Source organism: Cardiocondyla obscurior, linkage group LG11 (assembly GCF_019399895.1).
Source record: "Cardiocondyla obscurior isolate alpha-2009 linkage group LG11, Cobs3.1, whole genome shotgun sequence".
Taxonomy (NCBI): Eukaryota; Metazoa; Arthropoda; class Insecta; order Hymenoptera; family Formicidae; genus Cardiocondyla; species Cardiocondyla obscurior.
In genome coordinates, this window is record NC_091874.1 from 6,150,197 (window position 1) to 6,293,713 (window position 143,517).

The following is a 143,517-nucleotide window of genomic DNA, read 5'->3' on the forward strand; positions in this document are numbered from 1 at the left end:
AGTTTATAACTTGTATATTAGCTTTTATCATAATTAAAATATTATAAAGCGTACTTTTTTTAATTTTAAGGTTTTGCAGATATTTTAATATGTTAAGTTAATATATTATTTGCATAATATAATAATACTGGGGAAAAAAATCAAATAAATTATGGTGCAATGTTATCTTTTGTGAATTGTTTCCGACGTAAATACGTCACGCAGTAGAAATTAATGATTTATTTGACAATTATACGCAAGTCATTCAAATACGAATAATATTTATATTTCCGAAGATTGAATTATTCAGTTAATTAAATGAAATAATAAATTCAAAGAGTTGGCGACTGCACGGTGGAGCGCAGAAATATGATTGCACTAAATTTAATGACGAACTCTGAAGCTGGGAGGTAATTTCTTTCTTTTAATACTCACCCATCGTCCGCATTCCAAAAGGTGTGGCCACTTTATCTCGAATAACGAGTAAAATATATCCGGTAAAAACTGCAATTTGCTTGATTTACTCGTGGGAATATACAGCGTCTCAATACGACAACCTCGTTGGCGCGAAGTGCAGCGTGGTGGAAGAAAGTTGTGAGATAAAAAGAAAGAGAAAAAAAAAAGTGAAAACGTAGCAAATGAAGATACAAGGAACACGACACAAAGTAAAAGAAGAAACCAAGAGTGAGCTGCTCGTAATTAGCGGACACGAAACTAACAAATTACATCGAAAGAAATATCATTCCGTTAAAAAAGAACAAGCTTTCGAGCGACGTGAGTACTGTGCACCTTTGAATTAACAATAGCGACTTGAGAACTTACTTTTGTTAATGAGGGAATATGTAATTGCGGTAATTTCGTCGGAGTTAAGCCTGCTTTCGCGATCCCATATTCTATCGGTCTCGTGGCGGGATTACCCGTATGCAAGGTATAATTTATTCCGCCGAGACCTCTGAGTTGCGCTTGCAATCCTGTATAATATATTAATTGCCTTACATCTCTAAATTATAAGTGAAAAAATGACTTAACAAACAAGCATGTAAACGTAATCAGCAGATTAAACGTGTCAGTCGAACACGAGTTTTATATCGGCGACAATCTGGGAGCTTGAAAATGACGATTGGGTCTTAGAATCGCGAAAAAATATACTCGAGTGTCGAACAGGACGATGTTGTGATTTTGTGTTTTGGAGGTGGACGCTTCGAGCTCGACGAGCTCGTAAAAAAAATGTAAATAAAACTCGGCGTCGAGCTCGGCGATTCCGTGAACTCCGTGCGAGAAGGACAGTGTCCAGTCGGCGATCGAGACCTATCGGCTGTCTCACTTTCTTACGCGGTTTCTCTCTGTTCAACCAAGGACCGAAATCTCTCACGGTCAGTCTACTCGCGGAGCCTCGGGTGTGAGGACGTGTCTAGCCGCTCCGCAATTTCGCGTATTTTTGACCGCGGATAGGACAATCTCGCGTACAAGTAAGTGTCGACGTTGTCGACTCGAGAGCGAACGATCGTTTTTTCCACTCCTGCGTCATTCTTTTCATCGTTTTGTGCTTCGTTTCGTTCCTCGAAAAAGTGTTTCGGATCGAGGTTACGTCGCGGGTGCAGAGCGCGCGGAGCGTCCGACGCTTCGGGTATTTTCGACCGGCTTCTTCCATTACAATTTACTTCGGTAGGTTCCGGTAATTGTAAGAGTGAAGGCCATTGCTCATGAAATGCATAAATTATATAACATAGCATGAGGTAGTGTGAACCAATGGGCATCGAGCATATTCAATATGGCGACTTAATGCATGATGCTCATTGGTTCATACAACCTTATACTATGTTTATGTAGTTTATGCTTTTTGTGTGTGGTAGCCCTGAAAGATTTCAACCTCGCCCGTTTCTCTTTGTCGCGGCTGGAATCTTCATTCCGTTTCAAACCACTGATTGTTGAGGAAGTCGAGAAAGATAAAATACGCGGGGAACATTATGTATCGCGTCCCGTCTCATTCGTCGTTCGTCGCTAGTTCTCGGTATCGAAAGATCAAGAGTGACCTCGCTCTATGTAAGCAACGCTACGGGCATCGAGAGTGTAAATTTCTACAACGAGAGTGATCGTTCGTCTCTCGAGTAATAGTGCCAAGTGATGTGAAATGCTACAACACGTCAGGATAATCCCGCAACTGCCACGGAAGGACGGAAGGAAGGAAGGAAGGAAGGGTGGAAGGATGGACGGACGAACTGAAAGCTGGAAAAAATCTACCATGACCGAACCGAAAACTATAAAGGTAAGTGGAATCTCTCTCAATTGTAATTATCATTAAAAAATTATTATAACGCCACGTACTGTGAGCTCGTATGTACGTGTACGTTTACATCGGCTGGCAACCTTCGCGTTGCAAGGTCCAACGGTGTGGGTCGTGCGGACGGCTGGCGGGGGGAGGCGGGATTCGGCAGTCGAGTACATGTTAGCTAGGTCAAGTCTTGCGAAGTAGACTAGAACGTTTAGATATCTCGCTTTTCTAGCTCGTTACTGGCCAGGAAAAATTATCTAATATCAAGGCGTTTTGAGCATTACATTTCTAACTCATTGTTCGACAGTTTTGCTAAGCAACAATGAGATAAATTACGGATTGACTAGCTAGTCGTTAGATAACTGTTAGGCTCAATTTCTACTCGTATAATTTTTTTTTCTTTTTTTTTTTATTACGATTTGAAGAATTTCATAGATAAATCCTTGTTGAAATTGAAACGCGTTATATAACTCCGCTGTTCTATTGAATTCTAAAACCCTTTCGGACAAATTTCTATATCTATAGAGGAATTCTGGGTGTTACATTAAATTCATGTTACGGTCGAAACCGAAGATGTAAAACTTGGTTTGCTATAGAGCTAAAATACCTGTGGGGTACCATGGATTTCTTGCCTCTTGAGTTTATCGTAATTGTTCGACATGATGTAAACTTTGCCCGAGGTTCAAAGTTGGTATGCTCTCAGGTATGTTCGTCGTCATGCTACCAGGTATGCTCGTTGATATGCCATCAGTTATGCTTCCAAATATACCATCGAATGTATTTGAAATCAGATTGTTTGGTATGCCCGCTGTAAGATCTCCAAGTAAATCTACATTCGTAAAAATAAATAAAAAATTGCCTTCGCATTAATTATTAAATATTCTTTTTAAATATAAAAAAATATTACAAATTTAAATTTTTTTATATTAAAATATTAAGCTCAAGTATTAGTAGAGATTTAACTTGATAGTTGAAAATTATTTTGTATTAGTTAACGCGTTACAATTAAATAAAGTAAAGTTCCGAGAGGACGAGTTTGTCTAACGCCTCAATTAACAAACGGCTTTATATTTTAATAGAAAATTCAATATCAGATTGCCTGCAAAACAATTTGTGCAAGTTAAATTAGAAAGTTTGGAAAAAAGAATTAACTGTATCTATTAGCGGAGAAAAATTTACTATCTAATATAACGTTATACAAAAAAAATTCCATTTACGTGTCCTAAAAATAAAAAAAATAAATAAATAAATAAAAAAATAAAATTAAAAAATTGAAAAAAAAAAATAATTCGTATAACATCTGTAACGTTACCGTATTCCGTAAATTTACCGTCAAATAAAGGTAGTTGGTTTTTATATTTGTACGAATCAATATGCTTAATATAATCATCTTGATAAAAATTGATCAAGTTGGAGACGGACGAAGGTTCAATGAGTGTTGGTAGTTTCTGAAACAATGTTTGTTGTTTAGCTGAGGGTGATGGTTCTCGAAGTAAGTTTTTTAATGACGTTCCGTCTGCAAACAATTGTTCTTTAAACGGTGCTTGATTTCTGTACGCTCGTGGTTCAAAGATTTCCTCTGAAGTGAACGATTGTCCATCGAAAGGATTGTCTCTGAGAACTGCTCGTTCTTCACGTATCTGTCGATTTTTCAATATTGCGTCTTTGAACAACGGCTTATCTCTAAACGACGTTACTGTGAAAGGATCCTCCTTGAACGGTTGATGACGAGAAATCGGAAAGCCGAATGAATAGGGAACTCGATCTTTTAAGGATACATCGGGAAAAGCTCGCTGGCTGACAGTTCTATCTCTCTGCGATATAACGACCAAAGTTTGTAGACTGATGGTCTTGTCGACAAATGGTTGATTCAAAGAGAAATTTCGCGAACGAGATTTGAGGTGAAACTTGGCATTCTCATTGAAGGAAGCGACGTCTTTTTTAATTTCGTATGCCCTCGCAAATATTATCGTCATTGCTACTATAACAATCTGATGACAAATTAACACACTCACATTGCAGACTATCATGATCACGTTTATTGTTTTATTGTAAATTATTGTTCACTGGTTAAAAAAAAAACGGTCTTATATAGGATTGATAGAATCTTCTTTTCCAGATTTTCACTCTTTCCTTAGCAGTTTAGAACTAGTTTATAGTTTCTCCTTTTCTCTTAAAATTTAAATTAATGAGTTCTATATTTAATAGGTTTCTATAGTTTTTTTTCCAGATATTGATTTAGTATTTTAATCTCACTAATAAAAAAAGATATTAAGATTATTACATCAGAATTACATTTTATAATATTTTATTTTATTATTCATTGCACTACTTAATATTAAGAAAGAAATAAGTATTTGCTTCTTCGTGATCAATTTATTTATTTTTTTTTTTCCTTGAAACTGTATCGAACTTTTACTAAGAATATAAGAATCTGAAACAGCTAAGAAATTTCTTCGTCGTATCGAGAAAAAAAAAAAGAAAAAAAAGAAATAAAGATACGCTAAAAGAAGAATTGTGCTCGCTCCTCCGCGTTTTAAGTGTAGATGCAAGAAGGAGTCGAGTCCGTCTCGAAGTCTTTCGAGGAAAATTGTTTGCAATAGAGACGGCCAATTGCAGAGGTTGCCCTTTACGCACAGATGAATGAATTTACTTTAGGAATATATCATTTCAAAGAAACTCGTTTTCCGCCAGCTCTTTCGGCTTTCACCTGGAAGACAAATCGGGTAAGATGAAGGGGATGGGGTTTACTTAACTTCAGCTTCAACTCTAGGAATTGGGGAATGAGAAACAGACGAAAGAAAAAGGTCAAGTGTGTCTTCTTCCAAGTGGCGTGCCGCGCGAAAAAGCTATCTGCGTTTCAGCGTTCACGTGCAAAGTTTATTTTACCTCGCGTCTTTTTAGATGTGGATCTGCGGCTTTCTTTACGCAGTTACGGGCAAGGCAATAATCGACGAGCTGAGAGAATGAGATTAACTTTTTCCATCGGTTCCATTTATACGCTCGTAAAGCACGCGTTGTTTTCTTTGCGTTATACCAAATCGTATAATTATACATACAGCGCGCAGTGTCAAAATTTCTTTTCTCTTTTTTTTTTTTTTAACAGATCATTAATTTTATATAAAAGACGCCCTAATTTGCCCGCTTCGTAATTTACTTGTATAAAAACTTGCGGTTTAAACCGGCAGTGTAATTTTTATTACTTCCTTACTGTCGCCTCTTTAAAACCCTGTAGACGCGGAGAACCTTCCAGCTATCCCTCTGACATTGCGGAAACTTTAAGACGATCGTATTTCACGCGCTCATAAGGGCTGCTACTCGGGGACACTAAAACATTACCGTTTATCGAAGGTCGGCTTAAGAGCATGCCATGAAAATTATTACGAGTCTTTGAAATGTTCGCTTTAATCTATAAAAGGACTGAATAAGAACATTAAAAGTACGGTTGCATTAACATTTCTTACGAGTTTTGTTTTGTTTTTCTTTCTATTTTTTTTTTTTTTTTTCTACGTGTCAAAACTTGAAAAGCAATGCATTAATGATATTTCAATATAAATTATTTTAATAAAATAACGCGTACTATGAAATTTGAACAGCGAATCGGTCAGCAAAGTTAAATTTCAAATAACTGACATTCTCGAGGATGCTTAATCTTGATTATTCGAATTGCTCAAATTGCACTGCTTGCATTTCTTTTTCACGATCCTTATCGCTCAGCAAATCGTTTGTAGTTTCTGAACAATATAAAACAATCAGAGCTAATTTATCATACAATGATAGCGCATACTGCGATACTCTTAAATAAAACAAACACGCGAGCGGACTATCATGTTAATGAGTTTCGGCGAGTTTCTTTCCTTCAAAGGCACGAAGCATTTAGTACGCCACACGTGATTTCGATAGATTTTTAAATTAACGTATAAAAAAAGAATTTTTAATGCCTATACATATTTAACATTTTAATATATTACACTCTAATATTTATCAGCTGTATACATTATATGTAAGTATCAGGTACTGCATTCGGTTATTCAATAATTTCTTTTTACTAAAAATTGTCTTGTACTATAAAAAAAAAAAAATAAATCTTTAATAAATATAAAACAACTAAAATAAATATTTTAAATTGCAAATAAATCCGATCGCAATTTGCTACGGCTTTAGCAAGGTACTGAGCGTCGTGTGTATATATAAAAAAAAATATTGGACTTCTCGGAAAAATTCATTGCGTTACGTTCAACTGTCAAAGTGAGATGATGGGCATATTGATATCGTAGGTAATTTAATATTCGCGTTATGGAAAAGCCAGTAATATATTTTAGAAAAAAGTCATTGTGTGACTTTCTCTCATGTGAATCCGCATATGTATAATGGAAAAATCAACATTGAGTTAGGAATGTCAAATAATGTGCACTGTTGCAATAGCGATATAAGAGATTCACGTTATTAAAGAGTTTGATTTATTTGTTATATTATTAATAATTAATAAGAAAAATAACATGTCTAAAAATTTTTCAATTTTTATTCTTTTCCGCCAGTTTAAATTATATTACATTATTGCAGTTTGTGAGATATTGAACATGTGGCGAATTAAAACACATATTATTTTGTAAAGATTTTATTATAATTATAAATAGATAAGTCAGTCGATATTCGTTACATACAAATATGAATCATATACGTTTTGTAACAGGTGCATTTTTTATAGTCAGATGTTCTGCGAATTTTATGCGCATTTGGACGGACATGATAATTTACTACCACAGGCTTTCAAGAGAATTGAAATCGCGGACTACATACATTTGTTTGAATCGTTTATGAAATATATAACTGCGAAACAAAATGAGGTCAACGAAGTCGATAGTATTATTATCTTGATAGGTATTTAATACAAAAATATTAACAATATTTCGCATATTAATGATACGTTATCCTAGAGATAACTTAACAAAATAATTTTTTAATTAAATATTTTCTAATTTAAAACAATATTTAAATATAAAGTTGTATATTACTTTTAACTCAATTTTTTTTTAATTTCTTATTTTTTACGTATTTAAGTAAAAAAAAAAAAAATTATATAAAGTTTAAAAAGCGATTTGTCATATACATTTGCTTTTACGTTTAAATTGCAAATTAGAACGAAACGTTGAGAATATTTTTGTTTTTTCTTTTTCTCTTGCCTATATTTGTCCAATATTTTACTAGGCAAAGTCCAACTAACAATTTCAACCTTCACAAAGAATTTGCAAACTTTCTTTTACTTAGAAGATTCGCTGTAAGTCGTCAATTTAGACCTTCAAGCCTTTAGCTTCAACTTTAGTTTCGGAACAGGTATTTACTTAGGTACTCGAAGCAATTTGTTATCCAACCAATTCACAGGTAAATGCAGCTTTCAACGAAGAAAGGTGGCATGAAGATTCATTGAAAACAGCATTCTTCAGCTGTTTTATGTAGCTCTCGTTGGCGATCACGTAGCCGTATGTAACGAATGATTAGAAACATCAATTATTGTGTATTTTAAGAAATTTTTACGAACCTGTTTTCTATAAAATGTCGTAAAGAATATTATTCTTTAATTGAACTATTTAAAATAAAATTAAAAATTAATTTATTGCCAAAAGAATTTGACATAATTACGTTTTAATTAATCTTGTCGCATTTGTGACGTAAGAAAATAAATTTTTTTTAATATAATTTTACATGTACAGCGATAAATTAAAATACATGAGGCACGTTTTATTAGATTCTGTTTTATAATGCTCGACATGTGTTCATTACGATCTAAATATTAATAACCGTGATCTTTGTCATCACGCCGTAAGTATTTAATAAGCGTTTGATGCGTTTTTGTTTGATTCATCGTATTCCGATATTTGCCAGCAGAAAATTTAATTTAGTTTCGCGATATTGAAACCTGAATCAATTCAATTGATGACCGAATTGGCGACAGAAAGTCGAAATGAATTATAGAAGATTAATTTGTCCAATCAGAATTTATTCGCCTCGTTGTCTATAAGGAGAACATTTTTTAAAAGCACACATTGTAATATGTACGATATAAATCATATATTGAATTATATATACAGTCAATGTCAGGATATTAATTCGCCATAAAATGTATAACAGGTTGTTTAATTTGTAATTACATTTTTATTGTTAATCAAAACGTAAAAGATGAATTTTTAATACTATTATCAAGACAGTCAATTATACACAACAAATTTACAATTATATGTATATTAATTACACGTCGTTAATATTATATTAATATAAAAATGAAATAATTTTATACAACTCAATGCATCAAAATTTTCTACGACCTTTGTTTGAATGTTCGCGTGCTAACTACAATGTGTGCGGCAGGAATAGATACAGATTATCGATTGATGCTGAAGACATTTTCTAACGAGCGCATCGGATAGAAACAAAAACACCGTCAATCCTGTTACTCGCACTTTCACGCCAAATAAGTTTGCCCTAGTCTTCTCACCTCGTTCACTTAGAAATTGTTAATTTTACCAGAGACTCGCGTCTATATCGCACGACAATAGTGATTTACGGACTATTTAATTAAACGTTTTAGCAAGAATCGAAATTGGTCAATGTCTGCATCGTTATTCAGTTCAGTAAGCCTATGCTCACCGAATGCATTCTGCCGTGTTTTCTAATTAATACCGCAGAACGATAAACTACACGTGGTGACGCACGTCGTCATAATAATGCAGATAAAAAAAGAAAGAAAGTATTTTGAGATAATGCAACGAAAATAATATTATTTAATTTTTTATACAGTAGCATATGCGTAAAATTAATTTTTTTTTATTAGTTTCTTATATTTGCATTTTTGTGTAACATACGTATGTTAAATATATTAGATAAAATTGAATAACTTTAATTAACTAGATTTTTAGAACAGAATTTACAAATTGAATTTTTTAAATATTGCCAGTACCGCTTATTTGTAAATATGTTGCAACGAATAATGCGAATTACTAATATCAGTATTTCACACACATGCATTAACTTGTAAACGAGTTTATGAAAAGTTAAATGATTTACGTTTCGCTTTGGAAAGTCGTTTGGTTTGTAGCAGCCTTGAACTTGTCCGATAAGAATTCAATGCCTACAGGATAGTAATATAACGAAAAAGTCTGCTATTTTATTTTCTAAAGAATTTAGTTAGTTTTTTTTTATTTTATTTTATTTTCATAGAACATTTTATACATACAGAATTTAATAAAAAAGAAAAAAATGAGAGAGAGAAAGCAATTTCTAAAACTATTCTATTAAAGTATTAAATCTTCTAATTTGTTAAGTTGCTTAGTTAAAAAGAAATAAATAAAATATTTGGTAAAAACAATGGCAAAATTGCAAAGAGTATAAAGGGTGTTAAAAAATGAAAAAAATAATAGTCAACATAAATGTTATACCTATCTACATGACGGAAATCAACAATCGCCAAAGTAATGGATGTGCAATCGGCTTTCACATTAATAACGATGAAAACAAAACGTTGCATTTCTGTAATTGGTGTGCAATAAATATAAAAGCATATCGCGTAAAGCGCGTGATCAGGATAGTGAAAATGAGAAAAATGCACATTTCAAATTCTATGCGAATGTAGGCTGCATTTATTTATTACTATACACAGAAATAATAAATAATAATATTATCGCGTATAAAATTGCCTTTTTCTGTGGAATAAATAAAAAATTCTACTAACTCCTACAATCAAACGACACATTTAATTTTAATTGGTAAAAAAAAAGAATTTTTTTAATTGGTAAAATATCGTAGTTTAAAATTATGAAAAAACACGATTAAAAAAAAAGAGAAGCTTTTATTTGTAAATTCACGTATGCACATAAAATCTCTAATATTTATGTGTTTGTTGTTAACAACATTTCTGCTTAGATACGCGGACTATAATAATGGTAGCTGTATGCCGTCATTTCTTTCGAAGTTCAGAAAAAAAAGTGAATGCACTTGTGTTCTTTATCATACGAATAAATTTCCGTAATACAAAGTAATTTACATATATACATACATACGTGTTCGATACATATACACATTTATGACGTTTGAATCTATGATTTAGTTTGTAAAATATACGAACCACGAACAAAATCTCCCATTCGCAGAATATAAAAGACCCGTTTAAAAATGCGCAAACATTCAGCATGTGCAAGAACACAATATAATACAGCGACCAAATGTATTTTCAATTGATATTTAAATTTATATTTTTTTTATTAGCACGTTCCTAACGTGATTCTTTAAACAAAATTTTTTTTATTGTAATTTTGAACAAAAAATGTTTTAAACAATAAACTCTTAAATTTATGCAGCCAAAAAATAATATGTTAAATATATATATGTTTAAACGTTATTAATTTATAATATGTGTATATTTAATTTAAATATAACATATTACGCTTAATTAATTTTTTAATTAAATATACTGCGTTACCGACTTAATATATCTGCTAAATTTCGCAGAGAGTCTCACAGAGAGCGTGGATATGTTGCTTCTCTTCATTCAGCAGTTCATATAGATAATAGATAATATCCAAACATATAAATGTTCTCTCAAAGGATTTTATTTATTAATTTTAATACTGTTTACCAATCCGTCGTTTTTTTTTTTTTTTAGATGAAAAGAGAATATGATATCCGTAAATCAAACTATAAATTTTATCAAAAGTTTTTTAAATTCCTCTTCTCTCGCTCGTTGGTTGTCAATTTTATTTGTTATTTACTACATAAAAATCGTATTGGTTTAATATAACAAGGATTTAAAGTAGTTACAGTAAATAATGCTGTTGACATTTTTCTTACTTTCAATTTAAGTCAGTTACACAATTTATTTGCAACTTTCTCTTCTTACGTCTGCTGGCAAATAAAACAGGTGCACAATGTAATCAACAGTCAACCGGATGACATAATTGCGTAATCGCTATTTATTTTATTTTATAAACATTTTTCTTTTTCTTTTTTTTTTTTTTTTAAGACGTGCCGCAACTATTTCTTGTTTCACGTTCGTCTCATATGAGTTAATATTGTTTCGCTTTATGCAACTGTCTCGTAAAACTGCCGTTATTTTCACAGCTAGTTTAGCTTTAAGATAGGCTTGTTTATTTACGTGCAATTTGTCTGCGTCGCGCGAAGTGAGATATTTCTATCTGATGACTCATAAGTTCATTCCACATCGGAATTTGCGATTGAGATATGCCTCGCTCTGAAACACGCGCACCTCTCGTTATTTTCGTCCGCTTGTGTCAAATTCGATACATTCATTAGGAAGTTTACGCCAGGACAGGGATTATATTCGATATTCACGTTTGATCCTTGGTTATTGTGCTTCTTCTACCAATCCGTCTTATAATCGAACTTTTTTCCGATCTGTTTTCATCGCTGGGGTGTTTGCGAGGTAAATAAAAGTTTATTGCGGCTTTCACTGATTAAATTGACCGTGCGATATATAAATCTAGACGGAATACACAGTAGCCGCCATAGTTTCGTGTGATGCACCGAAGTTTAAATTAAACATTTTTCATCGAAACTTTGCACTTATGTAAACGATTTCTTTCGGTAATTAGAGGAAAGCGATTAATCTCTTCTCCCCGAACGTTCTTCGGGAAGTCTAATTAATGATAATAACTGGTTGTAATTAATATCGATATTAATTATTAACTTTTCTCGTTGATTTTATTTGACGATGCTGAATTGAAATGATAAATCGCTACGGTAACAAAAGTTGTCATAATTTTGTTTTTAAATGTTATAACATAATTAAAAGATAATGTGTTAGCCTGTCAATATACTTTGATACAGAACTTAATAAATAAATGATGCTGTAACGTCGAAAAAGTGAGAATCCGAAAAATGCACTTGCTTATTTCATTAAAGAATTTATCCAAGTTTTATTCGCTCTGAATATAATAAGAAATCGATATTTCCTCGGTATGCATAATGAATGCAAATATGTAAAGCGAATTTCCGATTAAAGACAAATCTAAAGGATTGGCCATTTAAATTGCAAATTTATACGTTAAATAAGTGTATATGCAAATCACTCCGCGGAGAAGAAATGTCCGAGATTTTTTTTTTTTTTAACGCGGCTTTAATAAAGCTATCTTCGTTGGTATTCACTCGAGTTATTTCAAGTTCAAGTTTAGAGCTTTTAAGATCCATTTTTCTCAAGAATGTATATCTAATCCGCGGCCTTGAAAGCGCCGAAAAGTCTTCAAGATGGAACAAGTTCCGAAGCGTTTGAGCTCGTTCGATCGCCGGAATATTCCGCGCCTTACTTCTGACGATAAGATATATCTCGCGGCTTGTGATACTACGACTCCGAGCAGCCGGTAGATCTCGTTTTTGCCGACAAAATGTGGTGGAAACTGAATGACGGTCACGAGCGGCACATGCGCGCAGGGGTAAAAGACGGTATCGAGCCAGACGGCTGGTTCTCCCGTTCGCAGAAACGGTGCGGCGGCGTCAGTTTCTTCCATCGCGCTTGGAGGACGTTCGGCATCGGAGCACGATTTTTACGCGCGCAAGGCGTCCGTTCCGCGTTTCACGGCAGCCGTGTCCACCTTTGAAATTTCGTCACGCCCGCTCACGTGTGCCGCCCGCGGGGGACACTGATGTGCGCGCAGAGCCACGCTGGAGGATGAAATCGTCGCCGTCGCTGCTGCCGTTTTCGTTGTTCGACGGATAATCACGCGCCGGCGGGGAAACCGATTCCAGCCCGGTAAGATCCGCGGGATTTCGCATTCGCAAATTATCCAGGCGGACGTGCGTGACGAGGTGCACGCGCGCGTTAGCCACTCGACGGACCCGTTCTCCATCGTGCGCGAGCGCGGTCATGAGACGTGTCACGCGTGCCGCCACGCTCTTGCACGCGCACACACGCCGCACCGGTGTGTTGGCTTTAAAAAACGGGACGCTCCGTTTCCGCAAAAATTCATCCCGAATCGTTTCGTCAACTTTCGTACATTCGCTTCCTCGTTCTTGCCGCCTTTCCGCCTCGCGCTCTCCGTCGCGCGCGTTTCCGCGTGAAATTCCCCCGCACTTGTCGCCGCCAGCCGAGTCTTATCAATTCCCAGGCTCTGCGGCAAGAAAAAACGTAGTTATTAAATTTTTAATTATTTTGGTTCAACGCGATCGAGTCACAGATGCAATTTGTACTTTGAATTAAATGTATATTCGTTGAAAGTACGAACATTTCTCCTTCGTCAGGTCGGTGAGCGCTCCGAATTGCGCGGCGCCTTGTTTCAGCACTCCGGGTGTAATTAATTTACATATAAAGGGCGTAGCATCGAGATCGAATCGGACAAGCGATGTATCAAATGCATTACCGCCTTCTCGCTGGCGCGATATTAATTACCAATTACGTATGATCATCATAAAGGCGAGGCCCGGCCGCGGTTGCAATCCACTTTCTCCGGTCGTAGGAAATTAAAACGTTTTACTGTGTAACTATATTACTATCAATTATCGAGGCGATTCTCTCGAGAGGTATAATAATAAAAAAAAAGGGAGTGGATTAATCGCGATATCATTAGCCAGATGCGGCGCATTTGCATTTCTACGTGTATTTGCGAGCGCGGCGCCACACGATATTCGCTCGCACTCACTCTTGCTCTCTCTCTCTCTCTCCCTCTTTCTCATTCTCATTAAAACATTTCCACCTTCTCTCGCTGTTCGAACGCTCGCTTATGCGTGCCGCCCATACGTGCTACCACACGCGCAACGTACACGCATTGCGCACCATCCGGCGGCACGCACACAATCGCGCGCGGGGGAAGCGAGAGCGGAGGAGCGACGACTGGTTGTTAATTAGCGCGCTATCGCCGCGCGAGAGATAAGCCGCGAATAAGGCGCGAGATAGGTGCGCGAATAGAGGCCACGGTGTATATCTGGACGTAGCGCAGACTGCGGGCTTCCCGAGGGATTTTCGAGGTCAAGGGAACCCAGAGGCGCCGCCGTGCGCGAACGTTACGACACGTCCCTCGCGAGGTCGAGCCAGGTCGACCGACATCTTATCCCCCTCGGTTCTCTCCTCTATCATCGACTGACCGTCCTCGGTGCCGTATTCGTCGAGGCGGAACGTGGCACGAATGCCATTTGCACCTCGCAGTTCCTCGTTATTTTCGTGCAATGGCCGAAGAAATCCAACGATCGCTACGGTGCACGTCGCTGCATTTAACGCGTTTCAAATAGGCGCCAATCTCACGGACGAGCTCTTGAGCAAAAGCGGAACGGCAGACGCATATAGCGAGCATCGTAATCGGTTTCTTTTAATAAGAAGCACGTACGTGTGCACTTGCACAAAACAATTCGCGGTATCAATCGCGCGGAATGCTCGAGATATTTCCTTATTTAATCTGGCTTTTTTAATGGCTTCCTTTAATCTCGTATGCAACGTCGACGGCAAACGAGCGTTTCTTCTTTAAATTGTATAATTAAAGTAAATGAAAACGTCGCCTCGATATCTTCACTCGATTCCAAAAGTTGCCGTTATCTTACGATTTTGTTGTGCGCGACGACAAAAGCGGCACGTTTCTCGGAATAACCAGTGGAAAAACGCAATAACAACTCGAAAGAAACTTTAATTACGTAATTGTTCAATTGAACGATGATCTCACGAGAAACTTCATTGCGTAGCAAATTTTTTTTTTTTTTTCTTTTCCTCGTCTGAACCGCGGATTTCTTCGTGCAGTAGCACACGATATTCGTACGTACGTGCATCCTGGCAATCGGAAATATTTTTGGAGGCTCGCGGATTGCTTTTCAAGTATTTGCGATCTTCCGGTTATAAGTTTTACATCGTGACAGAAATAAGCTCATAAATTCTAACGATAATGCGAATAGCGAGTCATTAGTTTGTTTGACGTTAACCACGCATAATGCAAGCACGAGAAGTAAACGAATTACAATCGCAAACATATTGCATAACGCATTTTTTATCGGCAGCTATATGTCGTATACTTGAAATCGAACGGATAACGATGAAAGATATAACATAACTCGTAATAATATGAAAGCTACATGACTATGCTTTGACTAGAAAGGCCATTAATAATTAAGAAATATAATTTTTTTCTCTTATTAAAAAAATATTAAATAAATTTTGTAATAATTTTCGGATAAAATACTGTATGTTACTTTCAATATTTTTTTTTATATTTTGTTTTTTTTCACTCTTTACAATTAAACCAAATTTAATATAATATTAATGTAAAATTTTTATTAGTTAACTATATAATCTTAGTATTATGTAATGTAATACATAAGGTATAGTTACGTAATACAAATATCTTCACTCAGAAACAGAGGCAAGTCAGGTCATAAGCCTCATTTGTTCTATTCTTCATAAAGTGGCCATTAGGTGTATTAAATGATTGAGCGGTCAATGTCGCGACGGTGTAATTCAACCTCCAAAGGTCCGGAAATTATATAATTATTAATCCGCATTAGATAATTGAATTGCAGTAATTTAGCAATTAATTTTTGGTGACAGACGTTTTATATTTTTTTTTTTTTTATAAATTCCATGAATAACTATTTTATTACAGAAAAATACGTAATTACAGTTGTGACAAATTAGTATAACGATTTTATAACTAGATAATAATTGTGGCAATCGTTGTTATTTATATTAAATTACTTATATTGCAAAGATTTATTTACGCGAAAGAGATCAAAATGCAATAAATAATATGGAAAAGTAAATTTAGAAATAAATTACTTATGCAAACGCGAGAGTCATTTAATTTTTTTTTTTTTTCATAAATTTGCGTTGATAATCACATTAAATTTCTGAAAGTCAAAGCTTTTGTGTCAAATATTCTGTAATTATGGGTAATGAGCCATTATATTTTGTTGAAAATTTCAAGTGCTTATGAATGCAACGAAAGTTACGAACGTGTGTAGTTACCATATACGTATACGTAAATATATGTAGAATATAACAGATAATATGCGTGGGTCGCACTCATGTTTTACACAACTGATATGTTCATTATACATATAAAAGTTGATTAATACAATACAAATAAATTTTATTAAAAAATTAATTTGTATAAAGTTGTGAATTAATATTTCCGTATACTGCTTCAAGTTTCTGCCTTCTATTACAAAAATATACATACATAATTTTTCCTATTGCAATGCTAAATAAATCGTTTTGGTTCTAAAGATAAACTATTTACAACTCAGGCTGCTACACTATTTATACATATATATTATATGTATATAAGCAAAAATAGTTCATGCAACAAAAATGAAAGTTTTTACCCGAATAAAAATGTTCTATAAATATTATCTTAAACTATTATCGTATTAATTAAATTTATTAATGATTTATTTTTGCAAGCAACGTTTTGCGTGGGTTTTTTTTTTTTTTTTAATTAAATATTAGACAATGACGCGTTCTGCAAATTCTTGTATCAACGGTTATCGATGGCTAACTAAAACAATAAAGATTATCTTGATCAAACCGATTTCTTATCTTCAGTTTGATTTTCACTCGCCATCTTGGCTCTTTTAATGTCGCGCTAACGAGCCGCGGGGGAGTGCGATGGGGATCGTGATAGTCATAAATTATAACGCATCGTTAATGCGGTTTGCTCGTGGGAATATGCAGGTTGCTGGGCTTTAAGAACGTCTCCGCCGTTTGCCGAAGAGAAGACACGGCGGCACGGGTCACACGTTGTACGTATTTTCGTAACGTCCGTCTGTTTATGCGCCCTGTATACATACTCTGTCTATATAGACATGCATTGCACACCCGTGTGTGTGTATGTACCTACCTATCTACCTACGAGATACACGTCAGTGGCCGATTACAGATGCACGTATTAATGGTCGATATTCGCGCTTGCATTCGACACGTATCGAGCGTTTCCACTTCATGCATTTTCTCAAGCTTCCACTTCAGGCACTGTCTCACCATCTTCCTCTTGCGTCTTAATTTTTTGCAATATTTCACGGAAATCATTATTTCGAGAACTATCACGTCGTGAATAGACGCAAAACTGCGGTGTCAGCTGATAGCTTGGAAAATCGATGGCCGCAATCGAATATCTTCTTTTTCTTCGAAAATCAACGGCGAATAAATTCGCGACGATGCTGCGAGTCGAAAACATCCGGTAGGATGTGGTTATTTCTCGGAAGTGGTCACTGATGCAAGTTTTGGCGAGATCAGGGACTTGGAATCTCTGTATTTATTCATTAAAAACTTGTTCTACAATCTCGTCTTGCGCCGTTAACTTTCTTTCCTTCGACAATGTGTAGGTCAAGGTGATTGAGATTGGAAAATTGAATGTTTTTCTTTATCTACATATAAAATAGGTTGCCAAAACTAATTTTTATACAGTATATTAGATAGGGAACTCTTCTCTTTGTGTGTAATAGATTTAATTATTATAATTTATTAAATGCTGTCTTTTCTAATTTAGCTAATGAGTTTCTATTTCGTTTATTTTCTTCTCTATTATTTTATTATATAATAATTATTTTAATTTACTGATTTTTATACTTTTATTTTATAAAATTAATGCAAAATTTATAATAGAAAATAAATCTCATTAAAAAATTTTTGCTGGTTAACCTTGATGATAAAGCACACAAGCCATTATCGGGAATCTTTTTATCTTCAAGTATTTAATTTGTTAATGCAATGCTTACTTATTTACGTTTCTCTTTCTGTTACCATATCAGCGTTATTGCCAATAAATTAAGGTAACATTTGTGGACTTTACATGTTTATATAATTGAATCATTTTCAATTTTAAACTTTACTCAAACTTTGTAAGTCTTAGAGATCTTATTATAATCTTCACATCGCAGCATTCCCCAACGTCGAAGTTCTCAAGGATAACTTCATCGTCGAAGTATCTTTAGATTTACAAATCGAGAGTCATAGGTCGACATAATGATGGATCAATACGTGAGATATTTTATATTTTTGGTTTTCTCATTAATAAAAAATTTAATAAAGATGACGATTATTATATAAAATAAAATATGAGAAGAAAAAATATATACGAGACAAATGCGAGCTTGTCGCGTTAGCGCGAAGTACGATGTTTTAAAGTTTTCTGGAATAAATTGATTGGAGTTTTAAAATTCTGAACTTGAGGTAAAATAACTTCTTCAAGAAAGTAGTTATTTTTCCGAGAGTAAGAATTCGGTAGTAAATATTTTTACGGTTGTATTTAAAAATACATATATGTATTTAATCCTAAGTGCTTTCTCGTGTTGGCGTATTCGGTACGTAAGTACGGAATAGTGTCCGGCAACTTCCATTTCCTGATGCACCAATTACGATAAGTCGAAATAGGGCTTGGGACATCCGTTAGCGATATACATGTTGATATCCATATCTAAAATATAATTTTCAGCGAAACTTAATGTTATGCTATGGCAAAATATTAAATTTTAAATTCTACATGCAGCACTATAATATTTATTTAATAAAAATACATAAAGTATTAATATAAAAAGTAAGAGATGTAATAATTTAATCTTCTTGTTTAACAATTCCGACGTAACAAAAGTTTTATAGCCCATTAATTTACTTTTAATTTATTCCGAAGGTAATTTTTACTTTTATGATCGAAGCTGTCGGGAGTTGTGTTAAAATGGCCTTTACGAAATGCCACATCACCTATTAATAAAAATCTTGGAAGTGATACGTCACTCGTTGTTGTTTTCTACCCTTTGCAATTACTTTGATGTATTTTTAATCTAGATAATAGGAGAGAGCAATTTTCATGATCGGCAAAGTAATCCTGTCAATACCTAGTTAATTAATTGAATAGTTTAAGAAAATATTTGAAGAAATTGCAATAACGTGTTTTATAACTGTATTTTTAAGAACTTTTAATTTCATTTATCTTTTGATTCTCTTTTGTCAGCAGTTAACTGATTTGTTACAGATTCGCTATTTAAATTACTTTCATTTTTATTGTCATTCATTTTTATAAATATTATAAGGAACATAAGTAGTCTATAATGTTTTAATTAGAATCCGCTATTAAATTATTGAACGTAAAGATTATTATCTACATTTTATACTCAACTTGAACGTTACATATACGTAACCTGTTACGTAAACCTATCGTAATTATACAAGGTATTGATTGAGTCACTTAATCGAAGAGCAGAATTTATTTCAGAAAAGCACGTGTCTGCCCGTAGATATAATTAATGCGCCGGGTAATAAGATAGATGATATAAGCGGGGAAAAACTATGAAAAACGACTGAAATTTGCGGTACTAAATTAGATACTTTTTAATATTAAAAAAAAAAAAAAAATTGAAGTATTAAAAAAATATGAATATATATTCGTTGTTTCATAATAATTTTTTTGGCCACTGTAGCATTTACCTTCTAAACAAACATATTTTGCATAATTGAGAATCCCGTTGAAAATTACTTTTTAATTTTTAACATTTGCATTAAAGTTTATTAAATATTTTGCAGGTGCTGTCGCGGGCTAAAATGAACAAGTCAACTCGGAAGAGACGCTCTTAACATTTGTAAGTATCTTTCCATGTTTTTATGATGGTAATGTTGCAATAATATAAATGTAACAAAACTTTCGATATGACGGTTTTCACTCGGCAGCATTTAAGTGTCCTTTGTCGCGTACATTGTAAGTTTGTCATAAAGGTTAATCGGTGCAACGGTGCTAAAAAGTTCTCTGTAGCGTGATGAACTATCGATTATCCAAAATCTAAAAGCCAATGATTCAAGTGAGAAACGTTTTGTAATATAAATATTTGACTTTTAAATGGCTTTACACATATTCTATTGTATGCATATTTTAAATAATGCATATACATCAGATAAAAGAAATATTCTATTTATCCTGTTGAATTTTAAAATAAAAAAAATTTATGTCACATATTATTCAGAACTTGTGACTTGTGATATAACTATAACTAACATTGCACGTCATAATACACAAAAGATTTTTATTTATATCATCAAAAAGTGTTCGGTGTCACTATATCTGTGTAAAAAGAAAAAAAAAAGAAGAATATAATTATTCTTTTTAAACCGTATAGCTTTTGTGTAATAAAGCGTGCACTGACGTCTTCCTTTCAATGCTATTTTTTTTTCCAGTTTTCTGAATGCAAGCATAGCTTTTTACGTTGCAATGTATTTTAATCTAATTCGACTCTAATTTTTATAGATAAAATTAACTTTTACAAGTTAAAAATTAAAAATAAATATCCAAGAAAAGAAATTAAAAAAAAAATAAAACTACGTGCTGTTTGATTTTACAAAAGGGTTAATGCTCGATTAAAATTTAAAAGGCTCCATTGAGATATTACTTTTATGTGTTGCTTATTGCAAGATATAGGTCGTAATTTACTAACTAAATACCCGATCCAACGAGTTCTAAACTACTAAATTACGTGTTAGAACAAAGTCCACCTGAATGTCTGTTACTGCGTATTTTGCCAATCGATTTGTCTTACAGAATTAGCGACGATAATTTCTTAATTACGCGCTACATTTATGCGTGCTTCGCGTACGGTATTTATCGTTTGTAGAAATTCATACCTATCTCCAAAATGTAAACTGTTCAATGAATAAACGCGCGTCAAGTTTAGAAGTTCATACGCATAAAATATAAACTTTCCGAGATTTACGCTTGCTATATACAAACGGTATTTGGCACGAGTATACCGTGCAATTTTAATTCATCGGAACGGTTTCCGGACAGATATACGAGGAATGCGAGATATAAATGTCGGGCTTCAAAGCCACGGACGTAGAGCAGATACTCAATTCGACATATTTGACATCGGGTAGTATAGGAAAGATGCGCGATGAAGATGGTTTTAACGACGCGATACTGATCTGATTGTTGACAGAATCGGAAGACGCCACATCTAGGCTAACTTTGCCGGAAGTTGGTGGAACGACGCGGAGATGACGAAGAGGTTTGAGTTCAATTGGCAGATTGAGGTGCCGGAAGCTCTCCGTACCGGCTGCGTCTTCGATCGATGGACCGAGGAGAAGGATAACACTGAAATCGAGCTGAATTGCTTGTTCAAAGTCGACGAGTACGGTTTCTTTATCTACTGGCAGAGCGAGGGAAAGGTGAAGATTTTTGTTTGCCCCTGTGTTTGCCCTTTCGTTTCGACAAAAGAAACGAAATGCCTTCGATACTCTCAGTATCCCGCGACTCCTGCTATACGCATTTATTTTTATTCTCTCCTTCTCATAGGATGGCGACGTTATTGAGTTGTGTCAAGTGAGCGACATCAGAGCTGGAGGCGTTCCTAAGGTAAAACAACGATTTGTCTCTTCAGAAGTATAATAATAGCGTATAATAATACCCTTAAAATGTGGAGGATGTAGAAATATATAAAGAACATTAATCGCTTAAATTAATTAAGAAATAAATAAAATTAAGAGAAGGGAAAGGAAGGAGGGATACATTTAATGGCTAATAAAATCAACGCTTTTCAAGCAGGATCCCAAGTTATTCGATAAGCTACTCACCAAGCATGGCGAACTGTTGGAAGAGAAAAGTCTAGCGGTTTGTTCTGGCGTCGATTATACCAACATCAACTATCAGCACGTCGTCTGTCCAGATCCCGCCACAGCCAAGGTAACACTCGTGTCGCGCACTAATCGCGATAACGACGGAAATGTGGTATCGACGTGCTATTCGATTTATCGGTCAATTAAACTATTATTAGAAAGCTTAATTAATTATATGATGTAGCATTCAGGATCAGTATCCCAGATAAACTGTTCGTTTTTTTTTTCGCAGTTTATCATAGATATAAATAGTATAGCGTCGCTACATAATATTAGATTACAATGTACATGTCATTTACAGTTAACACTTTTTTGAATAGCTTTTACGACATAACGTTTGCATGATATGACGTAAACGTGCATTCACGTTTACATTGAATTTCTCGGTTAAATTATCACATACAATCTTATTACTTTTTCCCGTCGTGTTCTTTCGCGTGTTTTTATGTCGTTATTAAAATAATTTTTTTTTACTAGATTTCGTAATTTTAGCTGTGAAAGATTATTATACAATTCGACAATTATTATTAAAACAATGTTCGAATATTTTTTTTAATTTTTATTTGTTTGAGGTATTATCGAACAACATTTATTTGCCTTTTATTCAGTTTTATGTATTTTTTTTTTTTTTTTTACGCTTTAGTGATATTAAAAATTTGTGACATTTAAGATAAAATGTTTAGTCGCTTTTATGTTGAATATGCGAGAATAGTATAAATAATGTTGAATAATATAATTTTTTCCCGATTATAAATAACACTTGTATCACGTATGTATACGGTATACGAACATAGCGAAGTAGTGATAAATGTATGATAAAATTACTTGGAAACCAGTTAAAAATTAATATCTTTATCGTGACAGATTTAACATATTGTATTTCGTGAAAAGAAAAATCTGATGATATTTTATTCGTATATGTCGTCATATTATAGGTATGGTTGGACGGCATACGATCGATTACGCACAACGTCAAAGCGAATAACGTTTGCCCGCTTACATGTCTGAAGAAACAGTGAGTTTACCAATGCATTTATATATGATTGCACTAGCACGTTTGTACACAACAGTATTGTTTGTCTCTGTGAAATAATTAGCCATAAATGTATTTTGCGACTGACGTATGTAACATAATTACTTTATATTTCTTTTCAACGCGATAAGGTTTCAGTCGTAGCAAACTATAAAGTAAATTAAACAAGAAAATATGCAGATCTTTGAAAAAAATTTAATTTTTTTTATAAACTTATGTGGTTTATTCTTATTTTATTTTTATTTGTATAATTAGTTGGATGCGGCTCAGAATGCTGGTGGATCCTAATGGAAAAGTTCCAGTGAAAGTGGTTGCGAGAACTTTCGCGTCTGGTAAAACAGAAAAGCTTGTTTACCAATGTCTCTCTGAATTAGGCCTACCTAGCGGCAAGGTATCTCGATGATTATTTATATAAAATAAATTATATTATTGAATAATAATTTATTTATATCTTGTCAACAATATTATAAAAAATTTATTTAACTCTGTTAAAACTAGAACGACGTGATAGAACCCGATGATTTTACCTTCGATGCATTCTATGCACTTTATCACAAAATATGCCCGAGAAATGACATAGAAGAATTATTTCAATCAATGTAAGTACATTAAAAAAAGTACAAAAAAAAATTTTTAATTACTTTGTAGAAAAAATTATCATTTTTTAAAACTTGTAATTATTATATGCTTTAAAAATTTTTTTAGAACGCAGAATAAGGATACGATTAATCTGGAACAATTGATCACCTTTCTTAACGAAAAACAAAGAGATCCAACCCTCAACGAAATTCTCTATCCACTTTATGATGAAAAACGTGCGATGGAGATCATCAATGATTACGAGCAGAACGAAGTTGCGCGTAATGAAAGTAAGAACTTGATAAGAGACATTACATTTGTTTGACAACGTTTTCTTCGAACAGTTTTTTTGTACTCACGTATCTAAAATTAAATCCTACTATTTACGACTTTGGAGGAAGTATTGATCTTTTCATAGACATTTTATTTATAAACTAGATATGTATTACGATAGCAAGATGTCAAAGACGTCAAAAGTATGACAAACTTGAATAAGTCCATAAAACTGAATCGATTCGATTGATTAAGTGTCATTTAGTTTAACTGATACTGAAGAATTAATGAATCAGCTTAACTCGTAGCTTTAAGAGATCTTTTTTTAATTCGTAATTGCATTTTTTCAGGAACAATGACAAAAGATGGCTTTATAAGGTACCTGATGTCCGATGAAAATGCGCCAGTTTTCCTCGACAGACTAGACGTTTATATGGATATGGACCAATCTCTGGCGCATTATTATATTAATTCGAGCCATAACACATACCTAAGCGGACGCCAATTCGGTGGAAAAAGCAGCGTTGAAATGTATAGACAAGTTTTACTTGCTGGATGCAGGTATTAAGAGATAAAGAATTATTTTGTAACTATAACAGCACACCGATAATGATTAGGAATATTAGTTTAATTGTTTTAATTCAAATTTAAAGATGCGTCGAACTGGATTGTTGGGACGGTAAAGGAGAAGACGAGGAGCCAATAATCACTCACGGCAAAGCCATGTGTACCGACATTCTATTCAAGGAGGTTATATACGCAGTCAGAGATACGGCCTTCGTTACATCGGAATATCCAGTGATTCTCAGCTTTGAAAATCATTGCAGCAAGAAGCAACAATACAAACTGGCCAAGTACTGTGATGAAATTCTGGGTGATCTGTTATTGAGGGAACCTTTAAAAGAGTATCCTGTAAGTTTTGATGGATATTAATTGCTGCTCCAACAAATACATAATTGTTATTAAGAGATTTTAATTAACGAGTTTGATAATATTAAACACGTAATATAAAAATGTAAATAAAATTTTATTTTGTTCCTTTTTTTTAATGAAAAAGAATTTTTGATGGAACTCGCGCTTGTAATAAAGTGATTGCATAAAATTATATAATTTTTTCATATGTATGATTTTAAGTACTTAAAGACTAAATCATTATTAAAATAGTTGGATCCAGGAGTACCGTTGCCGCCACCCAGTATGCTGAAACGCAAGATTCTGATTAAGAACAAGCGCCTAAAACCCGAGGTTGAAAAACAGGAATTAGAACTTTTCAAACAAGGTCAATTTGTGATCGAAGATGAAATCAAGGAAGATGCTAGTGCTCCGCCTGTCGCTGTCCCTGTGGATCAGCAACCGGTAAAGTTAACAATCAATGTGGTTTTTAAATTAAGCATTAACTTTTAATTTTAATCGAATAAACTTATTAACATTTTTTTTTGTAAAATAAAAAAAAATAATTTCTATTATAGGAAGAAATTGTCGAATCCATAGCAACATCGACGATTCAACAGCAGCAGTCTGTCACTGGTTCAGTGGGCCTTGGAGAAAGTATAGAGTTAGTGGTGGCTCAGAATTATATTGGAAGTACTACCAATGTACATCCATGGTTGTCCTCTATGGTCAACTATGCGCAACCTATAAAATTTGTCAGCTTCGACGAAGCGGAAGGTAGGTGAATGTTTTGTGTTAAATAAATTATATTTTTATACATATATTCGTAATTATAAATTTTCTACATTAATAAAATAACAGAAAATTATTGGTATTAATCAATAAATTGTAATTAATAGCCAATTAATATTTACAGAAAAGAACATTCATCATAATATGTCTTCCTTCTCGGAAACGACTGGCTTGAACTATTTGAAAACCTCTGCGATTGAATTCGTAAATTATAACAAGCGGCAGATGAGCCGAATTTATCCAAAAGGCACACGAGCGGATTCTTCCAACTACATGCCACAGGTAAAACACAAGTTCATAAAGCGCAATTTGTACAGCGAGAAACGCGAAAGAGAGTCTCTCAATGATCGATCGTCGCGAAATAGGTCTTCTGGAACGCTGGCTGCCAAATGGTGTCGCTGAACTTTCAAACTGCGGATCTACCTATGCAACTGAATCAAGGAAAGTTCGAGTACAATGGATCATCGGGCTATTTATTGAAGCCAGATTTTATGAGGCGTGCTGATAGAAGTTTCGATCCTTTCGCCGAGAGTCCTGTGGATGGAGTTATCGCCACACAGTGCAGTGTTCAGGTATATTTCTTTTTTCTGAATGACAATCTGTATGCACACAGACTACTCGCAATGTTACTTTAACAGATTTTTTTGATGTAGAAAAAAAATTAGAACAACTTTCATAACGAAATAGTGACTTTTTAAATATTATTTAAAAAAAAAAAAAATACTTTTACTATTTGTGAATTTATTATTATAATGTTGTAATAGGTAATAGCAGGCCAGTTTTTATCCGACAAGAAAGTCGGCACGTACGTCGAGGTTGAAATGTATGGCCTACCCACCGACACGATACGCAAGGAGTTTCGCACAAGAGTAGTTCCCGCTAACGGTTTAAACCCCGTTTATAATGAAGAGCCCTTTCTCTTCAGGAAAGTTGTCCTACCAGATTTGGCTGCCTTAAGATTTGCAGTATACGACGAATCGAACGGCAAACTACTAGGACAGAGAATCGTTCCTTTAGACGGCTTGCAGGCCGGATATCGGCATATCGCATTGCGAACTGAAGCCAATTTTCCTATGTCTCTGCCTATGCTGTTTTGTAACATTGATATAAAAATCTACGTGCCAGATGGTTTTGAAGGTACGTTTAGTTAATTAAATTTTCTTAATTATTTAATTAACGTCTGTCATTATTTTTAGAATTTATGGACGCTTTAACAGCGCCGCGAGCATTTAGAAAATCGGAAAGCATGTCGCAAAATAAAATGCGAGGTTTGGGAATTGAAGAAAGTGATAGCAGAAACAACGTAGACAACAAAAACAACGTATTATCTCATCATCAAGAGGCAGCAAAACCAAGAGGTAAGTTGCAAGATACATAAATAGTCAGTTGTGTGAGCACGAATCCATCAATTTTGTTTTTGCAGAGGAAATGAAATTTGATCCAATTACTTTGGAAACTTTAAGACATGAAAAAGGTTATCAGAAAGTGTTACGGAAACAACAAAAAGAATTGGAGTCTTTGAAAAAGAGGCACCACAAGGAGAAATTGACTGTCCAAAAGCAGCATTGTGTTGCAATAGAAAAGATTTTTAAAGGAAAAAAGTTAGTAATTTTTATATAAATTAAATTAAAAATTCTTAATTTTTTAAATATAATTAATTAATATTAAAATTAAATGTTATAAATTTAAAAAAAGCAGCATAAAATAAGATATTAATAGCAAACTGAGTTTAAACAAATAAGAGTGAAATTTTAATATTTTAGCAAAGCGGAACTTTCGAGAGACCCCATCGTTCGTCGTGCTGTTTCTGAACAGACGGCACAGTGGTCACGTCTTGCTGACAAGCAACGTCGAGAAGAACGTGACCTAGTCCGCGGGCATTTGGAAGAACGGAGAACGCAGCTGTGCAAATTGTGCATGGCCGCGCAGGTAGTGCAACAGAAACAGCAGACCGCGCGACATGAACGTGAAATGAAGGAGATGACCGCTCGACAGGCGAGACTGTCAGTGGAAAGCGCGAGAGAAGTGATGAATGACAAGACCCTTAAGACGCGCGGTATTAAAGAGGGTAGACTTAGAGAGAAGCAACAGAACAACACGAAGAAGTTCATGGAAGAGCGTAAAATACAACAAATGATACAGAACAGGGAAAAGGAGAAACTAAAAGTGGTCCACGAAAAGCAACTGGAGGAGTTGCAGAAGGATATAAATGCGGTAAGGCAACAGACTGTCGCTAGACTAGAGGTTTTTCCAGTAGTATAACTTTGCATTTATTGCGTTTGTTTGTCGAAATAATATTTTTATGTTTAATACGTTTCTAATCGGAAAGAATTTGTGCGATTTGATATTAAACACATAAACGTCCATTTTAACATTCCATTAGGTAAATAGGCAATTAAGAAAATATTTTAGATTGCTTACATTTATGTATTTATTTTAATAGGAAACATATTAATATGATATATATAGGCTTGATAAAATTGTTAGAAAATTTAATTTATTATACGTTTCTGTTTTATAATTAAGTTGAATTTTATTTATTGAACGTTGAATCTAATCCTGAGTATATTTCACTTTTTTATTTTGTTATATAATTTTTATTTTATTTAACATTATCTTAATAAACTTATTTTGTTTGAAATATGTTAACTTTAAAATTTATTTTTCCTTTTGTTTATTATATTTTATAATAAAATAATAAATTATATGTAATACAGAGTACTTCTCGGTACTCTTGACAATCCGAGCCAATTAATTTTCCTTAAAATAATTGATTTGGATATATAAATAACTTTTCCAGATCGTGGATATGTACAAAAATGAAGACATGGACTACGAACCGACTAAGACGCTGGCTGAATTCTACGTGTGATGAGCACCAACCAAGTAAGTTTCTCCGCAAATTTTCTCGGTGTCGGAAAATACGTTAAGATGAGGGACTGTTTTCAGACAATTTACTCTATTGTCGTTAATTATAATACTTCAAATTGGGATCAAATTTCATTAGCTGTCGTTCTTGTATCTGCCGATAAATGTCGCGTATTGTGAAAAGAAAAAAAAGAAAAAAAAAAGCAACTACATTAACGTTTCTAATTCATTCATCCAAGTATTTTTTTATAAGCAGACATTTTATGTCTTCATAGTCTCTGAGTACCTAGACTAACGAGGGAGTCAATACAATTAAAGTGATCTAGTCAAGTATTAAATATATATACTTATACAAAACGTATATCATGATGTTGTGGCCGATGTGAAATAATGTAATGCACCGCGCGATTTGTCGAAGTGAATATTTTTCGATTGTTAACGCTATTGTCGAAGTCTATCATATTAAAAAAAAAAAAAAAAAAAAAAAAAGTGTGTATGTGCGTGTGATTGCTGTCTGTATTTGTGAATCGATGCCTAATGCCGACAAGAATTTTCTCGTTAATCGTGATGATTCCTAGACCATACATACCTTAAGTTGAGAGACGCAATCAGTCAGACCTAATCAATAATTCTTGTGACTGCTGATAATGATTAGAGTATTATAGAACGTTTGAGAATCTCACTCGAGACCGCGTAAATTACAGCCTGTGGCTAAAATCGAAGAAAGCGCCTCTTACATGGCCCTTACATGAATGGTCACGTAGATTGTAAATAAATTTCAAACGAGAGCCTAGTATAATGATTACCACGTTGTTGTTTTCATTATAACATAATGTTATTTACATAAATTATTACATCATCCTATACATATACATATATATATCTATATTGGATATAAATAAAAAAATTACATTAATTATGTTCGTAATTATTTCCATTCTATTGTGGGAATTTGTTTTCGTAAAAAATATTTGTATCACATCAAGAGTTATGATGTAATAAAAATTATATCACAAATATTAAAAGAATATTCCGTAAAATATAAACTAATTTTTTTTTCGTTTAAAAAATCTTGGAAAGTTTTGAATTAAATGCTGAAAAAAATCACAGAAAAGAGATTTTACCATTTAAATATAGTATTTTCTAAATTATCTTTAGAAATGAAGATCATAATAAGGATTTATAATGGTCATGATCAAAATAATGGTCAAGTACGTCAGATTTGAGATCAGTATCAGTAACATCAAACTCTTCATACGGAGCTGAAACAAATAAATAAATTTTAATTGTTAATACGTAGAAAATGCAAATAAAATGTTTCTAATGTTAATTATTAGCATTATATATATTTTTTTTCTTTTAAAAGCATTTTTATTTGTTACATAAAATTTTTTATCTTGTGTAATTTTATATAAGATATCGATTTTAACTTACCAGAATGGGATACGATATGATCTATGTCATTATGAGATTCTACGATTGGAATTATACGTTCATGATGGTGTTCTAAAGTTCCCTTAAATTCTGCAGGATCTCCGTAATTTGTAGGTACTATTATAGCATCATGATTATCAACCTGAACATTCTGATAACTGGTAGCACCATAGCCATGATAAACCGCGTAGTGTGAGCGATCTAAGTTTGTTATTAAACCCGCCTCGCAAATAGCGACTACCAACAGAGAAAGAAACAACTGAAACACAGTAAATTTCTTAATTACTCCATCCGTGAAAAAAAAAAGTGTAAACTATGTTAATTTATTAATTTAATAGTATTAATTTGATAATAAATGTTTCTCGGTTTAGATAGTTTTTTTTTCTTTTTGAATCGAGCTAACAATAAATATTAATATTAACACACAGTTTTAAAAAATCAAAGAAATTAATTATTTCTACAACTTGCACGTAATGTAGAGAAAACTAAACAAATTTTGCACAATTTTTTACGCACGCAAACTATAAAAAGTTAAAAAAAATTAAACTTTTTTTTTATGTGATTGCACTCTCACTATTGTTTAATTTTTCCAACATTCGCTTACATAGTTAATCATAATGAATTCACTTCTCGGACGACTCGAGACGGCTGTACTGAAAGCATCTTCCCATGAACGCCTATTTTATACAACGGTGGCCGCGTAACGTTGCGCAAGTTTTATGTGAATATTATACACCATGGGCGGATGTTTACAATTCGTGCTTCGTGGCGTGGATTCGCGTGGACATCATAGTGTTCTTATACATGGGTATGAGAAAACCAGCCGGTTACGCCCGCAAATGTGCATGTGTAGGCCATTTCAAAACGTCGAGATAGTTCGCCGTTTCATTGCCGAGTTATGCAACCCTGACTGAACGGCGTTGCACGTAAGTGAGTGACGAAATCCTGCGATTCTTCGAAATTCATGGGAATAAATGGAAAGCTCGTGTAGTCCACTATTAATTCAAATTCCAATAGGTTTCTAGATTTTATGTAATCGACTTCTGGCTACCAAATGAGGAGACATGCAAAAGGGTTCGGTTGCGATTTACAACGGAAACGTATAGGCAGCCCCATTTCATCGGTCGCGCAAAGTTCGGACTGCACTGGTAAGTAAATGCTTTGTTAACTAAAGTTATAATTATACATATTTAATCGTACAAGGTTTGTGTTAATAATTGTAAACTGAATTCTGTAATTATGATTTGCAATATTTAATGATGCGATTCAATTCTTGAGAACAAACGAAGAAGTTTCGCGATAGTGAGATTTCGTGGCTTGAAAATCTCGAGAGAGACGCAATCTAGATAAGCGGAAGATGTCCGCAACTTCGTAACGTAATTGTGCGCTTATGAAATTTCTATGCATAATTGCTTCTCTAGATGAAAGTTTGAAAGAGTAGCAATATTTTACGGTTGGAAAGTTTCGGTACTAAGGTCGTTCGGCGATTACAATTTTTATTTTCTTTATTTGAATTTTGTCAAGATATTGAAAATGATTTCGATTTTGATATCGCGATATCTATTACTTTAGTGAGAATTAATTAAAATTACTTAAAATTAAAACAAATATTCGCATAAATCTTGAAACTTTTTAATATTAATTATATCAAAGTATAAGTCACAATCATGCTCTTATATACAATAAAGTTATTATATTAAAGAATTATTCATTTTCCAGTGATATTTAGGTCAGTTTTAACAATTTTTTTTTTTTTTTTCTTCAGTTTAATGACTCGAAAAATATAAATGTACATAATCTTAATACAGTTTTCTACTGCGCTTTATCTTTACAAATGCATGATATGAGTCGCCACGGAGGACATAGAAATTTCCAGTTGATTATTTAATCTGTAGCACATTTAAATATTCTGTCTATAAAATTCGATATGTCAGCACCGCGAATAATCAAGCGATTTACACACAATGTGGCTTAACTATAACAGAATCGTGAGCCGGCGGAGAGTATAATGGTGGCGGTGCGTGGACCACAGGCTTCACGTAGGATATCTGTGGTGCTTGCACGTGCACCACCTTAGGTGTCGGGTATTGAATGGCTGGTGCGTGGACTAGAGGTTTCTGGTAGAGTATCTGAGAGGCAGGTGCTTCGTACTTCTTGAAGAATATTTTCGGCATCGCCTCGTGATATATAGGACTGTGATACATGGGCGCGTAATGCAGCGGTTTTTGATAGATCGGCGAATGAGATAGCGTAGGATTCTGATAGATTGGTGCCACCGGTTTGATGTACTGCAGCGGCTGATGCTGCGTTGCGTGATAGTTAACCACGGGCGTCACCGGCTTCACGTATGTGATAGACGGTTTCGGTGCAGCGGGATAGGCGTGCGGCTGTTGGATGTATTGCAAATTGGCAAAGGGTTGCGCTATGCCCAGCTCTTTCTTCAAGTAGGTCGGTTGGATTAGGGGTTTAACGTAGATCGGCGGCGAGTAAGCGCCGTGAATGTGTGGATAGGGTGGCTCGCAGGGTTGATGAATGGAATCCCTCTTTGCCTTCAACATCGCGGCGTCCGACATTTTATCCATCAATGATTCGGTCGACATGCTCATTTGCATCCCAGACTCCGAACGCACCGTCGACAACCATAACAGGCATGGTATCTAGAAATTAGATTAAAAGAAAATTAGTACGATTGTATAAAATATTTTACATGTGTTTAAAAATTTCTATTTTAATTTTTTCATAAAATTAACGCGGTGATAATTGTAAAGCATATTTTCTGACTATAAATATTTTATTTATAATTAATAAATTAAATGACGTGTAACATATTAAGTCGAGCTTTCTCAAAATTTAAAGTTTATTCTTTTATAATTAATTTTTTATTTTAAAGTATATGGAATAATAGAGCATTAATAAATTTTACGATTAATTTACTTTCGAGCAACGCTTACCAGTAGCCTGAACATGATTTTTCTTTTTATTTCGGTTGATTTGCGACCAATAGATCAGAAGTTCTGAACTGAACTAGAAGCGCGTCGTTCGCAGTCGTCGGTTTTATAAACTTTTGCTCCACTTAGGCAGGGCAAGTTTCTTGTTGAAGGCGAATGTGATTCCCTTAAGCGGCATAAAAAGCGGTCGCTAGATCTATGATGCAACCGTACGCGCCCCGGTATTTCCTGAATAAATTCTGCGACGACGTGAGTGAGTGAGTGACCACCTCGGGCATGGCGACGCATTCCGTTGTTGACATTATTCTTCGTCCTTTATTCACGCAGTGGACACGCCAATCTGCCGCACAACCTGGACACGGTATCGCGAAATATCGCCCGCAGTGCCGCCCGTAGGGAAAAGCTGACGTATATAATTTATAATAATTACGGATGCATTTCGCGTTTCGGCAAAAAAATTTGGCACACCTGAAGTATTTATTACATACAACCCCGTTATAGCCTGAAGCGTTGAGATCCCAGAAATTATAAATTATTGAAAAATTGTATAAAAGGCAAAGAAGACTTTTTTTAAAATAATTTTTTATCAATTCTATATTTAATTATTATTTATAACATTTATTGCGGACCTAAGTAATTAATATTTAAATAATGATAAGTAATACGTGTATAAGAAAAAAATTTATTTAATATTTAATATAATAGTTACAAATGTTAAATGTATAACAGTAAGCTATATACAAACATCACAACGCTTATCGATCTAACGTTGTTCGTGTAACGCTTGCCACTATTTTTGGTATAAAAATATTGTAGAAATTTGCACAATATATGAATTAATGCTTTTTCCAACCATGTCCTGAGCTTTTATGATGAAAAACGTGCTTGTACACCGGGACATGGACTGGATACGGTTTAGGTATTGGCACTGGAAAGTGCTTCTCTACTGTCACAGGATACGGTTTTTCAACGACATACGGTATCTGTAAAAACACATTTGAAGACATTTAAAACATTAAATAATAATATCAGAAGCGTAAAATATTTTTTTACTCATCGTTCCTTTAATGTTTTAACGATGAAGAAATATTCTCAGCTTAAAATAGATTTTCTTTATTTATTAAAATGTATAAAATAATTACGTTTTAAAGGAAATTAATTTTTTTTTTATACAAACCTTTTTTTCTACAACGTACGGTTCTGGTTTTTCTATAGGTATTTCAACGTGTTTGATAACTTCGACAGGTACTGGATGTGGAACCGCGACTTGAACCTGATAGGGCTGAGGTATCGGAATCTTAATTTGTTGAGGGACCGGCACGGCGACTGGGTGCGGTATTGGTATCGCGTATTTCTTGTAAATCGGTATCTCGACTGGTTTAGACGTTTCGTGATAAGTGCTACTACCATGCTCTTCCTCGTAAGAAGCCCACGCCGCAGCCACCATTGTGGCAAACACCTGTAAGTATAAGTGAATCGTCAAAGTCGAGTTTCAAAGAGTGTCGCCGAGATAACTATTCGCAACTTTCTAGTCAAGATAGTAAACTCTTCTGGACAGTTTCACGAGATAACTGTGTCTGGCCGAACGCGCAAATCTACTCGTTTTTCTAATCGTCTTATTTCGAACCATATTCGGAATGGTGTCACGTAGAGTGCAAGAATTTTGCAAGAAGTAACTAATTGCAACCTTGTCTCGTTTCCGACTTAATTGCCCTTCGTGAGAAAAATGAGATTTATCTTTCTACTTTCCTTTTATGTAAAAAGAAAAATTAATGATTGCACAACTGTTATAAAAATTATATTAAATATTTAATTGTTATAATCGAAATGGGAAAGAATGTATTTAAATATGTATATATAATTTAATATAATTACGTAACTCAGTAAATTAAAAAAATTAATCGACGAAATTAATTAAGTGATTGCACAAATGAGGATTCCCTGCTAATAATTTTTTAAAACAAATTTCTTTTTTCAAGCGTGTAATGCACAAACGTAACATAGAATTAAATTTGTCAAATGCACAGCGTAATGTTCAATTTGATAAGAAGAATACTCACAAAAACTTTCATGATTTACGAAATCGCGCGACGAAAACACTGCCGGGACAATCGATTCTGCGATACCTGTCCGTGGAACATGCAACAGACTGCGATGCTTTCAAAGTCACGGCCAACTCTTTATATACTGGTACTACTTTCTCCCTTCTCTTCATTACGTTGACTCTAGTCTAGCTATTCGCTGTATTCAAGTGCAAATGCCAATTGCATCTGACTGCACGAGATATAACGATAGACGCCGAGAGTGTATAAGTCCCGACCTCGATCTTCCTAACGTTCACTGACTTCGGAATGCGCGAAGTAAGTTCTGTCTTAGATGGGTAATTTGCGGTATACTCATAACCAGGATTTCTGGGTAGGTAACAAACTATTCATCAACGTATTAATTATCTCGTCATGCTGAGACCACTGTACGTGCGTAAGAACGTGACAGTGTTAGCAGCCACGAAACATTAATATACGACAAATCCTTTCTAATTAACGCCGTTGCCTCTAATCTTAAATTATACCAAAATAATATTTAACGAACGAAAGTCTTAAAAAAATTTTTTTTTTTATAAAAAAACATTGTAGGAGTATTATGGTCATTTGTTATTAATATTAATTTTTATTTGAATAGTCTTTACATGGCATGAAGTTCGAGAAAAGATTTCTTTTTTTTTTTTCTACTTTAAATTATTAAAGTTGAGGCACGAAAGATATATCTTTATTATAAAGAGAGAGTTATTGACAATTGACAAAAAATTCTGTCATCGACGTATATAAAACTTTCCATCTGTTTACTTGCTATTATAGCTTCTAGTCCGAGAATCATCGTAAACTAAAATCAGGGCTAATAACTTTTAACAGTCAAGATGTATTGGAAGTCGTAACGTTATCTCTAGTGCTCACAACGGAGAAGATAAAAGAGGGTAGGTAAGTGCATTTCATTTAATGACGATCTATACGCTTCATAATTTTTACTATTACTACTATTGCTTTCAACGAGTTATTTCTTCCTGTGATGAATCGGGTGATAAAGTGATTCTCAGATTCAAAAAGAAAGCTTCTTTAGTACTGCGGCACGCAATAATTTTTCAGATGCGCCGTTCTTTTTCTCTTGGTATGACGTTGCGTGCATAAAAAACGCGAGACAAAGACGTAAAATGAGGTAATGTCATGGTCTAGTTTACTTGTTCAACAATCTGTAAATAAATATTGCACGATTGCAATTCACGAAAATGCTGACGTTCACGCAACCAATAAAGTAACGTAGAGGTACATACATAATTTTCCTGAATAATTATTTAAACTCAGGCGTATTGAAATTTTATCTTTAAATAAAACTTAATTCAAGTATTTAGTAAAATTATCTGATGCACAAAAACAGCCGATAAAAATTCGAAAGCTAAAACGTAAACCACGTTTCTTTCAACTTTTGTTGCAGCGGTAAATTTTTTTTTTAATTGTTTTACTTCGTTACAAAAGTCTTCGTTGCTCGTTCAATAATAAAACACTGTTAAAAATAAAATTAAAAAAAAGAAAAAAGGGAAAAGAAAAACATTTAGTATTTTCGCGAGGACAACAGAAACGTACAACTGCACAAATTGCAGAATATAACGTTTCGAGGCAGTCAATGGCCACAGACATCATAGCGTAGCTGCGTTAGATCGATTCCGGTGATCGATCGCCTGCAGCGGTAACAATTTTATGAAAGGCACCAACGCCGAGGGTGTGGTACCACGGTTGTTCGAGACGGAGTGGGATTCCAATCTGAAGATTTGAATCGTGCGCGATGCTATCGCCGAGAACGGAACAGTGAAAGTGCATCTCAAGTAAAAGTGGTTTCGCACGACTGTGTAAGAAGGCGCGTTGTGATTATTACACCAACCACGCGGATTGAGCCTTCCTCTCGGCTTCTGTAGCCGGTTTCTTTCTGAACGATCTTAATCGAGCAGTCGACGAGGAAGCAAAACAGTAGATTACACATTTTTTCATACGGTCTTTAGCGCGGAAATGATTTATCGTAATGTTAAATAAAAGAGTAACATTCGCTCCGTTCCAGTCTAAAGTTTACGTTTGAATTAATAAGCGACAGAACTTGACACATTAACAATGTTTTATTAACAATTATTTTTAAAAAAATTAATATGCATTCCATATTAATTTTTTTATATTATATAAAAACTTAACAATATAAAAAAAACAATCGTGTAACAAAATTATTTATAGGACAGTTTACCAGATTTAAAATCTAGCGTCAACAGACTTTATTACATATGCGCTAATATTTTATTCCTACTTCAGTCAGCCATATATTAAAGTTTTGACTGAAATTGAAAAAAAATTTAGACGATGGATTTCTCAATGTTGAAATTATTTATGTAATTATGAGATAGTATTTAATAACCGCACAAAATTCAATGCCACCCTTTACCCTTCGATGTATAATGTACTACATGTTTGTAGACTGGCACGTGAACAGGATATGGTTTTGCTACTGGCACTGGAAATTTCTTTTCCACATACACAGGGTATGGTTTTTCAACGACATAAGGAACCTATAAAAAAAAATGTATTGCGTTACGTTACATATATTTTTCGTATGTTAGCTATCAGTTGAAAAGTATATTAAAACGTGAAAATTGTACTTACGTGCTTTTCGACAATGACGGGTTCTGGCTTTTCAATTGGTATCTCAACATGTTTAATAACTTCAACTGGATATGGGTGAGGGATTTCGATCGGTACCTGATAGGGTTGAGGCACTGGTATTTTAATTTCTTTAGGTACTTCAACAGGCACAGGATGCGGAATAGGTATAGCTGAAGCAAAGAAGTTACGCAAATTATGCAATTGTACTTATATAATTACGTATATTTAAAAAATTTGTTAATACATATTAAAAAAAAAAATAAGCTTACCATATTTTTTAATAATTGGAATTTCCACATGTTTTGTTTTCTCTTCATAGGATGAACCACCGTGATCCTCGGCATAATGGCTAGCCAACACCATATTGCCGAACGAAATAAAACTTAACAAGAAAACCTGCAATTTCATGTTATTCATTATGTCACGCTTTATAAAATTTTATAATGCGCTTAATATATAAATGTACATCAATAAGTAAAACTCTTTTATTTTTATTTTTCTTTTTTTTTAATCTAAAAAATTGTCACTTAAAAAATTTTAATAATTAACACCGCTTGGAACATTAAGCACACATTTGTTGCGCGACATGCAAATAATTATCTAAATCTTACTATTTTATTCATGTTGATTGTGTTTTTATAGGGGGCTAACGATGTGAACACGAGAAATCAAGCGTTGAATGGCTATATCCCTCAAAGATCGACCTTATATACTGACTTCGATTCCACCACCTTTCACTAAAATCCTGCAATAGAGTTTCAATCCTTCCCAGGATATATCACGTTGCATTTCGTATCGTGCAATAAAAATAATATTCGTCATGTCAGAAAGAATTTGAACAGAATATAATTATTTTAATTAAATTAAATAAGCAGCTCGTGGATTTTGGTATCCCTATTTAGTTCAATCGTTCAAGAAAGCACGAAAGATAGCCATGTTAACGTTAAGATATTCCCGTATACTAAAAAATACGAAAGTAGATACCCTTAGGCAAATGTAAACGCGATGATAGTCCCGTTTACCGGAAGCGAAAGCACGATGTACGTACGTACAGTTTCTCAGGCTTTCCGATATCCCTATAGAATGCTCACACAAATTAAGTCATGTTAAATGAGTACGCTGGCCAACAAACAAATATAAATTCGTGAGCACTTGAAAAAAAATGTCTCGCTATTCAGAATAATTATTAATTTTCTCTTTTTAATCAACAAAAATGATTAGCGAGAATTTTTTTTTGTTACTGCGTTGATTTGATTTGATAAAGATAAGAAAGGAGTGCCCGATGAACATGTGAATTTGATTTCCGTTCACTTACTCACCGTGCATAAATGTAAATCTCCCGCCTCTCACGCTGCGAGGTAGTTCCCTGTGTATGTTTTTAGACTGAACTAGGAAGTGAACGCCAAGTATACTTTTGCTTGAAGAGACAGACGATACATTTTTTTTTCTTTCTTTTTTTTTTTGATATGTCAGAATGAAAGTACGAAACACAACACTCTGTGAAAGGGTTCCGGGGAGAACACGGTCGAAAGACATTCGACTGTGAAAGGTGCCGTGGAAGAACCTTAAAGATGGATTATTAATACTCAAAGAATTAATATGTGAATTGAACAGTACTATTTTATTAAAAGGAAACAAATTGCATCCGTCTAAAAACATGATATAATAAAAATTAATATAAATATGCTGCAGTGTTTTATAAGAAAATATTATAACGTTTTTATAAAATTACTTTTTTTTTTAATTTGGCTTTTCAGCTAATTATTTACACGGTAGTTCATCATCCAAGGAAGGAAATGTGTTCTTAATGCGTGGAGAAACTCTGAAGCAATTCTAAAGCGAAGACCATCTCAATTAGTGTCCACGGTAGAGCGATACTGCTAATTCGCTCTTGTGAGAAATTGGAATCCATGGTCGATAAACTCACGATCTGTCACTCGTGGAACTTTAAGTTCATAGTCCAGTTCGATTTCAATTGCACCTCGGTATGTGCTAATAGCGACACAAACGAGCTTTGACCTACAACCTCTGGCATCGGAGAAAGTATAAATTCGGTCATGCTTCTTAAACTTGACAAAAGTTCGCTGTTTAAATCAAGTAACTTGCATATTATTTTTTTTATTGTATAAGGAATAATTAAATATTTTACTACTTAATAAATACCAGCGAACGAAGTTAACATTACCGTAGATTCATAATTTTTCTTCCGCGCGATGTGCAATAAAATAATGAGCGTGAATCAACGAATTCGCCGGTGGCGTGGAAAGAGGAAGCTAGCAGTGGAAGTTCACAGGGAAAGAAAAAAAAAAAGTTTTTAGCGAAAGTGAAGTTCAAAGTCGATTTGCTCTACCGACAATCACTGCGAGTGTGCCGCAGCAAAAAAAAAAAAAAAAAGGAGCCGCCCGCTAGTGATTGTATATTAAAGCGCACCTTCCTGATTTGTACTGCCCCGGGTTACTTACTTATACGTAATGTGCGTATCTACAAACGTACCTAATCGATCGGCTTTCTCATAATTGAAGGAGTCGATTTCTTCTCGAGCCATCGAACAGCTGCATTTAGTTATAATGTTACTAGCCATTGTAGTGCAATTTAAAATTAATGCATGCGTTAAGTTCTGTACATTATATTTATTTTATTTTACAGGTCGATCGCAGCAATTCGAATCGAATTAAAGTTAACCAGGAAAGCATTTCTTTTTGCTTTCGATCTAACATATTATTACGATACGATTATTAAAATGATTTAATAGATATTACGTCTTGATATATATGTACGTGTAATATATACAAAATGTCGGTAGTCGGAAATAGAACAATACGCGCAATTAACAATCGTTTTAAGTAGTTCCCAAACGTTCCCAGCGCTGCGACATTTTTCGTCACGTATCGCGAGAGATTGCTCTTCCTCCTTTTACAACGGTCAAGACTATCACGATCGGAGAAAGAAACAATTTACTGACTTCCCTTTCGCTACTATTTTAAACCGTACGTTCATGTTCTCGTCATTTTGTATTTTCTTTTTTTTTTCCAAGAAGCCGCAGGAAGAGAAGGCATTATTGTTGCGTAACTTTTTAAATTTAAAACTTGCTTTGATTTTCTGTCCGCCGTCTATCTCGGCTTTGTTGGGACGTCTCATAATTAAAATGTATTCTCTATCGCGATGCCAATCTTTTCACTTCTTACCATCTTAAAGAAACAAAAGACAGAATTTACATTTCACTTTCGTCATGATGGTTTTTGCCCCCTGAGGTGTTCTGCCGTTTCCTCTCTGCTCTTGCAAAATTATAAACTATTGCACAAATAATTCGTTACATAAATTTGTACAAAACATAAGAAAATATTACAGGAAATAGAAAGTGAAATGCGACGCGATATGCAAAATGATATATCTTTTAATTGTATTAAACGTCCGAGTTATAATTAGCGATATGAAATATGAAAATCTGATCAACTCGTTTGACTTATTACTTACCTTCACGCTCGGACTTGGTGTTTCAGAGTAGATAAATAAATTTTGCAAAAACCATAATTCTATAAGTGTCCAGACGTTAAGTCACTTCAGAATTGTTCAAACGGAAAATGTCAATTAGACGAGATATACAACTCGTTAAATAGAAAAGGAATGAATGTCTATTAGATTTTCCGGCCTTGCACCACTTTATTTTCACATTAATAAATCGAGCCAATCAAACGACTCCGACCTGTGCGCGTTTTATGTAGACTTAATGTCCAGCGAGAACTATTTGAACGGTGAAACTTCATATGTTGCTTATTACCGTACGGGAGTCGCAACTGTATGCGCTTGTTAGCATGCGGCGAACCATTTAGCAAATTAGCGTTTTTATTACATAGTCTTATAATGTAGGCATCTTTCTAGGTGTACCTGAAAAATTTACGGCCGGCTATATGCGACCATAAAAATAACGAACACGACATTAGCGGCACGAATTGACCTCGTTAATATCCTGCTTCAAATTAACAACAGATTACGAATGAAGGATGTAGAATCGTCGTACAGTTATTATTTAAATTACAGTGCTATAGTTTTTTTTGTAGTTATTAGTGGTTGATTTCACTCTTTATAAAATGACTAATGTATTAATTGAAAACTAAATTAAGATATAATTCATGATAGTAATATAGTTAAACCTCGGGTAAAAAAAATAAAACAGTGATTTTTTTTATTAATGCAAACGTTTTAATAAATAATTGTTTTACAATATTTTGCCTTCGTGAACTTTGCACATATTCTTTAATAGATTGTACGTAGTAAAACAATGTATTAACAATTTATCAATTACAGAAACAGGCCATATTTTTGCCAAAGCAAAGGATTAGTGCTTGATTTTATGTACGATAGTCTTGTAGACCGGGATCTTGATCGGAATCGGCTTCACTACCGGTACGGGTATATGTTTCACCACATGAAAGGGTACTGGCTTTTCAATTTTAATCGGAATAATTTTTTCAACAGGCGTCGGTACTTTTTTCTCGACTGTTTTAAATACCTGCTTCTCCACCTATAAAAATAAAAAGCTATCTGCAGGAAAGTATGGCAAAGAATAATTTTATAGTATAATTAAAAATAATTATCGTGTAGTTACCTCGTATGGTACTGGTTTCGGTATTACTACAGTAACAGGATAAGGCTGCGCGTACGTTTCTATTACCGGATGCGGTATGCTAATTGGAACCTTTTGGATCATCGGTATTCCTACATCGCCGCGTATGAAAACAAAATTAAAATAAGTTGCTTAAAAATATTAATAAATAATTAAACTTAAAACTTAATTTAAAAATCTCACATAATTGTGCATTACCAATATGATTAAAAGTCGGTTTGATATTGACTCCATGAAGACCGCTAATGACTGAATGCCAATCACTAATTTTTATTGGCAATTTATTTCCCAACAAACCTAAAGAATGGCTTTCTAAAATTAAAAAATTTTTTTTTTTAGCATTTATTTATCACATCAATATGCCGAGCTACTTACATGATGAAGCTGCAGTCTTATGCTATAATTATCGATTAATGGATTCTCGGCTATACTGTGATGTTATTCACAATTTATACATTAGAAAACGTATGTCAGGAATAAATTATAATTACTAGGCAACAAAAAAATTAATGTTCAAACCAGTACCTCCCAGGTTAAAAGCTCCTAAGTCGTGATGATCTAAAGAAATTTCTCCTAGCGTAAGCTCGCCATCGCCATGACTTCCGAAGTTCCAAACAGAACTGTAGGAGCAGGTGATTATTCCCAACAGGACGATCTTAAACATGAAATATCAAAATTCCCCCCTCAAAAAAAAAATTATTTATTTTAGCTATTGCTAACATCTACATTTCTAAATTAACGAAAATATTTTCTGTACATATTGCACGAAAAGTGATGCCCACTTTGTATAGTTAAAGATAGTGAAAATTATTATTGGACACAAGATTATTTATATCTTATTACCTAACAAAGATGGACCTTTACGTACAATTTCCTTCATCTTTTAGCTAAGGTATCTCTATCGTCAATGAACGGGTAGTCGACTCACGAGACATATTATTTACATCGTCACTTTATATACCGCCCGCACAGAAAGACAAACGACCCCACTATTCTTTGAAATAGCCCCACCGCAGATACTGCCTATCGCTTGATTGAGGAACTAATTGTTCGTAATCACAGTAAATGTTACTTAATCTCTGATATACTTGCAGTTCCGTCTTCCTAATTATATATAGTTTCACTTTCTTATTAATTGATATATGTATGATTTTTCACGAAAAGGATAAGATAATGCTTTTCTCACTCGGCGTTTTCAGAAAAATAAAAGTAACACCGTATTGCACGTACATTATTATATATTTCTATAACGTTTAATTAAATTTAGAAAAATATACGAAGACACCCTGCTTCGTAATTCAGACTCTGAAATTTTTTTTTTCGAAGGGTTTTACTTTACTCTGTAAATATTAATACTTATTTGTGCATAATTTCTTACTATGTTCTTGGTTATTTTTTTGTTATAAAATAAAAGAGTAGATAAATTTATTTTGTTAGATACAACGATGCTGCCGGTGTCATGGATGATTTGTTGCATGCGACCGCGATGATTCCGTCTATAACGGGTAAGTCAATCTTGTCTAATGTCCACTTTCCGCGGGATTCCCATGATTTTGTCAAAAACCATAGTGAAAGGCTGTCATAAACTCTTCTCGTGCTCTACGACCTGTAGTGGAACGCATGCGGGATGTAATTGATGCTTGTTTAATTAAAATATTAATTAAGATATTTAAATAATTTATATTTATACTATTCATACTTTGTTATATATGTGAATATTCGTAAAACTAAATCGCTAATTTATTTAGATTATTTATTATTATTACAAGTAATAGAAGTAATACCTTTTACTTAATTTTATATCCGAGTTCCTTATCTTAATTGATCCCAGCGCTTTCAGATGTATATAACAGGGTAAAAATTATCTCGGCGACAGACTTTCACCGAATAAGAACAACAAGAGTACTTAGTTTTGTAAGCATTTTATTCAAAAACACAACAAAACAACAAAATGTTACAAAAAAAGTGGCTTAACAACGAGTTGGTTGCACCGACACTTACAAATACACGTATATACAAAAAAAGGAAAAAATAAAAAACAAGTCAGTTTCGAAGAATGCTCGACCAGTGGAGCGAGCATGGGTCGTTTTTCGTAAACTTTCTCCTTATTGGCGGTGAACAATGCTATAAGGATTAAAATAAGTAAACGTGTCAGTCAATTTGATTTAAGTCAATCGGCTCTTAAAACATCCTTAAACGGTCCACACAACTTCCTCTACCAAATAACATACTATTTTATAAATTTCGAATAACCGAACAGTCATTAATACGACTAAATTAATCCTGAGCAATCCGAGCACTTAATAAATTATATTTAACAAATTAATTTTTCAGAGATTAGGTATTTGTTTTATACCAAATGTTACGATAACTTAATCATAAATGTGAAAAGAAAAGTAACTTTTATACAGAGTAATTAATTGTTCGTATTTCTATCGCAAGGAAATTAATATTTCCAGTGTGCACAAATGTTTTGTGCTTCGATAAATTTCGCTCAGTCGTAAGATTGCTAAGGATCATTTTTAAGCATACACCGCGTTCTTTTCTATCCATGAAAGTCCTCTATATTGCAGGCAAACTTTAATGTTTCTTAGCGTGGTGGTAAATGGTTTTGTAAACTGGAATTCTGATGGGATACGGCTTTACGACTGGTACGGGGATGTGTTTCTCGATTGTTATAGGAACCGGCTTCTCCACGGGTACCGGTATATGTTTTTCCACGGGGTAAGGCACCTTCTTCTCAACCGGAATCGCTACTGTTTTTATCACTTGTATGGGAATATGTTTCGGTACGGGAACATGAACAGGATAAGGCTGCGGAACACCAACTGCTACCGGATGCGGTACGGCTATCGGCACTGATTTCGGGACCGGTACGCCTGAAAGAAAACGATTCGTAAGAAATAAGAGTATATCTTAAAACTTTAAATGGTAGGAAGTAAAAAAAGGGTACTTGAAATATTCTTGTTAAAAATCACACTGGCAAAGAAAATAACAAGCAAGTATCAGGTTCTTTTCTACGTGGTGCAAGAAGAAAATAAGCTAAGAGCCATATAATTTTCTGGTTTTATAACTAGAAAATAATAGGAAATTGTTAACTTCTGGTATGGATACATAAATAATCAGTATAATAATGGTGCGATTACGGACTCAAAATTTTTTTTCCGCAATTATTAATAAAGATATTATTTTAGATGTGGATTCCAAGACTTTCAAGTACGATTTGCAGTCCGGGGAAGGGTTGTAATACTTTACCGATGTGCTTGTAGACTGGCACGGCCACGGGCTTTGTTACTTCGACATGCTCGGAGACAGGAACGCTGTGAACATAATTATGTCCGCCGTCCAACGAAATTCCGTGACCGCTATCGTCACCGCCGTGACCACCGTCGTATCCGCCGTTTGAGGAGAAATCTTGATGGCCACCGTCGAGACCACCGCCGCCAGATTCTAAATGCCCACCGCTGGAACCGGAATCGAAACCACCACCCTCGTGGCCACCCCCATAATTACCCCCATAACTTTGGCCCCCATAACTCTGACCCCCATAACTCTGACCCCCATAGCCGCCACCCCCATAGCCACCGGCCTCGTAGCTACTCCCGTAGCCGCTGCTGCTTCCGTAATCGTTATTTTCAGAAGTACCAGATACCTCTTGATCGGATCGATCGATTGCAAAGTGGCCGCTAAATAATTGCGCTAGATAGAGCCCTCCATTGTGGTTCACGATCACCGGGGTGGCCGTGGCCAAGGACAGCAGAGAAAGCAGCACCTATCAAGCATTTTGAAAAATGGAAAGTGCAATAATAAGTAAAAAAAAATTTTTTTTAATTCTTTTTAATTAATTTACTTTTTTTAAAAATTTATTTTACACATACACATTAAATAAATTAAAAGTATTAAACGTTATGTTCTAATAAAATTATAAATGCTCAAAAGTCGCAAATTAATTCAATGTACGGTGAAATATAATGAGTGTCATAAGATTTTGACAGGGAACGTTTTAACTTGCGACTCAGCTTTAATCTATCACTTGATATTTGTCGTTTTTTTAAATTATTCATTTATAATTATTAATAATTTAACACTTTACGTAGTACTTACAATTCCACTCATCTTTCCAGGTATTTCTATTAGTGCGCTTCAAGTTGCTTGCTAGCGCAAAAGTCTCTCGAACGACTGATACATCTTCGGCCATTTCTCGTCTTAATATACCGCGAGGCCTTTCACTGTAGACGATGTGATTTCGTCTCGACTTCGTATTGCAACAAAGTCTACCCACCTGGTGCAATTGTTTCGCTGCAGTATACTCGGCGTGCACGTGAAAATAATTGACCGTGCCCCTGCGGCCTTCACATTGACAACGAACAGGACATTTCCTATTCCGTTGTACAGGTGAGCGTCTACGAACGCGGATTTCCACGTTCACCGGGTTCACTATTTACTTCACTATAGAACCAACGTTTCATATGGAATTGTTAAATTTGCACATTGTCGGGAGATCATCAATCTCCACGATTTATTTAATTTATTATAATTAAATTATTAATACACTTAGTAAAATTAATAATAGAATATTTTAATATATTTAACGTAATGAAGAACAGTTAATGATATTTGAAAGCTTTGTACTTGCTATTTTAATGTTTAGTCTCATTATTTCCAGCAAGATTGATAACATCTTATGTGACAAACAGCGATTTAATTGCAAAATGCGAAGAAGTAATTTTAACACATGTGTATACCGTTTTTAGCATAATGTGAAGAGAGCATAACAAATGTGTGGACGATATGCCTATTTTGTATACTAATTTTTTATTATTATGGTAATTAGCAAGAAAACTTAGCCTCTAAGCGAGCTGATGCGTGCCGTTCGTGATTTCGTGGAATTTTCCTCTTAAACTTTCAAAAGTGTCTAGCAAGATTCGATCTTCTGAATAGGAGATTAAGAAACAAAGTATAATATTTAGAAAATAAAAATTATTAATAATTTTTAATGTAAAACATCGAGTAAACTATAATTTTATATATTATAATAAAGAAGAATATATTAAATAACTATCGAGTGGATGCTGACGTATTATTAATTGTTAAAAATTAAATTTAAAAGAACATAATTAATCAAATAAAAGTATTTTTCTACATTAAACTCGGAAGAGAAATAATATGATTTACTAAGCTACGACCATTCCATTTCTAAAAGATCTTAGATAAATTGTAGTTTATACAATAATAAATCAAATGAGTTGTTTAAAAGCATCAGTAAATATATATTACAACAATTTCCGGGATATGTTTTGTAATCAATCGTTAATGTTTTAATTATTAATTTTTACAGCTAATATCGATTTCGTATGATAACGTATCCATAGAAATTGTACGGAAATGAAAGGAAGTGAAGGTCCACTATAACTTAAATTACACTACACATACATGCTGTAGTTTTTATGTATACATGATATATTATGTGCGAATATATATACATCATGTACGAATTTTTCACATGTAATACGTTTATGAGTAACCTTTTCTATCTTATTTAAAGTTTTTGCGTTTATAAAAAATACGCAAAGTACATTTACAAAATAATTATAGATTAAGCAATTTATATTTATTTTTTATTTAGTTTTACCATTTATATTAACATCTTAATTTTATATATGTACGTCCAAAATAAGTAACTTTGTTTAACATAATTAATTATTTTTTAGCAAAATATTAAACTTTATAATTTTGTAGTTAAATGTTTTATAAACGAATAATTAAATAGTGTTACGCATAATACAAAATGTTTCTTTATTAAATAAAAATATTTGGCTACATAATCAAATTAAGTTAAACAAGCATAAATAATTACAAGCATAAATACAACGACGTTATAAAAAAAAAGGTAAGCGAGAAATAGAATGTAGTTTTATCACTATAATATCGGCAAATAAAACTACGAAAATAAGGCATTTAAAAACAAAAGAATTTACTACTTAGTGTCATCCGGCTTCACAAGAAAATGTTTTTATGATTCAACATCTATTTGTGTCGCAGAAATCAACAATCATCTAGGTAATAATTATAGCTCAATTTATCTTAATATATCCTTTTGCGGCCATACTTTTTTATTCTTCTTCGATGGAAAATATGCTTATATACCGGTATGTGAATTGGATATAGCTTCTCCACTGGAACAGGTATATGCTTCTCAATTTTAATTGGTACCAGCTTTTCTATGGGCACCGGAATAATTTTCTCTATTGGATACGGTATCTTCTTCTCGACTGGAATAGCAATGGTTTTCACTACTGGCACAGCGACCGGTTGAACAACTGGCACGTGGACAGGATAGGGTTGAGCGACTCCTACCGCCATAGGATGAGGCACAGGTATCGTCACAGGTTGTGTCACCGGGATTCCTATAATTTCAGAAAACGTAACAGGATAATCTGTGTTTTTTTTCTCTCTTACATAATTTTTTTAGTATTAAAATTTGTAAAAAAAAAAAAAAAGAAACAAAATTAATTTTTTTCAATTTCTAATTTAAAAAATCTAAAATGTTTATCAATTTAACCCGAGCGAAAAATGATTCCCACCGTTACCTAATAATTAACTAGCCAATTCGTGGTTCATCTCGTGGCAGTTTAGCAAAACTGTTCAGAACTGAGCCAGAAAAGCCAGATATCTGAACGTTTTTTGCGCTCGTACTAGTCTACTACGTATACTTGACCTATCTCTACGCACGCTCGGCTGTCGCGGCCGCTGACCTCCGGGCTTGCCGGGCGTCGCCACGTCTGCCGCCACGCGGCTTCCCCCCTTTTCCCCGAGTAAACCGTACAACAATGATGGCTGCCGGCTGACGTAACACGCGCACGTGCTCGCAGTTGACCGCGGCGGCCGGCGGGCCCGGAGGTTAATAGCCGTGGCAGTCGAGCGCGCGTTGGCATAGGTTAATACGCGCAAAAAGCTAGTCGCGACGAAAAACGTTTAAATATCTATTTAGATACATGATCCGCGCTAGACAGATTAGATCGATAAATTTACACTCGAGAAGTAATTTAATATTTAATTTATTAACAATCTGTAAAACCTTACCGATATTTTTTACAATTGGCACTATTACTGGCTTCGTGACTTCAACGTGCTCACTGATCGGCACAGCTTGAGAAATTGAATGTTGAACATTGTTATTTTTTAGACTTTGATCTAGGTTTAGATAAAGACTGCCACCATTTCCGAAGGAAGAAAGATTTCGATGGAAGTTTGTGTTCTGGTTATTGGAGTCGTAATTCGGAACTCCAAGCAAGGTAGACAGTCTATCAAAATTAATAACCGTAGTTAAAAATTATAATACAAAGAAACGTAGAATGTTAAAAAGTCACTTCATTTTGCTCTTACTTACCCCTCCCATCCATTACTTCCTGAGAAAGCAAACGTTGTCTTAATTAATAAACATAGAGCGAATATCTGAAATAACAGAATTAATAAATTTTTACTATAATATTAATTCTGTCAAACGTGCAAAGTTTTCTTCTCACGAACCAATTTTTGTATAACTTAACCAATCTAACGTACATATTTTTAATATATTATTTCATAAAAAAAAATAGATTTAATATACGGTAAATAATTTTATAAGTTGTTCAAAATTTTAATCAATCCATATTTGAATAGTATCATCTCTTTCCTACCGTTGAAGAAACTCTCAACTTAGCTCGATGACATAAATATATGAACAAAACAGCAAAACGTAAAAAAAAAAAAAACTAATTCGCGGGCGAGCGAACACTTAAAAAAAACATTCGTCAAAGTATCCTTTCTTCCATTCAAGGAAAGTGCTGCTGGCGACGCGTTGAACTCAATATCATCACTCTTGTGTCACACTAAATATCCGGAATCTATGAGAGCTCTACCGTACTTGTATCGCGTACGGAAGGTATCGAAATATCAGCGATCACTTTCCATTGCCATTGTTCGTCCGTAAAAGCGGAAGTCGCACGCGGGGCGGAATCGGCCGGCATGAATCTCAGCTTCCGCGATTCTCACGCGACCCTCGTTTACGATCCCCTAACTCTTTTCGTCTACTTACTGAGGACAGATGAAACATTTTTTTTCCCAACACGTCGCGAGAAGAGATACGAGCGTATACGGTACAGCGTGTGAGATACTGCGGATTGATTCCAATAGAACGTTCGTTTTTATACATGACAGCTTTCTCCCTCTACCCTGTTCATCCGATAGATAGCTGATGGTCTCTTGTAGAAACTGGACTCGTATATGTACGCAGCTCTACCCGATTAGCAAATTGGAAACGCAAATCTAGTTTGAGCCTGCTAGCTCGAAATTACTAGATCGCAACTGCGAGTCTAGTCGACCGGAGTAAGAACGTGTTTTTCATCTGATCGTGATGTTCCGATGCTGCGAGAGATTACCAGCGATCCTCAATGTGCCCCGTGTTTCTACCGACGCATATAATATTTCCTTATCCCGATACGAATATACATATAATAAATTGCGAAGGGGTAAAAGTATCAGCGCTCATGTTTACGAATAGATGCACAATCTTGATAGCGAATAAATTGGCACTTCAAATATACTATATTTTTGTAGTAGGAAAAAATTACCTGCATTTGCTTAGAAATTATTAAAATCGATAAGCAAGTAAATCTTAATTTATATGGCTAATGAATAAATAACGACGATGATCAAGCTAATAAATGCGTTGAACACCCGCACGAATTGATCATCATCGTTATCATATATATATACATATGTGTTCTTTCTCTTACAAATATAATGAAAGTGATTTCCTTTTAACTAACCGTGTTCTTCTTTTCAGGTGGGTTTATCGCTGCTCAGTGTAGTGAAATGGAAACATATATGTATGACTTTCTGCGATAAACTATTGCATACTAAAATGTATTTAAAACCTCGTTATTCGCAATACGAGGGAAGGAGAAATTATTCCGCTATACAAAGGTAATTATAAAATTAATATACGTTTTGTAATATATTTTATTGAAATGTAACTGTGTTGTACTTTGATTAACTACGAGAAAGCATCGTTAATCGACCTGCGCGGAATAAGTAATGTTACGGTATATATTTGGCCATGCAAATACAGCAGAATTAATCATTTCAAATTTCTTTTTCATAAAAGATAATATACAACCACATATATTTATCGTGTTAATTTATTGCGTTACTTTATATACATTATATATAATCAAAGAAACTCGAGCGACGATTATAATCGTGGAACTCTAAGGTTTACGAGAGATTTTGCTACGTGGAGGTAACATAAAAATATATTTTAACTTTATTAGTATCATTATGCGAGATCGAGGACAGACTGAATTACATATCGTGTAACGCTGATCTAGTCATTTACCTCGTGACATTAATAACCGTGCTTTAGAAATATCATCTGACCGTGCGCTAATACTGGTGGCGTTAAAAAAATTAGGTTGCAGTTAGATTCCAGTGAGAGTGGCTGATGTGCGCGCATAAGAAAGGAAAGCAAATAAAACTGGGTAAAGGAGAAGTTTGTAGAAAAAGAAAGAAGAAAAAAAAACCGACAGAAAAAGATGCGACCAAAGAGAGCATTATCCGGTTTGGTGTGAAAGGTGGATCGCACGATCTCGGTGTAACGGCAACATCTTGAGTTTATCGCAACCGTAACGCGGCCGTATAGAATGGATGACTGACTACGTTTAATAATAATCGAGCTGTGTTCATTGATGCCTATAAGTCGCGTGGCCTACGCCGCGTCGTCGGTTTTAACGTATAAAATACTTGCGCTCGAGGTAAACATGTGAAACCTGTAGCGCTTTCCACACCATTTAAGTCTAAACGTTAAATTTATAGTTATTTATGTATTCGAGATAGCTCCACTTGGTGTTTGATTCAATGCAGTTTCTACGTAAAGAATAAAAGTATTAACATATCACACGCTGGTGTCTGCATTGCATATCGTGCATTGCAATCTCGCATTAAACGAGTTTACTGTATATCCAGTTTTGTATAGTAACACATTGCGTTTATTCGTTCAGTTATCGGCAGTGTTTGTTAATAACTATTGCGTGGTTAATTGGTAATAATATCAATGAGTATATCGTGTAAAATGTGTGAAACGTTCCAGAGTGAGGGTGAAGCGGTTTAGGGATTGTAAGAAGAGTGACTTTGATTGAACAACTTTCTTCCGTGTCTGGTTCATAGAACTCTCAATGATGTCGTAAGGGACAACGGGCGATACGTGAGAAAAAGACAGAGGAAACCTGATATTCGATGACTACGAAGAGAAGAGGTAAGTGAAAGGTTTATCATAGAGTCGCTTGGTGTGCATGGTCGTAGATGTGACACTGATGATTATTACGCCCAGATACTTGGTCGCAGGATACAGAACGTAGGCACTTGATCTCGACGTCACGTCCACGTAACTGAACATTCTGACCTCATTTAATCCCATTGTTTGTAAAGCCCATTCTGCCGGGAGGGTTATTAGAACTTTCACTCTCTTTTTATTTCTTACAGGGTAATCTTGATAGTAAGAAAATAAAGCATAAAGAACTCTAAAAAAATAAAAAAATTAATTTACACGATTTTAAATATAAAAAACATATTTTTTTTTTATATAAATATATAAATTAATTAAAAAAAGAAATATAAAAGAAAATTCACAAAATAAACTATATACTATAACTTTTATTGATAAAACAATCCTTACGTTTAACAATTACAAAATTATAATACTGCAAAAGCTTTTCTTATGTCACCGTCACCAAATACATGATATTAATCAATTAAAAATATGTATCGCGTCATGAAATAATTTTTAACCCCAAGGATGGTGAATAGGTTGTTTCTGTAAGCTTGCATGTTGGACGGCAGCTGCTATTGCGTTTTCTTTCGCAGCTAATACATCCTTTTCCTGTTTAGATCACACACATATTAAAGATAAAAATTTATGTCTATAACTTATATTAAATTACAATAATAGTTTTCAAATACGAATTTTATGTATAATGATATTGGTTAAAAGAAATCCTAATTTTTTTTTATTTTACAAAGAAATATAATAAAAAGTATAGCATTTTTATAAAAAATACCTTAGCTTCCTGCTCGGTCTGACTAATTTGCTTATCAACATCAAGTTTTCGCAATTCCGCGGCGGTGTTAGCCGCGTTTCTTTGAATGGCAGCAGCGGCGGCGGCTTCCCTTGCTGCAGCTACCCTTTGTGCAGCTGCCACAGCATCCTTTAACGTAGCTAATCTCTGTTGCAATGCTACGAGCTGTCGAGCGCTTGCTTTAGCTTCGGTTTCGGCGTATTGAGAAATTTCATGTGACCTGTACAAAGCGGATTTATTACAAATACGCAGTACAAAAGAAACAGCGCGCGCTACGTTTGCGGTGAAACGTTAAGATATGATAACGGAAAATCAGAGCAAATTAATTATTCGTATACCTAGCAGCAGCTTCCCTTGCCGCCGCCTCTTTTGCCAATGCAATCTTCTGTTGAATTAACGCCGCTTGTTTTGCCTCTGCAACCCTGTGTTGAGCCACGGCAACATTACTGTTTGCCTCTTTCGCTTGCTGAATCGCTTTTAAAACCTCGGGTGGGTATGCAATACTAGGTGTACCGGGTGCCGGATCTCTCAAAGCCTATTACGCAAATTAATAAAAAAAAATTAATTAATTTCTTTTGCTTATAATGCATAGCACGCGCTATGTAACGTTAAAATTTGTAATAAATGTCGAGTACCTGAAGAGCTACATCGTGCGTAGCTTGAACCTGGACCTGCGTGAGCGCTACGTCTGGAGTGATCGGAGGGTTCCAGGATGAGGCAGCAAAACCCGTAGGAGCCCACGAAGAAGTAAAGGCCGGTAAAATTCCAAAGAAATCAGGCGATCCAAAAAATGCCACTCCGCGTTTGTGCTTCTTTGGTTCCGATTTCGGCTCCACTACCGACGCGACGGCGGCCAGAAGTACGATCTATAAATTAATTAAAGTATTAACAAGACTGTTGAGTTTTTATTTTATTTTACGGCACTCTCAAATTTCTTTCGATATTCGTACTGTAAATCCAAATTAACTTCAGAAATAAAAGTCTTTAGTTTATTTTACGATGCAACATATAAAATATGTTAGTATAAAATTTAGATTTGATAAGAATGAACATGAGCTTCTGACTTACCGTTACGATGATCTTCATCTTGTGAGAAATATTGCTGATGATACTGAATCCTTCAGCGGAGGGCCTCCAGTATATATACAACTCGTGGCACAAGGAAGCATGTTTTAACGTCTCCGGGATAATCATAGAATTAATTAATACTATTACGAAGGTGTCCGTAAAAGTTCATGTATCGCAAACAGAATTATAGGCCTTTATTGTCTAATGACGATTTTCTGGAAGGCGTATGCTATACAATCACTACACCCGAAGCCACTTACGTCTTGGAAATCGATGAGCAAAGATCATATCTAGTCTTCGAATTCAGGAAGTAGTTTACCACTTGCGAGTATCAAGTACTTCCGCTTCAATGTGGTGTCAAACAAATTTAGTTAATAGATTTTGAGAGAACGTTCGATATTCTTGATAATTAGATATTATAGATACGTATATACTTACGTAGCTGTATAAAATCAATTACAAAATATAAAATATAAATTAAATATTAAGATTAGATTTTTTATATATAAATAATTAACTGCATTAATTTTAATAATTGTTAAATTAACAATAATAATACGTCGAATTAATATAAAACAACTAATTTTTTAAGTATATTTTATTTTGAATATTTAAAAATATTTATATGTATTTGTTAGTTTCTTTATCTAGATTTCTATACATTAAATAATATTTTTACTAAAAATTTTATTTTAAAAATATTATATTAAAATCAAACTAATTTTTTAAGAATTAAAATAATTGTTATAATTTATAAAAATATAAATGTAACAGTAAAGAATGTTTACGTAATACTTTCTTTCTTTTAAGAAAGCTGCTGATAAAAATAAGATAAAAATTAACTATAGATTTTGTTATATCTTATAATCAACAAAGTTCATATAAAATTTAGTTGTAAAATTTAATCTGGAAACATGGTGATGCATGTTATTTTTATTTTAGAGTTTGGTTATTGCTTAGATTCCCGTCAAGTCTCGAAGAATTTCTGCATTTGTGAGAGAACGCACCTGGCTTCTCAACATACTTATTCCATAAAGAGGAGATCCTTCGTTAGTATCCGATAATTGTCTCACGTTTGTAATTGTTTGTTCTTGCAAATTTTTATTTGATTTCTGATTGTTCGCAAAAACATACGGATCTTTATCGTTAGAATCGAGTTCGCTGTCGGTTTTTGAACCTTTAAACTTGTAATACTTAGCAGTATGAGGATAATCGTCCTTTAATAATTTCTCAGTGGGTAGAACTTTTTCTGATTTTCCGTGCTTAGAATATTTTGTAGCCTTGGGTTTTTTGTATCCAAAGAATTCCTCGTAGATCATTTTGCCCGTCTTTTTAATGGACACATCTGAACCATATGCTGTGCTGTCTTTGTAATCCGTCTTTGGTACTTTACGACTTTTTTGGGAAGTCCGTAATTCTTGATTTTTTAATTCTATTGGTTTAGCGTGCTTCACGTGAGATTGATTATTTTTCTTTTGTTGCCGTTTAGAACTTGGACTAATATGACTCTCTATTTCTGGCACTTCTTTCACGTGCACGTATTCTAAAAGTAAAAATGTTAATTTAATAATTATTTTTATTTAAGAATTAAATAATTTGATAAGTATATGATTTTTTAATTTTATGTACCTTGTTTTGGTAACTCTTCCTTATATGAGTCTTCAAATTCCTGCTCAAAATCTTTTTGATAATACTTGGATCGTTTAGGTTCCGAAAAACTGTCACTGATGTCTTTGCGTTTCTCCTGCTTACGACTTTCTTCTTCCTCTTCGTCGTCCTCTTCTTCGTCTTCTTCATATGAATCGTGCGAAGGTTTCGAAGACTCTGCGTATTCAGAACGATACTCTGACGATGAATCTTCTTCCTCTTCGTCGTTGTCTGATGCATAATTTTTGTAGCTGGAAATTGGTTTATCTTCAAAATCGTCATTAACTTGTGCCTTATATTTGCCAAATATCTCGTCATACTGTTTGAAAGGATAAGATGTCGAAGGCTTAAAATCACTTTCCGTCTGCGGCGCTTTGAAATACTTTCCTGGTTGACGCTCGTCTTCGTCTTCTTCAAAACTGTGCTCGTATTCTTTTTCTGGACCTCTATATCCTAAAAATAATTATATTAATATAAGCATACAGATAAATACATGATGCTATTTTTTTTTTTTTTAATTTTAAAATATTAAATTTGATAAAATAATTATTTTACATATATTTGAAATTAATATTTCGCTAAAGCTTACGATTAATAATGTAAGACACAAAATAATACGAACTTTCGTCATCTTTTTCGTCTTCGTCATCATCCTCGTCAGGTTGAGGTGTATGCGGTTCTGGATTTTTTTTATTGATAAGCTCCACATCGTTCAGAATGCCCTGCGTTGAAACGGGAGGAGAAATAGCGTTTTGTCGCGCGTGAACTGGCTGCACGTTACCTTCCTTGTCAAAATGCAATTGTGGTTGACTGTAAAGGGATTCGTAATTGCCTTGCGCTTTAGGAACATTAGTTGCAATAGGATAGGCTTCTATGCTGGCGCCTTTGTACAGCGGAAATTGCGGACTACCGTTGGCCGTATGGATCGGCACGACTTGACCTTGGAAACTCGACAGAGGCGAGGAAAACGGCGAGACGTTGTTTGATTGAAGTGCCATGTTAAATTTCGGGCCGGTGCCAAACTTAAATCCCATATCCGATTCGATAGGATAGTTCGAGCTCAGCAGAAACGGCTGGCTGTCGAAAGCGGGAAAGACTCCCGAGAAATCCAAATTACTCTGTAGTTGAACGATCGGCACCGAAATCTTCTTACCGTTTACGTCTACGGTTACTTCGTCTTTCTGCTTCAGGCCCTGAGTCGTTTTATCCGACGCCGGAGTAACACTCGCCACTGTCGGAATGCTCGGTGCGTACACGTGCGCGTAATCGCTGATTTTTGGCAAAGGATAGCTCATTTTATACGGTACGATAGTTGAAGGAGCGTCGTTTTGCACACCCTGGGAAATCAGTTTGCCGATGCTGGCGTACGACGGATACGATTCGAAGTTAGAAAAGCTGGATAGCTCGATTGGCTTGCCCTGGTGAAACGCATTATAAGCAGGCGAGTAGATGCCTTGTAGCTTTTGTAGCGACTGCGACACGATCGATTTAGGCGCGTCTAAAGGTTTCTCGATGCTCCTCGGGGTCTTGTACGCATCGAGATTGTTCAATATGCCAAAATACGGAGTCAGGAGATTGCCCCGGCTCTGCTCAGGTTTGATTTGGCGGACGGGAGATGAAACGTAGGTGAACGGCCGCTTCGGCACGCTGCCGTACGCGTAGGGACCAGATCCTGGATTCTGGCTGATGTAAGACACCCTCGGGGTGTCCGTTGACTTCGCGTTTCCATAACGTGGCGACGATCTCAAGCTGATATCCTGAGGAGGCGGGGCTCTCGGCGTGGTTTGAGTATCTCTAGGTTGTTCCTGGTTATTCCGGATATTGCTGTCAGGATCCACGACCACGCGTTTCGATTTCGTAGACGCTGGTGACGTGACGGAGGCGCGAGTCGAAGGCACGACGTTCGTGGCGAAGCATATCCCAGACGTAAAGAAAATGATGCTTACGATCTGGAACGTATTTAATGCACAAGTTTAAAGCGTTAAACGGTACTTGAATAATAAAATGTTAATTAGAATTATTACGTAACTTGATTAATTTATGAAACTGAATAATCTGCGTGAATTTTAATTAACGTACGTGCCAGTTTATATGCTCGCAATGCATACGTAAATGAATAATGTAAAAAATATACGGCGTTAAAACTTTCTTACATCTTTGACGGGATTATAAATTAAAAATATTATTGATAATATTACTTGTACATGATAATTGCAAATCTACGATGAAACTCAATACAATTACACAATGCAGTACATCGCAGAATTTAAACAAATCACAATTTAGGAATATGTCACTGTTGTTACTATACGAGACACGTAAAACGATTAATATGCAATAAACGTTGATTATTTAAAATAATTTGAAAACTAGAGAGACACGTACCAACATGATACTCGTACAGTCCGGTACGAGCAGAAACCAAAGTTTAATGTTAACTGGCTGCGATCGTCATTTCCTCATCTTTTATATTCGGCGTTTACTGATGCGAAACAGCAGAATGGGCTGGACTTTCCTAAACTTTGTAAAAAGCGCATTGAGAAAAACCGAGACAAATCACCTCACTTTTCCCTGATCAGTGAAGCCACGATTATAACCGTTGATCTTTTTATTAACTTGCACTTCTTTCTCTTTTGTGATTTATGATGTTATACTGTAATATAATATCATCACGGAATTTGAGGTACATGACGATTAAAAAATAGGTAATATTATAGTAAAAATAAAATCTTTTAATGTGATTAAATTCCATTTTGTCTGATACATATTTATAATATAAAATATTCACTACATAGATTAAAAATTTTTTTTTTATATAAAAATTGTGTAAAATTATATGAATATATATATATATATTTTTTTAATGTCCATTGTCCATCTTGTAGAAGTAATAATAACTGTACCATTTACCAGAAAAATGATTATTTCCTTTAATAATCATTATTCTGAGAAAACTTGCGCGAGCATATCTCGTATAATAGTTTTGTGAATTAACGCAGATCTCAAACTAATTTCTGTCTAATTCTTAAATTATTCTTCGAGAAAGTAGCTATTGCGCAATAAAAATGCTCCAATGGATTTATGTGTATAGGCTTCATTGAGTAAATTTTTAAACTAATGATTGTTACATACCGCGAGGTGAACGTCTCTTCCTTCTGGGTTACGGTTGAATTATTATACTAATCATCTGGAAAGAATACAGTTATATATATTTCCAATATACTACTAATGTCGATATTTATTTTAAATGCAATTTAATATTTGATTCAAAATTAAGTTTGTCTTTATTTGTAAGAAATATTCTTGAATTATTTAATTCTTTCGCGCAAATTATATATTAAAAATTTTTTATCTTAATAAAAACATAAATCTGGCAGGAATAATATATTTATCGAATAAATATACTGCCTCTGATTTATGTAATAGTTTCGATTGAAAATCCTTTAAGTTATTTCCTTAAATAAATCTATCCTACTTCTTACAAATTTTCTGCATTTTTAAGTATACACGGAAAAAGTTTCTTTTTCTTTTTTAAAATTGTTACATCTATTTATCGTGCCTTTGATCACAATTAGGTGAAAGAGAAAAGAGAAAATGAAAAGAGAAAATGAGTAAGACGCAGGCGCAAACGCCGTACAAATTACAAGATGTATGTATTTCGTATCTAACTTATAATATGTACATACAATACTTATCATTCTACAACGATAGCCGATGCATTTCCTTTCTCTTCAAACATTCGGTGTGAGCGCATACGATACAATTTTACAATTTCTGTATAAAACATTACTCGTTATAATAATGCATGTGTAAATAACGGAACGGTTCGATACTGGCGTAATGCTGCATTCGTTAATGAGCAAAACGAAGTAGTTGGTTATCTCGAACGAAGAAATCATTAACTATCTAATTAATACTAATGTTTTTCGTGAGCAAATTCCATGCGTAGATCTAACAAACGCATCGTGTGACGACCGACGTCTTAAATCGCTTGTACTTTTGATTACAAATTTACACGGTACTGTTGCTCGAATAAGCATTCCTGTTGACGTCCGAAATAGATTGCGACTCGGTGTCGGATCTGTCTACGTAATCCCTTAAAGTATTAGAGTAAAATTGTTGCAATCGACGCCTATCCCTCTCGAAGAATTGCCTCAATTGATTCTTGTCGCGAAAGTAATTTTGCGCACCTCTATTTGGCAATTGCTTGTTCTTCATTAACAAACCAAGAAGATTATGCATTCTGGGATGATTAATGTCGTAATCTTTATTATTTTTTACCTCTCTTAAAATTTTGCCGAGAATTTCCGGCTTTGACGTGGTAAATGTCTTATACAAATCGTGAGACGAGCGATGTCTGAAATCGTAGTCGAAGTTCTCAGAATCAAAATCCGAAGACGGTTTACGGTGGCGCGTTCCATCCAAAAACACTTCGACATTGCTAGCGGCTGTATCTACTCCATTTAATCTAATTGGTAAACCACCTGTCCTCGGTTTTCTCGGGCCATTTTTGTATCTCGATCCTGGCCGTTTTCTCAGCGGCTTGCTGTGAAATCGATCCGGTCTGGGCGGTGTGAGAAATTCTAAATTGTTGTTGTTGTCTTTGAAATCGTAGTTGGAACTCGCAGCTAAATTCGAATCTGTAAATTTAGGTTTGCGGCTTGACTTAACTTCGCCGTGATAAATATGTATCGGTCCTACGGAACCATGCGTTCTTAATAAATGTTCTAATGTCGCTATCAGCGGCTCTAATTTCTTTTTTCCGCCCGAAAATTTTGGCGGGTCTGACGTAAATATATTATTTTCGCTCTGATGCGCTTCAAGGAGTTCTCTAAATTTTGATTCCGACAAGGAGCTCTTTAAATTTTGTAATTCGGTCGTCAATTTAGCCAAGTCGCTTTCTTCGAAATTACCTTGTAACCCCGGTCTTCTGTCGTTATTCCACTTCTGCGAGTTATACATCGTTTTCAGAGATTCTTTAAACATTTCTTCAGCGTATTTCTGTAAGTCTGATGTAAGTTTCGGTTTCATAAGCAGCTCGTTTTGCGACGAAAATGGTTTAAAAAAGTTTCCGCCGGGCATAGCAGGCACCAGATTCAAACCTTGTTGAAGCTCGTTATTTGGCAGCTTATTATTAAGAATATTCTGATTTTTTATAATATCAATGTTAGGTACAAAATTAATTGGATTGAATACCGGTCGTTCTTGATTTTGAAACGATTTAAAATCTATTTGCTTATTTTTAGTACCGGACTCTGTCAGAGAATTCACGTAATTTTGTAAATTAACCGCGGTCTGTGGATTAACCGAAGCGATTGTACTGAAAATCGGAATAGGCGTCGTCAGAACGGTAGTCGGATAATTATAACTGTGCGTGAGAGAATGTAGTTTCATGTTTGGATTAACAATTTCTACATTTTTCGAGCCTACATTTGGAAGATGAGCGTTCCCCGTTGCTGTATTCACGTTATTAACCGAATGACTAGTTGCACTGTCAACAGTTTGCAATGTAAGTCTGCCACCTTTCGTCACCTGCGGATTCTGATTCTGCACATAATACGGATTAACGGCTTGCTTCTGACCAACCGCCAAACTTGCGGTAGCGAGGAAATTCGTGCCGGAATTAGAATACGTATTTTTTTTTCCATGCAAATCCGTGGACGCTAAATTGGCTCGGCCCTCCGGCATCGTCTGGCTGGATAATATTGTAGACATCGTCGGCATACTCTGTACCTGCAAAGTACCAGGATTTATCAAATTCTGTCCCTGCAATCCGTGGGTATTCACCTGAAAATGAGTCGCTTGTAGCGGTGTCTGTAGAAAATTCGGGTACGTTTGAATGGTCGCTTGCGGCATCACGGCGAAGGTTGTACGCGGCGTTACGTTGCTTTGAATCCCGTTAACACTCATGCTCTGCAACGTCGGTGTTAAGCTGGGCGTAATAGCGACCACAGGTGACATAGTGCTCGGTATGTAATTCGCCCTTAGAGTATCCGCGATCTTATTGTGGCCGCCCGGCTGAGAAAGCAAAATAGTGTGCATGGGATTTTGAAAAGTATTCTGGCCGACGATAATATCAGGCACTGGTGTAGAGACAAGATTTTTCGCTATCGCCAAATTTTGAGCAAGAACGGACTGAGGCGTGCTCAAAAGAGGCGTCGTTGTGCTAAACGAGCCTATCGGCGCGACGGTGGCGAGGTTCTGCAGCATCGCGTTCGACATATCGAAGCCTTGACTAGCACCTAACGCTGTCGCGTGATCAAAATTTGCCACCGGCACCAAATTAACAACGTACTTCGGCTTCTCTAATTGATCTAATTCGATTCCATTGGAATGGGAAATCTCGAGACTCGGAGATATCTGATTCCACGTATTGATATTCGTTCCGTGTTGAACATTGGTACTCTTCGTTTTCGTGCTGCCTCGCCTAGAATCGTGTCTAATATCTTCGACACTCTCGTCGTTCTGAATCGCGCTGGGATCATTGAGCCACGGATTCGCCTTCATTTTGTGCCGCAACGACTTTAATCTTGACGAGTTGTACGTATACTTATTCTCCTCCGCGCTTTCATTTAGCGTGCCTCGATGTTCTTTCGGAAGTTTTTTAGATGAATCTTGATACGGAAGACGTCTTCGATTTTTTTGTGCTTTTAATCTCGACCGGTCTAAATAATCGTAATCTGTGCTCTCGTCCGAGAGATCTCGAGAATCTTCCTCCGTGCGGTGATAACTACGCTGTCTGCTGTTGTTGTTATAAGCGCTGTGATAATTCGAGGTTTCCGAGCCGGAAAGTTCTACATTTTTCAAAATTTTCTCGTCATCGTCCGATTCGGTATTATGCGATTGATCATTGAATTTCACGTCTAGTTTGTGGTTACTCGGCTCGGCGACTACAACCGGCTTCATGAATCTATGGCGTGTCCTCGACGATCCAGCTGCATCGCCGCGAGTTCCGCTATGCGCGAGTTCGTTGGCCTCGTAATTCGTCCTTGATGAGGACGGGGGTGTTGCTACATTCTGCTTGGCCACGCTCAATGCATTGTAGTTCGCGGTACTTTGCTGCTGATAATTATCAGCGACTTTCTCCTGCCCGTAAGTAGTTTTCTTCGTATCCTGGGCGTTATTGTACGAATAGAACTGAGCATAGATATCCTTGTCGTTGCTTCGCTGCGACTGCCAGCCATAATTACGGGAGTGGTTCTCGAGCCTCTTTCCTCTTTCGTCGTTTGGACGCCTCGATGAAGATTTATTGGGCTCGGTATTAGCCACAGGGTTCACCGTGCCTCGCACGTTCTCGTAAAATTCTTGGTAATTGGCCACCGCCGGAGTGTCGTTGGTCACCTTCAGCAGCTCGAACTCATTCAGCCTCTCGTCCTGGAAATCGAAAGACCTGCGATTCGTCAGTGATCTAGGCAGATTCAAGAACATCCTCGCTTCCGAAGAGTACGCTAGGTCCTCTTCCAATTTTTTTTCTCTCGCATCTCGAGCACTTACGGCAATAGTTGAGTTGTTATCTTCGTATGTCTGCTGTTCGTAGTCAGATTCGTCGTATGTGACGGATGACAAGGCGGACGGTACTATAGGTACGAAACCATTGGAGTTCTCATAGTGCACTGTAGCGTCTACCGACGACGATACGCTCGAAGGCTGTTCTTCAAGATCCTTTGAATTATCGTTAGGCTTTGCAGCGTGCACCACTGTCTCCGATGCAGTTGCAAGTTGATCGAAAACCTCTTCATTTTTTAAATTAGAGTTTTCTGTACATCTCATTTGTGGCCAGATAAGGAACAGCAATATCATCTACAAAAATTGAGGAATGTTATAAAATAAAGTTCATTTGAATACAAAAATTATATTTTATAAAGAGAATTTTATAAAAAAAAAATTTTAATTTGGTAATTAAAAATATAGATTTTAAGTCATGCATGTGCGATATAATTGTAATATAATTATCATTCAACCAGCGATAAACATAAAAGAAATCGAGTTATTATAAAAATATGAGATCTGAAAGATACATCTAATATAATTTTGATTGTAAGTCTCGCTAAAGAAGAAAGTAGCAAATATGCATTGCAAAGTTTGGACAGTCGCTACATGATAGTAAGCAGTTAATTGCTGTTTCGTCAAGGAGATGACCTAGAAAAGAAAAGCAGACTGGAAAAGTAAAATGCGCGTGTGTGCAATGGAAATAAGAACTGGATGTGCACGGAAGCAAATCTTTGTGGACTTTCTCACTGTCTTCAGAGTCATTCGAATCGTTATTTGACGTTATGGGCTTCCAGCGCCAATCTCACTGACAGGCTTAACGACTTCGAATAGCAAATAAAAGTTTTTTTTTTAATTGAAAATAAAATCGTACAAAGATTTTTCTTTCGTAAAATGTAAAAATCCGGGTACCAACACGTAGTCCATCTATTTAGAGAGTGTCGGTGAAAAGTAATTGCGGAGAAAACAGAGCCAGTTTAAACTATTCTTTATGCCTATCGTTAAACAAGTCGGTCGAAGTTGTCGATCAAAATATGACATCGTTAATATACTGATTTTTATCCGGCAGCGATCTTGTCGATCAAATTTTAGAAACATTAAAAAATTATATTCGCACATTCATTTTTATAATTTATAACATTTGAATTATTTTACTTACATTTTATTCTTAATTAATAAATAATATGTACATCCAGGTAAAAGCACACAGAAAGAAGAAATAGAATTTTTTTTTCCTCATAATATTAGTAAAGAAATAATATAATTTTGGTAATTTTTTTTTAATAAGAAAGAAAAAAAGAAACAGTAAGTTAATTATATTTTTTTAATACGTTGACTGCTAAGATAATTTTGCGGCTTCTCTTTAAAGCCCATTTCATTATTTATTTCACTGCAATAGAATGCCAGTTTTATAATTATTAATTATTTATAAAATAATTCTAAAAATCACACGTCAGTTTTCTCATAGCTAACAGTCAACGTATTAAAAAGAATTGTACACTATTTCACATATAGAGAAAAAAATAAATTAGAGAAACGTGAAGAAAAAAAAAAAAAAAAAAAAAAACTCAAGATGAGACATGGCATTAAAAAGTTTCTCATTATTAATTTATGAAATCGTTAATATACCGAATGCCTTCCTATTAATCCACACAAGAGATCAAACAACAGATTTTGTCTTTCACCACACGAAACTTCACATTTTCACAAAGTACTCTGATCCAAGTACTTACATAGTAAAAAATCATTTTCGTTTAGGTTTGATTTTTTTTTTATATTTTTTTATTTTTAAGATTCTTGCAGAGATTAAATATTAAACATAAAAGACATCCGTGCGCCACACTGTACTACGCGTACACATTGATTACGACCATTCGTTCTCGTATCCTATCCTCGTAATCTCAAGGAACGCGCGTGGTGAACTTCCACGCGAGAACTGAGCCACATAGTAGATACGCGATTTTCTTTATACAGTCCGGCGGCCAAGTGAAAAATATCGTTCTAAATATTATCTTACACACCACACAGCCGCAGAAGATACTTTCATTCGCGACACGCGAGTGCGCATGGAAAAGTATTGTCCGACTTTATCATACGACGTGACCACTGACCATCACCGTGAAATTCGAGCAGCGAGATAGCAATTGTACGGAAACAGCGAGGTGTTCTACGTTTTCACACAATTCTTTCAATTGAAAACAAAAGTATTTTTTATTTTTTTTATTTTTTTTTAATAGTCACTTAACGTAATCATTTTTTTTTTAAACCTGCCTGAACATTGGTCGCTGCGTGTCGCCGAAGACACAATCGCGACTCCGCGAAACGGGACGGTAAAATATTTATTTGCAACCAACGGAACGTTCGACTCCGGTTATAAAGAAACAGATGAGAGAAATCCGAGAATTTCTCTTTAGAATATCACCGCCGTGTTTTACATTGGGCGTCGATCTGCATGCCTACTTCCGGCGTTTCGCAGCCTCCGAGCTCGCGCGTCTACCTCGATCGGTCGGGCATCGGGCGGCCGAAGTGTTCTTCTCGCCAGTACTTTTTCAGCCGCGGTTTTTACGCGCTCTAGAACACACGCATTATGCCCGATGCGCCTGCTCCTCCCGATGCACGCCATGGAAACGAAAGTGCACGTCCGTGTGTAATGAACACGAGCCGATCTCCCGGTGCTGCGTGCGGTGGTCCGCTCGTGCCCGAGCGTTCAGCGGTTTAATGCCTCGCGCCTAATTGCCGTGTCGCAATTGCCGTAGATGCAACGCAGATATCGGTCGGAGCCTGCCCGTTGTGAAAACGTAGAATTAACAATGGCTCGAGCGGACTTAAGATCTATTTTTTTTTTTTTTTTTTTTTTTTTTGCACGCCCGTCAGACAATTAGCGTTAATTACAGTTCAACGGTCGACGTCGTCGTGTTCTCCAGTCACGTCCCCCCGCCCGCCCAGAATCCATTTGTATTGCATTAATAATTCGGGACTGTTTCACTTATCTCGCGCGCACGCTGGCATTCGTGAATAAACGTATGAAACGAGTGCACGGCAGCGTTTGATAGCCGCACGGTGCTCGCGAACCGATAACAATTTCTGTTAAAGCGAAAACTTTTACTTGTACGTATAACGCACGATATGGTTATTGGGAAAAGTTAATAAGCACGCTTTAATCTAACATGCATTTACTGGCTTTTTCCAGTAAACAGATGATACCTACGTTGTAATATTCTATATAGGATATCCTGGAGCTAGTTTTTAACTGCGGCTTTTATGGCTAATTCGGAAATAATCTTTCGTAGCGATAACGTTTAAGGAAATTTATCCATTAATAAAATTTGTTTCTTTTTAATTTTTAACAGTGCACATTTTTATAATTAATATTATTAAATTAAAGTATTATAAAAAAGAAAAAAAGAATAATGAGACATAATTGTAATTATTATTTTCCGTAAACTTTTTAATAGCAAATTAAAAAAAGGAGAAAGTTTTTCGAAAGATCTTTTTTCACGCGCGTTATTATATTTGGGGACAATCATTAATTTTAATAATTTCTTTACGATAATAATTGAATGATCTACGGTGCGTTGTCGACTCACTTACCAATGCAGCTTTCGGTTAGGTTGAGGTAGGCCCATTTTCCATCCGTCCGTCCGTCCTTCCTCCCTTCCTTCCTTCCTTCCTTCCTTCCTTCTTTCCGTGGCTGTATTCTGGATTATCCTGACGTATTGTCGCACTCAGAATCACTCGACACTGTTCTGCTTTTGTTTTATAGTTACTATCACTGGTGACTAACGCTATCACTCGAGAGACAAACGACCGAAAAAATGACGGTGGGTTATCGCGACGATTTTTCACGATTAAATTTAAGAACCGCGACGAACGATCACTCTCGTACAAATTTACACTCTCGATAATCATGGCGTTGCTTTACTTCCACTGGGTCTTCACTAGAATCGTCCTCGATCTTGACGAAAGAAGCAGGCTACGATGTCGAGCGGGGTTACTTTTGGTTCTTCGATCAGTTCATGGCGGCAGAATGAAGAACAAAGACGGGCGAGGCGCAGATCTCGCGGCCACGTAATGGCGATCGTCAGAATCCACCGAAGGCGGGAACAAGTGAAGCGAGTCCGTAATGCCGGAGTCGGTGCGCTTCGTCTACGACACCTTTTCTTTTCGAAGCACAGATCGACGAGTAGATTAACACAGGAGGCACACAGAAGATGATCGTTCGTTCCCGAATAGACACTTCCCTTGGCCGCGGTCGAAAATCCTTGTAGATGCGAAGCAATTAAGAATACATCCTCACGCCGGAGAAGACGCAACACGACTGTAAAAGATTTTATTAACATCGTTGACCCAAGTTTTTTATGTACTGCTCGAGTTGCACTTCACACTTGACATCCGATTAATTAACTGCATCTCAGCGACACCTGGTAACCGGCGCAAACAGCTCTGATTCTGACTTAGGCTCAACGCACAAAAGCGACGAATCTGATTTAAGTCGTACACGTATAGCAGCGTACAAATTTTAACATATATCTACATGTGCATGTAGATGTCCGTGAATTAAGTCTATTACGTCTTTGTTGTGCGTTAAATCTTACTTTTTTAAGTGAATAATTTTATTCGCGTGCATATGTGAGACTCAGCGGTTATAGGCGAGGAGAGCGCGGGGAGTGGAAACGGTGCGCGCTAGGCGGCTAGCGGCGGCCCGTCCCCTTCCATTCCGTCTCCGGCAGTCGCGCGATTCACACCTTCGTAAGAGACGCTCCGTTGTATCGAAAGAATCGGTGGTCTGAAAAACGTAATTTCGCTGTCTCGCTCAGGTATGAGCCTCGCACAAGCGACTTTTATGTCTTTGCGATACATTAACGCTAATGTTAGATTAACGTTTGGGTAATAATTCTTATTACAGTGCGCTCAGTTGCGTAAGAGTGAGACAGAGGAGGAAAGAAAAAGACGGAGAACATCGAGTAGTGCGCAGGTGACGCGAGAGATCGTCGGCCATTTTACTTCGCTTCCGGTTGCCGATATCAGAGCAGCTCACTCGCACGCGGTAGGCGCCGGAGGAGAGCGCGGGGAGAGGAACGGTGCGCGTTGACGACGATTAACTCATTCTCCTTCCGGCGGTCAAGCAGTGGTCACGTACACCGACAAGCAGACATGGCATTTGCTGCGGTGACGGTGGCTGACGTAAATGACTTGCTTCTCTCTCGATCGCGGAGTGCGGGGAGGTGTAGGAGGCCGCGTTCTCTCTCATTCCTCTGTGACCGATGCTTCGCAACACATCGCACGCGCTTCGTGTGAGATTCGACGCACCCCACGGCAAGGTCACGTATGCTAGCCGCCGTCGCAACACCACAAACGTCATTCCTGACGATGAGTGTGCATACGTAATTCACGGCACGCTGGAACGTGCTGCCATCGCCCGGCACCAAACATGCTCGAGATCAACTCTAGTAAAATAACACGCATCTGTACGTATATTCGCATTTATACGCATATATGTAAAGCATGTATTTAGAGTATACATCTAGCTAACCAATTAAATCTTTTTTCTGTTTCAGATGAAGATCCGGAGGAGGACCTGCCCGATATTCCACACAATCTGAGAGGAGGAGGAGGCCCAGGAAGGGTATCGGGCATCGGTGGAGCAGCCTCAAGGTAAAACATTCAATTAAATTAAGAATTTCTTGGATACTTATTGAAATTATTTTGCCAGAAAGCAGAAATAATAATTTAAATTTTCTCTGTATGTTGCAGGATTACCAGAAAGTGTTTTCGTCGCCGATATAAATTAATAAACGAACCGCAGCCGGTTCGTCGGGCGTTCTCGCGAATTCGTTTAAGTAATCGGGCGTGTGATTTGTTACGCGATTTTGATAATCGGGAGTGCCGAATATTATCGTGCGATTCTGTGTTAAATTTTTAATGTTTGCGATTGTAACTTCACCCGGTCGCGTTCGCGAGTTACTTGTGCGCGGAAGGACGACTCGACACGCAATCTGAGAGGAGGAGCAGGCCCGGGACGGGCATCCTGCATCGGCGGAGCATCTTTTAGGTGAGCATAAATTTTTTAAATAAAATTTATATTAAAAAAAATACTTACCTATTTTTTTTTAATTAATTTTATTATATATTGGCATGTCTACAATAATATTTTCCATTTTATGTTACAGTCACCGGCTGAACTCTTCAACTCCGCTGATGCTCATGCAGATTGGTGAGTCGCATGATTTTATTTTCGTACTTAATTTGTAATTAAGTCTCCTAAACGGGCAACATGTCGTTGACCATAAATAACTCAATTCTAATTATTATTTAAAAATTATTATAGTAATTAACGTTCCCAATTATAATAACGCGCACAATTTGGGATCTTACGAAAAATAGCGCACGCGAAGCGTGCGAATGGCTTCTTCTAATAATCATTAAAAAAAAAACGTGTGTTCTAAAAATTATCTTTTAAGAAATCGTAAACCTTTGCAAAATAATACAATTTATATTATTTAAAAATTTATTTCTTATTTCATTGCTTTATAATAATGCAGTACACAAGTAATAATTATATTAAGTAGAATACGGGGACTTAGGCATTATGATTTATTAGGTACCTTTCTGAAGTATGAAAATTTGGTTCATTTTTTTTTTTTTTTTTATATAAGTTCGCAAAGCAACAAATATGCTTTACTTACTTCTGCTTTTCGAGATGGCAAAAGACTTTATTAATACCAAAAACTTTTGCACGTTCTCGACAAATCAGTAGCATGCACAGGTACATTTGTATGCATAATAATACATTGCACAATCCCATAATATGTATAAATACTATCATCACTAGCGTCCAATTATTAATATTATTATTATCTCGTTGGCTTTCTCTTATACTGATTCATGGCACGAAACGTTTTATTCTCTGAAATAGTAATGTGCCAAATAATGTACATTGCAATTATTTAATACTTAAAGTTAGAAAATAATGTAACAAACAAATATGCAGAAAGATTCGTATTCTGGATTAATGTCGTTCACACAACGGTAGCTAATGTCATATATTGAATCGTTTCAACTCAACTTTTGTGTTCTATTGCATTACTCGTCTAATAATACTTTGATATTTTACATCAACGTAATATTTTTTTTAACGCAAACATCAATATGCGTTTTATCTGATAAATTTATATTAATTAACAAGATTAATTTTCAAACTGTTAGACAGCATTTTTAAATCTTTATTATTTGAAAGTATATTTTGATATAATAAATTAATATATTACAATATATTTAAATATTTCAAAAAATTCTTTCATTGAACACAAAAGTCAAGAGATATCTCTACACGGCTGTTTACGAGTAATTTTGTTCTAAAGTCTATGATTCGCAAGCCTCGGATCCTCTATGATAGTTACGCTTTTCACTTTCGGTCTGGCCGCTGTGCGCTCGCCATATTTTCCATCCGAGATATCTTTTTCAACGTCTAAGTTACTTGTTTCGTAACTCGATTTGCCGATATAGGATTCCGTAGGATTGCCGACTAAGTCTCGAGCGTTACTGTTTGACGCCAAACGCGCGAGTTCGCGCAGAGGGCTTGTAGAAAATGAGTTTTGGTCCTTCGAGGTTTGATCATCGCCGAGATCGTAGTTAGTTTGTCGTGCCAGTTCCTCGATACTTTTGGCGTATTGAACGAGATATTGCTGTAGCAGGGCTTTTAAATTTACATTAGGTGAGGCCTTAGGTTGTATAGGAGGTACACCGTCCACTCTTAAAATAATCACAGGTATCAGAGAGCTTCCAGCTTGCACGAAAGTCGGCTGAACATTAAGAATGGAAGCGGGATTCTTAATATATTGCGAGATAGATGGATTATAGTTCAGTAAATCTGAATATTGTAAATTCGAGTAACCATCCAGATTTTTGCCTCCTGCTGCGTTAATTTTTTTAGCCGAGATACTGTTAGCTAAAAAGAAAAAAAAAAAAAAAAAAGAACATTTCTCACATTATAATTGCGAAAAAAAAATTGCTACGTTCTCTCTAAAATATAAAATATTAGCTTACCTGATTGAGCAAATAATCTAGTGGGTCTTGCATTTTTTTCTACGTCGATATACTCTGGATTCGGACTGTTTATCATGTATTTTGGAAGCGGTCGTCTCAATGTTTCGTACCGATTTTTCTGACTCTTTCCGGTCAATTTTAAAGAGTCTCTTAATGGCGGTAGGCTCGTTGTAGAGACCATGTACGTGGCCGAAGCTCCGTTACCGGCCTTGACTTGCTGTGAAATCGATTGCTTCTGTCCGATAAAGTTTTGATAGCCCATTCGATACGATTGCTGTTGCTGCTGCGGCAAGCGAGGTAAAGAACTGACCGAAATAAACGGGCTTCGCGAACCGGAAGATTCTGGCGCGACTGGAAATTGTACCGGAGCTTGCGACATCATGCTACTTTCAGCTGATTCATAACTCTGAGGCGCGTCTTGCGTTTTGCCGGCCTGTAACGCGGCTAACGACGGATACTCGGAGTAAGTCTCGTACGTCATAGGCGGCTTGTCAGACACCCTACCGTCCGGATACTTCCAGAATATCTTGTTCTCGTATCTGATACCGTTCTCCACTGTGTATCGAGGCAAATTAGGAAACAGCCCGGTACTTTCTGAGTAGCCGGACGTATCGTCGGGTCCTGGAGTCGAGGATTCCGCCGTATTCGAATCTGGTCGAGCGTAGCTATTAGAATTTAATTGCTCCAAGCGAGTAGCGGCTTCGAGGCCGCCGGACGTCGTGGACTTGGTCGCGCTTTGTTTCGCTCTAGGATAATTTTGTACGTTTATCGCGTGATGAGAATTCTGGCCCAGGTATCTCTGGCCGTACGATGGCGGGTTCGGAGTGACGTAGGTAAATCGACTTGAGCTGGAGGCCGTGTAACTTTGCGGACTCGGTGTCGCGTAACTCGTCGCCGTTGCCGTTTCCGCGGGACCATACGCTAAAGATTGCGGCGTCGTGGACGCGTAAACATTTTCTTGATAGTCTGCATGCGACGGATCGACGGAAGGCTTCGCGATCGGCACGAATCCTTGGTAAGGCTCGGAGTCAGACGTCTTCGTTAATTTTGTACGTAGCCCAAATACTGGCGGCGACTTCGCCGCTGGATTATAATATTGATAGTTCGATCCTGCCGTACCGCGCGCTCCCTGATATCTAAAATCCGCCGACGTGCCGGAAATCGATTTTGAATTGCCCGGCGGCACTTTTTCTACTATCGTTCTCGGGAGAAACGGACTGATGGATTCTTCTATGCTCACGGTGGTTCCGGTCTTTCCCGCCGGAAAGTAATAATTATACTTTCGCGGAGTAAACAGGGAGTTCTGACCGAAGCCATAACCGAGCCCGTCGTTCACTGTGCGCTTCGACTTCTCCTCAGTCGCGCTCGTATTATCTTTGATCGTGTCGTTATCAAAATCCAAAAGTATTATCGGAGGTAGGATCGGTAAGATCTCTTCGGCATTCTCTTTTTCCTCTTCCCTTTCATCTTCGGCATCCTGAGAATCGGCGGAATCGGCATCGGGAAGTTCAATGCTGTCCGAATCGTTCACCTTGATCTCTTTGCTTCCGGCAGTCTCCACATTGTAGAATCCGTATATCAATAGGAATGCGGCGATCTGAAAGTCAGGGGCACGTGTAAGAAACCGCGCCAGATGTAACAATGTGTTGGCCATCGATCTCCGGCAATGGAGATCCCACTTTCACTTCCTTTCCATGTTCGATGAACGTGTACTATCGTCTCGAAGAAATATGTTAAGTTATGGCAAGTAGGGTTTCCTCTATAATAAGATATATTTCTGAGAGGATATGTAATGATAAAATATATTTATGTTTCTTAATGATATATTTCAAACGATCGCGTTGCACGTAATTACAAAAGTAATGACCGTATAATTGCAATCTAAGAGGGAAGTAAACTTGAAGATATGGAGAGATATTCCCGTAGGGTCAGAGTCAAGTTTGTCGGTCAATATCGTTAAACGAGTTTTATTCGATGCGCATTTGCGATTTTCACCACTTTCTTTAAACGTCAACATTGCAATCCATAAGTAGCGATTACTTTCCAGTTGACCAAGATAAATTCGAACAGTCGTAAATCCTATTGGTATAAATTAAATATAAAAAATATTCTTGTAAAGATACGCGAAAGTAATTCAGCAGAAAAATTGTGAAATTAATGCAGAATTTAAAAATTAAAAAAAAATAAAAAATTGAGTACGCGAGTAAAAACTTAATATAAAATTCAAATAAAAATATAAATAATTTATGTAATATTTAGCACTTCTTATACAATTATTAAAATGTTTGAGAAATGTGTGCAAACCATTTATCTTTAAATAGCACATATTGTATATTTAGGTAAATGAAAAATCTGACCCATCCGACTTCTTTTTGCGATTTTAATTTAGAAAAGACGTAGTTCACCGCTCTGAAATTACAATTTTGACATTAATGGCCCAATAAATATTCAGTACGTAACACGTGATGAAAATATATACGCGCGTTGTGCTACCGTTTAGCTCGTCAATCAATTCGAAACTGACGGTGACAGAAATGTAAAAGCAGCGTGTCGCAATTGAGAAGACGTCGAATTTCACGCGGATCTCTCCGGGTGTGCATATTACATCTCGCGCCAATGCGAAATCGCAGTGTTATCTAATATCGAAAAGTGCGTGCGGACTCACCGCGATCGCGGATCGCGAAATGAGGATCCTCGCGAACTTTCACTGGCTTGCTCAAGAGCATCTGCCGTAGCTACTTTATCATCGCCTCCTCATGTATAGGCCGCGATTGGAGAAAAATATCACGATACTTTCACCGCAATTACGTCCGGTCGAGTCGAGGAAGCGTTCGTTCGATCGAGAGACAAGAAAAAAAATTTTTTTTTTTATTTTTTTTTTTCGGATCCGTTACGAAAACTAGCACGACAGCGATGGTTTTCTGTAAAAATGTTTAAAAGTTTTCTGACAAATTTTCGACATTAAATCTTTAGTCGGAGAAATTATTTAGGTAAAATAGTCGCAACCGCGGAATTTCACGCGCGATTAATTTCCGTCAATAATTTATTGCACCTAATGTAGTCAACACGTGGCCGTATTAACTTCGTAATTACGCGTAACTATGTCAGTAACGTTTATCGTAATTACTACACTTCCATTACTATAATTATAAAGCAATGTCACTTCATTCATTAGTGAAGAATGTTAATATCATACAGTGCGAAAATTACTTTTATAATTATTTTGATTATTATAGTTCTATTTTGTAAGATAGAAACAACGGAATAATATAAAGTATGAATATAAACTATTATAAATCAAGATAGATATAAACAGGAATATAGTAATGCGGAGAAAAAAAAAAATGACTATGCTTTCTATATAAATTTTATGCACATCGAAATATTAATCAAATTCAAGAAACTATAACATACTTTTCTCTGTTAAAAATCTAATTGTTAGATACAGCAAACGGGAAACGAAAAGTAAAATTTTAATTTAACAATTGGACAAATTATAACAAAATGTTCAGACGATCTAATATAATGTGAATAATGTCTGTTATTAAATATAATTTTCAACAGTTAGTAATAATGAGTTAAAATACAGCACGTTACCGTAATAAATTATGTCCGCGCTTAATGAGATGGAATTAGGATATCAGGAAAGAGCTGATTTTATAAGGCGATAGTTACGCTAAGTAGATTCGAATACTCACGTAAATTGTAGTGAAACTCATGACGGCCGACCTTAAACCTGCTAGCTTGGCAGACTTGTCGTGTGTGTTTGGTACTGATGAAGCTGAGGCCAGAACATCCCACCTTATATGCCCTCGCTTCTGGTGTGAGGAGGACACCATCATTATAGTTTCACCACAGCGAAACGAACGCTATTCGCGTTCGATACGGGAAGACATCTACCAGCAGCGTAAGATGTCTAGCAAAGTCGGATAACCAATCATGCAAACTCCTTCATTCTCTTTGAGTTAACGCGAGTACATGTGCGTGTATCGCGCTATAATTCAGATTAATCGATGAGCTTTTCTTATCAAACGTAATGGATTTACATCCGAAAGCAAAAACAAACGGTGACAGTTTACTGCATATACTCGCAAATCGCGATATGGAAGTCGTAATAACGTGAATAATATTTAACAGTGGTTCAGGAACTTATTTATCACATGTCATTTATTATAAAACGGTTACGCACAAGAATTATAATGAATATTGAAAATGCGATGTACTTAGAAAATGCACGCGGCGCATCGCTTCCACTTTCATTTGAGCATATATCAACGGAGGAATCTGGTAAATTATACATTTACGGAAAAAGAAAGCAATCCCGTGCACGACAACGCGAGTAACAAAGTAATCGTCATAATTTCAAGGAAATTTTTTGTCATTAATTCCGCGCGCCTATACCGCTGGACTCATCTCAATAGCGTCAGCTTTCTCGCATGGATATTCTCTTCGTTGATACACGGTTCTTGCATTAACGCGTATAATAAATAATAAAATTAAGTATAATAAAAAGAAGGGCGCTTAAACAGATTTTTGGTCATACCAGTATCATATAAAAAGAATATAATAATATAAAATATTAAAATTACTTAATTAAATTTTTCCCGTGTTCTCACTTCGTTGAGGCTTCACGCCAAAATTACAGTATCAAAAAAATAGTTTAGATTTATTCTTGTACGCGTCTCTATTTCCGAATAACAGCTATTGTTCAGCTTGCTTCACGATCCAACTAACCACGTTCTACCGTAAGTCATTTTCCCTTTACCCTAACCATTTTCCTCTATATTACTAAACTGCGCGTTACTTTATGTAAGTTTCGTTTCCATCGTGTCAGAAATACGCATTGATAAAATTCTTATGTGGCATGTACGAGAATATCATTGTATGTTGAAATCTTACAAGTTGCAATATTTCGCTGCAAATTTCAGAGCAATTCAAGGCTATATATTGCATAGAATAATAAAATAAAAATCAAAATGATGAATATCTCTGTTCTCTTGAAATATTGTAGGGAAACTTTTTTTCTTTACTTCACTTTGTAACATCTTGTGGTAATCGAAATGTATTATTATTTATATTAAAAAGCTACAGAAGAATCCAATTTTGCATAATTTTTAAGTTCATGAATTGAGAAAAATACTGCTCTGCTGAATTCATGAAAAATTACTCAGTTTTTACATATAACATCTGCTACTCAATAATGTTATACATTTACGTGGTGAGCAAAAAAAAAATATAAATTCTTATTCACTTAAATTTGCCTTCGCTTTATCTTTTCGTAATAATACATCGAGGCAAATATGTAGAACTTTAAATAACGATTCGCAGAAATTTTTTTTTTCACAATTTTTAGTAGGAACATATTATTTTCATTGTTAAGTCGGTTTATGTTACATGTTTTTCAATATGTGTTTAAAATCATGTGACTTTTACTAAAATTTTGTCAGTTTTTCACAGTTATTTTAGTTAATTTACAAAGTTCGTAAATATACTTTTAATTTTCTCCACTTAACTAACGCAGAAAAAGAATTGCCAGAAGTGCTTCTTTAGTATCGAGCATGACCTTATGTATAAATAAATTATACATTTTTTTTTCTTGATGGAACAGCTCTTGATAAAATTACTACGTAGTATATAACGAAAGATATTACTGCGCGTTGAGAATCAATAAATTATAAAGCTTTATTGCACCATGCATACGATACCATATAATAAGGTATAGATACAGAATAATAGATGAATTCAAATAATATAAGTACAGTTTGTTTGCAACATGTGTGAATCGTAAAATTACTAGTCTATACGATACATCCAACACGGTGCAAATCTTAAAAATTTATTTTGTATGTTACGTTTCAACTGAGTTGTTCTACTGTACGGAATGTGTATTGCCGAAGTAATTATAGTTTCGACATTTTATAATTCTTACTTTACCTTACCCCCGCATGTATTTTTAATCCTCTCGTAAACAGAAAACGTAACTTATTAATTCAAACACGTACAGTGAATTACCTCTCAAATCCATTTTTGTTAATAATTCCATTTATAAATACCGTGTTGTAGAGAGAAACAAAAAATCGAATATCCATTATTTCCTATTACAATAACTTTTCTTTATCACACTCTTGCATAACTCCTTCGTCGAGGTGAAAACATCGATATAATACCTTATGATCATGTTTTAAATTCTCACACTTTCAATTTGGGATACGCTAGTACAGATATAACACATATCAGTCATGGCGAAAAAGATATTACTGAAGGACGTGATTTTTGTCGTGAAGCTAAGTGTATTTATAATACAATGCTGGCCATTGGCAAAAAATGCAACAAGACTTAGAGTGGTTTTCATAAAAATATATCACTTTATGTGCATTATTTTATTAGCAATTATGGCCGCATCGTGCATCTATACTGCTAACATAAAAAGGGACACCTTTATAGTTTTCTCAAATTTAATAATGTATACGAGCGCCATGTTTCATTCTATTAACAATTTTATTTGGTATAATATTAATTACACCTTCATACAAGTAATTGATACTTATTAATAATATTTGTAACATTTTTTTGTTTAATTTTCTATTTAAATTACGTAAAACTTAGTAAAAGTTTCGCGTTATTGCTATCGTTTTCTATTGTATTAACAAAAATTGTTTCAAATAATTATTATTTGCAGAAAGTTACTTTCGAAATGATACATGTTAGCGAATCGATGACAGCACATGAAAAAATTGTGTTTCAACGATACATTAAGAAATGTTTGCCGTTCTACAGTGTATCTCTGATTTACTTTTATTCTCTAACGGTCGGGACTATTACAGTAGTTCCTCTTCTAGCACATCAACCATTTCCAACTGTAATTGAATACCCGTTCGACGTTTTGTATCAACCGCTGCATACAATTATCTATTTAAAGCAGTCTATATGCGGATTTTTCGTATCAGCACACTTATGTGTAAACGTGTATATGGCCTTATTGGTTTGGTTTACAACTGCAAGATTTAAAGTACTAGCAGAACAGTTAAGAATGGCTGTAAATGTTTATGAATTATTCGAATGTATTAAAACTCATCAAAAATTACTAAAGTATGTATTACATTATTGTTATATGTAGACAATTAATTTTAAAACCTCAATGAGAGAGCTCAACAGAAAAAAAAAAAAAAAAAAAGAAAGAAAGAAACCATTGAGATTGCTGACAACAGTTCGACAACTTTTTAATTATTAACTCTCATTAAACTTTCTTTCCGTTTTCTCGAGTATTAATTACATTTTATACGAACGAATTTTATAATGTACATTTTGTTTTATTAATTTTCACGTTTAAGTTTGTTGGTCTAAATTTTGTAATTTTAACTTTAATTTACAACCAACGTCGCTAAAAGCCTTGGAAAACACTAAATTTCATAAAAAATTTTAAAATCGAAAATTAATTTATATTCTGAAATGTTAAATAAAGATGATAAATTTATTTAGGTATGCAGACAATGTTTCAATTGTTGTTCGTGCTTTTGCATTTACAACTATATGCTGTAGCACAGTAGGCTTAATAACATTGTTTCTTTTAGTTTTAAAAGTAAGTGACATGTATTAATACTAAAATATAGTAGTATAATGTCTAAATTTATGCATTAATATGTGTTAGTATAATTTATACTTCAAACATCAATATATCGATATCACGTATATCAATTTTTTTTTTTTTTTAAATAGGAACAATCTCTAATAGTAATATCGTGGGCTCTCGCAGTGACTGTATCTGGTTTATTAGAAGTATTTATGTATACTTGGCCAGCCGAACATTTAATGCACACGGTAAATTACTTAGTGTCATTTAAAATTTATTAAATTAAAAATAATATTTTATTAATAATACTTTAATATTGTTTCTTAGGCTAGTGAAATCGGACATGTGGCATTCGAAATACTCGATAATCATTATTTCGTTAAAATATGGAAATGTTTGCAGATAATTATAATGCGAAATCAAAAGCTAATACAGATCAGCATTCCTTGTCTTATGCCGGCATTATCTTTTAATTATTTTTCAGCGGTAAAATTAAATTTTAAATTTATTAATAGTATTTATTAAGGAAACATGTTATCTATTATTTAATATTAAGACATACCATTTTTTTAATCTATTATATTTATTGTTCAATGTTACAGTATCTTTCAACTATACTTTCCTATTTTACAACATTGCGAGTAGCGATACTTGAAAACAATGATTAGACATCAATTCAATGTTGTGAACAATTAAATGTTGCACGTAAGAAATAATTTACAAAAAAAATTAATAGAAGATTATCCTTATTAAACAAAGTCTTTTTTTTTTTTTTAATATATTTTTACTAATTTCTAATTGTTAGTTAATGCTGTCAATAAAATTAGTAAACACCAAACTAAAGTATAAAAAATTGGTACGCTTTAATTCTATTGAGATGCATTCAGACGCATTAATTTAGTAAATTACATATTGCAAATCGCAATATTAAAATAAGAAAAATTAATTTATTATTTAAATAATAAAAAAAATGAATTAAGAATACGTTAAGAAATATTGCATATTAATATTAAAATTTATATTTAAAATTTATAATTACCATTTGCATAATCAAGAAGCAGTTTCATAATACGTAGGAAATATAAACGATAATTTTACATGTTTAAATTTAAATTTTTGTATCTTCTATTTTATACAAATTGAGGGAAAGAAAATTTACAAGCGATACTTTTCATTTTCAATTTTATTGAAAAATCGTAAACAAAGTAGTCGTCATTTACTGGACATGTCTTCAAAGACAAAAGGGAACAGTATAAAATTCTTTTGATGATCTTCGATGAAAGACTAGATGCGATAACGTCGTCGACTTTTTAAACTCCATATCTTCGATGTCCGCATATGCTTCAGTCGTCGCATGATCGCTAGTAATGAAGTTTTCAAACTGTACTGACCGTTCTATGAGTGACGTTCGTCAATCGTCATGCCGCTCGCGGCGATTTTTGTCATTCGGTCTTGCGCTTTTTAAAGGCGAAGTTTACTTTCGACGGGAGAAAGCCCCCTTCCAATTTTATTGGTCTCTCTCTATACCTATAACGATACAGTTATGACAGGTAATTATAGCAATAAGGTGTTATGGCATTCCCATTATTACTCACGCTACCATACCTGGCGGTATCTTGTGCAGCAATGACTTTGCTTGGAATATACGAGTCGAGTAACGACGTCGGTTCCGAGGGCAAGGAATGATCTTGTGCCGGCAAGGTCGGTTCATCGTCGAAAGAATTCCGAATCGGTTCTAATTGTGCACCTCCGGCTTTAAAGTCATGCGGAGGGAGTTGCGGCGGTACAAAATGAGTTTTAGGTTCATCAGGCACCTGTCCAAAAATATAATTCTCCAATTTTAATTAAGAAAAAAAAAAAAAGTACTATAAAGATGCTTTACTGCAAAAATATCTATTAAATTATTTTATAGAAATATAACACGTTTTTATAAAACAGATAAAGGAGAAAGTAAATGTCATAAATGATTTGCAGCGACACGGCATGAAACGTAATTATACAGTATGCTAATCGGGTAGCGATGTCACTCCGTTAAAGATGCTAATTTAAATCTCTCATTATAATTCCAATAGCTGAAGCGACAGTTACATAAAACTGTGATTTCCATTTCAAAACATCGATTTTCGATAAATGTAACGTAATCGCGAATGCTTTAAATCACGCTGAGCTAAGTATAGTGGAATCTATTTCGATCTATTACATGTACTAACTTTAGTATAATCCTGCGACTGGTCCAGGCCGATCTGTTCTTGTAAGATTTCCTTTGGTGCTTCGTGGCTAATCGTTGGGGTGACATATACCTGCTGCTGCTGCTGCTGCTGCTGCGTCTGATATTGATTTATCTGTCCGCGAAGGTAGTTGTCTTGAATGTAAGCTGGTAGACGAGCGTAAAAATCGCTGTAAGCGGCAGCGGGATCGTTGTAAACTATTCCAGGCTGTGTGTAAACAAATTGTTGCACGTACTGCTGTTGCGGAGGCGTAATATAAGCCTGCGTGTGCAATAGAGTTTTTCCTTGTACCGGCGATTGTTGAGGCTGCACGTATAAAGGTGCCGACAGAGGGGACGAGCTGATCTTCTTCTTCGGTGCACTTGGAATTGCATAAGTCAATCCTTTTGCAGCCTGAAAATAGCCGTCGTGTGACGAAAATATAATCGGCGAAAAGCCAAGGCGCGTTTGATTCAAATCGATGTTAAAATATTCAGAAATCTGTTTACCGTTTAAGAAGAAAGTTTAGCGTTTCTCTTTTAATCACCGTATTGCGATATTAATGTTACATAACTATTTGCATAAAGCACAGTTTTCTTAGGGAAGTTATATTTAAGTAAATTAGACTTACCTTGGTCGTAAAAGCCACTGGCGCAATAGTGGAATACGATGGTTTTACGGGAGGAATCAATTGTTTCTGATTATATACGGGAGCATACAAGGGTATGGAAATTTGTTGAGCCGCGTTGCTGGCTAATTGTAACGGAGGTTGCGCTAGTCCAGCAGCTTTTAAGTCTGCCAAAGAATTATAACTTAATTGGGGATAATAAGGAAACAATTGTGTCACCGGAATGTCGATGTAAAGAGGTTCTGCAAAATAAATTAGCGCAATTAAAATTCTATTCTTCTTTTCAATAATTTTTTAAACATTTTATTCATTTTTTTTTCTTTTGCAATTTTTAAATAAAGTAAAAAATATATATAATTTCGATGTTAAAAAATATTTCTATAAATGTTATCTTTAAAAAAGTTCTTGAATAAATCTAAAAAAATAATAGCATAGTAGAAGCTCGTAATGTTCGCATGTTTTACCTTTATTTATAGCTTTTGTGTATTTTTCCGTAATTGCTTTCTGTTGAACGCTTTGAATATGATTGCCCACTGCCACTTCCGGCTGATAGCTCAATTTTTGAGACTCAAAGGCAATAGGAGCAATGTCTTTAGCTGGTATTTCCACTTGCTGTTGGTATCCACTGTAGTATTGTAACGGCGGTGCATTTTGCGATAGAATTTGGCTTGGCTGCTTATATTGTGCTTCGTGTACCGAATATTGATTGGGTTGAAGGTACTCTTCAGATGGTATTTGCTTCAGGTAGTAGAAATAAAAAGACACAAAGATCAGCGAAGGAAGTCTTAATTTATATTAATGTTTTAATAATTTTTGAGGAGAAGCAAAAATTAGGAAAAATGTTTAATTAATATCTTACGCTATATTTTATATCCTGATGTCGTTGAGGTGGGACGTACTGTTCGGAATGACCCAACGTATTATATTGGCTTGATAATTGATATTGCTGTTGATTGGGTTTTGCGGTATATTTCGTCTCATCAGTCTGGATGCTCTCGATCTTAGTCTTACCCTCCGACCTCAGATTATCTCTTTCTATATCTTCTAAATTAATTTTCTTCTCGGCACACGCTGCCGTTAACAGCAGACCCAATATTAAATAAACTTTCTGTAATTAAAAAAGAAAATTTAATTACTTTGTTAAAAATCTATTAATTTTTTAATTTCTCTTTCTTAAGTTTAAATGTATATTTAAAAAAAGAACTTAATACAGTTTTAAATTATATTGAAAATTAAACTTAATAAATTTTAATAGAATTTTACAACAAAAAGTGCAAAATTAAATACAGAATAAAATCTTCTTATTAAATTTTTATGCAATTAAGGATGAATAATTTATAAAGCCTTAATTGATTTGCAAAGAAAATGTGGCAAAAGTTAATAGTCTCTAATAAATAATGCATAGTAATAATCAGAGCGATTACGCGTTTTAGTACTTAATTATATTGTGCGTTCACCATTATTGTTTCCGGCAAAAACGTATTTGCACCGGGCACACTTTCACTGTACGCGAAGTTCTGGGTCAAACATCCGGTATGGACCACTCTTATATAGATTGCGTTGTCCCGCCACCACAGGGCGGTTCGCTCCCTCCCCCGAACACGAGTATCATCACATATATGTACATTTCTTTCTCTTTTCTTTTTAAAATCTTTAAACAAATTTTCAGGCATACATTAAAATATACGATGAATTATGCAAAAACGCTACGCAATTTAAGATAAATATAAGCAATCTTTGAAATATTACCCCGGATATTATCAATTTAATAGAACGTGCTACTAACGATGGCAATAATTCCTCTTTTATTTTATCGAACAAGAGACCGTCTGTTTTATACACTTCTCTAAAAGCAAATCTTTCGCACGTTATTTCTGTTTGCAATTTTTTAAAAGGCTATACATAAAACTCTGCTATATATTTTTCTTCTCTTCTCTTTGTTAACAAAGTTATGCAGTTCTTTCCCGCGACGGTTATATAATGCGCGGTATTATATTCCACTAAAGTATTGAAATGGAAACATCTAAATGGCAGGGTCATACTTACCATGTTACAAATTTTTTTTTTTTTATTACTATCACGGCACAAAGGGTTTAGCTCTACTATAAAATCGAATCAAACGTACGTTCTCTTATATAGCCTTTACCCCTACCAAATATATCTCCTGTCGGGTTACACTTCACTTCTTGATCAAGGCGTGTGTGATAATCCGTGTCGATCATGGACCACGAGAACGGGAACGGAATGCCCACATCGCGATTCGAGTAAAAGTGAAGATATTCGTTAAATTGCTTCCTAGATTTTTCAAATGCGACTGGATTTCATTTCGGAGAACGATTAATGACTGTCTTAAAAATATGTACAATTAAATTGTTGAAATCTAATCACGTTAAAATAATCTAGTCCTATTAAAATTTGTAACTTTATATAAATGTGATTAATAGATGTAGGAACTCCATTTTAAAACGATTTATGTTACATTCATCAAGTGAAAAGCGGATAAGTAATCTTTTAACGACAAGAGATGCGTCGAAGACGCCGTGTCGTTAATGCGATATTAACTGTCGAAAAAGGCCTGTTATTAAAGCGCAATATCCGAAAGAACGTGATATATCATGAGATGATAAAACCACTACTTAATCATTATCGATATTTTTACGTCGTTCGTGCGATCACGGTGGCCGGTTATCCGATTGCATTTGATGTGAAATAAAGTGCGTTAAATACCAGGTAGTAGCGCTATCGACACTAATAGTCTTCGCATAAATCGCTCCTCAGATTTTTTTTTAAAGCCATAAAATTGCACTAATTATCATGCCTGATTATTCGGTTCATTAAACTGCTAATTAGCCGAGTCGATGCGTTTTCATCAATCTCACTTTAACCATCGTTTGTAATAAAATGCGGAACAGATTAAATGAGAGCTCCACTAATTTGCATCTCTATAACAATTTAAAAAAAAAAAAAAAAAAAAAAAAAAGAGAAATGTATAAGCGTAAAAATAATTTCGTATAAAGTCAATATTTAAACATATTTACTAAGATTTTAAAATATTGCTACAATACATATAAAATTGTAATAAATAATAAAACATTATTTTCAAAACTATTTAATGTTCGATAGAAAGTTGTGATTTATCGTTACCGAAATAAGTAAAATTCATCAAAAAGTCGCGATAAAATCAATCGCTTATTAATTCAAGTTCCGCATAATGAGAGACAAGCGCCAACGTCAGGGTCTTCTGCGAACAATAGAGAGAATGATCGATGTGGTCTCGTAGGAAGTTGCAATTTCCGATTATTGAACGACATAATGGTATACGCACTTGTGAAAAAGTGAATTATTCTCACCATTACGTATCTAATAGTTGCATGCGAGATTGAGTTGTGAGATTGGACGCACGATCTTGTTATCTCAATCAAAGGCGACGATATATCTTCGATATGCAGGTTGAACGGATATGTATTTTACAGATTATTATTCGTTACCATTTAAAGACCATTAGTATATATTTGCTTTTGTATTATTAATACGTATGACATAATTTGACAGCCCCAGTAATATTATTCTCAATTATTAAAATACAATTTCTAAATTAGTATATATTTATTAAAGTATAAATGTTTAATGACATGCACAAAATCTTTACAAAATTAATATGCACAACGAATAAGTAATCAATCATGCTAATTTCTGACATGTAGAATGTGCTATCAGGGACTTCATTCTGAAAGATCGATGATGATACGTTCAAGTTCACCTCAATTTTGTCTTAATTTCCAAGATTAGATGTAATAAATCATTTTCATATCGAGTAGTATAATTGGTGAAGGTGATCTCGGCTGTGGCTTACGAGAGATTGCACTTGTACATAAAATGACGTAAAAGATTGCATTGTATACTAGAACTTTTTTTTTTTTTTTTCATTGCCATTCGGTTAGATTGAAGTGATAGAAGTTAACGAATAAGTTATCTAGCCGAGCTACCGTTTATCACGCGGTGAGGTATTTCTAAAAATTTCTAAATGGATAGCCCACCGCTCGCTCGCTCCATTCCGTTACAGACAATGAAGTAAAGGGCTGCGGATCGAAGTAGTGAAAAGAGAAGGGATGGAAATCAACTTTTCTTGCATAGATTCCCTCCTGACAGGAATGGGTGATCGATGCAGTCGGGAGTCACGGAAAGGAAAGGATCGCGAGGATGGAAAGGAGGTCTCGTAATGATTCGCAATCTCTTTGTTGCTCTCTCTCTTTCTCTCTCCCTTTCTCTGTATAAGTGGAAACGTTCCGCTATCGAATTGCACAAAGGCCGACCCTTTCCTCGGACATTCCCAGGTGTATTCCACCTGCCGAACCGGAAGAGAACGAGGAGGAGGTGAAGGAGGAAGAGGATCGGGACTTTCTACGGTGATCATGGGTGTGGATTACAGCCTTGTGTACCGATCACCCGCTGTTGCGTCAAACGATCGCCAATCGGCTGCACTTGAGACGAATTACCTGCAACCTCAAGACAGAAAACTTTCTCGGCCGGCGCCTCCGATAAAACGCGTCCAAAAGGGAGAAGAAAAACGAGGAAGTGAGCTAGACTCGTTATATTAACGACCGATCGGAACGCGGTTTCTTATATTGCGACGAAGCGACAATAAAAAATGCAAATATTCGACCTTTCCGGCGGATCACTTTCTCGAATTTGATCATAGGCGGGTTCGCCTACTGATTGCCTGTCTGCTCGTGTGATCTGTTATTTTTTTTTTTTTTTCGTTTGCTCGCAGATTACCACCCATGTTGCTCGTCCACTTTCGAAGTTTGCCCGACCGATTATATGATCATTTATATGCGTATCTCTCTTTCTCTCTTTCTTATAAAGATATGCTGCAATTAGATAATCAATCAAAATTGATTGAAAATTCTTGAATATAATACAAAATAAAATAGAATCTAAACAAGCCTGAAATTTTAATACCAATTTCAATTTTATAGCAATGGAGTAGTATGGCGATAATTTATTTATTTATTAAGCAAAGAGAAAACGTGAATATAACCCGCGCGTTAAGTAAAAAGTAATAAAAATAAACATCGCATAGCATGCGATCTATTTGTTGGAGCTAAGGAAACAGAGCAAGTAATACATAATTGCAGATAAGTGCCAAATACAGAAGAATAATGCATTTCTACATTAAACCAATTAATCAAAGTGTTATAACATTGTTTTTTTTTTTTTTTTCTTTTTCAATGCAATCTCCTCGACGTCTGATACAGATAGCTCGATTGTCCATTCGCACGACGCGTGACGGCTCATAAACATAAAGAGAAAATAACGTTACGGTTACAATAATGGATGTCCTTACACACGTGCGTGTGTGCACGGGACTTTCTACCACTATCGCCGAAAGCTGCAATCCCGTTTATTCAGAGTTTGTGCAGAGGCGAGGCGCTTATGTGCTTCGAACTTTCGGGTCGCCGTATATTATCAATCGAGATCGAGCCGCCGCGTGAAAGTAACAGGCTTGGTCCATCCGATTTTATTTTCAGACCGTCGGTGTGTAGGTACGTGTGCTCGCGTGGAATGAGCAAAATAAAGTAAAACAGCGGTCCGAGCGCAACTCTCACTCATCTGCCACGATATCCGCGTCGAGACGGTGCCAAAGACTTATTACATTTCTCATGCAAACATTCTACTCCGTCACATTCCGTCAAATGTATTAATACCCTCTCACACCCGGCTGTTGGGCAATATAAAAAGTGATTTTACATTAGCCGCTTGATTTCAGAAATATAATGAAACATATTCGAGAAAGTGTCTTACATTCTCAATTGACCTTCATTTGTAAAATCTTTTATAAATCCTCATCATCCTGAGGAACAAGCGCGAGAACGAAAGCTACTGGATCGAGGATGATTATAAGTGAACGAATATTCGTACGAGCGGCGCGGCTTCCTAAATGAAACTTGAGAGGAAACACTTAGCTTATTCTTATCTCGTTCACACGGTCTATCGACGCGCCCGGGCTTGGTTGAGGCAGACCGATCGCGAAAGCTCACTTCCGCTTTCCATCGCGGCCGGCACGCCTTTCATCCGGTCAGCCGGACGCGGCAGCGATCCAGATCTCTTCCGCTTTTCAGCATCATACCGTGATTTCGCATGCGATCTCGCACCAAGACGAGAGGCCGTAAAGAAAATATATCTTAAATGTTAAATTAACGCCGCGCTGAAAAGACGCGCAAAGTAAGACCGCGCGCGGAAAGGCCCATAACGAAATTAATTAGCGAGCGCAAGATTAATTAGCAGAGACAGGGAATTCATCGCCGGTAGAGAAATGTAGCGAGCCATTCCGTAATCTCATAAAATTTCAAGATAAAGCAGCGCGGATCGTCCATCGTCGCGGTGTATCTATAATTTACATCAACTCTCTTCATACATTAACTTTCTACAAATTATTAATTAAAACTTTTTACGGGGAGAAACAATATTTTTGTTATGCAGTTTTGAAACCACCCTTTCACTTGGTGGTAAAAAATATATAAATGGCAAATAAAATTGCACCGAGTATATCAAATAAAGATTTTTATTTTCAAATCAAAGCACTGATTGTCTAAAATAAGTTTTAAATATTAATTTGTATTTCATATCCTATATAAAATAATATAAAAATTAATAAATACTCAATCTACTTTTTTTTTTTTTTTTTTTTTTTTTTAAATTAAAAAATAAAAGTTATAATTATTCATGACGTTATCAGTATACATTATATCAATATACATACATAGTAGAAAATATCGATACAATAGGAAACAAAAACTTCCTGTCGTACGTATTTAATTATTCGGCGCATAAAGCATTCGATTTTAATGACATGGCAAACTTTAAAATTCCCTCGTTCATATAAATTTCCGCGTCTTAATCTGCTAGATTTTCACGTGCATCGCAATTTGTGATGACGCGTGTATAATTACGTTGAAAGGAACACGGCAGAAAGAAACAGGAAGCTGTCGCTCATCGAACGAAAGTAAAGTACAAAAATAAACACAAAAGGGAAACCAGTTCGCAATACTTACGGCGGAGAGAAAGGAGTGCAGACGTTAAAAGCGACACGAAGGATTTATTATTTACGACTACAAAACACCTATTTAAAATCAGCGGCGAATATAGGTCATAAAGCTAAATAGATTCGCATCGGTGGATTATAGCAGATCGGGCTTGAATACCGCAATGTTACTTTTGGCTCCAAAAAAGACTCGCCGCGCAACGCTAAAGTACTTCGGCAAGACAGAGATCAGATTTTTACGTTCTCTTTGCTTGTCTCGTAAATTTTAAAAGATTAACATCTCCGGCTGTTCGCATTTTCGCGGTAACATAAAAGCAGCATTCACCGCTTATGCGACAAAAGAAAGTACGAAACTGGATGAGCAAGATCCAGAGTGGAACCAGTTCAATTCAATCGCTACATTCGCTCATGCGTAATACATTGATGTGATGCTGTGTAATTTTCACATATGCCGCATGGTCGCATGCAACCGCGTGGGACGTGATGTGACCGCTGGCCAAACAGTAACCTCAAACCTGCCTTCGATAAATAACTTATTGTTAAATTAGTTTATTGTGTATCGTAAAAAATAATATATTCGTTTTTTGTGAATGTTTAACAGTTGTATCGTGAGGTTGAGGTTATATTCAAGTTATGTGCTATTAATACCTTCTGATACTTTTCGAACGATTTTGAACGACTCGTTGCCGCGAAATGCCAGGATTGACGGACTTGTCAACTCGTTTATTTTTAATGTCTCGGTAATTTAAATGAGCAAATAATTAAATTACTCTTTTTCTTTCATTGTAATTGAAAATTAATAATTATTTATTTTATTGTCAATGTACTTTTTAATAACAAAAGAGAAATAATTGAGAGATATCGTGCCGCGAGAGTAAAAAAAAAAATTTTAAGATAATGTATCACAGATTTGTTAAACGTATGTTTCAACATTTAAGACTTTATTTCGGATAAATATTATGTATATATGTCCATGGAGAAATATAAATTCATCTATCTAAAACACGATTTTGATCAACAATTCCTCTTTATATTTTTATCAATTTGCAACGAGATGTAATAAATTCTTTCATTTATTATATTAGCATTGCACAGTAAAGATATTAAAATGATTTATTTATGTTGCTGAACATAAAACAGATTATTTGGATAATACTGACATGTGAACGTTTGATACGTCACAATTACCTGTGTACACAGTCTTTACAACAAAACATCAAGATGTATGATAAATATCGCTCTACATATATATATATATATATATATATATATATATATATATATATATATATATATATATATTTATATCGCATCGCCTTTAAACTTAAAATAGTTAAAAAAAAAAAACTAAATAAAAATACGTATTTTAATCGTAATAACTTAAATGTTCTTACAAGAATTCACTGGTTACCATCTGTTTTTTCGCAATCTGTTAGTCTTATTTAAATTGTAAGTCACTTGAATTGTATTTCAAATATCAGTCGAGATAAAGCCTAAAGTCAGCGCTATCATTTAATAAAACATTTGGCATTACTTTTACCTTCAGTCACGCATAACAGTGATTAAGGCAAAGAAGTATATCTTTCGTAAGTAGCTTACCAAAATTTTTAGGAAAAGAAGTTTTCTAAAAGCGTCCTGCTTTCGAGATCAAATATATTTTAGATCTAACGAATGAGTCTCATTGTAAGTTATTTCAGTTAGCTAGTGAATAGCTTTTAATCTTGTTTTCCTCAAAGTTTAAGACAAACAGTTGGGAAATCATGTATTCTGGACGGATCTTTGTACCTAATTTACAACGCCAAGTCAATTAACCGTTAAATACATAAGTACGTTTTGATTTTACGTTAATTCTAATACGGAAGGTATGCGATTGTAAGTAGCGTAACTTTTTACGCAGCAGCCTGAGACGAAAATGCAAATGGCAAGTACAATGATCAATATAACAACAAATATGTAAGCATATAGCTGCAGAAATCTATTTGGTAACCACAGAATCGTGAACTCGACCGTTTTTTCTTGAGTATCTGCAAAATACGTATATAGTTTCATTATCGATGAGAAAACTCGAACAACTATCATTTTAAAAGATCTATACCTATGTAAGCAAGTCCGTAACCCATATGTAGCATGCCCATTCTGTAAGAACAGGTCGGTATTTGTACTTCGTGAATGTCCCCTACGTCCATTCTTAACTGGTACAAAGGTGTTTCATACGGCGGTAAAACCCAAACGTCGCTCAGTTGATCCGTCGCCGTGTCCAGACTTATGTGCATTGCCTTATGGTCATGCGCGGAAAAAATTATCTGTGGTGATAATTCTTTGAGTACCTGCAATAAATAGTCGTATAAAACGAATCATTCACGGTTCTTTTTTTCGCGATGTTAGACCATACATTTTGCACGAAACTTCCGGGTGTAAACAGTAAAGGCATATGGCTGAGAATAACGTTGGTCGTATTTCTTTCTGCGTAATCATTAAGAAATGCATCTTTTGGGGCATCCGGCATCGCGCGGGTTAATCTATTTACCTAAAATATAAGTCATGTATTGAATTTCTTAAACACATATATAGCTGGAATTTGTATTTACTTTGAAAAAGGTGACAGTCTTGTACACTAATGTGTCTGGCTGAGTATATGCAAAATTGAATCTTTTATGGACATTTAGAGAAACAGAATCTTCATCACCTCCAATGTCATTATCACCTGGAAAGTAAATTTTCTAAAATAAAACACAAGATGGTCAAAAATAAAATTGCAGATTTCCTTAAAGAAAAAAAAAAAATTACAAAACTAAAATAAATACCATTATATTATCTGGTGTTGAAAATATTGAATCTAGTCTCCTCTTGTACCTTTCAAAATCTTCTGCATTAGCTATGTGACCCTCATCCATGAGATCACCTAGGAAGGCAATGACATCTGGCTCAGAAAACTTTAGAGCCCTTGAGAAAGTTTTCTCTAAGTACCTACAAAATTCCTTGTCTATTATTGTCCTGTGCATGTTATGCATATGACAAAATTTTAGTAGGTATTGCCATTTTTCCACACAAAAAAAAGTACTTACAAAATGTATCAAAATACAATTGAGATCTTGACAAAATATAGATAAGCACTTAATTATAATAAAAAAAATATATAAATGTATTAATAAAATTAATTAACGCTTACTGTACATACCTATCACTATCCCACCTTGCTATCCACGATCCAAAATAATTCTCATACTTTTCTCCAAGTATTTGTGGATCAGCGACGAGAAGAATTTTAACACACTCCGAGCACTCACGCATGACCCACTTGAACTTCTGCACTTCGTATACAAGAAATTCATTGTAGAATATTGTCGCAAGAACAATAATACTAATAGATATCACTCTGTGCTTCAACCTGTTTAACATAAAATAATTATTATTTTAAATTCAATCTTTCTACACACCATACAAAAATTTTAAGTTAAGAATTTTTGTTCTTTGTTTTGTTCAAAATAATTTTTTTTTTTAAGTCAATTAATCGTGTGTCTCTGCAAGATTATAAATTCATAATCTCGCAAAAAAAGTTACCTATTTCGCCGCAACATCTCTGTGATTTATAGCATTATATAATGCTGAAACAAAAAACTTAATAGCGCATCTTGAACTAATTCGTTATATGTTGTTCATTATTAATTTTATGAAACGGTAATCCAGTCGCCGCAAATATATCGAAAAAGGTTAAAAGGATCGATGTATTTGAAGCGACGAAAGCGCCAAGAACGTGTGGTAAACGGAATTTTTCAAAACTACCAAAATCGATGGTGACATATATATATCACTTTCAATTTTGGTAGTTTCGAGTGTATTTTTCATTAAGTTTTTAAATTAAACGACCGCTTATTTTTTATCTAATCCCTTGGGAAAACTATAAAGGTGAGATCACCATTGAGCCGTGTAACGTATCCATGTATTAAATTAATATTATCGGACGCTATCTCTTGTATAATACTGTTATCTCATCTTCTTGTAAGTTTGCTTTGGATTTTTATACACAGGTTGCTCGAAGCAATTAGATATCACATGAGATTTTTTTTAAAAGTAAGCTAAATTATTAAGAACGAGATAATCTATGTAAACTAATCGTTTAGGCCATTATTAGTATATAGTTTAACATAATGATTTTAATTTGAATATAATCCTTAAAATTAACTTAAATTATTGCCTAACTCTTATAATTAAATTAATTTATAAATTGATCTCACATCTATGTCATTTACAAGTAGTATAATCCGCTTTAACATGTATAATTATAATTAAATGAAACTACTGAAATAGAGCACATACTGAATTAGTCTCTTCCTTTATCCTAACTTAAATTCTAATATCAATTTTTAGTATAAAATTTGCAATCTCTGTCAACACTTCTGGATCCAGTGAGGATAGAAATTCTTCTATCCAAAATGGACCGTGGTTTTTGCCTTTGTATAGAAACTTGGTTAACGAAGCTCTTTTTTCCTTGTATAAGCCACATTGCCAGAACATATGATTTACAGTTTGCTCGGACATTCCGCATTTACACAGGGGAGATTCCAGGATTTTGATCAAATGTAGATCGCTCGCCAAACTGGTGCGACCCGCCCTTATACGGTTAATCGATACGATGGCTCTCCGAGGGAGTTTAATCCCCCGGAACCAGGGTTTCCTTGATTTCTCTAAAAAGATATTGTAATAATTCGCAGTGTGGGGATGGTTTATACATTTCTCTTGTATAAAATTGAGAGAATCTTTATACATTTTATTTTTCCATAGGGCTGTGAGGTCAGAGAATGGTAATAAATCCTTAGAGAACTCACCCTCTTCTGCCGCTTTTCTGGCCTCCATATCTGCTGCCTCATTAATCGGAATATCCACGTGGGAGGGAACCCCCAAATAAATGTTACCTCTCTACCTTCAATTTCCAAGGTGTATGTTAAATGAATAATCTCTAGGACAAGGTATGGCTTTTTATTATAGTTAGAGTTCGAAGCTAAGGCCAAGAGGACGCTTTGTGAATCTGTAAATATTTTGATTGTTTGTTTGTTAGTTTGACGTGCATATCTAAGAGCATTTAAGATTGCTAGGGCTTCTAGGGTAAATACAAAGGATAGGCTTGAGGCCCGACCCTTAAAGGACCAATTACCAAGGTTGGAGACCACTGCAAATCCGCCTGATTCTTTACCGGGGATCTTGGAGCCATCTGTGCCGTAGAAATTCTCCGATGAATTGGGCGGAAACATATCCGCAAACAGAGCTTTAGGATTGACTGATGCGGCCAGGAGCTTGCCTTCTTTGAAAGATACTTGAGGAGAAAAGGAAAGTGACAGTAATGGAAGTTTCACATATGGAGGACCGGAGGACTGGTGAATGAGATCTCTATAAGGTAATATCGAGAAAAGTGTATCGGCTAGGGGGGAAACATAGTAAGGTCTGAAGACAGGTCTTCTTCTGTATGTATTGTGGATTTGTGAAAGGAGAGGAATCAGCGGATGGGAACAGAAGGAGAGAATTTTTGAAATAAAGTTAAATCCGAGATATCTAAACCTGAGATGTAAGGGAGGCTCTTTGGCTTCAGTTAAAAGAATGGGGATAGAGGTACAGCGTTGGAGGCCCAGAGCTGCGCGAAGAGCTTGGAATTGCAGTTGCTCTAGCTGCCGAATAAGGTATTTAGGAAGGTTACACCATACGTATGCGCAATATTCGATTCGAGCTCGCACAATTGCCTTATATATATTAAGCAGAAGGCTTGGATTACAACCGAACTATGTATTTCTTAAATATTGAATAATTTTAAGCGCATTTTGGCAAGATCCTTTGACAGATTGAACGTGAGCATTCCACCTGAGATCATTTTGAAAAAGAATGCCTAGAAACTTTACCGATTTTTGTGTATGAATCAAAGATTTCTGAATGGATATGCTGTAGAGTGAATTCCTAATTTTAATATTCTTACTAAAAACGCATAGAGTGCTTTTCTGGGGGGCGAGTGACAGGCCTACGGAATCAAACCAATTTGCTGCATGATTGGCCTCCTCCTCCAAGTAGTCGAGGGCTGTATCGACGTCGAGGCTTTTAGAAAAGATACAAACATCATCCGCGAATTGGAGAATATTTACAAAAGGAATTAACTTAATAGAATGGTCTAACTTTGATACGTATAAAGAATAAAGTATAGGACTTAATACACATCCTTGAGGAAGGCCTTTATATATTGTGAGGACCTCGTTAAATGAACCAAAATTAACGTTGACTATTCTTTTGTTTATTAAATTAAAAATAAATTGCAGTATCAAAGGTGGAATACCCAGCTGTTTCAATCTGTGTACAAGAATGTCGCATAAAACATTATCATACGCCCCCTGAATATCTAGGAATAATGCGGCTGTAGCTTTTGAATTCTCAAACCCGTTGGAAATTTCTGAGTGAAGGATGGATACGTTATCCGCGCAAGATTTTTTATTCCGAAAGCCGAACTGGGAAGCCGGGATTTTGTCGAATCTCTCCGCCCTCTAATTCAACCGATTAGCCAGCATTTTCTCCGTTAGTTTGAGGCTACATTGAGCGAGGGTTATCGGTCGGAGTTTTGATGAGTCTTTCTTTGTAATAAAAAATATGTTGAAGGTTTTCCAAGAACAAGGGAACGAACCCGAAGAAAAAATTTCATTGATTATAGTTAGGAGCGCAAATCTGGCTTTTTGGTTTAACTGGCTGTATACACGGTACCCCAGTCTGTCTGTTCCAGGACTGGAATTCATGCGGGCTTGGTTTATAACGGAGTTGAATTCTTCAAGAAAGAACGGAGTTTCTAAATAGTGATCCGCGTTAGGATTGACAAAGGATGGATGAGGATTTTCCACCCACGGAGGGCTAAGTTTATCGATCGTTTCCCTGACATTTGCATATAAATCCGTTTTATATTCGTTGGATCTGTATTGTCGATTTAAGTTTTTAGACATTGAACTAATCGTGCTCTAAACGTATTTAAGATTTGTGTTCTTATCGAGTGATCCACAGAAATTTTTAAAAGCTTCTTTTTTAATTCTTTTTAATTCTTTTTTGGATAGGACTACTGATTTTTGATAATTTAGAAAGTTTTCCAACGTGTAGTGATACTTAAGTTTTTGATATGCTGCCTTTCTCAGTCTGATTATCTTGTTGCAATCCTGATTCCACCAGTGGTTTTTATTGATATGATGAGAATTTCTAAAGTGATTAATTTTTTCATTTTCAGAGCAGCCTGTCGAGTGTAATTTGCCTTTTGCATTTTTGGAGACTTTATAATCGATGTCGTGGAAACAATCGGTAACAACTGCGATAAAAGTGGAGTATTTAGATTCTACATCTAGATTTGTATTTTGAGCTATTTCTAAAAGATCCTCCGAGGGGGTATCAAGCCTTTCTTTGATTTTACTCCAATTTGTTCTATGTCCATAGAGACAAGGAGCTTTGTAGAATGTTGAATGATTTTCTATCGCGTCGTTTAAAATGATTTCAATAGCATAATGGTCGCTGCTCCATGGGTGGTTTAAGACATTCCAATGCAACACTTTTGAGAGTACGAAGTTAGAGAAGGATATATCTATTGCTGAACTGTAATTGGAGCGGGCTGAAAAGAATGTAGGTTGGCCATTGTTAAGTATTGTAGATCCGGAAGCCAGCAAAGCATCAAAGAGTTTATTACCGTCAGAGCTGTTTGTCGTCCCTCCCCAAGAAATGTGATGAGCATTTAGGTCTCCACATACAATATAGTTGTCTCCCATTTGTTTAATGAACTTTTCCCACTCCTCTGTGGAAATGCGAACGTCGGATGGCCTATAACAAGAAGACAAAATTATAGAAAAGTTGTTAGTGAAAATTTTTATTGCGCATACTTCTAATTTTCCGCTACATCGTTCTTTTAAGTCAATAGCCTGATATTTAATGCCATTTCTTATAAATATGGAGGTACCGCCCCCTTTTTTATCTGTAGATCTGTCTGCCCTAATAATGTCAAATGAGCGTATCATGATTCTAGTTGCAGGTTTTAACCAAGTTTCTGATATCATTAAGATATCGTATTTTTGAGCGTGGAATTCAATTTCTGGAATTTTGTTGTTTATGCCTTGGCAATTCCATTGTAGTATTTTAATCATTTTAGTTGATTGTTTACTGTTAGGAAAAAGAGAGAAAAATAAAAATAAGAAAAAGAAAAGATAATAGAGATTTGTAAAAACAAAGAAGTAATTTAAATCTATTCAATAAAGACGGAGTAAGGTTTTGCGTATAATGTAATAGTTCTCAAGATACTTTTTTAGTCACAGATTTCGAATTCAGCGCATGTACATCTATATAACGGGCAATTCTACCAATAATTTCCGATTTGTTTTTACTATCTAATATATCAATTAACTTTATCAAAAAATTAACTTTATCACTTTTGACCAGAGAAGTGTGTCGTCGGAGTTTAAAGCGTCAATTGATAATCCAATCCTTTGTTGCACTGTGTCGAAAGAGCTGGGTGGTGACCTGAGTCTGGGTACGTCCTGTAGAGATTGGGCGTAGGTTCTTGTTGTTTGTTGAGGTTGTGCGTGTTGGCCGGGCGAAGCTTCTATTGTTCTGCGGCCTTCCAAGTACTCCAATCACAAGATAACTGAAATATATATTTTAAAGTTAAAAAACTTATTGATGTAAAACAAGGGCAATCTACTAAACTTAATAGAACCGAATTTAAACAAAAAATTTAACTTAAAAGCCTGAAAATAATTTATTTAAGAGTAACTCTACTTTTAACCTATAACACATACCTGTCACTTTTAAAACTCTTAATAAAAATTATTCCCGTTGATGTACAGGCTTGGCACTTTTTGGGCAACAAGAAAAATGTTCAAATTTGATAGAAAATCCAACGGGACCCTCGAGGATGCAGCAGAACATTTTTCACAATGTGTAGAAGCACAGGAAAACTTTTGTGACCCTTGCAGCACACCAATCACCAAAAAGCTAAAATATAAATTTATTTACAGTTAGAAGAAATATTAAATTGTAATTAAAACACTCTACTACACTAAATAAAACCGTATTTAAGTCAGAAATTTAACTTAGAGGCTCCAAAAAAATTTATTTATAAATATCTCAACTCTTAACCTAAAACACATACCTGTCACTTTTAAGACTCTTATTAAAAATAGTTCCCGTTAATGCACAGTCTTGGCACTTTGTGGGAATGAAGAAGAAAATTCAAATTTGTTAAAAAATCCAACGGGACCCTTAAAGAAGCAGCAAAACTTTTTTGACAATGTGTAGAAGCACAGGAAAACTTCTGTGACCCTTGAAGCACTCCAATCACCAGAAAACTGAAATATAAATTTATTTACATTTAAGAGAATTATTAAATTGTAATTAAAACAGTTTACTACATTAAATAAAAACGATTTTAAGTCAGAAATTTAACTTGAAAGCCTGAAAATAATTTATTTAAGAGTAACTCTACTTTTAACCTATAACACAATCCTGTCACTTTTTTAAAGTCTTAATAAAAATAGTTCCCGTCAATTCACAGGCTTGGAACTTTTTGGGCAGCAAAAAGAAGGTTCAAATTTGATAGAAAATTCAACGGGACCATCGAGGATGCAGCAGAACATTTTTTACAAAATCCTGAAGCACAGCAATATATTCTGCGGCCCTCCGAGCGTTTTCATCACAAGATATCTGAAATACGAATTTTTTTAGAGTTAAAAAACATATTTAAATGTAACGAGAACACACTACTACACTTAATAAAACTAAATTTGAGGTTAAAATTTAACTTAAAAGTTTCAAAAAAATTTATTTAACAATATTTCCACTTTTAACCTATAACACATACCTGTCACTTTTCAAACTCTTATTAAAAATAGTTCCCGTCGATTCACAGGCTTGGAACTTTTTGGGCAGCAAGAAGAATGTTCAAATTTGATAGAAAATCTAACGCGACCCTCGAGGATGCAGCAGAACATTTTTTTCAAAATTCTGAAGCACAGTGAAACTTCTGTGACCCTCGCAGCACTTCAATCACCAGAAAGCTGAAATATAAATTTATTTACAGTTAGGAGAATTATTAAATTGTAATTGAAACACTCTACTACACTAAATAAAACCGAATTTAAGTCAGAAATTTAACTTAGAAACCTGAAAAAAATTTATTTAGAAGTAACTTTACTTTTAACCTATAACACATATCTATTACTTTGGAAACTCTTATTAAAAATAGTTCTCGTTGATGTAGAGCCTTGGAACTTTTTAAACAGCAAGAAGAAGGTTCAAATTAAATAGAAAATCCAACGGGACTCTCGAGAAATAGACAGAACTATTTTCACAAGCTGTAGAAGTGCAGTGAAACTTCTGTGACCATCGCAGCACATTAATCACCAGAAATCTGAAATATAAATTTATTTACAGTTAAGAGAATGATTTAATTGTAATTAAAACACTCTACTACACTTAAATAAACCGAATTTAAGTCAGAAATTTAACTTAGAAGCCTGAAAATAATTTATTTAGTAGAAACTCTACTTTTAACCTATAACACATACCTGTCACTTTTTTCAAGTCAAATTATTTATATTTTCCGTTGATTTACAAGCTTGAGACTTTGTGGGGCAAAAGTAGAAGCAAGAAGCTGTAATGGAAAGCCAACGGGACCCTCGAGGAAATAGCAGAAATCCTTTTCACTAAGTATAGATCACAGTGAAAAATCTGCGACTTTCCAAGTTATCCAATCACAAGATAACTGAAATATATATTTTAGAGTTATAAAACTTATTAAAATGTAACGTGGGCTATCTACTACATTTAATAAAACCAAATTTAAATAACTAATTTAACTTAGAAGCCTCAAAATCATTAAAATAAGCGTCAAATGTTACGCGTTTAATATCCGCCAATAAGAACACAGCATTAATACTGACATTCATAAAACGATTCAAATAATACAAAATTGTAAAATTACTTAATCATTTTTAATAGACTGTTGTAAATTAACGTACAAAATAGAATTATGTATAAAAACATTTAAATAATTTACAAAACAGACGTAAAATGTCATTGGATTAATTTCGACCAATAGAAACACAGCATTAATACTGACGTTCATGAAACGACTTGAATAATAAAATAATGTAAAAATACTCAATAAATAGCAATAAACTGTTGTAAATTAACGTGTAAAATAGAAATATGTATAAAAACTTAAAAATAACTAATAAAACATACGTAAAATATTGTACTTGCGGCAACGGTAGCGCCGAAAGCGTTTGGTAAACGGAATTTCTTAGAACTACTAAAATCGATGATGACATATATACCGCCATATACTTAGCAGACAAATTTAATAATTCTTATTTTCAACCATTATAATCGCTTGCGAATTGTTTGAAAAGTTAAGAAAAATACTTTTCTAATTTAGAAATTAATGGTTTAGTTAAAATTAATTAATTAAAGTTGGACATTCAAATAGCAGTGTGACGTCTCGGCTTATAGATTTAGGGATTTCTAGGGAAATAGTGAAAAGGACCAGAGCGTCGATATTTAATTCTCCACTCTAGGTACCCTAGGGTCTAGGTTGGAGTTGCTCTTCTTTAGTTTAAGGGGCAATCTGCATGCACCGATTATACCCCGGGATGGCAAGAGCCGTTTCTGCCTTATCGTAGGAAGTTACAAGAATAGATCTTTTTATCTTAGCTTTTATTCTCTTTAGGTGTACAATTGCTAATTATTTTATTAAATAATCGGTCTATTGTTTTGGGAGGATTTTCGCCCAGGACTTCCACTTCAGTGTCGGAAGTAGTAAGGTCGATAGTTTCGATTATTCGGGGAGGGCGGTGGACAGTAATAAAATAACCCTTTTGAATGGTAAGAATTCTAGGGCCTCTGGGCTTCGATGGCCCAGGCTGCGGGTCTTTCGGAGCGGTCTTCTCGGGTGCCCCGAACGAGCTGGGAGGGGGAGAACTTGAAGGATGGTTGGCGGCCTCCTTCTCTGCGGCGATGAGATCCCTCAAACGCCGATAAACCTCCGCCCTTTCGCGCCTTTTCTTTCCGCCTGTATATTTTTTCCTCCATACCATCTAGAATCATAATGCGTAAATGCAGACGATTTTCATCGAGCTTGCACTATTAAGCAAATGATTTTATGGGATAGGAAAGGAGAATTGTGATGCGGAAGGTATGCCTATTGTCTTTGAATTGCATAAATCGCAGACGACCGTTCAGATCGTGGTGCGGCTATGCGTCAAAATACTAATTAAGCACATTACTCGCAGACAATTGGAGAGAAGGGGAATTGTAATGCAGAAGTGTGCAGATCGAGGTTGAGTTGCACGTATTTGCAGACAATCCTTCAGATCGTAATGCAATTGTGCATCTGCGTTTCGATTATGCACATGCTTGCAGACAATTTTAAGGAAAAGTGGAATCGTGGTATATTGAGATACAGACGATTGTAAGGAGAAGAAAATTAAATTGCGAAATGCCAGGATTCGTATTTAAGATGGCGAGTATTGCAGACGACTCTTTGGTCGTGATGCACTGTTCGCAGCAAAAATCGAACCTGCACTGTTGAGCAATTAATGATTAAAATAGGAAAGGCTTGATTTGCGAAAAGTTAAGATTTGTTAATTAAGATGGCGAGTAATTGCAGACAACCCTCAGGTCGTGATGCACATTTCGCAGCGAAACAACAAATCTATACTATTAAGCAAATATTGAGGAATGGGAGGGATCCGATTTGCAAAATGCGAGGATTTGTATTTTGAGATGGCGAGTACTGCAGACAACCCTCAGGTCGTAATGCAAGCTTCGCAGCGGAAAAACAAATCTGCACTTTTGAGCAATTGGTTTGATAATTTATTAGGAAACAAAGATATGGTTTAATACAGAGGAGGAAGAGAAAAACGACTTAGCGGCCAATATTAACTTTTACGCTTTAATCGTTCTCTTTAAGCCCCTAAGGCTTGTAGATGTACCAATAATTAATTACATCTATTTTTCTTAATATTAAGAGAATCGAGTTTAGAAATGGGAAGAATTATTTCAAAATTTAATCAACTTACTTTGAGTTTATTAAAAAGAAGACACGGCGCCTTTACAAATCGGTTGGTTGGTCCAGACGCAGCGTGATTAGGTTACAGCGGCTTCGTGACCTTCGGGTAGCTTCCGCAATTACACACGTTCGTGGATTTTTGAAAAAGACTGAACGCTCGCTCGGGCCGCGGGCCCGCTTATATAGGTCTAGCATCCCTTGCATTAGACGACAAAGAAGGGGGCTTTTGCGTCTTAGATTTTCGGTATGACGCGGCTAGCGGCGGAGAAATCGTATGGAATTCTTCGTACATGTACTGTTTATTAATTTGGGGAGGTTTCGGTCCCCCTAGCGTTGATAGCGGTGCGATTGAAACCTGTAGCTCTGAATGTTATTGTTAAATATCGCGAAACTATGCGTTCCTAGAATTGGCGACTGATCTAATGCCGTGCGAAAGTTTATTCTCACGCGATTTAAGTTTTAAGCATTCAGAGTCACAGATAAATCTTGCGGGTGTATTAAAATAATTATTTATAAAAATTATGCGGGTACACATGAGAGTAAACACGTTAATATTCTTAATTTCAATTTTGCAAAGAGAAAAAGATGTATGCGCTCGTATGTACGTGCATTTACAATGGACGAGATATAATTGTGACAAGTAATTTTAATAATAATTATCGGCGCGCTTATGATTATCGCAATGCTGCGCCTGTGGAATGGCAGCGCGTCTGACAAGCATGGTTGCCAGTTAGCCATTCGGTAGGCGCTGAATACATGTACTGGGGTGCTCTCATATGGTAACATGGTTGGTCTCTTTTCTTAAAAGTAATTTTAATACTTAAGTAAAATATCTTTAAATAGGATCGTTCGGTATCACTAAAAGTATTAAATTTGGTAAACTCTAAGAAAAGGTGGTAGTGCTGGCGAAAATGATACAGATTTAATATTACAAAATTCAGTAAACGATTGTTACTTTCTACAATCATTAAATTATTAAATTATTGAATTTAGTTTATTCCACGTGTTCTTAGAGTTTTAACAATGGAATTTTCCTTTGGTGTTCAATAGTCAGCCAGAGACATCGGCTTAGCCGTAATGTTTATTATATGTCAGCAGATAGAGCGTGGCGCCTCCATTTTGTGTATCTCATAAATTAAGCAATTAGGGATTGCGTGTGCGACTCGAGGATCCGATATCTTGAGCTGTTTATTGTTCGCACTCTTGGCTTTTGGCGCCTTCTTGGCTGGCCCTTGTTCAAAGGAAAAATACTTATTCTAATAATCTATAATTATTTGGCAGAACGCGTTGCATTTTATCAATTTAATAGAACAAGTTTTTCGAAAGCGCGAGAATATACGGTGGTATAAGAGAATGAGTCGCGCACGGCTCATGAATTGTTAATATATGGAAAAATTATATATTAATGTAATCAAGTTCCTTTAAATTGACATTATGCGTTAATATTTTTAGAATGTCGCTGTACGTTCTGTTTTATCATTAACATATTGGTTATTGTTCTTAAAGTCTACCATAGATTATTTCTTACAGAGAGGGACCGTCTATCCAAAAGACCAGGTTGAGAATCTTCACTCTCATGTTATTGGTCGAATCGATTTTACTAGGATCTAGGAACTTTATTTAGTGGAAATTTTAATTTCTGACGTCACAGCAGACAACACTTCAAATATTATTCTTTTTTATGTCGTTGGATTCGAAATCATTTGCGAAACACGTTTGTAAAATTTCAGAATTTGCGAAATAATAATTTTGTTGCAATATTAAAATAAAATTAAAATTTAAAAACTCTTGATAGACCGTTTCGACCAATCAAATTGCCTATTCCTTTTCATTGTGTATTTGGTTTTATCAATTGTAAATTTGTCTTAATGCTATCTGGAAGTCGATTATAGGGTCGATCATGAATCTTTGAAAAAAAAATCTTTAAAAAATTCTTTTCTTGAATTTGACGGAGGCAATAAGGTTGAGAAAAAAGAATTTATTAAACAAGAGTTTTGTTAGAATATTCATATATTGTATAATTATAGAAGCGGTTTATTCATTAAATATTACAAAATGTATTATTACATATAACATTGTAATTGATGCAGGTAAAACGTATTCTTTAATAAAGTCTTAATGAAATAGTGGTAATATATAAACATAGCAAAATATTAAAAATATTACAGTACTAGTTTTGTTCTTGAATACAATTTTTAGTCTTTTAAATGTAGAAACAAACAGAAACAAATATAACAATAAATCTTTAAATTGTTATGTCTAATATGTTTACTGCATGTTCACTGGGATACGACGTACAGTGGCTCACGAAAGTCTACATACATATTAAAAACCAGCAGTTTACCATTAAAACAATTATTTTTGGAAACATTAGCGAAAGTAAGGTATTCCTTATAATGAAAAACTAATACTGTAAACATATAAAACATTTTAATAAAAAAAAAATATATGTATGAACAAAAGACTTAAATAACGTTTATCGAAAATCTCACAAAAGTTCATATATACTAATAAATAATGCTGTTTTAAGTTAAAAACAATAAATTAATATTTGGTAACTCTTCCTTTGATTTATAAAACAGCTTCAAATCTCCGAAAAATTGACTTTAAGTATGATGAATTATATGGATTCTAATGGTGTGTATGTAGACTTTCGTGAGCCACTGTAAATAGCTCCAATCGGTGTAATTATTGTTTTTTCGTCACACGTTTCTATATTTGATTGCATATCGTCAGATTTCAACCACTGTCCTGATGGTTTTTGACAATATGCAATAAAGTGTTTGGAAATATGCTCGATAATGCCTATTAAGTTGAAAATAAACAAATTTATATATAAGTAAATGATATATTATAAGAGATTTCTGTCTGTAATAATTAATACGTACCGATACTGTTTTACAAGATTTAATGTAACTGGAATGTCAGCCAAATGGCATTTAAAACCACATGTTTTTATGCAATGTGATCTTGTATGTAAATCAATAAAAATATGAAAATGTAGACGAGTTGTTTCTGTGACTTTTCCCAGGCAATTATTACTATCATAAATGACTCAAGAAATTAAATTATTAATTACAAACTTGATCCAAGTTTATCAATCATAAGAGATAAATTGTTTGCAAGTTTGCATGTCTGTTGCTGCGCAAAGTTAATATCCTGCATGATTTCTAGTCTGCTTCATTTGAATTTTTCGAGAACAAGTATTATGCTCAGCATCTTTGATCTTCTTGCGCTTTATCTTGTGGCAGAAGCTGACAAAGATTATTAACCTGTACAAAAATAATAGCTTATAATAATAAAATCCTTAAGATATATGATAGATTAAGATAGTTCAGTTTTTACCAAATATTAGTACCTACCGATTTCTCTTGGCCATGTACTAAAGTACAGCTGAAGTAAAAATAAATTCTTGTTGCCACAACTACAACAAAGTTTAAGTGTACAAATTCAGATTTTTTTAACAAATAGATATTTTATAAAAATTATTATGTACTTAAAAAAAGTACTTACTTAACAACATGATGTAACATAACTCCTGGGGGTTGATCATGAATCTTTTCCCTTAGAAGTGAAAAGTGAAACTAGTGAAAAGTGAAAAATGTTAACCTATAATATAACGAGGTGATATAATATCGGGTGCTCAAAAACGAACTAATGATGTACGTGTAAAATCGAGGATAAATAAAGAAAGATGAAATTTATTTCCAACGTGCAATTAATAAAAGATAAAGTAAAAGGTAAAAAAAAGGTAAAAAAGGTAAAATAAAAAAAAGGTAAAATATAAAAAATAAAATAAAATATATTTTAAACTTTTAACTTAATAAATTATGTACTAACATTTAATTTTTTTTTTTAGACGAATTGAACTATCTGTTGACGACTTAGAGACTGAACTTGAAAGAGAAGAACGATGGAGGAGTGTTTAGATGATTTTAATTTTTTATTAAATTTTTATTTTTTTAAGAAACGTGGAAAGTTTTAAACCTAGACTATTTAGCTTTATGGACTCGGTTTGTGCATTCTTTGTTTTAGTTTTTAATTTTGTTCTTCTCGAGACGTAAATGTATTTATTTTCTGACGTTTATAAAAATAAAAATACGTTTATAAAAATAAAACTTTATAATAAATATTAAATTGAAACTTTTAATTTGGTTCAAATATTTTTTTATGTATTATATGGGATTATTAATGAGCGTTGGAGCTGTAATAGCCTGTATCACGTTCACCATGATTGGACCACTTTGCAAAAGTATAGAGTCAATATTTTTGTAACAAAGTATAATTTTATTATTTTTATTTAATTAGTAATAAATAATAAAAAATAATAATAAATAATAATAATTTGTATAATTAGTATAATTAATATAATAATAATTAGTAATTGTCAGGAATAAAGTTTTGAATCAACGAACTCAAGCCCCCCCTTATTAGTTATCTTAGATTTTGTTACCCGTGAGTCACGTATATCAATATTCGCGCTACGTGACTTCTCGGCCGTTCTTTTGCGATCTTATTCTTATTATCTATTCCATTGTTTCATTCCGTTCCGACCGCTCTACCGAGACGGATGTATTCTATTAAATAAAACTCATGTATTCACTAAGTTCCGCGGCTCTTTATTGACGGACCTTTCAACAGGTTATGGGCCCAGGTAATATACGCGAGTGCCGCAAAATTCTTAACGAACCATTTAAAACTGTTTGTGAGTGCGCTCAGCAGTGAAAATTATGGCAACGATGTCAAGTGCGCAAAACATTGAAAAATTAGACGGTGCAAACTTTGAATCATGGAAACTCATGATGAAGAGTGTGCTGATCTGCAACAAATTGTGGCCCTACGCAAGTGGAGCGGTAGTGAAAACGGAACAGAATCAAACTGAGTGGACAACAAAGAATCAGAAGGCTTTGGCGCTGATAACCCTGAGTGTCAAGAGCAGCCAACTGAGCCATATCAAACGAGCCGAGTCAGCAAAGGAGGCATAGGACCTACTACTACAACTATACGAGTCAAGAGGTCCGGTAAGGAAAGCCAGCTTATACAAAAAGCTTTACCGCATGCAAAAAGATTCGACACAGAGCATGACGTCATATATTAGCTCTTTTTGTAACATTTCGGAAAAATTAAAAGAATCCGAGTGGAAATTTAACCTAGCCGTCATCTAGTGACTAGCTAGCCAATCCAAGATTTATCTCGTGGCTGTCTAGCCAAACTGACCAGTCCTGAGCTAGGAATGTAACGCTCAAAACGACTAGTTACTAGATAATTATTACTTGCTAGTAACGAGCTAAAGAAGATAATTAGTTTTTCTAGCTTGATACTAGCCAGTAATAATTGTCTAGTAGCTAGTCGTTTTAAGCGTTACATTTTTAGCTCATTGCTGATCAATTTGGCTAAACAGTCATGAGATGAATCTCGAATTGTCTAGCTAGTCACTTGATGACGGCTAGGCTCAATTTTCACTAAAAGAAAATTCAAACTCGCCCCTGTCTAGCCATCAGCTAGCCTGGGCTAGATTTTAAATAAAAATTGTTTTTTTTTTTTTCCTTAGTGTTTCAAGATCTTATATTATTATCACATATTTAAGTATTCTAATTTATATATTATATTATATTTTATATTATTTTATATAGAGCTTTAAATATTTTTAATTTTTACTTACCGCAGCGGGATTTGAACTTGTGATACCGTAATTAAACAACTTCATAAACTTGCACTTTAACCACTACACCACTTAAGTGTTCGTTAAAAAAAATTTTTAATTGTGTTACAACACACTATATGTTACAACACACTAATGATAGTATCACAAGTTCAAATCCCGTTACGGTAAGTAAAAATAAAACATATTTAAAGTTCTGCAATCTATAATGATTCTGAATTCTCTGCCTTCTGAATATGAAAACTTTTGTATTGCCATTGATTCACGTGATGCTATACCAAACATAGAAGCTCTGAGGTCCAAACTGATAGAAGAGGAAGCGAGGCAAAAAGAACGAGATGCCAAACACAACACTCAAGAGGAAAAGGATGCATTAATCGCTAAAGACAAATTTAAATCAATTAATAAATATGTTAAGCAAAATCAGCGCAATTCTAAAAATAAATTAAAGTTTTCAGGAAAATGCTTTAAATGCGACAAAGTAGGACACCGTGCAGCGGATTGCAAAAGCGAAAAGAGACAGACACACAAAGCAAACGCGGAGGATGCGATGTCTGTGGCCGTACTCTCCTTGGAAGCGCATCATTCAAATGAATGGTGTCTGGACAGCGGAGCCACGCGTCATATGTGCAACGATCCGAAGAAAAACTTCTTCTTTGGTTTCTTCAACTAACTGAAGACGCGGACTGTCAAGTATTTACTGCAAGTAACCAAAGCATGAGGCCAGCCGGAACGGACACAGTAAAGCTAAGTGTAAAATCTAGAGGAAACGCAGTAAGCCATCTAAAATTACAAGATACTTTCTTAGTTTCTAAATTTCGAAACAATTTGCTATCAATATCTTGCATGACGGACAATGATTATACCGTTGTATTTACTAAAGACTTTGCAAAAGTCAAGCGCAAAGACGGAACTGTGGCAATTAGAGCAAAGAGGCAGAGTCATTTATACGTTACGAGCCCCGCACATACGGATGCGAATAATGCCACCGCACTGGATTCTACCACGGAAAACACAAAACAGCTTAGATGGCACGAGAGATATGGACATCTGAACTATCAGGATCTCAATAAACTGAAACGAAAAGAAATGGTCCAAAATATGAGCATGAAGCCCATACGAGAAAAATTCAACTGTAAGGTATGCGACAAAGCGAAGATCCATCAATTACCATATACTGAGTCAACGAGCCACTCCAAAGAAAAACTCGGACTAATACATTCAGACATTTATGGTCCCTTTAACGTCGAATCCATAGGAGGAGCGAAATATTTCGCAACATTTATAGACGATCACACAAGATATACGCAGATGGTTGTAACGTCAGAAATTAAAATTTCCACTAAATAAAGTTCCTAGATTCTAGTAAAATCGATTCGACCAATAGCATGAGAGTGAGGATTCTCAACCTGGTCTTTTGGATAAACGGTCCCTCTCTGTAAAAAATAATCTATGGTGGACTTTAAGAATAATAACCAATATGTTAATGATAAAACAGAACATACAGCGACATTCTAAAAATATTTACGCATAATGTCAATTTAAAAGAACTTGATTACATTAATATATAATTTTTCCACATATTAACAATTCATGAGCCGTGCGCGACTCATTCTCTTACACCGCCGTATACTCTCGCGCTTTCGAAAAACCTGTTCTATTAAATTGATAAAATGCAATGCGTTCCGCCAAATAATCATAGACTATTAGAATAAGTATTTTTCCTTTGAACAAAGGGCCAGCCAAGAAGGCGCCATAAGCCAAGAGCGCGAACAATAAACAGCCCGAGATATCGGATCCTCGAGTCGCACACGTGGTCCCTAATTGCTTAATTTATGAGATATACAAAATGGAGGCGCCACGCTCTACCTGCTGACATATGATAAACATTACGGCTAAACCGATGTCTCTGGCTGACTATTGAATACCAAAGGAAAAGTTCTATTGTTAAAACTCTAAGAACACGTGGAATAAACTAAATTCAATAATTTAATAATTTAATGATTGTAGAAATTAACAATCACTTACTGAATTTTGTAATATTAAATCTGTATCACTTTCGCCTGCACTGTCACCTTTTCTTAGAGTTTACCAAATTTAATACTTTTAGTGATATCGAACAATCCTATTTAAGGATATTTTACTTAAATACTAAAATTACTTTTAAGAAAAGAGACCACCCATGTTACCATATGAGAGCACCCCAGTACATGTATTCAGCGCCTTCCGAATGGCTAACTGGCAACCATGCTTGTTAGCCGAGCTGCCATTCCTCAGGCGCAGCGTTGCGATAATTATAAGCGCGTCGATAATTATTATTAAAATTACTTGTCACAATTATATCTCGTCCATTGTAAATGCACGTACATATGAGCGCATATATCTTTTTCTCTTTGCAAAATTGAAATTAAGAATATTAACGTGTTTACTCTCATATGTACCCGCATTATTTTTATAAATAATTATTTTAATACACCCGCAAGATTTATCTGTGACTCTGAATGCTTAAAACTTAAATCGCGTGGGAATGAACTTTCGCACGGCATTAGATTAGTCGCCAATTCTAGGAACGCATAGTTTCGCGATATTTAACAATAACATTCAGAGCCACAGGTTTCAATCGCACCGCTATCAGCGCTAGGGGGACCGAAACCCCCCCAAATTAATAAAGAGTACATGTACGAAGAATTCCATACGATTTCTCCGCCGCTAGCCGCGTCATACCGAAAATCTAAGACGCAAAAGGCCCCCTTCCCTGTCGTCTAAGGCAAGGGATGCTAGACCTATATAAGCGGGCCCGCGGCCCGAGCGAGCGTTCAGTCTTTTTTCAAAAAATCTACGAACGTCAACTTGTGTAATTTCGGAAGCTACCCGAGGGTCACGAAGCCGCTTCCACCCGACGACTGTAATATAATCACGCTGCGTCTGCCTGGACCAACCAATCATCCGACTTGTAAAGGCGCTGCGTCTACTCTTTAATAAATTTAAAGTAAGTTGATTAAAATTTTGAAATAATTCTTCCCATTTCCAAACTTGATCCTTTTAGCATTAAGAAAAATCGATGTAACTAGTTATTGGTACATCTACAAGCCCTAGGAGCTTAAAGAGAATGATTAAAGCGTAAAAGTTAATATTGGCCGCTAAGTCGTTCTTCTCTTCCTCCTCTGTATTAAACCATATCTTTATTCCCGAATAAATTATCAAATCGATTGCTCAAAAGTGCAGATTTGTTTTTCTGCTGCGAAGCTTGCATTACGACCTGAGGGTTGTCTGCAGTACTCGCCATCTCAAAATACAAATCCTCGCATTTTGCAAATCAGATCCCTTTCACTCCTTAATATTTGCTTAATAGTACAGATTTGTTATTTTGCTGCGAAATGTGCATTACGACCTGAGGGTTGTCTGCAATTACTCGCCATCTTAATTAATAAATCTTAACTTTTCGCAAATCAAGCCTTTCCTATTTCAATCATTAATTGCTCAACAGTGCAGGTTCGATTTTCGCTGCGAACAGTGCATCACGACCAGAGAGTCGTCTGCAATACTCGCCATCTTAAATACGAATCCTGGCATTTCGCAATTTAATTTCCTTCTCCTCACAATCGTCTGTATCTTAATATACCACGATTCCCCTTTCTCCTTAAAATTGTCCGCAAGCATGTGCATAATCGAAACGCAGGTGCACAATTGCATTACGATCTGAAGGATTGTCTGCAAATACGTGCAACTTAACCTCGATCTGCATACTTCTGCATTACAATTTCCCTTCTCTCCAATTGTCTGCGAGTAATGTGCTTAATTGGTATTTTGACGCATAGCCGCACCACGACCTGAACGGTCGTCTGCGATCCATGCAATTCAAAGACAATAGGCATACCTTCCGCATCACAATTCTCCTTTCCTATCCCATAAAATCATTTGCTTAATAGTGCAAGCTCGATGAAAATCGTCTGCATTTACGCATTATGATTCTAGATGGTATGGAGGAAAAAATATAGAGGCGGAAAGAAAAGGCGCGAAAGGGCGGAGATCTATCGGCGTTTGAGGGATCTCATCGCCGCAGAGAAGGAGGCCGCCAACCAACCTTCAAGTTCTCCCCCTCTCAGTTCGTTCGGGGCACCCGAGAAGACCGCCCCGAAAGACCCGCAGCCTAGGCCATCTAAGCCCAGAGGCCCCAGAATACTTAGCATTCAAAAGGGCCATTTTATTACAGTCCACCGTCCTCCCCAAATAATTGAGACGATAGATCTTACCACTTCCGATACTGAAGTGGAAGTCTTGGGCGAAAATCCCCCTAAAACCATAGATCGTTTATTCAATAAAATTATTAGTAATTGTACATTTAAAGAAAATAAATGCTAAGATAAAAAGATTTATTCTTTTAACTTTCCACGATAAGGCAGAAACGGCTCTTGCCATCCCGGGGTATAATCGGTGCATGCAGATTGCCCCTTAAACTAAAGAAGAGCAACTCCAACCTAGACCCTAGGATACCTAGAGTGGAGAAATAAATATCGACGCTCTGGTCCTTTTCACTATTTCCCCTAAAAATCCCTAAATCCATAAGCCGAGACGTCACATGGTCATGCTAACGAAGCGCTCAGACATTCTGAACGCCTTCAAGATTTACAAGAAAAGAGTTGAAAAAGAAACCGGTTGCCCGATCAAAAAGATCCGCACCGACAACGCCAAGGAATATGTATCAAAGGAATTCACCGAATATCTTGAAACCGAAGGTATTGGACGACAATTAAGTGTGGAATACACTCCACAACAAAACGGAATCGCCGAGAGAGCAAACCGCACTCTCGTAGAAATGGCTCGCTGCATGCTGATATAATCAAATCTACCAAAAAGTTTATGGGGCGAAGCGATAAACACAGCTACATTTATAAGAAATAGATGCCCATCAAGAAAACTTGGAAACATGACACCAACGGAAGCATGGACTGGCACGAAACCATACGTAGGTTTTATGCGCATTTTTGGAAGCAAAGTAATCGTCTTGAACAAAGAAAGTAAACGCAATAAATTTGAACCCAAAGGAGAAGAGTACATTTTAGTCGGATATTCCGAAGAATCAAAGGCTTACCCCCTCTGGAAACCGAAGACTAGGAAAGTTATTAAACGAAGAGACGTGCGTTTTCATGAAAAATTAAGTAAAGAAAACAGGCAAACCAACGATTACTTTGAAGCACCTACGGATATCCTGGGAACCGTCGAGCAACACGCGAAGGAAACACCGCATTCAACAGTCCCCAAGACTGAAAAGCAGGACGTCGAAGAAGACAACACGGAAGATTATGCGACTTCACCGAAGACGGAACCCTTCGAAAACGAAGAAATACGAAGTACTTACAAGCGAGGTCCCGGACGACCTCGAGTCCAGCGAACCGGCCGACCAGGAAGACCAAGAAAATTATTCCAGGACGCAGCTAATTTTACCTACAAAAAAGATCTCGACGAATCAGACAGCGTAGAAAACATCTACAGCAGGGAAGATAAGGATTTATGACTAGCAGCGATGGAAGATGAATACAATTCACTCATGCAAAATAATACATGGACGCTTGTGGAACGTCCGCAGGACGCTAAAATTTTATCCAATAGATGGGTATCTAAGTTAAAACGCAAGCAAAACGGAGAAATTGACCGTTATAAAGCAAGATTGGTAGTACGCGGAAATGAGCAGCGAAAAGGAATAGACTTCGGAGAAGTTTTCTAACCTGTAGCAAGATTTGAAACTATTTGCACCTTTTTAGCTACAAGTGTTCAAAACAAAATGCACGTACATTATATGGATGTTATCTCCGCATACGTCCAAGGGGACCTGTCCACAACCATCTACATGAACCAGCCGGAAGGTCTCGAAATCAAGGGTCAAGAAGAAAAAGTATGCTCTCTACAACGACCACTTTATGGCCTGAAGCAATCCGGCCGTGAATGGTATAAGAAGCTGGATACTTACCTGTCAAGCATCGGCATGAAGAAAACTCAAACGGATCCATGTGTATATGTAGACAGCGATGCAGAAAGCGACGTAATAATTATTGTTTATGTCGACGACTTATTAATAGGTTCGCGTGATATTTATAAATTTAATGAGAGAAAACGACAAATGCAGCAGATGTTCAAGATGAACGACTTAACCCATTAAGTAATATCTTAGGTGTAAACGTAGAACGTGACGGGCTCACAGAAAGAATTAAACTTACTTAAACCAGGTACATCAACGACTTGCTCGCGAAGTTTGAAATGCAAGATTGCAAGCCAGCACCGACCCCCATCGAACAAGGCGTCAAGATCACCAAAGAAGATCGACCAAAAACAGAAGAGGAATTCTTAGAGATGTAAAATAAACCATACAGGGAACTAATCGGTGGACTAATCTATTTAGTCAACGCTACTCGTCCCGACTTGGCACCGCGAGCATGCTGAGCCGATTCTGCTCTCAACCTGGACTAGCACATTGGAAACTAGCGAAACGAGCCCTACGCTATCTTAAGGAAACTGCGAATTTAGGTATTATTTACGAAACGGACAGCAATAAATTACATGCATACGTCGACGCTGACTGAGGCAGTGACATCGATGACCGAAGATTTTTTACAGGAAGTGTCGTGATTTTAGCAAATCGACCGATCAGCTGGCAAGCAAAAAAACAACGTTCTGTGGCATTATCGACCATGAAGGCCGAATACATGGGATTGTCTGAAGTCACGAGAGAAACTATTTACTTAAAAGGACTATTGCGACATATGAAGTTATCGAATTGTATAGATAATTGTACCACAATTTATTGCGATAACCAAAGTGCGATAGTATTAAGCAAAGATTCCGTACATCATTGTAAAAGTAAACATATTGATTTGAGATATCATTTTGTTAAGGAAGTCCAGGAACAGGGCGAAATCAAAATTACTTATACGAGCACAGACTCAATGACAGCGGATATACTTACCAAACCTTTATCGACAATTAAACATTACCGCTGTATGAAACAATTAAATTTAGTGAGTACGTCGATAGGAGGGGTGTCAGGAATAAAGCCTTGAATCAACGAACTCAAGCCCCCCCTTATTAGTTATCTTAGATTTTGTTACCCGTGAGTCACGTATATCAATATTCGCGCTACGTGACTTCTCGGCCGTTCTTTTGCGATCTTATTCTTATTATCTATTCCATTGTTTCATTCCGTTCCGACCGCTCTACCGAGACGGATGTATTCTATTAAATAAAACTCATGTATTCACTAAGTTCCGCGGCTCTTTATTGACGGACCTTTTAACAGTAATAAATAATAAATAATATTTCAAATATTAAAAATTAGTGAACATGCAGTGGTGCTTTTGTTTTTGAGTTTTGTTTTAAATATATGAAAGTAAAAGTGACTAATATATTTTACGTGTTATTCGCTATGGCAGCTGCATTATTTATTATCATTAATGAAAATAATAATAATAATGAAAATAATAATGTTAATGTACGTGTAACTCGCAGAATGTTACGGGATACACAAAATCTATTTAATATCCCTGAAAATCTTTTTATACATTTATATAGGTAATACAAACTTATGTATTAAGACACAAACTTATTATTCTAAACAAAATTATATTTACAGATTAACACGAGAAGCTGCTAGTCAATTGTGTGAAGATTTATTGCCCTATATTCCTTCTGGAACAAGAGCAACAGCAATTCCTCCTCATTGTAAAGTATGTATATATTGTAATTGATATAAATAACGTTGGATTATTAAATTATTGAACTTAGCTTATTCCACGTGTTCTCAGAGTTTTAACAATAGAACTCTTTTCCTTTAACATTCAATAGTCAACCGGAGACATCTGGTTAGCTGTAATGTTTATCATATGTCAGCAGGTAGAGCGCGGCGCCTCCATTTTGTCTATCTCATAAATTAGACAATTAGGGACCGCGTGTGTGACTCGAGGATCCGATATCTCTGGCTGTTTATTGTTCGCGCTCTTGACTTTTGGTGCCTTCTTGGCTGGCCTTTTGTTCATTGTTAAAGAAAAAATACTTATTCTAATAATCTATAATCATTTAGCGGAACGCTGGGCATTTTTATCAACTTAAAAGAACAATTTTAAAATCATTGAAACGCGAAAGTATACGTCAGTATAAGAAGATGAGTCGCGCAGCGGCTCATAAATTATTAACATAAAAAAAAAAAAATTATATTTCAATTCTTAGAATGCAATCAAGTTCTTTTAAATTGATATTATGCTTAAATATCTTAGAATATCGTTACATGTTCTCTTTTATCATTAACAATATTAGTTATTATTTCTTAAAGTCTACCATAGATTATCTCTTACAGAGAGGGACCGTCTATCCAAAAGACCAGATTGAGAATCCTCACTTTTATGCTATTGGTCAAATCGATTTTACTAGGATCTAGGAACTTTATTTAGTCGAAATTTTAATTTTTGACGTCACAATTATTTAACACCGAAAAAAGTATTGCTCTCTGATGTGTAGTGTATTTTCTGCCTAGATCACGGATTTAATTTTCCCTTGTTTAAGACATTTTTACGATGTCCTTGTCGAGTCTTTTAAAGACGTTCTCATCGAGTCTTTTAAAGACGTCCTTATCGAGTCTTTTAAAAACGTCCTCAACGAATCGTTTAAAGGTATCCTCATCAAGTCTTATTAAGACGTTCTCATCTAGTCCTGTCAAGACATCCTTGTGTAGTCTATTTCTAATGTCTTCATTAAGAAGTGTTTTTTATAAATCTAAAAGACGTTGTGTAGACGTCTGCTGGACATCTTATGTCCGCCAAACTCCAGATGAAAAAGACGTCTTTCAAAACGACTTTTCGTTCCGGAGTTTGCGGACATAAGATGTCCAGCAGACGTCCACGCAACGTCTTTTAGATTTAAAATAAGACGTCTGAATAGTTCGTGAGACGTCCAACAGATGTCTTGTAAACGTTCGAGTGCTGTATGGACACCTGCTACTTTCGAAAGATTGATGAAGAAGATATTAAAGAGACTGTTATCCAAGAAATGTTTCGTCTATTTAGATGACGTTATTGTGTTCGGGAAAGATTTGATTAGAAATTTAAGAGAAGTATTTCTAAGGTTTATATCTTTTAATTTAAAAGCAAATCCCAAAAAGTGTGTTTTATTTAGCAGAAAAATAAAGTATTTAGGGCATGTTGTTTCTTCTGAGGGAGTTGCTACAAATCCAGAGAAAGTAACGGCCTTTAAAGATTGGCCGATTCCTCATACTAAGAAGCAGTTGAGGAGCTTTATTGGTTTTTGTTCTTACTATCGAAGGTTTGTTAGGGGATTTTCCTCTATTGTAAAACCTTTGCATTTATTAACTGAGAAATCAGTTAAATTTATTTGGATGAAGAGTGTCAGAAAGCGTTTGGAGCTTTAAAACAGGCTTTGGTTTTGCCTCCGGTTCTTGCTTTTCCCAAGGAAGATGGGCAATTTATTCTTGACACTGATTCTTCGGGAATTAAGATTGGCGCTGTTCTTTTTCAGAGGCAAGATGGAGAAGAGAAAGTTTTGGCTTATTTTAGCAGGGTTTTGAGTAAAGCGGAGAGGAATTATTGTGTGACGCGTTGAGAGCTTCTTACTATTGTTGAATCAATAAAGTCTTTTCGACATTATTTGTTAGGAAGGAAATTTTTAATTCGTACGGAACATGCTTCTTTAAGATGGCTCTTATTTTTTAAGGAGCTTGAAGGCCAATTAGCTCGATGGTTAGAGAGACTTCAAGAATTTCAATTTGAGATTGAGCATCGCAAGGGAAATGCACATAAAAATGCTGACGGTCTTTCTCGTCGGCAATGTGAGGAAGTATCTTGTCGTTATTGTTTAAAGGTTGAAGAAAAGAATTGTTCTGAACAAGAAAAGATAGTGGCTCAAATTGTATTAGGCGGAGATGATCGACGGGATTGGAGTCGAGATCAAAAGGAAGATCTTGAAATTTCTAAAATTCTTAAGGCTAAGAAGGAAAATATTCGTTCTTCGGTTAATAAATCTTGAAATTTCTAAAATTCTTAAGGCTAAGAAGGAAAATATTCGTCCTTCGGGTAATGAAATCTCTTTTAGTAGGACGTCAGGGACGTCGTATATATTTGAATTATTGAGGCGACTTTATTCTTCAGGAAGGAATTCTTTATAAAAAGTGGGTGGCTCCTAATTTGAAATCTAGCTTTCTACAATTGGTTGTTCCACGGAAGAAGATACGGGAAATTTTGGAAGAAGCTCATGATTCTTCTTCGGGTGGTCATTTTGATGTGAACAAAACCCTTGAGAGAATTTGGAGGAGATTCTTTTGGGCAACCTGTAAGCAGGACGTAAAGAATTGGTGCAGATCTTGCATCGTTTGCTGTTCTCGAAAAGGTCCTTCGGGCAAAGAAAAGTCGCCTTTGCAAATTTATAATGTGAGAACTCCTTTTCAAAGAATTCAAATGGATATTTTGGGTCCTTTTCCTTCTTTATCTTCTGGGAATAGGTTTATTTTAGTTTTGGTTGATTGTTTTTTAAAATAAGTAGAGGCATTTCCTCTGAAAAATTTTAGAGCGAAAACAGTTGCTGCGGTTTTCGTTAAGGAAGTTGTTTCCAGATATGGGGTGCCTGAGGAGGTTCATACCGATCAGGGATGAAATTTCGAGTCGGGTCTTCTTAAAGAGATCTTCTAAAGAGCTCTTTTAGGAATTAAAAAGACTAGAACGACCGCTTTACATCCTCAGTCTGACGGTCAGGTTGAACGTCAGCATCAAACAATGGTTAATTATTTAGCAAAATTTGTTTCTTTAAATCAGAAGGATTGGGATAAATGGGTTCCGTTATTTCTTTTGGCGTATCGTTTTTCTTAACATGATGTAACTGGAATTTCTCCGACGGAACTCTGTTTCGGTAGGGATCTTAGGTTTCCTTTAAATTGATTGCAAGGAAGTCCTTCTTCTTTTTCGAGAGAATCTTTGACTCGGGGAATATGTTAGAAATTTGAGGCAAAAACTTGAGAAAATCTATTTTGAAGTTAGAAGAAAAATGGCTTTAAAATCCTCTCGAGTTAAAGCTCGTTATGATGAAAAAGCAAGGAAGATGCTGTTTAAGGAAGGTGAGAAGGTATAGTTTTTCAATCCTCGAAGGGAACGAGGTCTTGCTTCGAAATTGCAAAGGAGTTGGGAAGGCCCGTATTCTGTTGTCAAAAAGTTAGGGGAAGTTGTTTATTGTATTCAGAAATCTCCAAGGCAAAAGAGGAAAGTTGTTCATTCCGATAGATTAGCGCCTTTTGTTGAAAGGGAAGTTTAGAAGTGATTCAAGCCCGTGGGAAAGAAAGTAGACGTAAAAAATTAATTTAAAAAAATCGGTAGTTCTGTGTTTGGTTTTATTGTTTTAGAGAAAGAAGGGAGTTAAAGGAAGAGAGAAGAAGAGAGGAATTCCTGTTCAGTTTCCTTCAAGTCTCCTTCCATTTCCTATTCTGACATTCTAAGAAGACTGTTTCGCTCATGGTTTTTGAAGTGTGATTTTCCATGAGACGTTGGGCGAATGCCGAGACAGAAGTTTGGGGAGTCTTTTTGACGAGAGGGTCTACACTAAGTTACAACAGTTCCCCCAATTTGAAAAAAAAGACACGTCTTTGAAAAGCTGGGCGAAGAGATGGAAAAGAGGACGTCGCGGGAAGAAAATTTTCGTTTCAATCCGAGGAGGTTCGGCCGGCTTTTTCCGGAGGAAAACGGGGTGCTCCTTCGTCGTGGGAGTCCTAGGATGGCGTTCGACGTTTTAAGCAGCAGCTCGAAGTAGAACAGCAAGCCATCGGAAAGGTGTTCTGTCATTCCCCCATTGTCGGGGCGACAATCTCAAGGACGGGGGGAGCAGTGTTATGCCCGTTCCTGGTTTTGGCGCGCGGGACCGCCGTGAAGGCAGATGCACCTGAAGACGGTCCGGATCTTCGAGAATTAGTTAGGCTGTTCCTCGTTGCTAGGGAACAGCTCTATTAAATGTCAATGTTTTGTAAATAGTGAGTCTTCCTTGTGACATAAACAAGGACGGTTGTGTTCGCTTAATAAAATTGCTTTGTTAGTTTCTATTAAAATTGAGTCTTGCTTTATTCTGTGTGAGTGATCCGCGGGTGTGAGAGAGTGAGTGCACGTCCGGGGCTCGCGGAGACAGTAAGGCGACGGTACAAAATCCGAGGAGCGGCGTAACAATATAAAATAATATTAATAGTGTGTGTTAGGATGCGATAGTTAGATTAAATCTATAGTATTAATTACGCCAAGTAATATAAGCTTAATCCGTTCATAAGAAGAATCATGCGTCATAAAGCTTTGTCAGCTTCGATTAGGTTTTTTGAAAAAACAATAGATTTGCATACGTCTTTTGCACACGAGCCCAGGAGCGGGCAACCGCGCATTACAGACGTCCCGACAGGATGTTTATTCTTACTCGTACTCTCCCCGTAAAATCATTGTGAGAATCATAGTAGTAATAAAGTAGAAATAATTATCATTTATTTCTTCCGTTCCTTTATTTAAAATACATAAACCTAACAGTATGTAATAATATAATATATATAAGAATAATGTAACATATATTAATGTTATATCATTTATAAAATTTTACAATAATATTTATACATTAAATTATGAAAAATTAATTTGTAGAATGAATACAACGCAGGAACAAAAAGAAATTCTACTTGAATGCATGAAGCAACATCCAGACGTAGCCAGAGGAAGGCAACGTTGAAAAGGCGAAAGCAAATATTAAATGGTAAATATATATTAAAAAAAAAAAAAAAAAAAAAAAAAATATATATATATATAGGGTGTCCCAGATCAGTGGACGATGCCGTAAATGATAGGTAGATTTAATCGAATTAAAACGAAAAGTCTTTTACCATTTTGAAAAATTCTCAATAGTTTTCGAGAAAGAAATTAAAATATATAAAATTGTAAGGGGTTCTGATAAATTATAAAAAAAAGTTCGTTTAGAAATCTTTTTAAATGAATTAAAGTTATCTTTATTGGTTGGAGTGGACCTCCGTTCAGCTACAATGATGAGGCGAGACTGCTTGCTCGTTGCAACATACACCGTTAGCTTTTGCATCAAGGCCAAGTTAGGGGATTTTGCACAAGGAGATAAGAGTACGCCGAATTAAAATTAATATGATATGATATTTAAATCGCTATATGATACTAAATAAATTGCTACTAAGAATCTAACTTCTACTATTACTACAAAATGTATAAGCTTAAGAGCGACAAGAAAGCTGCGCGTGAGTGAGCGCGACAGGCGAATGACTAAAAATGGCACCGTCGTCTGTCGCGCTCTCTCAGACCCCGCTTCCTCGTCGCTCTTACGCGTACATAAATTAATTTTTTTCTTGAAAACTATTGAGAATTTTTCATAATAGTCCTACGAATTCGTAGGAATAGCGCCGTCGCCTGTCGCGCTCACTCACGCGCAGCATCCTTGTCGCTCTTACGCCTATACAATTTATACATTTTAATTTTTTTCTCAATAACGGTTAAGAATTTTGCAAAATGGTACGGGACTTTTCTACTTGTCTCAATCAATTCTATCTATCCTCCCAATATCCTTCGTTATGTCTGGGACACCCTGTATAAATGTATGTCAATTGACTATTTTGGCGACATTTATGAAAATGATATGTAATTGCATACATTAGAGTACACGGACCACCAGAGATAGCGTTCGGCGGTATACTAGTCTCTCCGATCTGCGGCGACGGTGTATGCGAAAAGAACAGACGAAACGCCAGCGTTCGAGCAGCATATATGTCTGTCCTTAACGCTCGCATCTAAACAAACGCGTGCGAGCGAGAGCGATATTGTATACCGCTTTGATCCCGTGCCTAACCTATAGCGTTCTCTCTCCATCACGCGTTTCTCTAAAAGATGGAGCATCAAATCGCGCCCCACTACATTTTCCCCCGTCCTCTCGATCTCCTCGGCGCTCCGCGTGGAGTCCGCGGCACACGTGCATGCTTCATTGTGTGAAGCGTGACGCGCTAGCGCACGTATACCGCCGTCGCCGCAGATCGGAGAGACTAGTATACCGCCGAACGCTATCTCTGGTGGTCCGTGTACATTGAGTGTAAGATGTATACATTACGTTTTTTTTTTTCGATAAGACGCACGGAAGTGATATATACAGGGTGTTTGAAATAAGGTTTCCTTCCCGGTAACTGTAGATAGATATCGGGAATACAAATCGAAAAGTCAGATATCATGTGGGTGCGGATTTGCCTGCACCCCGGCAGATGACGGAACCGGCATCACCCGCGGCCGGCCGTCGTCGCAAACAATTGATAGTGCCGCGCACTATCTTCTCCCTTGCCTAGCAACAGCCCGGCTTGGCAACGGGACCTATGGACCTTCTAAAAGCTCTTTCGTCAGCTTCCGCTGACGCAGCGTTGCATCAGCTCGGATGATGCACCGGGAAGTCCCGTCTTTAACAAAGGGCTGATAAGCCACAAAGGAACTTCCTTTCGTGCTTCCTTGCTGGCGACGCGTCGGAGTGGACTCGAAGTCGTTCCGCGCGCATGCGACGAATTTCAACTAGTTTATATAGAGTCTTTTTATTCCTTTTTACTTTGTCATTTTCTTGATTTCTTTTGTATTGAGTTTGAATTACAATTTATTAACATTTAATTTTCTTGGGTTATTTCGCTATACATCCTGCGCGTTTCCTATCCCGCGAATTAGTGAAAAGCCTAAAATCATTTAGTAAAATTCGTAACCGTTACCGAGTAAAAAATTACTGAATTTTGACGAATTAGCGCGGAGCACATAATAAGTCGGGCGCGGCAGGTGAGAGCGGGTGGGCCTTAGGGAGAGAACGGGGGTGAAACGCCGCGCGACAATTGTCTATCACACCACGCGTTGACTCCTCCCACCCCCACTCCACAATTGTCGCGCGGCGTTTCACCCCCGTTCTCTACCTAAGGCCCACCCGCTCTCACCTGCCGCGCCCGACTTATTATGTGCTCCGCGCTAATTCGTCAAAATTCAGTAATTTCTTACTCGGTAACGGTTACGAATTTTACTAAATGATATCTGACTTTTCGATTTGTATTCCCGATATCTATCTACAGTTACCGGGAAGGAAACCTTGTTTCAAACACCCTGTATAAACAAAAAAGTACGAATTGGCTACTACAGCGACAGTATAAAAATTAAAAAATTATGTTTAAAAAAAGTTGAAAAAGCTGTACTCGATTAAATATTGACTATTTGAAGCATAAATTAAATAATATTCTTGAAATCTCAAGCACTAAAAAGTATATATAAGGAAAAAAAGCTCGATCGGCTATTTTGACGACAGTAGAAGAATAAGAGAATTACGTTTTAGAAAATACAGCAAAAATCGTCATTTGGATTACATATTTCGCATAATCTCTACAAACAAAAGTAGCGAAACAAAAAATATAAACCTCTAAAAAAGGAAAACTAAGTTTTGTACAAAAAATGACATTTTTTGGTTCCGACATAGCCATTTTCAAACTTAAACTTGCACTGGCAATTGTAAACGTCAAACCAAGGATTAGGAACTCTGCATATTAATTAGATAGAGTTTTTAGAGACAAATGATAGCAAAATAAAATCACAGAATCAAGTAAATCAAAATTTCAACTTTCAGGGTATCAGTCAAGAATCAGTACACATTAACTGTATCAAAAACTATCAACGAATTAATCCAGGGAGTATACAATTGCCCGAACGATTCAGATGTATTAACCGATTCTACACAAGATTCAATTAATCTAATCAAACTACTGTCGAAATAATTAAGTTTATTGAAAATCTTCAAAAATTCACTTTTTGTAGTTAAAATTTCAATAGAAAAACTGTTCTCGTTTCTATACGCGTTGTACGATTAAGTTCTCGTTTGGCACAGTGATTTCAATTAAGACAACGAGTAAAACGTGTCCAAGATGAGCTTCGTAAGTTCACAAGAACCGATTCTCAGTTTTCAACTATCACTGCAAATCTGACCAAGTTGCATTTTCTGAATTAAAATTTTGAATTAAAATTAACAAGAAAGTTATATAAATGTTTAAAAAAAGCATAATTTCTACCCACGAATGCAGAGAAATAGAAATTCTAATCCTGTGCGTAAAGAAGACTAAATTTTGAACAAAAAGGGACATTTTTTGTTTCGAACGTAGCCAGTTCCAGATTTAATCTTGCTCTGGCAATTGTAAACATTGAACGATGGATTAGAGACTGAACATATTATTTCGTTAAAGTTCTTAGAGACAATTGATTGCTAAATAAAAGCACTGAATCAAGTAAATAAAAAATTTAACTTTTAGAGTATTATTAAGATTCAGAATTTGACCAAGATACAGTTTCTCTATTAAAATTCTTATAGTTATATAGATGTATGAAGAATGCACAATCTTTACCCATAAATTTAGAAAAATAGCAAATTAAATCCTCTAAAAGAATATTTTTGAAATATGTCACAATGGAAGACATATACAGGGTGTCTCATACCATATGACGCATCCGTGAGAAATAGGTAGGTCTCCTAAATACTAATTGTAAAATTCTCAATCGTTATTGAGAAAATAATTAAAATGTGTAGCGTAAGAGCGACTAGGAAGCTGCGGGCGAGTGAGCGCGACAGGCGACGGCGCCATTCCTACGAATTCGCCTGTTGCGCTCACTCGCCCGCAGCTTTCTAGTCGCTCTTACGCTACACATTTTAATTATTTTCTCAATAACGATTGAGAATTTTACAAAATGGTATAAGACTTTTTGATTAAAATTTAGGAGACCTATCTATTTCTCATGGATGCATCATATGGTATGAGACACCCTGTATAAGGAATAAAGTACAGATCGGTTACTTTGACGACAGTAGAAAAATACAAGGATTACCTTTAAGAAAACATAGCAAAAAGTTCAAATGGACTATATATTGATTATTTGACACACATATTTATTTTGCTTTGAAATCTGACGCATCGAAAAGTACATATAAAGAAATAGGTACTGTTGCACCGTGAAGGTGCCGTGGGGTTCGTTCTCCGGAGAAACTTGATCTGGGCCGGACAGGGCGTTCCGAATAAAAGTCGTCTTTATTACGTTGAGTTATTTTTTTTATTTTTCCCTTTGCTTAGCGGATTACAGATGGCCACTTCGCACTAATCACTCAGTTATAATTTATACGCGCGAATCTTAATTGCGACTGCCCGTCCGAGCCGCGGCTGCCCCTATATATCTCCTACTGTTGCCATGCCAAAATTCATAGCAATCAGCAGAATCGCGGGTGGCAACAGCGACTGTCCTCGAACGTCGCGTCCCGGCCGGAAATGCCGGGTTACCTTGATCGGCGGTATTCTGCCGATCCAGCTAAACGGTCGCGCGCGTGCGACATTCCATCGTTATTCCCGAGCCTCTGTTGCCAAGGGCTCGGGATATAACAGTTCAGATCGGCTTTTTTGGTGACAGTAAAAAAGTAAAACGATTATCTTTGAAAAAACAAGGTAATAAAGACAGTACGCCATATTTCATTGACATAACAAAAATGTACATTAAATAATCAATATCTAGTCCAATTAATCTTTTTGCGATGTTTTCTTAAAGATAATCTTTTCATTTTTCTACTGTCGTCAAAATAGCCGATCTGTACTTTTTTCCTTATATATATTTTTCAGTGCGTCATATTTCAAAAGCATAATAAATATGTACGTGAAAATATCAATGTCTAGTCCTGTACGTGATCTTGCACGATCACGTAAATTTCAAGATAAAGAATTGCTTAGCAATGAGCTCGACGCGTGACTCGAAATAAGAGGGAACGAGAGAATGATCCAGTCGCAGTGATTGAAAGAGAAAGGACATTCAAATAATAGAAAAAAAATGAATCCAATATATTTAAACAATTATACAAACTACAATAAGCGCAATCTCGATTCTGAAGGCAAGGACAAAAGTCAACGAGCGGAAATCTTCCAGACCCGGCTTGTCCGTCGGAAATCTTGAGAGCAAACGAATGATCCACCCGATCGACGGAGATCTTGCCGCGGACGACGGAAATCTTGGAAGCGCGAGCCGGTGATCGCCGCGAACGCGAATCCTTGCACTCCAGAGATAGAAACAATTAATGGCGAGACTGGCGCCGGAATAATTAATTCGGCGATAGGCGAATTCGACTACTTGCGTTTGAGAGCGCGAGAATAAAAAAAAAAGGAAATTAATCGACTATTTTTAGCGCGAGAGCGAGCCGACAAACGTAAGCGATAAGAACAGGTGCGGAGTTCGAGCGAAACTGGTGATCTTTCGCGGTACGGAGCCTAGGATTGTCGGAACCCGGCGACGAAAACAAAGCGAAGTCAGCGAAATATTCAGTTTGAACTGGATTAGACTGACTTCTGCTGAAAACGAAACGCTGTGAACAATAGGCGATTCAAGGAGACCGACAAAATCAACAAATACGTTACGGTAGCCTCGAAATATCGCGAAGCTGGAGCACATACTAGGCGAAAGACATATAATATAATTTGAAACGCGTTGAAATTAATAATCGAATGAACAAGTCCAATTCAGCTTCTGTTCCATATTTTCGCAAAAGTATCTCTTTTATTTTTCTACTGTCGTCAAAGTAACCGATCTGTACTTTATGCCATATATATACTTTCTAGTGCATCATATTTCCAAAGTATAATAAATATGTACATCAAATAATTTATTTTTAGTCCAATTAACTTTCATTGCCATATTTTCTTAATAGGTTTTCTCTTACTTTTCTATTATATCAAAATATTCGATCTGCACTTAATTCCTAAAATGTATATTTTCCAGTGCGTCATATTTCAAAGAATAATAAATATGTACGTCAGTTAATCAATTTCTATTCCAAATAAACTTTTTTACCATATTCTCTCAAAGGCAATCCTTTTATTTTTCTACCGTCGTCAAAGTAGCCGATCTGTACTTTTTCGTTATACATTACATTTCAGTGCGTTATTTTTCAAGAGTATAGTTAATATATGGGTCAAGTAATAAATATCTAATGTAATTGAGCTTTTATAACTTATTTTTCAAATATATGCACAAAATCTACTCACGAATGTAGCGAAACAGAAATTCTAAACCTCTATGAAAGGAAATTAATTTTTGTACAAGAAGTGACATTTATTAGCATAAACGTAGTCATTTTCAAACTTAAACTTGCTCTGGTAATTGTAAACGTTAAACCACGGATTTGGGACTCTACATATTGATTCCTTAAAGTATTTAGGGATAATTGATGGCAAAATAAGAACACTGAAACAACTTTCAGAGTATCAGTAAAAATCAGAATCAGATCAAGTTACAAAATTTGAATTAAAATTCACAAGAAAGCTATATAGACACGTAAAAAATGCATAATCTACCCATAAATGTAGAAAAATAGAAAATCTAATCCTCTGAGATATAATTTTTTTAATATTACACACTGGAAGATATATATAAGGAAAAAAAGTACAAATCGGCTACTTTGATGACAGTAGAAAACAAAAGGATTAACTTTAAGAAAACATGGTAAAAAGTTCAAATGGATTATATTGTTACGTCCGGAGGCCTCCACAATATGCATATTTCTTTTTTTTTTTTGGCTTCTTTTCATTTCAATATTTTTCTTTTCTTTCGTCTAAATTAATCACTTTGATGTATCGACGTACCATTATCGTTACCTAGCACCGGTGATTGTCGCGCGGTCGATACATCGTGATGTACCGATTATTATACCGATCGGCCGCCCGACGCATCACCCGGTGCTCACGCCCGTGCTCATGCTCTCGATCACGCCCGCGTACACGTGAACATCACGTACTCAAGACACTACCTAGTTATAATTTTGCAATTAAAAGAGCAACGATAAATTGGGCGCCATACAGCAAAGCCAAACGCGAAAAGATTTAAAGAGAAACTTAAAACATCTACTAAATGATTCAATTTAACTATAAAACGAACGAGAGAAAGGAAAAATAGGCTGTACGCCTTTTTAATAAACAAACACTAATAAACCAAAAAGGTATTATACCCAGACACTCTGAAGAAGCAATTACGAAAACTCAAAACCCAAAAACAACGAAGATTTAACAATTAAATGAGAAAATTAAAATTAGATATGCGTGCAATGCGGAAGTAAAACTAGGTATGAAAAAACAAGACTCTCATTTAATGGTTAAACAAAATAGTTAGGCGCGAGCGACCCACGCCAGCGAAATCACGACCATATAAAAGGGATAAAGACATTATCGAAGTTGCAAAATCAAATGTTTAAATTATCGAAAAATCGAAATCCCTCGCAAAGGAATTTCGCGGGGCAAAGGGAGAATTCTTGCTCCCCTCGCCCTCGGAGCCTAACATCTACCCATATAAAAGCCGCGAATTTTCGGACCTAGTATCGCATTATCGTCTCAACGATCTCCGACGGCGAAGACCACCAGGAAGCGCAGAATTGTACGAGCAAAGGAATTAAAGGCAGTCAGAAGTACAAAACTCTCACGTCGCTTGGATTTAAACCTTAAGGGCTGAAAGCGCGCTTCTCCAAAGCGATCGCGCCTCACTATCCCTTCCTCCAGAGCCACGGCGCGCTGCCCCGAGTAGCGATCGCCGCCTCGCTTCCTTCACCCTGAGCCACGGCGCGCTGCCTCGAGTAGCGATCGCCGCCTCACCTCCTTCACCCTGAGCCACGGCGCGCTGCCTCGAGTAGCGATCGCCGCCTCACCTCCTTCACCCTGAGCCACGGCGCGCTGCCTCGAGTAGCGATCGCCACCTCACCTCCCTCACCCTGAGCCACGGTGCGCTGCCCCGAGTAGCGATCGCCGCCTCGCCTCCCTCACTCCGAGCCACGGCGCGCTGCCTCGAGTAGCGATCGCCGCCTCGCCTCCCTCACCCTGAGCCACGGCGCGCTGCCCCGAGTAGCGATCGCCGCCTCGCTTCCCTCACCCTGAGCCACGGCGCGCTGTCCCGAGTAGCGATCGCCGCCTCACTTCCTTCACCCCGAGCCACGGCGCGCTGCCCCAGGTAGCGATCGCCGCCTCGCTTCCTCAATTCCGAAATTTAACACGCTGTTCCGAACAACTGCTATCGCTCCTAATCAAACCCGTTGATCCCTGGTTGCGCGCTGAGCCTCTTAAGAATAAGCGTAGCAATTGAATTTAACCAATTTCCAATTTTTTTTGTAGATGAATTACGAATTTGTCGCAAACCATTACGCCCGGTGGACTCCTTACAGGCTTACAACCCCCGCTCCGCCTCTCTTTAAACAAATTGTAAGCCATAAAACGAGGGGAAATTCTTGGGAATGGGTTTACGAGCTACCTCTCGAGACACGTATAAAAATTAGAAGGCAGATTAATGACGTATTAAACAATTAACCAAAAAAGTAAAAGCTTCACTTTATTTTAGACAAATAAAAGGAGACACAGAGGCCGGAGGTCTTGCCGCGCTGGGCGAAGAGAAAAGGCGCGGCAATTGATCCGCAATTTTAAAACGCCGGGAACATTCAATCCAGCAGTCTTCCCGATAGGACCCACACCGGCTCCCGTGGGATATAAAACACCACCGCGGGACACAATTTTCACGCCGCCAGCGGTCCCTCCTCCGCGACCCCCTACCGCGCAACCGCCCAAAACGCTTCCGCCGCGACCCTCCTCATCATCATTGCCACGAATCATTAAAGTAGAAGATTTTAAACCGCGCGTTAAAATCGTCAACCCCGCGCCCGTTCTACCTATACCACAAGCGCCTAAAACGGGGACACCTGTAGGAACGATTGTACAGCGGAGTAGCCGACAAATTAACAAAAAATGGGATTGGCTGATGAAAATCTAAAATAAAATAACGAAATTAATTTCTATACACACACTATCTTTTCTTTTTTTTCCCTTCTCATCACACATTCCTAGACCGCGATCGAAAACAAATACGGACGTAACAATATATTGATTATTTGACATACAAAGGACCCTGCACATTTCTTATGGAAAATGGCTCTCGGTTAAATTCGCTCAAATTTTGATATCTTCTAGAATTTGTTATTCTGAACAAAAGTGTCCATGGCCGCAACAAAATCTGACGAGCCGTTTTTGCTCTATAAGGGTTCGAGTATCGGTAATAATAGTTTAATCGTATACGTATATCGTATACGTATGAGACTATTTTTACTATTCTTTTCGAATTACAGCACTTTTTGAGTTAATTATTAAAGTACAATGAAGTTCCCAGCTCTTAGCATTATCCAGGATCAACGATATGGACGTGGTGGGAATCTGATCTCTCATGTGTACATGTATATGTGTGCATATTATATTGTGTGCATATGTCTGTCTAAGTGTATTTGTGTATATGCGTCTGTGTGTTTTACATACTTTTTTGTTCGTAATAGAACTTCTTTTATAAGATAATTATGTTGTTACGTCTCCGACTCCGCGTCTCTTTTTTTCGACATATATTAAAATTTTAGTTAAGGGGAAGGTAGATCGTAGTCCATTGTAACACAAAAAAAAGAAACTTCAGAGCCTTTCAGAAGATAATTCATAAGACGTCAACATATTCCGGGGCAATTTGTTGCGTGAAAGCATAAAAAACATGCAACAAATTGTAAACGGGCGCCAACGAAAGTCAGACAAAGAATTTGTCTAGACATAATACAAAAAATCAAAACCTAAAGGGCTCATAAATATTTCAACTTTGATAACCTGTCCGTTACAGGAAAAGAAAAAAAATAACTTTTTCTTAAAATTGTAATTGTGTATAGATCCTGAGCTTTAAAAAAACCAAGGGCGCGAGAGGCCCGTAATTACCGGAGTATGTGGTGCAGACAAAGGCAATAAAGTCAGGTAACCATATGTCATATGGAAGGTAAAAGTTTCCCCACCATCCCTCGATGGAAATGATAGTAAAATTCTAGAAGGCTCGGAAGAGATAACTCGTTGAAGCGGGGGTGCTTCGTAGGCATATTATTTCCTTAAAACCAATGGATTTCGGGAACTCCTCACCAAAATTTAGAAACTAAGGGCGAAAACTTAAAAGTTTAAGAAATAGAGAAGGGATGAGGTGCGAATGCCCAATAATTTTAAGATAGGAAAAGTGGAGGAACAAGCTCTGCAAATGAAAGATTAGAATTTCGGAAAAGTGAAAATTCGGGAAGAGTCCTCCCCTTTTCCGAGCTTATAAAATCTTGCGCTTTGGCGGAGCACTCTCTCTTGCATCTCAGCTACAGCCGATACAGTTTATTTGAAATTGACGTGAGTGTCAGAGTGTGCAAGACGAACCATCTGGTATCGAAGAAGCAGTTACAAGATCGCCTAAAAAGTAAGTCTCAACGTTACAATATGTATCCTCGCGAAATTCGATTCCACTAAACGTATTTTCCAAACCAATTGTTTCCTAAGTGTAATCAGAGAGAGAAGGAAATGTCCGAGTCGAGGTTCCGCGGTTTTGATTCTGTTCGGTTGTTCCTGTGATCTGTTAAATGTGTGAGAATGCCTGCTTCCGAATATCGGCCAGGATACGCTGTCGAATAACCAGCAATTTTCAGTGGTTTACGCCGCGAAATACTGTTGGAAGTTTGGCGACTGTCCACGGCTAAAGAACCGGCAAGCGATTCTCGCCAAAGATAGATTACGTGGATTCACTCATGGACGAGTCGAGGCTTTCGGAAATCGTCGGTGACGAATCTCCTTCGCTCCTTTCTTTGTTAAACCTTGCAAAATCTGTCGAATAAAATTAAAAATAAAATTATAAATTTTAGTGGAATCTTTTAATAAGAAAACTCTCAAAAAAAGCCGGGCGCGAAGGAATAAACAGATTAAGAATCTGAGGGAGCTGGTCCGCCACTTCTTTATCCAGTACTTGCTCGCGGCGGCGCCAAGCGAAGAGGTGTTCGTCTCTCCTGCGCGCAACGAAGAGAGACCGTGGTCTCCTCGTCCGGGCCCTCCGCCACCGTCACCTATCCACGGCGACCCGGAACTGTTGCACGGATATGTCCCGGAAGAAGAGATCCTAAGCGTCCCAACCGAAAATTCAACTTGCGAAATCAACCTTTCGAATTAGTCCACGGAGCCGGGATCGGAACAATTCCGCCCCACGACTCCTTCGTATACCCCGAATTCTTCCCTCATCTCCGAACTACGGTTTCCCGGAGGTGAGCCAAGAGCCTGCTCCTCTCCTCTCTCACCACCTCCTTTTCCATTCGAACCTGAGGAGGCCGACTCTCTGGGCGAAGATGAATCCATCTCTCTTCCAGGAGTAGACTTCCCTGATCAACCTCCATCTCCCGTCCCGAGTATTGAGATCCTCGAGGAGCATCCGGAACCGAGAGAGGTTATAGATCCTCTCCTGGAGCTTCTACGCAGGGCCTGTACTCCGTGGACAGATCCTGTCCCGGAAAGGGCCTTCTCCATCGGCCCTGACCACTTTGAACCGGAAGAGATCAGGAGTCAGGCAGCTCGGTCTGCTCCTGATTCTCATTTCTTTATATACTATCCCGGGGTGGAATTTCCTTTCCTGGCCCCGATGCGACTCATAGATCTTGTGTTTCCGAGATCCACAGCGAGGGTGGTGGAGATAGAGGAAGTCACATTAGATTAAATCATAATAACAAATACACACACACACTCATATACATATTGTAAATACTCTCTCGTCTTCCGAAATGCTAAATTTATACTTATTCATCCGGTTACACCCTTTTTCATATTATTTAATTTTTACTGTAAAAACATTGACGTTATTTTTATATTTAAAACGATCCGATTAAATTTTCTAAATTGTCACTCTGTCATTTATCGATCAATTTTTATTTTGTAATTCAAATCGTTATACTTAGAATTAAAATTGTTATTTTTTGCGTTATTGAAATCATGATTTAATTATTTCATTATTACCCTGAATTATCCTACTAAAGCGAACAATCACGCCTGGTTCTATCCCAGAGAATAAGGATTCATTTCCTTTCTCTAAAAAGGAACCACTTACGCGCTCAATTGGAATCCGAGATATTAAAATAAATAATCTGCGCGTAAAATTGTGAAGATTTGAATCTCGAATCTCACGTAAATTCGATGGTACGTCACTTTCCTACCTTACCGTCAAATTCCATTCCCGAGAATTCCTTCCAATTAATTAATTAAATAAAATTAACCTTCTTGACGTAACAATGTTATTCATTATAGAAAGAAAAAACTTTTTAAATTGATTTAAATATAAAAATAAAAAAAAATTGATTTAATTAAAAAAATAAAATCCATAATGTTATTGTTATTCATTATAGTAAATTAACTTTGTGAAATAATTTAAATATAAAAATAAAAAAAAAATAATTAAATTGAAAAAATAATATCCATAACATTATTGTTCTTCATCAACTAAATCAAAAAGTACCGGTTGGTCACCGGCAAAAAAAAAATCGATTACAGACGTAGCAATGACGTCTATTTCCAGCACGGACTGCATTCATCATTACTTTCAAATGCTAACTAATGATAAAAAAATATATTTTAATTGCACAATTGAATATTGAAGGCAGTAGGGCGTCAAGCTATCATCAATTTGCCAACATATGTATAGGAATGTCACATTTAAATACATACAGTACTGCACTATTATACTATTACATTTAACGTAACGTAAAAAAAATCAAAAAGTTAGTAAAAAAGTAGTTGCGAATAATAAAAATAGTCTCATATACGTATACGATTAAACTATTATTACCGATACTCGAACCCTTATAGAGCAAAAACGGCTCGTCAGATTTTGTTGCGGCCATGGACACTTTTGTTCAGAATAACAAATTCTAGAAGATAGCAAAACTTGAGCGAATTTAACCGAGAGCCATTTTCCATAAGAAATGTGCGAGGTCCTTTGAGTGAGGTTCTATGCGTTCTCTAAACCGTAAAAATTTTTAGACGGAAGGATTGAGAGTTCCGGAAGAAAAAATGCGACGAGCTACCCTTAAACGATTCTTTTTTTAATATTTAATTTTATTTAAAATTAAAACTAAAATTTTAGTGAAGTTATCAAACAGGCGCACTATTAAGAAAAGTAGAGCGCGTCGAAACAGGAAAATTAGAAGCCTGCGGGAATTAGTACGCAATTTTTTTATACAATTCCTGTTCGCGGCGGCGCCAAGGGAAGAAGCGGTTGATACTCCGCCGAAGCAAAAACAGAGACCGAGCTCTCCGTAGCCGCCCGCGCCTCCCCCATCTCCCGTGCATGGAGATCCCGAGCAGCTGTTTTTGTTTGAAGCGGCTCCGCCTAAAAATCCGACACCGATATTGAATTTTTTGGAGGAGTCAACAGAGCCTGGTTCGGAGCAATTCTACCCCACATCCCCGTCCTATACTCCCAATTCCTAAGTAAATTCTGAACACCATTTTCTTGGAGCTGCTTTTGGAGCATGTTTCTCTTTTTTTCTCCGTCACCGCACCTTCCCGAAGAACCCGAGGAAGTTGGTCCCGTGGCTGAGGATGATTCTAATTCTTTGCCGGAACCTGACTTCCCGGAGTCTATTCCTTTACCCGTCCTAAGTGTTGAGTTCCTCGGGGAGCAAGAAGAACCGAGAGCGATCATAGATCCTCTCCTCGAGCTCCTCCGAAGGACTTGCACTCCGTGGACGGATCCCATCACGGAGAGGGCCTTTACTATAGGCCCTGATCATTTCCATCCTGAAAAGATCAGGAGACAGGCCATTGCCGCGTCTTTTGATGAAAATTTCTTAATCTACTATCCAAGGATGGAATTCCCATTTCTCGCACCAATCAGCCTCATTGATCGGGTATTTCAGCGATTCACGGCTCGGGTCGTGGAAATAGTTGAGATTGATCTAGGATAACTCTAATTCACTTACACACATATACACACACATACGTCATTATATTATATTTAATTAAAAATTTCAAATGGATTGTTATTTCCTAAATCATATAAAAACTTGTTATTTTTTTACGTTATAATTTATTGTAAATTAATTAGCTATTATTTTTGAGTAAAATTTAATTTCTTGTACTAATAAATTTATTAAACTGTTATTTGTTTGAAAACTAATGTTACAAAAAAAACCCAGAATGCATATATTACGAAGAGCCATCTCCGGTTCTATCCCAGGGAATAAGAATTAATTTTCTTTACCTAAAAAGAACCAAATACGCGTTTGATTAGTCTTTCCACCGAATTAAACCCGTTCCTAGCGCGTTGTACGCGAGACACTCCGTCGATCGTGTCACGCAAATATCGGTAGTTACGTCATTTCCTTACCATTCTCTCCATCTACCTGCTCTCAACCCATATCCTTGGCTTCCTATGAGCGATAATTATTCCCTTTTTAAAATATTCTCTTTTTTGACGTAACAATATATGTATATGTCATTATAACTATCATCAGAGTCGATAATAATAAAGTCGATAAATCTATCTGCACCATCTAGCGGCGCAAAAACGAAAAGGACAAATTTTGGTAGACAATGGTGACGACGTTTCTTAATTAATTATATTATAATTTTACTCTTGCAAGCAAACTTCAAATCGTGATATCTTCGTTTGTAGATAACGTAGTGAAAACATAAAAGCAGTTTTATAACATAATTCGACCCTAATCTACACGATGAACCTATGTAGAAAGCAATCGATTCAGCCGTTATTGAGATCCGAAAATTACGAATTTTCTCAATACGGCGTCTCGCCGTATAAGAGGCGCGGAAGTGCGCTGCGCTTATACTTGGCGCGAGGCCGTGCTTCTTGACACAAAAAAAAAATTGCACACACGATACACATGTGCGAGCGTAGTGGCAAGAAATAAAAGAAAAAAAAATTAGGGTAATTAACATTATCATTTGAGATTTTAAAGATTTGATTTTACAGTGCCAAGTTTTATAAATTAAATATTTATTTGTATTAAAATATTTTATTTATCTGATTTATCAGAATACTTTAATTTAGTTTTGTCACATAATTTGTCACATAATGTTAAATTTTGATGTTAATGACAAAGAGGGTTATAAATAACGTTGTTATGTAAAATTGACATTGTATAAAAAATATTATAAATAAAAAGTTTTACTTAAAATTTAATAAAAAAAAATATGTTCCGATATAGGTGCGCTTACCTTATTGTTTTCTTTATAATACCATGTTATATCATTAAATGTTGTTTCAAATTTAAGAAATACTTTATATTGTCTTCTTATAAATTGTTTTTTTTTAACTTGTTTAATTAGTATTTGTGCGTTGTTGTATATGGCGATCAATGGTAAGTTGTTTCTTTTTTACATTTAAAAAACGAAATAGTAAGTAAAAAATATATTTTCTAGTTTCTTTTAATTCTTGACGTAATTATTTGATATAATTTTTTATAAACTATATCTAAATGGTATTTTTAATTACTATAATTAATTTTTAAATAAATATTTTGCTTTCTTTTAATTTAGCAATTATAATTATTTCGTTTCACGTATCTACATAACGTCATTTTTGTAAAAAGATACTAGGCTTATACGGTTTTGTCCAAAAATAAATTTTTCAGAGCGCTTTTCGCGCATCTGTACTTTTCAGGGCGCTTTTTTGCACCTTTTTGTCTGGAGAAAGCAATTTTATAGAGTTAATTAAATTACAACAGAAACATTTACAATAAAATAAAGACTTTTTAAAATAATTTTTTTAATTTTAAAATATTATATTATTGTTATGAAAATTATTTTTAATGTTTTATTATTACATTATTTTTATTATATCATATCATATACTTGCATAACACGCAACTTTCAATTAAGATGAAAGCCTTGATTACTCAGTTTTAGATTATATCTATAATAAAGTGAAAACATTCCATGCTTACTTACGTAATGAACATTTGTTGAAGTTCTTACTATATCTAAATTAAAAGTTATTTAAATAATCTTCTTTTATATAACTTAATACAGCATTTAGTCGTTGATTATATACAAATAATTATATAATTACGTATAATTAATATTTTTATATAAACAACAATAATGTTAGATTCCTTAAATAATATAATAAACATTATAATCGATTATTTTACTTGTGGTCAATTTGTATTATTCTTTGTTATTTTGTTACCAATTTATTTATGTTATAATTATATAATGTTATATATTGTATTCAGTTTATATTTATACAGTACATATATATATATATATATATATATATATATATATATATATATATATATATATATATATTATAATAATAAAAGATCCATGTGTACAATTTATGATATTAACTGTTACCATTTACATATATTTTTAGCAATAAAGAAAAGTATAGCTATAGTTAAATAAATAATTCAAATTACTGTACGACATATACTACAAGCGAGAAACGTGTATAATAAGTAAAATTGCATGACTTACATGGGCTGACAGCAATGTATCATACTATCACGCACGATCGTTTATCAGTTGTCTCTCGTCAGCTCTAAGGTTCATTAAAAATAACATGCAGAACTAATATTCTATTCAGTCGACTTTTGTCTTTCTATACATTAAACAAATGTAACACGTTTTTCTATTTAACGATAATTTGATCACATTTGGTGACAGTTAGTAGTGTCTATTTTAATTATTTAAGATATGTTTATACAATATGTCTTTTTAATGAAACTGCATTTTGTTTTATATATAATTAAAAAATATATATAAGTGTTGGTCTCCAACTTTGCTTTAAGAAAATAGTATATCTTTAAACGGTGAGTTGTAAGCCAGAAGCTATTAAATAAACGTTAAAAATGATAACCCACAATATATAACATAAACTGTAAAACGTAACATTTAAAGAAGTAATAGCATATAAATTACAGATATACCTGATGATATTTTTGTATAAGATTTTCGTATCATTATATAAGTGTTCTTTTTTTCTTTTTACTTTTTGATTTTTATAGTCTTAATTTTGTTTTTTTGAATATTAAGTTTTCTTTTACCAAAACAATAAAGATATCATTATTAGTTTTCTCTTCTACCATCATTGATTGTTACAATGGGTAATATTAATCGCTTAATAATTCAGTTAACAAATTATTCCACTCTGTATATAATATTGCAAAACATTATAATATTCAAAAATATTTCATTATTATTTTGAAATATTAAATTAAATTATAACTTTACATTATATACACAAGAAACTCAGAATTATAAATAGATGTATCATGTTTTTCTTAACATTGCAAGCACAATATTAATGAAATCTTTTTGAAAGATAAAGAAAATTGTTTTCAGGATTGTGTTTTTGCAAATTAGGAAATAAATGTGATATTTCAGAAATATTACTAAAACATTATAAAAGTAATGTTGTAAGTAAAAAACCACATCCTAGTGAGCAATTAGTTATTAAAAAGAGTTCTTATAGCAGTCAGTTTTAAGAATCTGATGTCTTACAGCACTGACAGAATAATAACATAATGATATCAATAAGTTTTCTAATGCGTTAATTTTAGAGCAAAAAAAGAGATCAAATATATGATGACTTAAAGAGCACTGCAATTTGACTTCTTATTAATATCAAGAAAATGTTATTAATTAGTGTTAGTTTACATTAAAAAAAAATATATACTCATTAATATATGTGATTGTAATTTCTTTATATAAATATTATGCAAATTTTATGCACAATTCCTAATGTAAAAATTAATACTTATAAAAAATATAATTATATACAATTGCAAATTAACAAACTCGATTTTAGAGATTATAAATAATATTACTATAATATACAGGGTGTCTCAGCTCAAAGCTGTGTAAAATCCTATATAGATAGGTAGGTCTTGGGGAGATAAGTAAAAAAGTTCTGTAATGTTTTGAAAAATTCTCAATAGTTATTGAGAAAAAAATTAATTTGTCTAGTGCAAGAGCGACAAGGAAGCTGTGCGTAAGTGAGCGCGACAGACGACGGCGCCATTCCTAGCCATTTGCCTGTCGCGCTTACTCAGGGGCAGCTTCCTTGTCGCTCTTACGTCTATACATTTTATGCATTTTAATTTTTTTCTCAATAACGATTGAGAATTTTGCAAAATGATACGGGACTTTCCTATCTGTATTCTCGAGTTCTATCTATAACTAAGAGATGCTCACTACTCAACCAGACACCCTGTATATATATATATATCATAAAAACTAAAGAAATATTAAATTAATACTTATATTTTAATTACAATTGTTGTCTGCTATTTTTGCCAATTCCTCTTGGTAGATTCGAGTTCCACAAATTATAAATATTAATTGCAGCACTTCCTCTGATGCACTAGTTTGCACATGGCATTTGACATTAAAATAAGCTTACTAACATTTTCAAGAGAAAATATAATAAAATCTATAAAAAGTCCTCATACTGAGAACTTCTTTTTCATTTACTTTAAAGACATTTACAAATAGATATTATAAAGAATTCTTTTGAAAGATATCATAATAAAAGATAACTTATTGATATTAATTTTAAGACAAATTAATGTATTCTTCAAAAAGTCTTCTTAAAGAACTCCTGCTCTCAATAATGTTCACTGGGTTTTTACGCGAGTTCCCGAGTTGGTTAAGTTACGATTATCAAATTTCAATAATGGCTAAACTACTCGAAGTCTAAGTAGGCTTAATGAAAAACCTAGGATTAATTTATAGAAAAAAAGTAGTTCTATTTTCTTGTACGTACCTGATAAACTGAGGTATTAAGATACAAATTTAAATGCAGATTTTTTTACAATTATGCACGCAAATACAACATTTTTTTTATCCCTGCATCAAAATCTTGTATCCTAGATAATCAATAAGGATTTTTTATACATAAATCTATTAAGAAATAAATACTTACAAAAAATTTATATTGACATTTTGAAACTAATTAAAGAACCTTAATATAATCAAACAAAATGAGCAATTTAAAAAAATCGAAGAAAACTTGAAATATCAAACATGGAACCAAACTACAAATTTGTTATTGTTTTATTGGTTACATTTATATTATCATAAAATACGTCTTTACTTGTTCCGTGGCAGCTTCGCTGCAGTGGACGGAAGAAAACTTCACGATTGAAAAAATACTCGGATCCGAGAATCTTCAAAGTGACAAAAAAAGTGAAAAAAGGAATAAGTGGAGGGTTCTTAGTCTTGTCTCAGGTGCAACGACTATCGTGGACGTATGCAAAAAAACCTTAGGTGTCAGGTGCGATCGAAGCCGCACCGATCATGAACGGCGATATTCAAAACGTGAAAAGTCCTGAATTAGTTTCGTTGTTGCACGTAGCAGCTAGCTCACCTGAATAGAGAGAAGCAATCCAATACCGGAAAAACATAAGGAAGAGAGAAACACTTTTTGCAAATTTTTTAAAAATTAACAAACAAACTTTTATTGTAGAAAATAGAAACAAAAAATATTATTTTCCCGTTAGGATTGGGTTATCGTGCCTGGGATTAATTCCGGCTGCCACTTTATGGTACGCGATACACAGGGTGTTTTAGATCAGTGGACTTTACCGTAAATGATAGGTAGAACTAATTGAAACAAGACGAAAAGTCCTTTACCATTTTGAAAAATTCTGGATAAAGTTCCAAAAAGGGGTTTTCTTCGATTTTAATGAAACTCTATGAGTCTATGTAACTTTTCTTTCTATTTATGAAAATCAAGGTCATTATTGGCGATTAACCCATTTTCTTTGTGTTTGACTTAAAAAACCCATAAAACTAGTTTTTTTTATATCTCTCTGTAAATAATGAAAATCTAGAAAAATGTTTCAGACAAAACTTGTAGCTTTTATAGAGATAAACATTTTTGGTTGTTTGAGATTAAAAAATTTATTGTACGAGACCTTTAAAGCGCAACGCGATATTATGTTTCCGACCTGCTACGGTTTGGAATTTTAACTGCAGCTAAGCTGTTCGAGTAAACAGTTCTGGCAACTCTTATCTAAGCGCGCAATTGATATGATAATTAATACCCGAACGTTCTAAAAGCCGGAGACGTCCTGTAACCCTATGCCTTTATCCTCTACGGAAAATGAGCTTGACAACGGCTGACGTTTCCGGAGTCAGTCGCAATCTGGACCTTAGAGAGAAACCAGCTCTTAAGTGCCATTTTTTAAAGTATTGTTTGCGTGTCGCCGCTTTCTTAATAAATTTATACGCGTACCATCGCGTTACGTATTCGCGAGTTTACGCAAAACCTCCAAAGAATCAGTGTATCAGCGTGCTATCGTTACTCTTTTGCTTGATTTACTGTCCGCGCGCGACGGCACCGAGTTTTGTAAAAGATTAAAGCATTAAATAGTTAAATGTGTTGTTTTGTTAAAAAGTGATTATTGACTCGAGTGCTACCTTTCTGTTCCCACTGCTAAAGCGAGCTTGAACATTGATCCTATACGTTTTTATCGTACAATTAATAGTTTTTAAGAAAAACGAAATTTTTCTGAAAAATTCAGGAAAAAAGATACATTTTAAAGCAAAGAATCTTCTCATTTTTGACATCGGAATACTATTTTAACGCAGAAAATCTTTTTACTTCTGACCTAACTTAACTTAACCTGACCTTACCTTTTTATTAACAAGGTTGGGGAATGCATTTAGGAACGATATACAGGGTGATTCAGAACAACTTAGTGTCCGTGAAAGGACATGTTGTTCAGGTAATTTTATGAAAATTTTTCCTCTTCGAAAAATTTTTCCGTGGCTTCGTTTTCGAGTTACGAAATTTAAGAATTAGCTACTCACCGGATGACTACACTAGGTAGGCACACAGGGACGGCGTAACTCAGCATCAGACGTAGAGAACCCGCGACGATCTCAGCTGACCTCTTACACATGCTACACAAAATATTTAAAAGTTTATAATTAGCCTTGAATTAAGCACTTCTTAATTATTATTAATAATAATTTCTTTCCATTAATATAAGAAGTCTAATAATTCTCACTGGCAACGTCATTTTAGCTTTCTTTATTATTTAATAAATAAATAATAAAGAAAAACCGAATGACGTTACAAATAAGAATTATGAGCCTTCTGCAATGGATTGAACTGTATTTGCATACAGCTTCCTAACTTGCCCATTTAGTCCATTCAAATTAGATATTAATCTGCCAAGTGCAGCAGAGGTCTTATGAATTTTAGGGGCCAGCCTAGTAAAGTGTTTCTTAAACGTCCATCCGCTATCTACAGTCAAACCCAAATACTTGATGTGTGCATCAATTTGTACAAGTGTACTGTCAACACACAGCGACACTCGGGGAGGGACATCAAAGTGTCTTCTGTGAAAAAACATTGCCTCAGTTTTAGAGGATGAAACCAGCAAACCCATGCTTTTGACGGGTCTGACAACACATGACACTCTTAATTCAGCGAGTGCCAAGGTTTCAGTTCAGTTTTGTCCTTTAATAAGAACCAAAATGTCATCTGCATAGCATATAGTTGAGCATCCGACCGGTAATGCAGTTCTGAGAACCTTATCAAAACCAATGTTCCAAAATAGGGTCAAGCAAAGAACCTTGCGGAACACCACGATTAACCATTCTCCTAATAGTTTAATCCTTTCAATTAGAGTAGATAAGACTCCTTTCACTTAAATAATTTCTGATGATTCTCTGTAATTAAACAGGAACCTCAAAAAACTGCAATGCTTCGGTTATAATCTTTTAAGGGAGAAAATTGAAGGTATTAGAGATATCAATTGATACAGCCAAAACTATTCCTCCATCCTTAATGGCTTTATCAGCTATTTTTTTTACACTAGCAATTGCATCAATTGTAGATTTTCCAGTTCTAAAACCATACTAATTGGAATGCAGGTCACCCACACCATTTGTGGATGATTCTAATTGGCCGCAATTACCCTTTTTAGTAGTTTCCCTAATTTGTCTAATAAACACAAGAGGCGATAAGAAGAGGGCAATTCAGGCGCTTTTCCAGGTTTGGGAAGCAAGACTAGCTTAGCTTGTTTCTATTCTGCAGAAAAATATCCCTTTTTGAGACAATCATTTAAAATTCCGCATATTTGCACTTAAAAATTCCTCAGTAGAGTCTTATTACTTTACCAGAGATACCATCCGATCCAGGTACTTTATTCGCCCCTAGTTTTTTAGTGTAGTGAGCTAATTCTTCCTTCTCAATGTTCTATTAATTTATCCATTCTGGGTTTCCTGTTATTTGTTCAATAGCAGGATCATTATCCATCGGAAACAGAACATTTATGACCCTTTGTAGGAACAAAGGGCACAATGTTTCAGTGATCGGGGGAGATCAGGGACGAAGTTTCCCCAAGATTAATTTATATGGTCTCCACCAGGGATCTTCTTCGATTGTACTTAAAAGTTCTTCCCAGTTCTTGGCTTTTGATTTAGAAATTGCTTTTTTACGAACCATCCTCGCATTTTTTTATGTGTCATACCTTTTATCAATAATACTTTAGTCTTTTTTTCTAGAGCGGGCTCTAGAGAAGCCTCTTTAAAAAAAAATAGCTTTTTGTCGTAATTCAGCTATTTCTTTATTCCACCAATATGCAGCTCTGTTAGGCTTTCCTTTCTTAGCCTTTTGCATAGAAGCCTCACATGCATTCTCAAGAGTTCTTTTGAGCCATGCTACGCCAGCAATAGGATCATCGTAATTGAACGTTAAATCCGGCCAAGTGGCTCCATCTAATGAGATCATAAGTTCTTTATCCAGTTTAGTTATTGACCATTTTCTATTCCCGTTTACGTTAGTATGGCCTCTGGTTGTACTATTATTATTTAAACCAGGAGTTAAATTCATATAAATGTATTTGTAATCAGACAACGTTTCAGTATTTTCTACTCTCCAATCCTCGATGTTTCTGCAAGCCGAAGAAGAGGCCCAAGTAAGATCCACTATTGATTCCCCTCTCCAGGCAATGCAGGTATTTTCTTTTCTTTTATTGAGAAGAATTAATCCCTTCTGATCAGTCCAGTTTTCAAGGTAACGACTTCGGTAATCAGTGACTGGAAAGCTTCAAATAACGTTTTTTGTTTTAAAGGGGTCCAGAA

The 143,517-nt window shown here is 35.5% G+C and overlaps 16 protein-coding genes and 1 long non-coding RNA gene across 20 annotated transcripts in view; 3 read left to right on the forward strand and 14 right to left on the reverse strand.

Annotated features, from left to right (window-relative positions):
* Positions 1-12,747: 12,747 nt before the first annotated feature.
* On the forward strand, positions 12,748-28,752 carry LOC139106509 (1-phosphatidylinositol 4,5-bisphosphate phosphodiesterase). Of its 2 annotated transcripts, XM_070663348.1 has the most exons (20): positions 12,748-13,007; positions 19,749-19,804; positions 21,152-21,380; positions 21,508-21,567; positions 21,754-21,894; positions 22,763-22,842; positions 23,116-23,251; positions 23,359-23,459; positions 23,566-23,729; positions 24,063-24,273; positions 24,366-24,624; positions 24,877-25,068; positions 25,182-25,380; positions 25,520-25,677; positions 25,761-25,967; positions 26,160-26,532; positions 26,592-26,753; positions 26,819-26,996; positions 27,159-27,609; positions 28,196-28,752. In XM_070663348.1, exons 3-20 carry the CDS (start codon positions 21,210-21,212, stop codon positions 28,265-28,267), a joined length of 3,315 nt encoding a protein of 1,104 aa, XP_070519449.1. In that variant the 5' UTR covers positions 12,748-13,007; positions 19,749-19,804; positions 21,152-21,209; the 3' UTR covers positions 28,268-28,752. The 2 variants fall into 2 exon arrangements, with proteins under 2 accessions (XP_070519449.1, XP_070519450.1); XM_070663349.1 differs by lacking the exon at positions 12,748-13,007 and having other exon boundaries at positions 21,757-21,894.
* Positions 28,753-29,188: 436 nt separating this feature from the next.
* On the reverse strand, positions 29,189-30,313 carry LOC139106667 (uncharacterized). The gene is made up of 3 exons (XM_070663604.1): positions 30,302-30,313; positions 29,698-29,956; positions 29,189-29,525 (listed from the first exon to the last, which is right to left on the reverse strand). Exons 1-3 carry the CDS (start codon positions 30,311-30,313, stop codon positions 29,431-29,433), a joined length of 366 nt encoding a protein of 121 aa, XP_070519705.1. The 3' UTR covers positions 29,189-29,430.
* A 1,339-nt stretch (positions 30,314-31,652) lies between these two features.
* LOC139106668 (uncharacterized) lies at positions 31,653-32,663 on the reverse strand. The gene is made up of 2 exons (XM_070663605.1): positions 32,649-32,663; positions 31,653-32,354 (listed from the first exon to the last, which is right to left on the reverse strand). Exons 1-2 carry the CDS (start codon positions 32,661-32,663, stop codon positions 31,653-31,655), a joined length of 717 nt encoding a protein of 238 aa, XP_070519706.1.
* Positions 32,664-33,288: 625 nt separating this feature from the next.
* On the reverse strand, positions 33,289-34,110 carry LOC139106519 (mantle protein-like; the record flags this gene model as incomplete). Its single annotated transcript, XM_070663367.1, has 2 exons — positions 33,289-33,628; positions 33,823-34,110. Coding segments are annotated over 2 exons (435 nt in total), but the record flags the coding sequence as incomplete, so codon positions are not given.
* A 2,572-nt stretch (positions 34,111-36,682) lies between these two features.
* Positions 36,683-37,797, reverse strand: LOC139106520 (mantle protein-like). The gene is made up of 3 exons (XM_070663368.1): positions 37,609-37,797; positions 37,340-37,509; positions 36,683-37,245 (listed from the first exon to the last, which is right to left on the reverse strand). Exons 1-3 carry the CDS (start codon positions 37,754-37,756, stop codon positions 37,105-37,107), a joined length of 459 nt encoding a protein of 152 aa, XP_070519469.1. The 5' UTR covers positions 37,757-37,797; the 3' UTR covers positions 36,683-37,104.
* Positions 37,798-40,636: 2,839 nt separating this feature from the next.
* LOC139106518 (uncharacterized) lies at positions 40,637-42,646 on the reverse strand. Its single transcript, XM_070663365.1, has 4 exons — positions 42,483-42,646; positions 42,162-42,275; positions 41,946-42,055; positions 40,637-41,861 (listed from the first exon to the last, which is right to left on the reverse strand). Exons 1-4 carry the CDS (start codon positions 42,625-42,627, stop codon positions 41,676-41,678), a joined length of 555 nt encoding a protein of 184 aa, XP_070519466.1. The 5' UTR covers positions 42,628-42,646; the 3' UTR covers positions 40,637-41,675.
* A 1,597-nt stretch (positions 42,647-44,243) lies between these two features.
* On the reverse strand, positions 44,244-46,079 carry LOC139106669 (uncharacterized). Its single transcript, XM_070663606.1, has 3 exons — positions 46,068-46,079; positions 45,219-45,735; positions 44,244-44,842 (listed from the first exon to the last, which is right to left on the reverse strand). Exons 1-3 carry the CDS (start codon positions 46,077-46,079, stop codon positions 44,544-44,546), a joined length of 828 nt encoding a protein of 275 aa, XP_070519707.1. The 3' UTR covers positions 44,244-44,543.
* A 1,001-nt stretch (positions 46,080-47,080) lies between these two features.
* Positions 47,081-49,366, reverse strand: LOC139106670 (zinc finger protein 512B). Its single transcript, XM_070663608.1, has 3 exons — positions 49,354-49,366; positions 49,047-49,295; positions 47,081-48,370 (listed from the first exon to the last, which is right to left on the reverse strand). The coding sequence occupies exons 1-3, from the start codon at positions 49,364-49,366 to the stop codon at positions 48,048-48,050; spliced, it is 585 nt and encodes a 194-aa protein (XP_070519709.1). The 3' UTR covers positions 47,081-48,047.
* A 1,449-nt stretch (positions 49,367-50,815) lies between these two features.
* Positions 50,816-54,309, reverse strand: LOC139106418 (tol-Pal system protein TolA). The gene is made up of 5 exons (XM_070663173.1): positions 54,146-54,309; positions 53,713-53,943; positions 53,416-53,612; positions 53,060-53,297; positions 50,816-52,881 (listed from the first exon to the last, which is right to left on the reverse strand). The coding sequence occupies exons 1-5, from the start codon at positions 54,269-54,271 to the stop codon at positions 52,786-52,788; spliced, it is 888 nt and encodes a 295-aa protein (XP_070519274.1). The 5' UTR covers positions 54,272-54,309; the 3' UTR covers positions 50,816-52,785.
* On the reverse strand, positions 54,309-67,905 carry LOC139106416 (uncharacterized). Of its 3 annotated transcripts, XM_070663172.1 has the most exons (7): positions 66,872-67,905; positions 58,925-58,979; positions 58,178-58,307; positions 56,415-57,741; positions 56,113-56,245; positions 55,775-56,043; positions 54,309-55,688 (listed from the first exon to the last, which is right to left on the reverse strand). In XM_070663172.1, the coding sequence occupies exons 3-7, from the start codon at positions 58,181-58,183 to the stop codon at positions 55,102-55,104; spliced, it is 2,322 nt and encodes a 773-aa protein (XP_070519273.1). In that variant the 5' UTR covers positions 58,184-58,307; positions 58,925-58,979; positions 66,872-67,905; the 3' UTR covers positions 54,309-55,101. The 3 variants fall into 3 exon arrangements, with proteins under 3 accessions (XP_070519273.1, XP_070519271.1, XP_070519272.1); XM_070663170.1 differs by having other exon boundaries at positions 55,775-56,245; positions 66,872-67,904; XM_070663171.1 differs by having other exon boundaries at positions 55,775-56,245; positions 58,178-58,312; positions 66,872-67,904.
* LOC139106557 (uncharacterized) lies at positions 59,389-64,520 on the reverse strand. The gene has a single exon (XM_070663425.1). The coding sequence runs from the start codon at positions 63,590-63,592 to the stop codon at positions 59,804-59,806; it is 3,789 nt and encodes a 1,262-aa protein (XP_070519526.1). The 5' UTR covers positions 63,593-64,520; the 3' UTR covers positions 59,389-59,803.
* Positions 67,906-70,447: 2,542 nt separating the features above from the next.
* On the reverse strand, positions 70,448-75,173 carry LOC139106780 (uncharacterized). Its single transcript, XM_070663746.1, has 3 exons — positions 75,025-75,173; positions 71,327-72,923; positions 70,448-71,228 (listed from the first exon to the last, which is right to left on the reverse strand). The coding sequence occupies exons 1-3, from the start codon at positions 75,166-75,168 to the stop codon at positions 70,636-70,638; spliced, it is 2,334 nt and encodes a 777-aa protein (XP_070519847.1). The 5' UTR covers positions 75,169-75,173; the 3' UTR covers positions 70,448-70,635.
* A 994-nt stretch (positions 75,174-76,167) lies between these two features.
* LOC139106779 (uncharacterized) lies at positions 76,168-97,705 on the forward strand. The gene is made up of 7 exons (XM_070663745.1): positions 76,168-77,859; positions 78,006-78,415; positions 78,806-78,905; positions 79,043-79,144; positions 79,224-79,382; positions 79,499-79,601; positions 97,617-97,705. The coding sequence occupies exons 1-6, from the start codon at positions 77,566-77,568 to the stop codon at positions 79,562-79,564; spliced, it is 1,131 nt and encodes a 376-aa protein (XP_070519846.1). The 5' UTR covers positions 76,168-77,565; the 3' UTR covers positions 79,565-79,601; positions 97,617-97,705.
* LOC139106671 (putative uncharacterized protein DDB_G0282129) lies at positions 79,610-83,953 on the reverse strand. Its single transcript, XM_070663609.1, has 8 exons — positions 83,857-83,953; positions 83,481-83,605; positions 82,591-82,839; positions 82,196-82,469; positions 81,735-81,973; positions 81,107-81,517; positions 80,502-80,710; positions 79,610-80,423 (listed from the first exon to the last, which is right to left on the reverse strand). The coding sequence occupies exons 1-8, from the start codon at positions 83,951-83,953 to the stop codon at positions 80,339-80,341; spliced, it is 1,689 nt and encodes a 562-aa protein (XP_070519710.1). The 3' UTR covers positions 79,610-80,338.
* A 6,158-nt stretch (positions 97,706-103,863) lies between the features above and the next one.
* LOC139106550 (uncharacterized) lies at positions 103,864-105,584 on the reverse strand. The gene is made up of 4 exons (XR_011546381.1): positions 105,353-105,584; positions 105,202-105,263; positions 104,728-105,111; positions 103,864-104,644 (listed from the first exon to the last, which is right to left on the reverse strand). It is a non-coding gene; the product is annotated as an uncharacterized lncRNA (long non-coding RNA).
* Positions 105,585-107,709: 2,125 nt separating this feature from the next.
* On the forward strand, positions 107,710-108,174 carry LOC139106672 (uncharacterized). Its single transcript, XM_070663610.1, has one exon. It carries the CDS (start codon positions 107,710-107,712, stop codon positions 108,172-108,174), a length of 465 nt encoding a protein of 154 aa, XP_070519711.1.
* A 34,786-nt stretch (positions 108,175-142,960) lies between these two features.
* Positions 142,961-143,517, reverse strand: part of LOC139106673 (uncharacterized) — a 2,457-nt gene continuing 1,900 nt past the window's right edge. The window contains exon 3 of the mRNA XM_070663612.1: positions 142,961-143,472. Within this exon, the coding sequence (XP_070519713.1) occupies positions 142,961-143,472 (512 nt within the window). The remainder of the gene's footprint in view (positions 143,473-143,517) is intronic.

Bases quoted from the DNA above. Each gene is read 5' to 3' on its own strand.
- LOC139106509 (XM_070663348.1), top strand. From the start codon at position 21,210: ATGACGAAGAGGTTTGAGTTCAATTGGCAGATTGAGGTGCCGGAAGCT. The intron at 24,625-24,876 runs GTAAGTTTTGAT...TTATTAAAATAG, and splicing joins AACCTTTAAAAGAGTATCCT to TTGGATCCAGGAGTACCGTT. The intron at 26,997-27,158 runs GTTAGTAATTTT...TTAATATTTTAG, and splicing joins AAGATTTTTAAAGGAAAAAA to CAAAGCGGAACTTTCGAGAG.
- LOC139106667 (XM_070663604.1), bottom strand. The intron at 29,526-29,697 runs GTAAGTTAAAAT...TATTTGTTTCAG, and splicing joins TCATATCGTATCCCATTCTG to CTCCGTATGAAGAGTTTGAT.
- LOC139106520 (XM_070663368.1), bottom strand. From the start codon at position 37,756: ATGAATAACATGAAATTGCAGGTTTTCTTGTTAAGTTTTATTTCGTTC. The intron at 37,510-37,608 runs GTAAGCTTATTT...TCTTTGCTTCAG, and splicing joins TCCAATTATTAAAAAATATG to CTATACCTATTCCGCATCCT. The intron at 37,246-37,339 runs GTAAGTACAATT...TTTTTTTTATAG, and splicing joins CCGTCATTGTCGAAAAGCAC to GTTCCTTATGTCGTTGAAAA.
- LOC139106518 (XM_070663365.1), bottom strand. From the start codon at position 42,627: ATGTTTAAGATCGTCCTGTTGGGAATAATCACCTGCTCCTACAGTTCT. The intron at 42,276-42,482 runs GTTTGAACATTA...TTTTAATTTTAG, and splicing joins TTTTAACCTGGGAGGTACTG to AAAGCCATTCTTTAGGTTTG. The intron at 42,056-42,161 runs GTAATGCACAAT...GCGGCGATGTAG, and splicing joins ACCGACTTTTAATCATATTG to GAATACCGATGATCCAAAAG.
- LOC139106669 (XM_070663606.1), bottom strand. The intron at 44,843-45,218 runs GTAAAGTATTAC...GTTTTCTTTCAG, and splicing joins GCCAGTCTACAAGCACATCG to GCGTACCGGTCCCGAAATCA.
- LOC139106670 (XM_070663608.1), bottom strand. The intron at 48,371-49,046 runs GTAAGGTTTTAC...CTGAAATTATAG, and splicing joins GCCAATTGTAAAAAATATCG to GAATCCCGGTGACACAACCT.
- LOC139106418 (XM_070663173.1), bottom strand. From the start codon at position 54,271: ATGATTATCCCGGAGACGTTAAAACATGCTTCCTTGTGCCACGAGTTG. The intron at 53,944-54,145 runs GTAAGTCAGAAG...ATTAATTTATAG, and splicing joins AGATGAAGATCATCGTAACG to ATCGTACTTCTGGCCGCCGT. The intron at 53,298-53,415 runs GTATACGAATAA...CGCTTTGTACAG, and splicing joins GCAAGGGAAGCTGCTGCTAG to GTCACATGAAATTTCTCAAT.
- LOC139106416 (XM_070663170.1), bottom strand. The intron at 56,246-56,414 runs GTTCGTATTATT...AATTATTTTTAG, and splicing joins AGACGAAAAAGATGACGAAA to GATATAGAGGTCCAGAAAAA. The intron at 55,689-55,774 runs GTACATAAAATT...TTTTACTTTTAG, and splicing joins GGAAGAGTTACCAAAACAAG to AATACGTGCACGTGAAAGAA.
- LOC139106557 (XM_070663425.1), bottom strand. From the start codon at position 63,592: ATGATATTGCTGTTCCTTATCTGGCCACAAATGAGATGTACAGAAAAC.
- LOC139106780 (XM_070663746.1), bottom strand. From the start codon at position 75,168: ATGATGGTGTCCTCCTCACACCAGAAGCGAGGGCATATAAGGTGGGAT. The intron at 72,924-75,024 runs GTGAGTATTCGA...CCTGACTTTCAG, and splicing joins TGAGTTTCACTACAATTTAC to ATCGCCGCATTCCTATTGAT. The intron at 71,229-71,326 runs GTAAGCTAATAT...TTTTCTTTTTAG, and splicing joins TAGATTATTTGCTCAATCAG to CTAACAGTATCTCGGCTAAA.
- LOC139106779 (XM_070663745.1), top strand. From the start codon at position 77,566: ATGGCGAAAAAGATATTACTGAAGGACGTGATTTTTGTCGTGAAGCTA. The intron at 78,906-79,042 runs GTAAGTGACATG...TTTTTTAAATAG, and splicing joins TGTTTCTTTTAGTTTTAAAA to GAACAATCTCTAATAGTAAT. The intron at 79,145-79,223 runs GTAAATTACTTA...ATTGTTTCTTAG, and splicing joins CCGAACATTTAATGCACACG to GCTAGTGAAATCGGACATGT.
- LOC139106671 (XM_070663609.1), bottom strand. From the start codon at position 83,953: ATGATCGACACGGATTATCACACACGCCTTGATCAAGAAGTGAAGTGT. The intron at 83,606-83,856 runs GTACGTTTGATT...AATTGCAAACAG, and splicing joins TAAAGGCTATATAAGAGAAC to AAATAACGTGCGAAAGATTT. The intron at 80,711-81,106 runs GTTAGTACATGT...ATTTTTGGACAG, and splicing joins AGTCGCAGGATTATACTAAA to GTGCCTGATGAACCTAAAAC.
- LOC139106672 (XM_070663610.1), top strand. From the start codon at position 107,710: ATGATTCTGAATTCTCTGCCTTCTGAATATGAAAACTTTTGTATTGCC.